This window comes from Coregonus clupeaformis, chromosome 21 (genome assembly GCF_020615455.1).
Source record: "Coregonus clupeaformis isolate EN_2021a chromosome 21, ASM2061545v1, whole genome shotgun sequence".
Classification (NCBI taxonomy): Eukaryota; Metazoa; Chordata; class Actinopteri; order Salmoniformes; family Salmonidae; genus Coregonus; species Coregonus clupeaformis.
This window is the reverse complement of record NC_059212.1, coordinates 42,288,842-42,433,020: the sequence shown is the minus strand read 5'-3', so window position 1 is coordinate 42,433,020 and position 144,179 is coordinate 42,288,842. Positions and strand designations below refer to the sequence as shown.

At 44.0% G+C, this 144,179-nt stretch overlaps 2 protein-coding genes across 2 annotated transcripts; one reads left to right on the top strand and one right to left on the bottom strand.

The window, feature by feature from the left end:
- Window positions 1–43,876: 43,876 nt before the first annotated feature.
- On the bottom strand, window positions 43,877–45,197 carry LOC121534732 (C-C motif chemokine 20). Its single transcript, XM_041841314.2, has 4 exons — window positions 45,075–45,197; window positions 44,701–44,818; window positions 44,513–44,590; window positions 43,877–44,255 (listed from the first exon to the last, which is right to left on the bottom strand). The coding sequence occupies exons 1-4, from the start codon at window positions 45,148–45,150 to the stop codon at window positions 44,219–44,221; spliced, it is 309 nt and encodes a 102-aa protein (XP_041697248.1). The 5' UTR covers window positions 45,151–45,197; the 3' UTR covers window positions 43,877–44,218.
- A 12,148-nt stretch (window positions 45,198–57,345) lies between these two features.
- LOC121535672 (ephrin type-A receptor 4-like) lies at window positions 57,346–111,082 on the top strand. Its single transcript, XM_041842931.2, has 18 exons — window positions 57,346–57,489; window positions 58,336–58,403; window positions 59,176–59,484; window positions 59,640–59,994; window positions 85,752–85,907; window positions 86,908–87,354; window positions 105,828–105,952; window positions 106,794–106,953; window positions 107,086–107,197; window positions 108,195–108,253; window positions 108,387–108,500; window positions 108,705–108,890; window positions 109,036–109,097; window positions 109,186–109,395; window positions 109,588–109,764; window positions 109,896–110,086; window positions 110,196–110,354; window positions 110,661–111,082. The coding sequence occupies exons 1-18, from the start codon at window positions 57,402–57,404 to the stop codon at window positions 110,788–110,790; spliced, it is 3,108 nt and encodes a 1,035-aa protein (XP_041698865.2). The 5' UTR covers window positions 57,346–57,401; the 3' UTR covers window positions 110,791–111,082.
- The last annotated feature ends 33,097 nt before the right edge of the window (window positions 111,083–144,179 follow it).

Here is a 144,179-nt window from a genome sequence, read left to right as displayed (position 1 = left end):
GGTCCTTTATTTACCTAGTTCGTAATGAGCACAGGAAGGTTGCATTTTGGCTTCTGCTCAGATGGATGAAGCCAGCGGGGAACACATGCAGCATACAGACGCCACTGGCTACATACCTACCATAAATCTTACTTGCAATGGTGTAGTGCTATTTTTTTAGATGAGGGAGCGCAAAAATAATTTCCTCAATCAAAGTTTGTACCGACAGATGTAGCCTAGTAAATAGCCTATCATTACAGTGCTCTCCAAACCTGTTCCTGGAGTTCCACCGTCCTGTAGGGTTTCACTCCAACCCTAGTCGTAACTAACCCCATTAATTTTATAAACCAGCTAATAATTAGATTCAGGTGCGCTAGATTAGGGTTGGAATTAAATCCTACAGGATGGTAGCTCTCCAGGAACATTGTTGGCGATCCCTGTTATAAAATATGCATAAAATGCATCCTTTTTTTTTTTTTTTTTTGGGCCACATCCTCCAATTGCAATGTATTCCTATGCCCACACATATTGTCTCAATAAAAATGTATATTTTTAATACCCTCAAACACGAAGTTAGGCATACCTATAGGCCATCATCAATGTCAATCATGAATGATAATTATTCACACTTTACCAGTGAAACTGCATCTCCATGCCAATCATTTGATTGAGCTCAATCAGTTTAATGGGAATAGCCTATGCATTTCGATCTAATTGAATTACGGTTTCGTGAGCGAATTAGAGCAGATGATGTTAACAAACTATTAGCCTTTTTTTGTATTTAGTTTCAATCAAAGCATAGTTTTGGAGCATGATACATTTTTTTGACTATTCAGCTTCAGCTAACCATCCTAAAATCTTATTAGAAATTAGTGTTATTTTAAACAGTTGGAATGCCCTTCGTGGCTCTAAAAGGACAGCTTTGATTTGATTAGCTTGAACACATGGTTACAAAATACCTTATTACAGAATAAAAGAAAACAGCGGGTGACTATCAATTAATATAATTTATTTAATCATCAAATCAATTGACCAAGTTGTTAAATCATTAGGCTACAACATAGAATTGCAAGAAATGTATTTTAAAACAGCCATAAAATCAAGCTTTTGGTGTGGTGTATTCCAGGATCTCAATAAACTATAAACTAAATGCATTATTACCTTCAGTGGAGTTTTATGAATATCATGGCAGACATGGTGCAATTTTCTAAAAATAATGCTACGTTCTGAAGTTGTCAAACCTCCAACGGGCCTCTGCAGTGCACACATGTAGGCTCCAGTTATCATTCGCCAGAGAGAAGACGGAAGAAACCATCATTTACCTAACTCTGGCTGCTGTAGCCTACATATTTATTTGGTTTGTAATTCTGTTGTTTTGCATTACATTTTTGTGGTGATTAAATATATTTTATTTTGAATTTATCAGAATACATGTTCCATGTATTCTCAAATGGAAGAACGTGAGGTCCCTCGGGCTCCCCCATCACTTCACTCCTGCTTACGTGTGAAGCGAAGACAGCTGCACTGGCTATTTCGTAATAAAACAATTATATCGCTCAATATTGATGCACCTTTCCAATAAATATCGAGGGTCTTATTCTGGAGACATGATCATAGATGCTTGGCTGCCGTTTGACAAATAAAATTAATCTCTATTTTGTCTTTAATCATCTCATCATGTAGGCTGGCCTACCCGCGCACGTGCCAATACCAGAGTGGGCACACTCGCTATATAATGTCAAATGTTGTGACAAATCCATCAGAGTCGAAAATGCGACGGAAACCCATTTAACATATTTTTATGTGTATACGTCATCACGCACAGCTTTTTATACAAGTCAATTTGATGGAAACCCATATCTTGTGGAAAAATAACCATATTGTTTTAATGCAGATTTTAGAATATTCACATGAAAATCTGTTGCCAGTTGGATGGAAACCTAGCTAATGTCAAACATATCAATCAACATGAAGGCTGAAACTGCAATGCTAGGTTGATTCCGCCAGATGGCGGCAACGATCCATAAGAAGAGGTGCAGCCAAAGTGAGGAACAACAGCAGAAAATGAATGAATGGAATAAAGCCTATTCATCCATGCAAAATTGTGAATTTACAACATACAGAATACCGCAATGACTGAGAGATTATAAGAAAGGATAACAAGGGATTCAAGTGCACTATTAATGGAAAATATTGTTTATTTAGTACAAAATATTTTGTGGCATCAATTCTTACGTCTACAATTCTCCATTGGAGCTTAAATAGGCTGTTTTGTTTTTAAACCAGTTTGATATACATATACATCACAGGAATTAATTGAATGTTAAAAGCATATATCAAACCGCAATTCATCCATAGCCCCCTACACACATAAAACATCCAATAAATACTTAAACTGGCAATAAATAAATAATAAATACACCCGTTTTTCTCACAATATTTAAATAGATTAAATTATACCTTCATTAGCATAAATAACAACATTTAAAGGTTGATCATTTAAATTACAGGTTTAAACAATGCTATCCCTCAAGTTCAGCCAGTGACGATGTTGGTGATGTTTGATAAACAAGAAGAATAAGAAGTAGTGTCCTCTACGGGGAGGTGCTGGTGGTGTTCTGGGTATTCAGTGACCTTCTGGCCATTCTAGAAGAAATAGCAGCATCGTTAGCATTTCAACTTCAACCATGTCTGTCTTTTACATTCTGTCTTCTCCTCTGGCCCTTGTACAGGTCCTTGTGCAGGTCACTTACTCTAGCCAGCCATGTAACTGGAGAGTATAACTGAGTTAGCCTACAGTGAGTATTACACAATGTATATGAATTGATGACTTACTCCAGCTGAATGAATGTGTGTCGAACCCAGGCCTCTTTCCAGTGGTTGCAAATCTCTCCATCTTCAGTCTCGAAGCTGTGTGGAACCCAAGATGACAACATTTAGACAACTGTCCTAATCTCGTCCTTACTCATTCATCTGGATGGAGATGGTCAAAGTAGGCCTAAACATTTCATTTGTGACGTTCCATGTTCTGTGCTAGTAGGGATGGGGGGTTCTTACATGACAGCCTTGACACAGGGAGGATTCTTTTTCTGTATTCTGGCTCCGATGATAGGAACGGTGATCTTCTGCCTGGAGACCTCTGTGCAACAGTTGTGCACCTTGTCTGCTTCTGAAGAGTTAAAGAAGCATATTCAACATTTTTAACCCACAACCACCACCCCAGTCTTAACTTTTAAAAATTAAAATGAGGAACTGGATCTAGTCTGTCCGGATCTCTGTTTTATTTGTTGTTAATTATTTTAGAGTGGGGAAGAGGTTAGCTGGGGCGACTGGGGTGCTTCTGCTTAGTCAGACATTTCCAATAAAGATTGCATAATTAAGACCAAGTTTCAAGTTCAAGTTTTAACTTTATTTGTCCCAGAGAGCAATTGGTTTTGCAGCAAGGAGCACATGAGACGTAAAAACATATAAAAGACCCACATGAACCACAATGATACTGAATACAAAGGTAGTACATACAACGCTAGTGCATCAGTCATGGGTTGACAGCCATCAATATAAATATAAACTAGATGGTAATTTTCCATAAAGAAAAACTGTGGGACTTGCTTTAACTCTTTAAAAGTATTTTGTGGTAGTGGAAGTTTAAAACGTTTTACTTAAGCGAAGCAGTTAAATACAGACAAAATTAAATTTGGTAAAATTATTCTGATTACTTTGATAGACTACTATATCAACCTTATTACTTTGGATTTTGGGGCAGTTAGATCACACATTTCATCAGAAGTAACTACACTCAGACTACTAGACTTTTATACATTCTCCTACATACCACAGTATATGAAAACTGTAATAATAGAGTGCAGAAGACAAGGAGGCATTGGTGAAGTTTTAAATGAATTTTTAAAAAAAAACTATTTTATCACAACGGTTTGAATGACAGCAGGATGTTCTTGAAGTCCTCTCTGGGCTGGAGGGGGATCAGTAGGCAGAGGGACCCACTGGCAGGAGAGGGGCACCTCGTCCCTCTGAGCACCTCTGCACCCAGGGGGACAGTCAAGTCAAGAGTTGAATTTGAATCTACTTGAAGTTATAAACCAAGCACATTTATTGAATGTGCTGGAAATGTGCATGACATGATTTTGTCTGATTGTGTGGATTATCCTTTAGAGCTGTTAGGAAAGAAAAGGCCAAATTTGGTCAATCATAATGTAAATATTCAACATGAAGAAATGTAACCACTCTCACATTCATAGACAGAGCTATGGATGAAAGGACAAACCATCCATGAGATCAAAATCATTTAGAAGTTTTAACCATGTGCCAAGAATCAATGGCTGTACATATAGAAAAAAAATGGATGCACCAATTGCAGACTGTAGCTTTAAGCTAATGTCATGAAACAAAATCCTAACTACAGTACACAATGAAATGCAATGACAGATATACAGTGCCTTGCAAAAGTATTCATCCCCCTTGGTGTTTTTCCTATTTTGTTGCATTACAACCTGTAATTTAAATTGATTTTATTTGGATTTCATGTAATGGACTTACACAAAATAGTCCAAATTGGTTAAGTGAAATAAAAAAAATAACTTGTTAAAGAAAATTATACAAAATAAATAACGGAAAAGTGGTGCGTGCATATGTATTCACCCCCTTTGCTATGAAGCCCCTAAATAAGATCTGGTGCAACCAATTACCTTCAGAAGTCACATAATTTCTGAAATAAAGTCCACCTGTGTGCAATCTAAGTGTCACATGATCTGTCATATGATCTCAGTATATATACACCTGTTCTGAAAGGCCCCAGAGTCTGCAACACCACTAAGCAAGGGGCACCACCAAGCAAGCGGCACCATGAAGACCAAGGAGCTCTCCAAACAGGTCAGGGACAAAGTTGTGGAGAAGTACAGATCAGGGTTGGGTTATAAAAAATATCAGAAAAATTGAAAGAATATGGCACCACAACAAACCTGCCAAGAGAGGGCCACCCACCAAAACCCACAGCCCAGGCAAGGAGGGCATTAATCAGAGAGGCAACAAAGAGACCAAAGATAACCCTGAAGGAGCTGCAAAGCTCCACAGTGGAGATTGGAGTATCTGTCCATAGGACCACTTTAAGCCGTACACTCCACAGAGCTGGGCTTTATGGAAGAGTTGCCAGAAAAAAGCCTTTGCTTAAAGAAAAAAAGGCATGTGGTAGACTCCCCAAACATATGGAAGAAGGTACTCTGGTCAGATGAGACTAAAATTGAGCTTTCTGGACATCAAGGAAAACGCTATGTCTGGCGCAAACCCAACACCTATCATCACCCCGAGAACACCATCCCCACAGTGAAGCATGGTGGTGGCAGCATCATGCTGCAGGGATGTTTTTCATCGGCAGGGACTGGGAAACTGGTCAGAATTGAAGGAATGATGGATGGCGCTAAATACAGGGAAATTCTTGAGGGAAACCTGATTCATTATTCCAGAGATTTGAGACTGGGACGGAGGTTCACCTTCCAGCAGGACAATGACCCTAAGCATACTGCTAAAGCAACACTTGAGTGGTTTAAGGGGAAACATTTAAATGTCTTGGAATGGCCTAGTCAAACCTAGACCTCAATCCAATTGAGAATCTGTGGTATGACTTAAAGATTGCTGTTCACCAGCGAAACCCATCCAACTTGAAGGATCTGGAGCAGTTTTGCCTTGAAGAATGGGCAAAAATCCCAGTGGCTAGGTGTGCCAAGCTTATAGAGACATACCCCAAGACACTTGCAGCTGTAATTGCTACAAAAGATGGCTCTAAGTTTTCTGTTGTTTTTTTTGGTCTTATTTCTTGTTTGTTTCACAATCAAAAATATTTTGCATCTTCAAAGTGGTAGGCATGTTGTGTAAATCAAATGATACAAACCCCCCAAAAATCCATTTTAATTTCAGTTTGTAAGGCAACAAAATAGGAAAAATGCCAAGGGGGTGAATACTTTCGCAAGCCACTGTAGCTGACTAACACAGGACGTTGGGCACTTTCTGCAGCATGGTGTGTTGGGAGAGAGAAAGACAATATTGGGGTTCTCAAACTGGAATAAGCACAGATCCATAACCGTGTGGCACAACCCCTGTCTGTGTCTGTCTCTGTGTGTGTGTGTGTCAGACCTTTGTTCAAATGATTATCTAGCCTGCCTGGAGTATCAGATGTGCGGGGTTTGTAATTGTGGGACTGTTCTATTGATCCATTAAGCCAGGCAAGCTCAATCAAGCAAAGATAAAGTGTGTGTGGGTACATGTAGTGGTACTCCATAAGATGTAAGAATGAGGGGAGATACTTACAGTTCAGGGGTGGGTACTGTAGTGTCTGTTGTCCGTGGCTATTGCTGTCAACAAGGAGTCCGCTTAGGCTGCACCGTGTTTTAGAGGCTTTTATTAATATCACACGGTTACAGCATAAGTGACAGATGTCATGACATCTGGAGAGCGACGCCTCAGAATGGCCGCTCTGCCCTTTCAATGTCTAGCCCCTACTTATAAACAATGCAAAAAGATGGGCTCCCTCTTCTGGCCAATCACCAGTCTCCCCTGTCTACAACACACTTCCTGTCTGTTGTATGTGGCGTTACACTAAAACATTCCCTCTTGATACTAAAATTAACGTCCTCTCTGGTTCCACTTAAAACATTAACAACGTCATAATCTCAATACACGACAGTACCCAGGGGCAGCACTGCATAGTTGACCTACACACCAGAGAGAGAGAAAGAAAGAGAGGACCATACAGTAGCTGAGAATATAATTTGTGAGCAACATGTAAAGTCATGAGCGGAAATAAAAGATCCCAGAAATGTTTCATACGTACAAAAAGCGTGTTGTGCACAAATTTGTTTACTTCCCTGTTAGTGAGCATTTCTCCTTTGCCAAGATAATCCATCCACTTGACAGGTGTGACATATCAAGAAGCTGATTAAACAGCATGATCAATACACAGGTGCACCTTGTGCTGGGGACAATAAAAGGCCACTCTAAAATGTGCAGTGTCACACAACACAATGCCACAGTTTTGAGGGAGCGTGCAATTGGCATGCTGACTGCAGGAATGTCCACCAGAGCTGTTGTCAAATAATTGAATGTTCATTTCTCTACTGTAAGCTGCCTCCAACGTCGTTTTAGAGATTTTGGCAGTACGTCCAACTGGCCTCACAACCGCAGACCACGTATAGTCACACCAGCCCAGGACCTCCACTTCCGGCTTCTTCACCTGTGGGATCATCTGAGACCAGCCACCCGGACAGCTGATGAAACTGAGTAGTATTTCTGTCTGTAATAAAGTGAATTGATTTAAATTGACTGATTTCATTATATGAACTGTAGGAGAATCATAGGCTTAAGCCATAGGTCCTGCAGAAGGGTCCAGATGTGGAGGCAGGAGAAGGAGGTGACTGCCAGGGAGGCACGCCTTATGGCCATTTTAGAGGCCATGATTAAGTTTAATGTATTTTGTATTGATTTTATTTATAGCTATTAATGTATACATTTTCTACTGTTTTTGGTGAAGTCCTTTTTTTAAACCCTATGCGGATTTCTGTTTTCTCATTCGAAAAGTGTTTCTTGTTTGTAATTAACATATTTATACCACAGCATTGTTGAATACTGGTTTCTGATAGGCTAGAAGGGCATTCTAGAATGGACATTTAAACCAGATAACGGGACAGTTGGAAGATATATCAGGACAGTTGGAAAATATATCGGGACACCTTGCAAATGGGCCTACACATGCAGACTGTACTTGCTACAAAGTTACAGAAAGCTAAATGAATAAGCACAAAAAATGAAATCTAATACATTGTAAACGCAGGTCCAATGAACAATTTTTTTGCTAGCTAGTTAGCTATTGATTTGTTTTTGCAGAGACATATTTTTGGAAGCATCTGATGACCTAACGTTGTGAATGACGAACATGAATTTCTCCGGTCCCTACTGTAGTCATAACGCAAGTGATGCTATGCTGTCAAATCCTCCCACCTTACATTTCTAGTGTGACTAGCTGTTTTCAGAATCTTCTATTTTTGAATTAGTTTGTCATATTGGCAGGTTTGCTAAAAACAAACTATTTATCTAGCTTCCAGCCTAGTGTTTGATATGCAATGTGATCTCCTCGTAAATGGCGAGTGTCCTGACGGGAAGGCACCATGCCAGGCAAAATTGGGCATAATCAGCTCATTGTTATGGATGTATCCAAATGAATGTAAAAAAAACCCCAGCTTAAACAAATGCAAATGCAGCTACTTTGCTGTTATTCTGGCTGCAGAGGTCGCGACTGTGATAGCCGTAGCTAGTTGGATGGCTAGCAAGCAAGATTACGTTGCCAGCGAGCATGGCAACGGAACATATATAATGAACAACTGGGTCACATCCATAAATATCAAACTAATCGAACGAACAACTGGGTCGTGTCTCTAGCAACCAAAAAATTAGAATGTATGAATTGCTTAAAAATGAAAATATCAACGAAAATTTTTATATTTTACTGGTAAATGTGTGCTTTAGTATTGTTTTCTTTGGTAACAGTGGTTCAGTGCCTTCAGAAATTATTCACACCCTTTTACTTTTTCCACATTTTGTTGTGTTACAGCCTGAATTTAAAATTGATTAAATTGAGATTTTTTGACACAATACCCCATAATGTCAAAGTGGAATTATGTTTTTTGAAATTTTTGCTAATTAATGAAACATGAAAAGCTGAAATGTCTTGAGTCAATAAGTATTCAACCCCTTTTATGGCAAGCCTAAATACGTGCATGGACTCACTCTGTGTGCAATAATAGTGTTTAACATGATTTTTTTATGACTACCTAATCTCTGTACCCCACACATACAATTATCCATAAGGTCCCTCAGTTGACCAATGAATTTCAAACACAGATTCAACCACAAAGACTCGTAAAGAAGGGCACCTATTGGTAGATGGGTAAAAATAAAAAAGCAGACATTGAATATCCTTTTGAGCATGGTGAAGCTATTAATTACACTTTGGATGGTGTATCAATATACCCAGTCACTACAAAGATACAGGCGTCCTTCCTAACTCAGTTGCCGGAGAGGAAGGAAACCGCTCAAGGATTTCACCATGAGGTCAATGGTGACTTTAAAATAGTTGCAGAGTTCAATGGCTGTGATAGAAAACTGAAGATGGTTCACCATTATAGTTATTCCACAATACTAACCTAATTGACAAAGTGAAAAGGAAGCTTGTACAGAACAAAAATATTCCAAAACATGCATCCTGTTTGCAACATGGCACTAAAGTAATACTGCAAAAAATGTGGCAAAGCAATTAACTTTTTGTCTTGAATACAAATTGTTATGTTTGGGACAAATTCAATACAATACATTATTGAGTACCACTGTCCATATTTTTAAGCATATTGGTGGCTGCATCATGTTATGGGAATGTTTGTAATCCTGAAGGACTGGGGAGTTTTTCAGGTAAAAACATTAACATAATGGAGCTAAGCACAGGCAAAATCCTAGAGGAAAACCTGGTTCAGTCTGCTTTCCACTAGACACCGGGACATGAATTCACCTTTCAGCAGGACAAAAACCTAAAACACAAGGCATAATCTACACTGGAGTTTCTTACTAAGATGACAGTGAATGTTCCTGAGTGGCCGACTTACAGTTTTGACTTAAATTTGAGTGAAAATCTATGACAAGACCTGAAAATGGTTGTCTAGCAATGATCACTGATGTGCAGTAAGAGACCAACTTGACCACATTTTGCTATAGTAACCAGGGAAGTGTCACCAACAAAGTTTTCATTCCCAAACACTTCCACCTGAGGACGAGGTTACCGACAAAGTCACATGACTGTTCGTGACCCGTAGCTCAAAGGCAAACTGTCCTCTGCTGGACAGATGTCCCTAGCACTCTCATACATTTTTTGTGGAGTGTCTATGACAATGTGCTCATTTGTGTGAACCACAGGCTTTCTGAAAAAGCTCACCCCTGGTCAAACCGGCAGTTTCAAAAACCTGAAGAAAAGTTGTTGATGCAGTTACTAAAACAGCTGTATCGTTTGATTGGGAGAATATATTTATGTTCAGATTTCAGATTTGAGTAGCAGAGAAAGATGTCATATGCATACGCTTAAACTTTTTGTCTAACGTTTTGAGAAAGTGGTCAAAGTAGTAGAAAACATTTTGACTTTCTTCAGTTGTTTAAAATTATTTTTGTGGTAGTGGAAGAAGTTGAAATTGTTAGATAGTGTTGAAGAATTAAGGCTAGTATAGTAGTGACTGTATTATAAATAGTAGTGGGATAGTATTCTTTAGTGACTGTATTATAAATAGTAGTGGGATAGTATTCTTTAGTGACTGTATTATAAATAGTAGTGGGATAGTTGTCTTTAGTGACTGTATTATAAATAGTAGTGGGATAGTATTCTTTAGTGACTGTATTATAAATAGTAGTACATTTGCTCCTAACAATGGAGCAAATGCTTCCCATTACATTTTCACATGCAGTTAAGACTTGATGTGCGTGATACATCTGTAGTTCTTAAGTAATGACTCAGTGGCAGAATGAGACTTCACGAGAGCAGTCAGTACTCAGGCTCTTTCAACATGAAGGCAAATTCAGCACTCTGATTGGTGTGTGCCCACACCCACAAAAATCCCTGCAGAGTGTTAAGGGTTAAAAACTGAGAGATTAATTTCGTTCCGTTCCACTGTTCCGACCAGCAAAATAAAGTTCTGAACCGGTAAAAAAAAAAAGAGTAACGTTTAAATCGTTCCTTTCTGTTCCTTTTTAAACCTCTGAAATGTATATTATTTTACATTTAGCTCAACATTAAATTATTTAGCCAATCTGTGCAGATAGAGCAGCTTGCTATGGAGCAGGCAATCTATAGTTGTTTACATGCCATGGACAGACAAGTGTAGGGCACGAGATGCAACTGAAATTTTGCAGGTGGGAACAGAGTGAGAGAGGCTGGAGGAGGAGGCTTGGCTTGAAGCGCTGGGCATCTTGTTATGACACAGAATTATACCTATGGAGGAGCGGCTTCTATGAAGGAACTTTCAATGTCTTTGAACTTCCAAGTGTTGGCTTAACGTTGGACCAGAGCTAGCTAGCTAGCTAGCTAACAAGTCTGTGAGTGCAGAGTGGCACCAGAATTCAAATAAAAACACAACTTACCTTATGTAGTTAATAAATCCAATGTGAGACATGATAACTATAGTATCCTTAACTAGCATTGAGGAGTACACCACATCAGTCACTGGCTTCATCAATTATATTTTTTTATTTTTTTTATTTCACCTTTATTTAACCAGGAAACCAGTTGAGAACAAGTTCTCATTTACAACTGCGACCTGGCCAAGATAAAGCAAAGCAGTGCGATAAAAACAACAACACAGAGTTACATATGGGGTAAAACAAAACAAAGTCAAAAATACAACAGAAATACATATCATTTACATTTACATTTTAGTCATTTAGCAGACGCTCTTATCCAGAGCGACTTACAGGAGCAATTAGGGTTAAGTGCCTTGCTCAAGGGCACATTTACGTCATTTAGCAGACGCTCTTATCCAGAGCGACTCACCAATTGGTGCGTTCACCCTATAGCCAGTGGGATAACCACTTTACAATTTTGGGGGGGTAGAAGGATTACTTTATCCTATCCCAGGTATTCCTTAAAGAGGTGGGGTTTCAAATGCCTCCGGAAGGTGGTGAGTGACTCCGCTGTCCTGGCGTCGTGAGGGAGCTTGTTCCACCATTGGGGTGCCAGAGCAGCGAACAGTTTTGACTGGGCTGAGCGGGAACTATGCTTCCGCAGAGGAAGGGAGCCAGCAGGCCAGAGGTGGATGAACGCAATGCCCTCGTTTGGGTGTAGGGACTGATCAGAGCCTGAAGGTACGGAGGTGCCGTTCCCCTCACTGCTCCATAGGCAAGCACCATGGTCTTGTAGCGGATGCGAGCTTCAACTGGAAGCCAGTGGAGTGTGCGGAGGAGGGGGGTGACGTGAGAGAACTTGGGAAGGTTGAACACCAGACGGGCTGCGGCATTCTGGATGAGTTGTAGGGGTTTAATGGCAAAGGCAGGGAGGCCAGCCAACAGCGAGTTGCAGTAGTCCAGACGGGAGATGACAAGTGCCTGGATTAGGACCTGTGCCGCTTCCTGTGTAAGGCAGGGTCGTACTCTCCGAATGTTGTAGAGCATGAACCTGCAGGAGCGGGTCACCGCCTTGATGTTGGCGGAGAACGACAGGGTGTTGTCCAGGGTCACGCCTAGGCTCTTCGCACTCTGGGAGGAGGACACAGCGGAGTTGTCAACCGTGATGGCGAGATCATGGAACGGGCAGTCCTTCCCCGGGAGGAAGAGCAGCTCCGTCTTGCCAGGGTTCAGCTTGAGGTGGTGATCCGTCATCCATACTGATATGTCTGCCAGACATGCAGAGATGCGATTCGCCACCTGGTTATCAGAAGGGGGAAAGGAGAAGATTAGTTGTGTATCGTCAGCGTAGCAATGATAGGAGAGGCCATGTGAGGATATGACAGAGCCAAGTGACTTGGTGTATAGGGAGAAAAGGAGAGGGCCTAGAACTGAGCCCTGGGGGACACCAGTGGTGAGAGCACGTGGTGCGGAGACAGCTTCTCGCCACGCCACTTGGTAGGAGCGACCGGTCAGGTAGGACGCAATCCAGGATATAATATAATATAATATACAGTGTGTGCAAATTTAGCAAGTTATGGAGGTAAGGCAATAAAATAGGCTATAGTGCAAAATAATTACAATTAGTATTAACACTGGAATGATAGATGTGCAAGAGATGATGTGCAAATAGAGATACTGGGGTACAAATGAGCAAAATAAATAACAATATAGGGATGAGGTAGTTGGGCGGGCTAATTTCAGATGGGCTGTGTACAGGTGCAGTGATCGGTAAGGTGCTCTGACAACTGATGCTTAAAGTTAGTGAGGGAGATAAGAGTCTCCAGCTTCAGAGATTTTTGCAATTTGTTCCAGTCATTGGCAGCAGAGAACTGGAAGGAATTGCGGCCAAAGGAGGTGTTGGCTTTGGGGATGACCAGTGAGATATACCCGCTGGAGCGCAGACTACGGGTGGGTGTTGCTATGGTGACCAATGAGCTAAGATAAGGCGGGGATTTGCCTAGCAGTGATTTATAGATGGCCTGGAGCCAGTGGGTTTGGCGACGAATATGTAGTGAGGACCAGCCAACAAGAGCGTACAGGTCACAGTGGTGGGTATTATATGGGGCTTTGGAGACAAAACGGATGGCACTGTGATAGACTACATCCAATTTGCTGAGTAGAGTGTTGGAGGCTATTTTGTAAATGACATCGCCGAAGTCAAGGATCGGTAGGATAGTCAGTTTTACGAGGGCATGTTTGGCAGCATGAGTGAAGGAGGCTTTGTTGCGAAATAGGAAACCGATTCTAGATTTAACTTTGGATTGGAGATTCTTAATGTGAGTCTGGAAGGAGAGTTTACAGTCTAACCAGACACCTAGATATTTGTAGTTGTCCACATACTCTAGGTCAGACCCGTCGAGAGTAGTGATTCTAGTCGGGTGGGCGGGTGCAAGCAGCGTTCGGTTGAAGAGCATGCATTTAGTTTTACTAGTGTTTAAGAGCAGTTGGAGGCTACTGAAGGAGTGTTGTATGGCATTGAAGCTCGTTTGGAGGTTTGTTAACACAGTGTCCAATGAAGGGCCAGATGTATACAAAATGGTGTCGTCTGCGTAGAGGTGGATCTGAGAGTCACCAGCAGCAAGAGCGACGTCATTGATATACACAGAGAAAAGAGTCGGCCCAAGAATTGAACCCTGTGGCACCCCCATAGAGACTGCCATAGGTCCAGACAACAGGCCCTCCGATTTGACACATTGAACTCTATCTGAGAAGTAGTTGGTGAACCAGGCGAGGCAGTCATTTGAGAAACCAAGGCTATTTAGTCTGCCAATAAGAATGCGGTGGTTGACAGAGTCGAAAGCCTTGGCCAGGTCAATGAAAACGGCTGCACAGTACTGTCTATTATCGATCGCGGTTATAATATCGTTAAGTGCATCGATGACGTCGTCCCCACAGTGACTGTACGTACAGTGGGGAAAAAAGTATTTAGTCAGCCACCAATTGTGCAAGTTCTCCCACTTAAAAAGATGAGAGAGGCCTGTAATTTTCATCATAGGTACACGTCAACTATGACAGACAAATTGAGATTTTTCTTCTCCAGAAAATCACATTGTAGGATTTTTAATGAATTTATGGTGAAAAATAAGTATTTGGTCACCTACAAACAAGCAAGATTTCTGGCTCTCACTGACCTGTAACTTCTTCTTTAAGAGGCTGCTCTGTCCTCCACTCGTTACCTGTATTAATGGCACCTGTTTGAACTTGTTATCAGTATAAAAGACACCTGTCCACAACCTCAAACAGTCACACTCCAAACTCCACTATGGCCAAGACCAAAGAGCTGTCAAAGGACACCAGAAACAAAATTGTAGACCTGCACCAGGCTGGGAAGACTGAATCTGCAATAGGTAAGCAGATTGGTTTGAAGAAATCAACTGTGGGAGCAATTATTAGGAAATGGAAGACATACAAGACCACTGATAATCTCCCTCGATCTGGGGCTCCACGCAAGATCTCACCCCGTGGGATGAACGGTGAGCAAAAATCCCAGAACCACACGGGGGACCTGGTGAATGACCTGCAGAGAGCTGGGACCAAAGTAACAAAGCCTACCATCAGTAACACACTACGCCGCCAGGGACTCAAGTCCTGCAGTGCCAGACATGTCCCCCTGCTTAAGCCAGTACATGTCCAGGCCCGTCTGAAGTTTGCTAGAGTGCATTTGGATGATTCAGAAGAGGATTGGGAGAATGTCATATGGTCAGATGAAACCAAAATATAACTTTTTGGTAAAAACTCAACTCGTCGTGTTTGGAGGACAAAGAATGCTGAATTGCATCCAAAGAACACCATACCTACTGTGAAGCATGGGGGTGGAAACATCATGCTTTGGGGCTGTTTTTCTGCAAAGGGACCAGGACGACTGATCCGTGTAAAGGAAAGAATGAATGGGGCCATGTATCGTGAGATTTTGAGTGAAAACCTCTTTCCATCAGCAAGGGCATTGAAGATGAAACGTGGCTGGTCTTTCAGCATGACAATGATCCCAAACGCACCGCCCGGGCAACGAAGGAGTGGCTTCGTAAGAAGCATTTCAAGGTCCTGGAGTGGCCTAGCCAGTCTCCAGATCTAAACCCCATAGAAAATCTTTGGAGGGAGTTGAAAGTCTGTGTTGCCCAGCGACAGCCCCAAAACATCACTGCTCTAGAGGAGATCTGCATGGAGGAATGGGCCAAAATACCAGCAACAGTGTGTGAAAACCTTGTGAAGACTTACAGAAAACGTTTGACCTGTGTCATTGCCAACAAAGGGTATATAACAAAGTATTGAGAAACTTTTGTTATTGACCAAATACTTATTTTCCACCATAATTTGCAAACAAATTCATTAAAAATCCTTCAATGTGATTTTCTGGATTTTTTTTCTCATTTTGCAAATCTCTCATCTTTTTAAGTGGGAGAACTTACACAATTGGTGGCTGACTAAATACTTTTTTCCCCACTGTGACTATAAAAAAATGTAGGAGCTCACTAATTGTGGGTCGCTCGGGATAGGAGCGTCAGCTAAATGACTAAAATGTTAACGGGTATGGAGAGAAAAGTGCGTGGTAGTAATTGTTTTGAGCATTGAATAAGGTTTTGTTAGATTAAACGAGTGAGAATGGTGGAATATGTCTATAAATAAAATGGATCGTGATAAATGGATGATTTCAATATATGATGGTAAACTACAGCAAGTGTTTGGTGTTACTTGTAGCCTACTTAGAAAGGATAGTTGACTAGATCTCATTCATTCTGATAATGGCGGAGTGATGGTTTCATTGTGTGGCTGTGATTTTAGTTGATTACAAGAGAAATAGGATATAGTTTACGGACGCATGGAGAAGTGAATGTCTTATATGGTAATAGATAAACTGAACCAAACATGACGTTACTCCGGCAATTTAGGATGGTTAATGTTGTTAAGTTCGTTTTTAAACCCTATGATAGAGGTAAATGCAGAACGCTGTTTGAAAGTGTGTTTTATTAGGTCTGCTAGTAAAAATTGAAGAATTTAAATTTTTGTCTGCGGGTGTTAACCATTGGGGCTTGCTGAAACGTTAGAGCGCTGTAAGGGACCTTATGGGTTACGTTAGGTGTACAAGGATCGCGTATTTTGTAGGAAGTATGGTATTATTTTATGTATCATTAAGGCAAATGTAGGGAGAGGTCAAAGCAGAGACATTTATGCGTTTTTCATAAAACTCCCTGCAGCTGGTCTGGGAATGTCAATGACGTGATGGCTGTGTGGAGATTGAAGTAACAATGGAACTAGTGTTATCATTTCTTTATGCTTATGACCTTATGACCTGACACATGGCCACATGCACATAATCTCAGGGGCCGGGAGGATGATGAATGATAAATGTTTTATAATGTGTTATGAAATGATAATGGTGAAACAGAATGAACATGTTTGATATTTTATAATCCAGATACATGCTTAAATAAGGAATATAGACATGGAGTATATGCTGTGTTTTAAATGAATGCATGTGTTCTTTCACAGGGGGCTCTTAAACTGTGGCCCATGGGCTTGTTATAGACACATGGTATGCATTACATTAGTTTTTTTTAAGAAGGGGCTTTTAAGAAGGGGCCTAAGCACGCAGCCAATAGAATGATAGAATGAGAGGGGTGGTACAGAACTAAAAAAAAGTTAGGAATGTACGCATGTTTTTTCATTTGTGTGGATATAAGAGATCTTTAAGCCAGAGAGAGACAGTTTTGTTCCATGGAGCAAGCTGGGCTTTGTTATGCAATAAAGTCTAAATTCTTGAATTCACAAGCTCCGGTGTCTTGAGAGATATTTTTGAGTTGATTGTCTCTTAGTCAAATATTTCCACGACATAATTGGCGAGCTTGACCAGGAGTTGAAAAATAGGGATCAGAGACGGTATACATCTGCAGTAGTGAAACGGCTTGGACGGAACATACAAACAAAAGCGGCCGCTTTTAAAAGGTAAGCCAAGTTCTTACTTATATAGTATAACGTTTGTGTGGTCCGATCCGGGCTCGGCAACATCTAAAGAAATACCAAAGTAGGTCTCTCCAAATTTAAGAACCAGAAAATTAGACACTAGGAGCTTTTGAATTTATGAATACATGTCGCTGTTGTTTGTCTGAACCGTCTGTTCAATTGATTTGATTCATTTGATTCATTTGATTCATTTGATTCATCTTGCTGATCGCTTTGTCTGGGTCATTTCGACACGGGTGGTTGTACAGCTGGTTGAGCGATCAGACAATAACATGTTAAGTCCTACAGATACCGCTTTAGACGTGTTGGGGAAGTGAATCGTCTTGAGGACTGCTTAGGTAGGCAGAAATCCTGTGTAATACCGCTTCTTTTTCTGTGTTGAGAAAGTGTAACAGAAAAAATAGGGCAGAATTGACAGGTCGCTTAGGAAAGCGTAGTAGAAGTCCAGGTGTGTTGAGGAAGTGTAATACCTAGGGGGCTAAATAAATATAAATCCTGTGGATACCGCTTTGGAGAGCTAAAATTCCAGGGGACTGAACGGGCAGGAAGGGAATCATCCTGTGTTGTGGTGATGCTAAAATTAGGTAGGGTCGATCAGGTAAAAAAGTTAGGTCATCCGGCGTAGGTGAGAGAGTAACGTTTAAATCGTTCCTTTCTGTTCCTTTTTAAACCTCTGAAATGTATATTATTTTACATTTAGCTCAACATTAAATTATTTAGCCAATCTGTGCAGATAGAGCAGCTTGCTATGGAGCAGGCAATCTATAGTTGTTTACATGCCATGGACAGACAAGTGTAGGGCACGAGATGCAACTGAAATTTTGCAGGTGGGAACAGAGTGAGAGAGGCTGGAGGAGGAGGCTTGGCTTGAAGCGCTGGGCATCTTGTTATGACACAGAATTATACCTATGGAGGAGCGGCTTCTATGAAGGAACTTTCAATGTCTTTGAACTTCCAAGTGTTGGCTTAACGTTGGACCAGAGCTAGCTAGCTAGCTAGCTAACAAGTCTGTGAGTGCAGAGTGGCACCAGAATTCAAATAAAAACACAACTTACCTTATGTAGTTAATAAATCCAATGTGAGACATGATAACTATAGTATCCTTAACTAGCATTGAGGAGTACACCACATCAGTCACTGGCTTCATCAATTATATTTTTTATTTTTTTTATTTCACCTTTATTTAACCAGGAAACCAGTTGAGAACAAGTTCTCATTTACAACTGCGACCTGGCCAAGATAAAGCAAAGCAGTGCGATAAAAACAACAACACAGAGTTACATATGGGGTAAAACAAAACAAAGTCAAAAATACAACAGAAATACATATCATTTACATTTACATTTTAGTCATTTAGCAGACGCTCTTATCCAGAGCGACTTACAGGAGCAATTTGGGTTAAGTGCCTTGCTCAAGGGCACATTTACGTCATTTAGCAGACGCTCTTATCCAGAGCGACTCACCAATTGGTGCGTTCACCCTATAGCCAGTGGGATAACCACTTTACAATTTTGGGGGGGGGTAGAAGGATTACTTTATCCTATCCCAGGTATTCCTTAAAGAGGTGGGGTTTCAAATGCCTCCGGAAGGTGGTGAGTGACTCCGCTGTCCTGGCGTCGTGAGGGGAGCTTGTTCCACCATTGGGGTGCCAGAGCAGCGAACAGTTTTGACTGGGCTGAGCGGGAACTATGCTTCCGCAGAGGAAGGGAGCCAGCAGGCCAGAGGTGGATGAACGCAATGCCCTCGTTTGGGTGTAGGGACTGATCAGAGCCTGAAGGTACGGAGGTGCCGTTCCCCTCACTGCTCCATAGGCAAGCACCATGGTCTTGTAGCGGATGCGAGCTTCAACTGGAAGCCAGTGGAGTGTGCGGAGGAGGGGGTGACGTGAGAGAACTTGGGAAGGTTGAACACCAGACGGGCTGCGGCATTCTGGATGAGTTGTAGGGGTTTAATGGCAAAGGCAGGGAGGCCAGCCAACAGCGAGTTGCAGTAGTCCAGACGGGAGATGACAAGTGCCTGGATTAGGACCTGTGCCGCTTCCTGTTAAGGCAGGGTCGTACTCTCCGAATGTTGTAGAGCATGAACCTGCAGGAGCGGGTCACCGCCTTGATGTTGGCGGAGAACGACAGGGTGTTGTCCAGGGTCACGCCTAGGCTCTTCGCACTCTGGGAGGAGGACACAGCGGAGTTGTCAACCGTGATGGCGAGATCATGGAACGGGCAGTCCTTCCCCGGGAGGAAGAGCAGCTCCGTCTTGCCAGGGTTCAGCTTGAGGTGGTGATCCGTCATCCATACTGATATGTCTGCCAGACATGCAGAGATGCGATTCGCCACCTGGTTATCAGAAGGGGGAAAGGAGAAGATTAGTTGTGTATCGTCAGCATAGCAATGATAGGAGAGGCCATGTGAGGATATGACAGAGCCAAGTGACTTGGTGTATAGGGAGAAAAGGAGAGGGCCTAGAACTGAGCCCTGGGGGACACCAGTGGTGAGAGCACGTGGTGCGGAGACAGCTTCTCGCCACGCCACTTGGTAGGAGCGACCGGTCAGGTAGGACGCAATCCAGGATATAATATAATATAATATACAGTGTGTGCAAATTTAGCAAGTTATGGAGGTAAGGCAATAAAATAGGCTATAGTGCAAAATAATTACAATTAGTATTAACACTGGAATGATAGATGTGCAAGAGATGATGTGCAAATAGAGATACTGGGGTACAAATGAGCAAAATAAATAACAATATAGGGATGAGGTAGTTGGGCGGGCTAATTTCAGATGGGCTGTGTACAGGTGCAGTGATCGGTAAGGTGCTCTGACAACTGATGCTTAAAGTTAGTGAGGGAGATAAGAGTCTCCAGCTTCAGAGATTTTTGCAATTTGTTCCAGTCATTGGCAGCAGAGAACTGGAAGGAATTGCGGCCAAAGGAGGTGTTGGCTTTGGGGATGACCAGTGAGATATACCCGCTGGAGCGCAGACTACGGGTGGGTGTTGCTATGGTGACCAATGAGCTAAGATAAGGCGGGGATTTGCCTAGCAGTGATTTATAGATGGCCTGGAGCCAGTGGGTTTGGCGACGAATATGTAGTGAGGACCAGCCAACAAGAGTGTACAGGTCACAGTGGTGGGTATTATATGGGGCTTTGGAGACAAAACGGATGGCACTGTGATAGACTACATCCAATTTGCTGAGTAGAGTGTTGGAGGTTATTTTGTAAATGACATCGCCGAAGTCAAGGATCGGTAGGATAGTCAGTTTTACGAGGGCATGTTTGGCAGCATGAGTGAAGGAGGCTTTGTTGCGAAATAGGAAACCGATTCTAGATTTAACTTTGGATTGGAGATTCTTAATGTGAGTCTGGAAGGAGAGTTTACAGTCTAACCAGACACCTAGATATTTGTAGTTGTCCACATACTCTAGGTCAGACCCGTCGAGAGTAGTGATTCTAGTCGGGTGGGCGGGTGCAAGCAGCGTTCGGTTGAAGAGCATGCATTTAGTTTTACTAGTGTTTAAGAGCAGTTGGAGGCTACTGAAGGAGTGTTGTATGGCATTGAAGCTCGTTTGGAGGTTTGTTAACACAGTGTCCAATGAAGGGCCAGATGTATACAAAATGGTGTCGTCTGCGTAGAGGTGGATCTGAGAGTCACCAGCAGCAAGAGCGACGTCATTGATATACACAGAGAAAAGAGTCGGCCCAAGAATTGAACCCTGTGGCACCCCCATAGAGACTGCCATAGGTCCAGACAACAGGCCCTCCGATTTGACACATTGAACTCTATCTGAGAAGTAGTTGGTGAACCAGGCGAGGCAGTCATTTGAGAAACCAAGGCTATTTAGTCTGCCAATAAGAATGCGGTGGTTGACAGAGTCGAAAGCCTTGGCCAGGTCAATGAAAACGGCTGCACAGTACTGTCTATTATCGATCGCGGTTATAATATCGTTAAGTGCATCGATGACGTCGTCCCCCACAGTGACTGTACGTACAGTGGGGAAAAAAGTATTTAGTCAGCCACCAATTGTGCAAGTTCTCCCACTTAAAAAGATGAGAGAGGCCTGTAATTTTCATCATAGGTACACGTCAACTATGACAGACAAATTGAGATTTTTTCTTCTCCAGAAAATCACATTGTAGGATTTTTAATGAATTTATGGTGAAAAATAAGTATTTGGTCACCTACAAACAAGCAAGATTTCTGGCTCTCACTGACCTGTAACTTCTTCTTTAAGAGGCTGCTCTGTCCTCCACTCGTTACCTGTATTAATGGCACCTGTTTGAACTTGTTATCAGTATAAAAGACACCTGTCCACAACCTCAAACAGTCACACTCCAAACTCCACTATGGCCAAGACCAAAGAGCTGTCAAAGGACACCAGAAACAAAATTGTAGACCTGCACCAGGCTGGGAAGACTGAATCTGCAATAGGTAAGCAGATTGGTTTGAAGAAATCAACTGTGGGAGCAATTATTAGGAAATGGAAGACATACAAGACCACTGATAATCTCCCTCGATCTGGGGCTCCACGCAAGATCTCACCCCGTGGGATGAACGGTGAGCAAAAATCCCAGAACCACACGGGGGGACCTGGTGAATGACCTGCAGAGAGCTGGGACCAAAGTAACAAAGCCTACCATCAGTAACACACTACGCCGCCAGGGACTCAAATCCTGCAGTGCCAGACATGTCCCCCTGCTTAAGCCAGTACATGTCCAGGCCCGTCTGAAGTTTGCTAGAGTGCATTTGGATGATTCAGAAGAGGATTGGGAGAATGTCATATGGTCAGATGAAACCAAAATATAACTTTTTGGTAAAAACTCAACTCGTCGTGTTTGGAGGACAAAGAATGCTGAATTGCATCCAAAGAACACCATACCTACTGTGAAGCATGGGGGTGGAAACATCATGCTTTGGGGCTGTTTTTCTGCAAAGGGACCAGGACGACTGATCCGTGTAAAGGAAAGAATGAATGGGGCCATGTATCGTGAGATTTTGAGTGAAAACCTCTTTCCATCAGCAAGGGCATTGAAGATGAAACGTGGCTGGTCTTTCAACATGACAATGATCCCAAACACACCGCCCGGGCAACGAAGGAGTGGCTTCGTAAGAAGCATTTCAAGGTCCTGGAGTGGCCTAGCCAGTCTCCAGATCTAAACCCCATAGAAAATCTTTGGAGGGAGTTGAAAGTCTGTGTTGCCCAGCGACAGCCCCAAAACATCACTGCTCTAGAGGAGATCTGCATGGAGGAATGGGCCAAAATACCAGCAACAGTGTGTGAAAACCTTGTGAAGACTTACAGAAAACGTTTGACCTGTGTCATTGCCAACAAAGGGTATATAACAAAGTATTGAGAAACTTTTGTTATTGACCAAATACTTATTTTCCACCATAATTTGCAAACAAATTCATTAAAAATCCTTCAATGTGATTTTCTGGATTTTTTTTCTCATTTTGCAAATCTCTCATCTTTTTAAGTGGGAGAACTTACACAATTGGTGGCTGACTAAATACTTTTTTTCCCCACTGTGACTATAAAAAAATGTAGGAGCTCACTAATTGTGGGTCGCTCGGGATAGGAGCGTCAGCTAAATGACTAAAATGTTAACGGGTATGGAGAGAAGAGTGCGTGGTAGTAATTGTTTTGAGCATTGAATAAGGTTTTGTTAGATTAAACGAGTGAGAATGGTGGAATATGTCTATAAATAAAATGGATCGTGATAAATGGATGATTTCAATATATGATGTTAAACTACAGCAAGTGTTTGGTGTTACTTGTAGCCTACTTAGAAAGGATAGTTGACTAGATCTCATTCATTCTGATAATGGCGGAGTGATGGTTTCATTGTGTGGCTGTGATTTTAGTTGATTACAAGAGAAATAGGATATAGTTTACGACGCATGGAGAAGTGAATGTCTTATATGGTAATAGATAAACTGAACCAAACATGACGTTACTCCGGCAATTTAGGATGGTTAATGTTGTTAAGTTCGTTTTTAAACCCTATGATAGAGGTAAATGCAGAACGCTGTTTGAAAGTGTGTTTTATTAGGTCTGCTAGTAAAAATTGAAGAATTTAAATTTTTGTCTGCGGGTGTTAACCATTGGGGCTTGCTGAAACGTTAGAGCGCTGTAAGGGACCTTATGGGTTACGTTAGGTGTACAAGGATCGCGTATTTTGTAGGAAGTATGGTATTATTTTATGTATCATTAAGGCAAATGTAGGGAGAGGTCAAAGCAGAGACATTTATGCGTTTTTCATAAAACTCCCTGCAGCTGGTCTGGGAATGTCAATGACGTGATGGCTGTGTGGAGATTGAAGTAACAATGGAACTAGTGTTATCATTTCTTTATGCTTATGACCTTATGACCTGACACATGGCCACATGCACATAATCTCAGGGGCCGGGGAGGATGATGAATGATAAATGTTTTATAATGTGTTATGAAATGATAATGGTGAAACAGAATGAACATGTTTGATATTTTATAATCCAGATACATGCTTAAATAAGGAATATAGACATGGAGTATATGCTGTGTTTTAAATGAATGCATGTGTTCTTTCACAGGGGCTCTTAAACTGTGGCCCATGGGCTTGTTATAGACACATGGTATGCATTACATTAGTTTTTTTAAGAAGGGGCTTTTAAGAAGGGGCCTAAGCACGCAGCCAATAGAATGATAGAATGAGAGGGGTGGTACAGAACTAAAAAAAAGTTAGGAATGTACGCATGTTTTTTCATTTGTGTGGATATAAGAGATCTTTAAGCCAGAGAGAGACAGTTTTGTTCCATGGAGCAAGCTGGGCTTTGTTATGCAATAAAGTCTAAATTCTTGAATTCACAAGCTCCGGTGTCTTGAGAGATATTTTTGAGTTGATTGTCTCTTAGTCAAATATTTCCACGACATAATTGGCGAGCTTGACCAGGAGTTGAAAAAATAGGGATCAGAGACGGTATACATCTGCAGTAGTGAAACGGCTTGGACGGAACATACAAACAAAAGCGGCCGCTTTTAAAAGGTAAGCCAAGTTCTTACTTATATAGTATAACGTTTGTGTGGTCCGATCCGGGGCTCGGCAACATCTAAAGAAATACCAAAGTAGGTCTCTCCAAATTTAAGAACCAGAAAATTAGACACTAGGAGCTTTTGAATTTATGAATACATGTCGCTGTTGTTTGTCTGAACCGTCTGTTCAATTGATTTGATTCATTTGATTCATTTGATTCATTTGATTCATCTTGCTGATCGCTTTGTCTGGGTCATTTCGACACGGGTGGTTGTACAGCTGGTTGAGCGATCAGACAATAACATGTTAAGTCCTACAGATACCGCTTTAGACGTGTTGGGGAAGTGAATCGTCTTGAGGACTGCTTAGGTAGGCAGAAATCCTGTGTAATACCGCTTCTTTTTCTGTGTTGAGAAAGTGTAACAGAAAAAAATAGGGCAGAATTGACAGGTCGCTTAGGAAAGCGTAGTAGAAGTCCAGGTGTGTTGAGGAAGTGTAATACCTAGGGGGCTAAATAAATATAAATCCTGTGGATACCGCTTTGGAGAGCTAAAATTCCAGGGGACTGAACGGGCAGGAAGGGAATCATCCTGTGTTGTGGTGATGCTAAAATTAGGTAGGGTCGATCAGGTAAAAAAGTTAGGTCATCCGGCGTAGGTGACACCGTAAATTGGAGTAACACCGGTCATCCTGAGTAGGTGAACGGGTTAAATAGCTACAAGGGCTTCAAAATTATATATATAGAGTAGGTCTGCTCATCTCATATGGGGAATGGGTTGCTTGGGCGGCTGTGAGTCATTCAACTGTCTGATTCATTTGGGCACAAGTGGCTACTCATCTGTGTGAGTGAGAATAAGAAATCCTGCAAGTAAATAGCCTTTCTGTAAGGAAAGGAAATATATTTGAGGTTGTTTGAAGCTTCTGTCTGATGGAGAAAGGGTGTGCCCAATCTCACATTTGGAAAGAGAAGAATAAATGGTGCGTGGATATTCATTGACCAACTGAGTGTAGAAAATTCACGTTCCCAGGAGGGGTAGAATAAATCCTGTTGGAGGAACAGGTCACGTGTACCGGTGTGGTCATATGACGTCTATGCATTGTATTTTGATAAATCTGTTAGGGTATGTTTCTGACATTATATTTAGAAACTTTAGAGGTGATGCAGTATTATGATAAATTGACTACAGTAAAATAATAACTAGGATAGGGTTAACATTCCAAATTTGGGCCCTTTGATAGAATAAAATATTCCTGTAGGTTATACAAAGTAATTAAGGGCGTTTAAGAACAACATTGTATAAATATGGAATAAGAGTGGTATAATTATGTAAATTAGTCGCACTCTGAAGTTTGAATGATGAGATATAGAGGTGTGTTTGATAATTATATATACATTGAAATAATAAGCTTTTCTGGTAAATTATATCTTGGAGTATCGTACAACAATGCCTGTCATAGAATTTTGTAAGATCAGGGAATAGTGACCAGCATATATGATTCTAGGAGGATTTTATGACTGAGGGAAAGGATTTGGGTAATTTGTTGTTTGTTCCGCTGAGACTAGATTGTGATTAACAGATTGTGGCAATAAAGAATCATTAGAAACATGAATGGTTTGGTAGATATGAATATATTGGAATATAATGAATTTTATGTGAGTGTGATTTAATACGAGGGATTGGATAAAATTATAGGTGTTGACTTGCCCAAACACGTAGATGGGAGAGAGTACATAGGACATGTGGTAGAATTAAGCATTATAATGAACTATCTATTATTTCAGAAGAAGATATATAATTCATTTGGTTAGGTCGTTAGATCTGTTTCCAAATCAATGAATGTGGGGTTTGACTTGTTGACTGCTAAGTTGATTACGTTGAGCGTATGAGATCTGTGTCCTTCAAAGCTATTTTCTGATAAAGTGTGGTATGTGCCAGTTACTAAAACTACTGACCATTATCATTGGAATAAAGGAGGATTAACTTGTCATTTCGATAAAGCATAGATTCTGCATCGCTGAACAGAGTCTAGGTTTTCTAAGTATAGTTTAGCTATAGTTGTGGGTTGTTTAGATTGAAGGAACAGTCAGGATTATTAGTTATTGTTGGGATGTGAATAGATTTTACTAATGCCATGAATTAGTTTCCGGAAAAAAGAGAGTCATACTTGTTTGACTGCATCGAGCTGAAAGAGTTATTTAAAGAAAGTTTGAATAGTTGGATGGAAAACATTTATTTGACAAAATTCGAATTGTTATTACTTTATTCTATGGTTTGCGTGACATCAGTAATGTATGCGAATAGTTGAATTCTAGAATGATAATGTATTTTCGTTACGTGAATTAGGGGATGCAAGAAGCTTTGGCTATTATGCTATAGTGGGTTCTAGATTTGTTGAATAAACAAACATATATTTTAAACTAAAGTAATGCAATAGGCTACAATTATAATATTATCAGAAAAAGGCACTATACGCTCATCTGTGGTCCTCTGTAGCTCAGTTGGTAGAGCACGGTGCTTGAAAAGCCAGGGTTGGGTGTTCGATTCCCAAGGGGGGCTAGTATAAGTATAATAATGTATGAGCACACTAATTGTGAGTCGCTTGGAATAAGAGCATCTGCTAAATGACTAAAATGTTAACGGAGAGGAGACTACGTGGTAATAATTTTTAGTCATTGAATGAGGTTTTGCTAGATTAAACGAGTGACAATGGTGGAATATGTCTATAAATAAATTGGATTGTGATAAATGGATGATTTCAATATATGATGGTAAACTACAGCAAGTGTTTGGTGTTACTTGTAGCTTACTTAGAAAGGATAGTTAATTCATTCTGTAATGGCGGGGTGATGGTTTAATTGCGTGGCTATGATTTTAGTTGATTACAAGAGAAATAGGATATAGTTTACGACGCATGGAGAAGTGAATGTCTTTTATGGTAATAGATCAACTGAACCAAACATGACGTTACTACGGCAATTTAGGATGGTTAATGTTGTTAAGTTCGTTTTTAAACCCTATGATAGAGGTAAATGCAGAACGCTGTTTGAAAGTGTTTTATTGGGTCTGCTAGGAAAAATTGAAGAATTTACATTTTTTCTCTGTGGATGTTAAACTTGTTGAAACGTGAGAGCGTTATAAGGGACATTATGGGTTACGTTAGGTGTACGGGGATCGCGTGTTTTGTGGGAGGTCGTGGAAGGTTGAATGTTATCGGCAGGAGATTGCTAGCTAGTTAGCGGTGAGAGCTAGTGTGGTTTTCGTTGGGTGACGTCACTTGCTCTATGAACTGGTAGTAGATGCTTTGTGTGGCACTGGTGGAGCGACGGGTAACGGTGCTTCGGTGGTGAATGTTGTCAATGTGTGCAGAGGGTCCCTGGTTCGAAACCAGTAGGGGACAGAAAGCAAATCTTTTACATTGGTGGTGTTTGGTGGTTTTTAGTCATTTAGCAGACGGTCTTATCCAGAGCGACTTACAGGAGCAATTCGGGTTAAGTGCCTTGCTTAAGGGCACATCGACAGATTTTTCACCTAGTCGGCTCGGGGATTAGAACCAGCGACCTTTCGGTTACTGGCACAACGCTCTTACCCACTAAGCTACCTGCCGCCATTGATGTTGTTGATGTGAATTACTGGTTTCATTGATAACATTATAGGAAAGATGTTGTCCTACCAATCCATGTTGGATAGGATAACATAGTAATTGAAATTGCATATTGGTGAATTGGATGTTTTATTGGTTTTTACTATAAATATAAAATATTTTGTCATCTGTTGAGGTACCGTTATGAGGGAAATTAGCGGTAGAGTATGATAGATATTGTAGAGGGTTTAAAAAATAAGTTAATTGGGTGATGAGACAGGTTGACTTGATGTTGAATGGGATTGTTTAATAGAAGTAATTATTTCTACTTAGGAGAATGAGAATATGTTATTAGGTAGTATTGCTTTGTGGAGACGATTAACTAATGAAGAACATGTCTCGATAGTTGAATAAGGAACGATATTTGATAATTGATCATTTTATTATGACATTATATAGTTTGTTTAAACAGCAGTGAGTTATGATGATGTTTTATTACTTCAGATAACGATAATTTGTTGATAGTACGTTGAACCTGGGGAGGTAGTTGTTGCTGTTGACTTGATGGATTAAGTAGACATGTTTTTATGGGTTTTGGATTATGAAACAATAAGTTTATATTTTAGGAAAAAAAAAGAGAACATCAATGCAACAGTTTGCGACGTTTAAATTACTAAAATGGGGTTATAGGTTTATAGTGGAAGGTGTAGTTAACTTAATAAAATGTGTTATTATCTAGTGTCTTTTAAGTGGGAGTTTCTTTTAAGGGTTGATGGGAGTCTCCTATAATATTATGTTAGGGGTAAGGTAGGACAAGACGTATCAAACAATTTTAAATCGATGCTGGGGTTAATGATTGTTGATGAGATAGGACTGGGGATATATGTACAGTGAGGGAAAAAAGTATTTGATCCCCTGCTGATTTTGTACGTTTGCCCACTGACAAAGAAATGATCAGTCTATCATTTTAATGGTAGGTTTATTTGAACAGTGAGAGACAGAATAACAACAAAAAAATCCGTAAAGACGCATGTCAAAAATGTTATAAATTGATTTGCATTTTAATGAGGGAAATAAGTATTTGACCCCCACTCAATCAGAAAGATTTTTCTGGCTCCCAGGTGTCTTTTATACAGGTAACGAGCTGAGATTAGGAGCACACTCTTAAAGGGAGTGCTCCTAATCTCAGCTTGTTACCTGTATAAAAGACACCTGTCCACAGAAGCAATCAATTAATCAGATTCCAAACTCTTCACCATGGCCAAGACCAAAGAGCTCTCCAAGGATTTTAGGGACAAGATTGTAGACCTACACAAGGCTAGAATGGGCTACAAGACCATCGCCAAGCAGTTTGGTGAGAAGGTGACAACAGTTGGTGCGATTATTCGCAAATAGAAGAAACACAAAAGAACTGTCAATCTCCCTTGGCCTGGGGCTCCATGCAAGTTCTCACCTCGTGGAGTTGCAATGATCATGAGAACGGTGAGGAATCAGCCCAGAACTACACGGGAGGATCTTGTCAATGATCTCAAGGCAGCTGGGACCATAGTCACCAAGAAAACAATTAGTAACACATTACGCCGTGAAGGACTGAAATCCTGCAGCGCCCGCAAGGTCCCCCTGCTCAAGAAAGCACATATACAGGCCCGTCTGAAGTTTGCCAATGAATATCTGAATGATTCAGAGGAGAACTGGGTGAAAGTGTTGAGGTCAGATGAGACCAAAATCGAGCTCTTTGGCATCAACTCAACTCGCCGTGTTTGGAGGAGGAGGAATGCTGCCTATGACCCCAAGAACACCATCCCCACCGTCAAACATGGAGGTGGAAACATTATGCTTTGGGGGTGTTTTTCTGCTAAGTGGACAGGACAACTTCACCGCATCAAAGGGACGATGGACGGGGCCATGTACCGGCCAATCTTGGGTGAGAACCTCCTTCCCTCAGCCAGGGCATTGAAAATGGGTCGTGGATGGGTATTCCAGCATGACAATGACCCAAAACACACAGCCAAGGCAACAAAGGAGTGGCTCAAGAAGAAGCTCATTAAGGTCCTGGAGTGGCCTAGCCAGTCTCCAGACCTTAATCCCATAGAAAATCTGTGGAAGGAGCTGAATGTTCGAGTTGCCAAACGTCAGCCTCGAAACCTTAATGACTTGGATAAGATCTGCAAAGAGGAGTGGGACAAAATCCCTCCTGAGATGTATGCAAACCTGGTGGCCAACTACAAGAAACGTCTGACCTCTGTGATTGCCAACAAGGGTTTTGCCACCAAGTACTAAGTCATGTTTTGCAGAGGGGTCAAATACTTATTTCCCTCATTAAAATGCAAATCAATTTATAACATTTTTGACATGCGTTTTTCTGGATTTTTTTTTGTTATTCTGTCTCTCACTGTTCAAATAAACCTACCATTAAAATGATAGACTGATCATTTCTTTGTCAGTGGGCAAACGTACAAAATCAGCAGGGGATCAAAAACTTTTTTCCCTCACTGTATGATGTTTTGTGTGTAATTACTATCTTTGGATTGTTGATTATATGTTAACGACATGTATACTTTCTCTTCCAGGAACATGGGGATTTCTTTATTGGGAGGTTGAAAAAGTCTGTCGGCTAGGGTGGAACTAGTTAGTAAAATTAAGTCGTTTTATTTTTAGGTTGTCATAGGGAGCTACCAAAATAAATAAGGCCTGGCCATTTTTGTTTGTTTATTGTTTTACTATATGGTGTACAAATATCCACAAACAAACTACTTAGTATGAAATGTTAGTTGTATAGGATTTTTATTTCTATTTGGGGTTTTTTGATGGGATGGAAGTGAAATATCTTAAAGGGGCATACACATGTAATTTGGGTTTTATTTACTGAGGGATAAGTAAATATGTATGATTTATTTTGAAAAGAGCTGTACTAAGGAATTACAACATTTATGAAAGGTTTTGATGGTTGTTAGAAGTAGTATACTATAGGATGAAACAATTCATTGAATGATTTCAATGACCTCTGAAATCTGTCCTGGCTTTATAGTGCGACCTGATCACCCGCACTATGAATTCTAGAGGCATGCTGAATTAGGGGGTTAGATAAAATAAGGATAATTGTGAAGAAGTTTATAATTTGGAAAAATCCTATATATAAATTAGTCTAAACAGGACAAGGATGAAGTGAGAGAGTTAGTCCTGAAGGAGAAGTATTCCTTGAATAGTGTTATGGAATACAGTTAAGTAAAGATATGCTCATGGGTTGTCATTTTAAGGTTAGTTATTATTTTAGGTTTGATAGGCAATATTGTTTTGTTTTGTTTTTTGTACACATGAATCACGATGTGATGCATGTGTCCAAGGGGGGAAGTTGGGATTACAGAGGTTTTAATGGTTTATTATGGTTTTGTGGGGAAGTATGCAAGGTGTATTAAGGATATGAGCAGTAGTAATAATGTGTTATGGGTTAGGTTAAATCTTTTTTGTTTTTGTGATAGGAGGCATGAAATAAGTGGACTACAACAAGCTGGAAGCAGGTGTGCTTCATAATCTCAAGGCTTCTCTTGACAGATGAGAGGACATGAGTAGCATATTGTGTCTCACCTAACCTAACAATGTTCTTAAGATTTTCTTTTCATGGGTGAAGATAACTATGCCCAACTGAGTAGGATAATCTGAGTATTTTCTGTGCCCTGGAGACTATGTGATGGCAAAAGACTACAGAAGAAAGAGCTGGAAAGACCCTATGTGGAGGGGCCTGTACCAGGTGTGGTTGGCTACCTTAATGATGGTAAAAGTGGTGGAGACAGATACTTAGATTCATGTTTCCCACTATAGGAGTGTTCCAACCTCAGCCATTGGGTAGCATTGTTGTCTTTTGTGTGTGTCTGTGCTTGTGTCTTTGCAGCAGTAACTCTGAGCTTCCCTATGGGTAGGCTGATAGAAGGACACTTTTCACAGACCGATGTCGATAGATTGAGAGGGACTCTGGCTGATCCGGAGACCCTAGTGACGGGGGAAGGTTAACAACTGAAGTGACCATACACATCGTTGTCCAGGTTATACCAACGATGGTACGGATAGAGGGGAGTATCGGGTATCATCTTAACCATTGTACCAGAGTGAGGGAACTGATGATTAAGAGACTTTAAGGACCTTCCAGACCGCCGAGAGATTCCAGACCACCGAGAGATTCCAGACCACCGAGAGATTCCAGACCTCCAAGATGCACCAGATATCCTTATCATTGATTTCTCTACACTTGACTCGTTACCTGATAATAAGGGGAATGGAGTACTGATAATAATAAAGAGCAGAAGAACAAGACATAGAAGGGATATAGACAGGATTAGAATGTATATTCTTGCACAGGCAGGAACCATAACTAAAAATACAGGAAGGGATCACTATTAAAATACAAGGGTTAAAATATTATTGGTGTGTGAGAAACCAGCACAAAGAGTATGGGGAAGTCACATGGGGTAGTGTGACCTTAAGATAATGAAAGAAAGAGACAGGTGAATCATAGACATAAGGAAAACAGTCCAAGACTTAGATAAACAATTTGATGTAGTATTTGGTGTTATATTTCCAGGGGAAAGTGTTATTAGAAGAGAGAAGTGTAAGCAATTGTTAGAATAGGAACAAGGAAAGGGAAACACCAGAGTAATGTCAAATAGAGTATGAGCAAAAATATAGGAATGTTACAATAAAACAATTGGGTTATATAATTTGGGAGAATTCAAGGGAGAATGTGAAATTAGGGGTTGTTTAAACAGATAGCCTTTGGAATACAGGGGCCCCTCAAAGGAAAATCTATCAGGCGTTAGATAGAAATGGGTATAAGAATGAGTGATGAAACATAATGATTTGTCATGTAGACAATGTTAATAGGGAAGTTTTGGATTGGAAATTAACTCAACTGAACTGTTATGATCTGTCCTTTCCTGAGGTTGCTACGGATGGTGTCGTAATGCATTGCAGAGATCATTTGGCCCAGAACGGTGTAAACCTCAATAAAAACCAAAAATCCTCTACTCGGCTGAAGAGGAACAACAAAGGCGTTGAAGACGTTCCTGTCTGACCCACCTCTGCCAGGAGACCTGAATCCAGCATCAAATCAAAGCAATCAAATGCCTTCTCTTTTGTGCTTTTTCTTTCAAGAATGTGAGGAAAGAGGTCTATGCAAATGCAACGTTCTTCCTAGTTTGGGTATACTGGTTTGCACATGGACAAAACAGGATGATGGTGGAGGTGTGGCGGTTCAGGTGTGACATTGGAATTGGGACATTGCTATGGGTAATCCAAGATGAACTATGAAGCTATCTGAAGAACATAATGAAGAACATAATGAAGAACATAATGAAGACGCCAGAAGATTGAGTGCCGGTAGAGGAAGGGAGTGTTAGTTGAGGTAGTATGTTGATTAAGGAGGTATTATACACTACTAAATTTATAGTAATTTGGACAATGCATTAGGGTACTGATCTGATGTAATTCTTGTTATGAGGAAGTTAATGCTAGAATTATTATAATATAAATATACATTCGGCCAGTATCAATATGTGCCAAGGTGAGAGTTTTAACTTTGAATGATGGAACAAAGGTGACTAATTAAGAATTGTCATTCTAAAGTTGTTTTGGGTAATTAATTTGATTATGATTATAAATTATAAGTGGACTGACTGATCTGAATAACTTATTAATATTAATGCTTAGTGATGTTGACATGGCAATTACTTGATTAGATATGGATATTGATTATTTTGATTGTTATAATACTTGTGATATGGGTGATTAATCTTTGTATTGATGGGACATTGGTGGAATGTCCCATAGGGGGGATTATATGGTATTATTTTATGTATCATTAAGGCAAATGTAGGGAGAGGTCAAAGCAGAGACATTTATGTGTTTTTCATAAAACTCCCTGCAGCTGGTCTGGGAATGTCAATGACGTGATGGCTGTGTGGAGATTGAAGTAACAATGGAACTAGTGTTATCATTTCTTTATGCTTATGACCTTATGACCTGACACATGGCCACATGCACATAATCTCAGGGGCCGGGGAGGATGATGAATGATAAATGTTTTATAATGTGTTATGAAATGATAATGGTGAAACAGAATGAACATGTTTGATATTTTATAATCCAGATACATGCTTAAATAAGGAATATAGACATGGAGTATATGCTGTGTTTTAAATGAATGCATGTGTTCTTTCACAGGGGCTCTTAAACTGTGGCCCATGGGCTTGTTATAGACACATGGTATGCATTACATTAGTTTTTTTAAGAAGGGGCTTTTAAGAAGGGGCCTAAGCACGCAGCCAATAGAATGATAGAATGAGAGGGGTGGTACAGAACTAAAAAAAAGTTAGGAATGTACGCATGTTTTTTCATTTGTGTGGATATAAGAGATCTTTAAGCCAGAGAGAGACAGTTTTGTTCCATGGAGCAAGCTGGGCTTTGTTATGCAATAAAGTCTAAATTCTTGAATTCACAAGCTCCGGTGTCTTGAGAGATATTTTTGAGTTGATTGTCTCTTAGTCAAATATTTCCACGACAGAAGTCATAGGGGGTTGAATATTATCGGCGTGAAATGGTTAGCTAGTTAGCGGTGAGAGCTAGTGCGGTTTTCATTAGGTTACGTCACTTGCTCTATGAACTGGAAGTAGTTGCTTTGCAAGAATCGCAGATTTTGTATGGTGTGTCGATGGTGAATGTTGTCTATGTGTAGAGGGTCCCTGGTTCGAGCCCAGTAAGGGACAGAAAGCAAATATTTTACATTGATGCTATTGACGTGAATTACTGGTTTCATTGATAACATTATAGGAAAGATGTTGTCCTACCAATCCATGCCGGATAGGATAACATAGTAATTAAAATTGCATATCGGTGAATGGATGTTTTATTTGTTTTGACTATAACTTTAAATTAATTTGTCATCTGTTGAGGTACCGTTATAAGGAAAATTAGCGGTACAGTATGATAGATATTGTAGAGGGTTTAAAAAGTAAGTAAGTTATTTGGGTGATGAGACAGGTTGACTTGATGATGAATGGGATTGTTTAATAGAAGTAATTATTTCTATTTAGGTGAATGAGAATATGTTATTAGGTAGTATTGCTTTGTGGAGACGATTTACTAATGAAGAACATGTCTAGATAGTTGAATAAGGAACGATATTTGATAATTGATCATTAGTATTATGACATTATATAGTCTGTTTAAACAGTGGTGAGTTACGACGACGGTTCATTACTTCTGATAACGATAATCTGTTTATAGTACGTTGAACGATGGGAGATAGTTGTTGCTGTTGGCCTGATGGATTAAGTAGACATCTTTTTGTGGGTTTTGGATTATGAAACAATAGGTTTATATTTAAAAAAACATAAATGCAACAGGTTGTGAGGATTAAATTGATAGAAAGGGGTTATAGGTTTATTTTAGGAAGGTGTAGTTAACTTAATGAAATGTCTTATTATCTAGTGTCTTCTAAGTGGGAGTTTCTTTTTCCAGGATTGATGGAAGTCTCCTATAGCATTATGACAAAGGGAGAATAGGAGACAACGTAGCGAACACATTTTAAATAGATGCCTGGATAAAATATCAAGTCTTACACAAAGTAAGTGAGGGTATTGGCTAATGAATGAAATATGACATTTAAAGGGGTGACAGGAACAATGGCAAAAGACATGGATTTTCTTTTGTTGTTGATTATGTAAAATATAATGGATTAGTTGATATGGGATCAAAAGGAGCAGATGTAGGGGTTCAATAATCATGGTGAGATTTAAAGAGGATATGATCTGAAGGGTAATCAATTCAACATAATCATTGTAAACTCAGAGGAATTTTGAGTGGTTTTAATTTTTGAAAGGTTTTATATAATCTTTTTATGGAGTAGTTATGAGGAATTAGTTTGATATAAACGATTATTGATAAGATAGGACTGTGGATATATGTATCATGTTTTGTGGGTACTTACTATCTTTGGATTACTGATTGTAAATTAATGTTAACGACATGTATACTTTCTCTTCCAGGAAAATGGGGATTGCTTTATATACATTTACATTCTTTATATCTCATTGGGATGTTTCAAAAGTCTGTAGGCTAGGTGGAACAGTTAGTAAAAGTCAGTAGTCTTATTTTAGGTTGTCATAGGGAGCTACCACATTAAACAAGGCCTGGTCATGTTTGTTTTATTTGTTTTCCAAATGGGTTTTTCAAATAAAAACACAACACACCTAGTATAATGTTTATAAAGGGTTGTTATTTTGAGTGTTAGGAGTTTCAACAGGTAAAAGGTGATATGTCTTAAAGGAGCACACAGTGAATTTTTATGAAGTTTTAATTTTTTGACTGAGTTTTGGGTATACATGATTTCTAATGAGAATAGATGTCATGAGGATTTAATGTACACTTGGGGTATATAACATTTATGAAAGGGTTTGAATGTTGGTAATGATTAGTTTACTATTGGATGGAACAATTCATTGAATGATTGCAATGACCTCTGCAATCTGTCCTGGATTTATGGTGTGGCTTGATCACCCGCACTGTAAATACTTGAGGCATGCTGAATTGGGGGGTTAGTTATGATAAGAATAATTGTGAAGAAGTTTATAATTTGGTAATAATATATATGAATCGAACCATAAAATAACTACAGAGAGAGGGAGCTATCCTGAATGAGGGATACCTGTTGATAGTTAAGTGTACTAATCTTGGATTACTTTACGGGATAGAAGAAAGTTGAGGTATTATCCAATGTTGTCATTTTTATTTCATTTTTATTAGGGTTTAATAAACAATGTTGGTGTTTTGTTTTTGAAAGCATGAATCACGTTGTGACTCATGTGTTCAAAAAAGGGAGTAGTATTGATGGTATGAGGATGTATTGGTATATTTGCATATTGTATAAAAAATATGAGCAGTAGTAAGTAATGTGTTATGGGTTAGATTAAATGTTTTAGGGGAAAATGTATTTGTGGTATAAGGCAGAATTTAGAGGAGGCCTTTCTATGACATTAGTGACTATAACAAGCTGCAAGAATGTGCACTTCCTAATCTAAAAGGCTTATCAGGAATGATAAGAAGAAAGGATAAAGTAGCATGCTGTGTCTCAACTAACAATGTTATGAAGATTTCTTTCGAAAAGGTGAAGGCTTCTCTGACAGACCTACCAGGAGAATCTGGACATTTTTTGCAACTTGGAGACTATGTGGTGGTAAAGGATTAATGAAGTCATTGATGGACAACACCCAAGTGGGAAGGTTAGTAATAGGTATTGATGGCTACCTTGATGGAGGGGCAAGTAAGAGAGAGAGATTCCTAGATCTGTATGTAACATTGTAGGACTTTTCTAACGCAGAGGAGGAAGATAGCACTGCTTTGGCGGAGCATTGTTTTGTTTTGTTTGTGTGTTTTTGGAAGCAGGGAATATTGGTACGCTGATAGAAGGACACAATCCACAGAGAGATGGTGATAAATGGAGAAGGACTCTGCATGATCATAGAACTAGTGAAGGAAGAAGGTTCATGCATCATCACACAGTCTACACCAACGGAGGTATGGATAGAGGGGAGATTGAACAGGTATCAGGTCAACCACTGCAACAGATGGCTACGAGGAAACTGACGATTAGAGATGAGGATACTGTTGATGACAATTATCAGGTGATGGAGGACAATGTTTGAGGAATGACAATGAAGAGATGTGGGTTATGGCTGATTACCTCAGTGGAGGAACAGAGCTATAGACCTCCAATAATTTCAAGATTTTCCAATTTTTCAGGAATCAACTGACTGTCATTCCATTCGGTTATATGTATTTAAAGGGTTTATATAATAGAAATTGGGAAGTATATTAGGAATTAGTATTAGGAATAATTTTTAAAGCATGATAATTTGTCATATGATGAATGTTTGTATGGATTTATTGGTTTAGAAATTAAATCAATTAAATTGTTGTGTTTTCTGTCTTCTAGTGAGGTAAATACAGATGGTATCGTGATGCATAATAAGGGATAATTTGGCCTAGCATGGTGTGAACCTAAATAAGTAAAAGTAACAAACTATGAACCGGCTGAAGATGAATATCAGAGGCGTTGAAGACGTTTTTGTAAAATACCACTTCTACATGCAACTGGTCTACAACAACCAATCGAATATATCAAAGGATTTTCTCATGTTTTTATATTGAAGGAGTGGGAAAGGAGTTCACCATTGAGTGAGAATGGAGAAAGATCTGTTCGAATGCAACATTTCTCATGTTGTTGGTATACTGGTTGGCAAATGGAGAAGACAATGAGGTTGTGGAGTTGGTGGTGAATCGAATGAGACATTGTAGTTGTGACATTGTAATGGGAAAGTCATTTTTGAACTATGAAGCTGTCTGAAGAACATAATGAAGAGACGCCAGAAAATGTAAGTGCTGGGTGGAATAAAGGGGTTGCTTGTTGATAATCAAATTGGATTTATCTAAATTAGATAATTTGGGTAGTAGGTATATACACTGCTAAATTGATAGTATTAGTAATGCATTGAGATAATGATCTGTATTTATTTTCAGGATGAGGAAAGTCATAATTGAAGTATGAATGTTTATAATGTATGATAATATAAGTATACATTCTGAAAGTTGTAATGGAAGTTAAGGTGAGGATTGTGAATGAAATCATGAGGCTGTTGGTTAAAGTAGTAACATATTAGTAATGATATAGATTTGAAGTAGTGGGTGATATTGATATGGATGTTGAGAGTAGTAAATATCTATGTTGATAGGCAAGTACTTAATTGGTTATTATCATGGGGTTATGATATTTTCATATGATCTGAATTTGGTTGAATTATTAAAGCAGGAATAGTTTAGGGATGTAATGATTTAACAGGGAGTGATAATATAGTGTTATAATGTGTATGTCATATTAGGAATAATAGGAGAACAAAGTCGGAGTTGAATATTGTTTATTTTAACAATCATGGGTTTTTAAGAATTGGGTCTGAGATGTTAATCATTAGAATGTGTAATTGATAATCACATAGCATTGGATGCTATTATATTAAGATGAGGATGATATGGTAATTTGAATGCTGTTGAAGTTTTTTCAAAGTTTTTTTTAGTGGTAATTCCATAGGAACATGGATGGCAAGCATTCTAGGTCCTCTAGTGGCAATAGTAATTATTGTAGCTATAGTTATGGGGTGTTGTTTTCAAAATTTTCGGGGATTGATTTTAAGATCTGTACAAACGATTACTAACATGCCAGTTATTACAGTTAGAGATGTATCAGTTAATGTTAATACAAGGAGGGAGAGGACTAATAATTATTATATGTCATCTTATTACAGTTTAGAGTACATTGATAATGTTGATTGAGGTATGGGAATGTTAAGTTGGAAATGTATGCCATGGAATTAAGGTTTATAGGATCGTAGATGTGGACGGATGAATATCTCAGTGGATCAGATAGAGCCCCTTGTGACCGGGGAGAAACTTGGGGTTCCTCTGACGGCCCAGAAGTTATGAAGATGGACAATTTTGTTATTTTTATATTAATGTGTATAGATTATAATATCCATGTAACTTAGTAATGGTTATGTAGAATTATTTTGTATGGATGATGTCATGATGGTCAAAATTTATTTCTATGGATGTTTTTTTGAAAATGATGTATAGAAAAAGGGGTCATTTTAAAAGAGGGGATGTCTATGTGGGATTTTTCCTTATATATAAAAATAGGGTTTTGACTACATAGATTATTAGCATGAATATATAGTAGTGAATTGTGTGTTTATCTTTTACTCAGACTGAGTTTATAGAGGTTTGAGAGGTTTGATATCGCATAAGATAGATGACTGAGAATGTATACCTTTGTTGAATGGAGAATCAAGTTGGATTCAGGTATGAAAGGTTGAAGGGGTCAATTCTCAGTTATCTAGGATAGTTTAGGATCTAGTCAGATATATATGTACTACTGATTGGAGAATATTGTATTTTATATAAAGTTATATGTGAATTGTTGGGGTTAAGTCATGTCACTTACCACAAAAGAAAAAAAATGGATTGTAATGATGTCATGTTATAGGATTGTGAGGACAGAGGTAGAGTTACTAGATAATTAGTTTGGGGCAATGAAGTCTACATTCCATTATGTCAAAGGAGATTAGTGATGTTTAGGGTAGTGTGATTGATGGACAGGATGTAGTGACCTGGGGGCAAAGGGTAATAATAACAGAGAAAGGGAGGCCTATGATGGTTACCAGATGTATGTGAAAGGAAGGAGAACCAAAGGGTATATAAGGTAGAGTGTCTTCTTTGTTCAAGTTAGTTCAACTGACGAAGGGCAAAGCCATGTCCGTTTGTTAGATGAACCCACGAGCTCGTGATTCAATAAATACTTGGTATGAAATCTCCACAGAATGTCTAAGTATATCCTTGCATCCTTGATTCTTTGATACCTGAGAAACTCATCTTAACAACTATCAACAAGGCAGGTCCTACAGGCCCTAGTTTTGTCGCACCTGGACTACTGTTCAGTCATGTGGTCAGGTGCCACAAAAAAATACTTATGAAAATTGCAATTGGCTCAGAACAAGGCAGCACGGCTGGCCCTTGGATGAACACAGAGAGCTAATATTAATAATATGCATGTCAATCTCTCCTGGTATTGACATGTTGAATGCACCAAGCTGTCTTTTTGAACTACTGGCGCACAGCTCAGACACCCATGCATACCCCACAGACATGCCACAAGAGGTCTCTTCGCAGTCCCCAAATCCAGAACAGACTATTGGAGGCGCACAGTACTACATAGAGCAATGACTACATGGAACGCAATTACACATCAAATAACTGATGCGAGCAGTAAAATTAGATTTGTAAAAAGAAAACGGATTAAAGAAATACCTGAAGAAACACAAACATTTACATCATTTTGCGTGAAAACCTCCTTCCATCAGCAAGGTCATTGAAGATGAAACGTGGCTAACCAGGGGTGGGATAATGTCAACTCCCTCCAAAGATTTTCTATGGGGTTGAGATCTGGAGACTGGCTAGGCCACTCCAGGACCTTGAAATGCTTCTTACGAAGCCACTCCTTCGTTGCCCGGGCGGTGTGTTTGGCATCATTGTCATGCTGAAAGACCCAGCCACGTTTAATCTTCAATGCCCTTGCTGATGGAAGGAGATTTTCACTCAAAATCTCCCGATACATGGCCCCATTCATTCTTTCCTTTACACGGATCAGTCGTCCTGGTCCCTTTGCAGAAAAACAGCCCCAAAGCATGATGTTTCCACCCCCATGTTTCACAGTAGGTATGGTGTTCTTTGGATGCAACTCATCATTCTTTGTCCTCCAAACACGACGAGTTGAGTTTTTACCAAAAAGTTCTATTTTGGTTTCATCTGACCATATGACATTCTCCCAATCCTCTTCTGGATCATCCAAATGCACTCTAGCAAACTTCAGACGGGCCTGGACATGTACTGGCTTAAGCAGGGGGACACGTCTGGCACTGCAGGATTTGATTCCCTGGCGGCGTAGTGTGTTACTGATGGTAGGCTTTGTTACTTTGGTCCCAGCTCTCTGCAGGTCATTCACTAGGTCCCCCCGTGTGGTTCTGGGATTTTTGCTCACCGTTCTTGTGATCATTTTGACCCTACGGGGTGAGATCTTGCGTGGAGCCCCAGATCGAGGGAGATTATCAGTGGTCTTGTATGTCTTCCATTTCCTAATAATTGCTCCCACAGTTGATTTCTTCAAACCAAGCTGCTTACCTATTGCAGATTCAGTCTTCCCAGCCTGGTGCAGGTCTACAATTTTGTTTCTGGTACATGCAATATACATGCAATTTTTACGTGTTCAACCGCAAAACTGTCATAAACAAGTCTCACAAGTATCAGACACCGCAAGCTCCCAGCTACTATCTAATCAACGCAACATTGACATTATCCCACCCCTGGTTAGCCACTTCTGGCTTAAAAAGCCTAACACAATATCTGCCAATTAATTTCCAGCAATATTGTCACTGTATGACTGTGTGGTGCGTGCATTTGTCCATCACTCCATGTGTAGCCAGTTGATGTGACAACCATCTTGTGGGTTGAAAGAAATACTTACCCCAAAACCTTCTAAATTAAATGTTAACTGCAAAGTAGGCTTATCTGGCAGAAGTATATCATGAGTAAGTATATAATTGGTATCTATTATTTGTAAACTTTGCCATGAAAGGGTGCAGCAGTACAGAACCATTGCTAGGCCAGCACATTAGATGTCGCGTTCTTTTTTTCTCTTCTATGATATCATGGCGGTCCACAAACAAACGTTTAAAGTGTATGCCGCCACCTAAGATTATGAACCCTGCCAAGATAGCCTACATAGAAGGCCTATTGTGTGTTGTTTTCTTTGCCTGTGTTTTATAACTATGACCTGTGTGTGCCTGGGTGCAGAGTATAGCTATGACTGGAACACCAGTGTGATAGATCCGAAGATTAAGTTTCAACACTGGACAGCTGATGACCTGCTCAACCAGAGACATCAGTTTGAGATTTTTGACACCAACAATGACCGCCCGCTGTACTTTGACGAGTTGTGAGAGAACACAGTAAATTCAGATGTGACTTTTCCTGATGTCATGATGTGGCTACTCAGCGATTTTTAACTGAAGAGGCTGTAGGTGGCAGCACACAAATTCCATAACACGATAACGAGGTAGTCTTATCATGAGTCTCTCTGTCCTGGTTTCGAAACATCTCACATGAATAAAAGTGGGTGCTACTATCGCAGACTTACTTCCATTCCTCTTCTCTACCTCCTAACAGTTCCTCATATCTGAACATAGTCAACTATGAAGGCCAGAAAGGCGATAATTAACAATGCACAAAGCCAACTACAATTGCATAAATTTGAGGAGTATCTTCTTCTTCTTTGGTATTATGGCGGTCCGCAAACAAATGTTATAGGTGCATGCCATCACCTACTGTGTTGGCTGTGTATCAGCCTACTATTCTGTAGTATGAATTCATTACACTTTGTGAAAAATTCTCTCTACCAACTAACCCGGTCCTCTGTAGCTCAGCTCGTAGAGCACGGCGCTTGTAACGCCAAGGTAGTGGGTTCGATCCCCGGGACCACCCATACACAAAAAAATGTATGCACGCATGACTGTAAGTCGCTTTGGATAAAAGCGTCTGCTAAATGGCATATTCTTATTCTTATTCTAACCCTACACCCATAAAAACCTCATCACTATTCCACTACTTTGGCCCTATCTGATCCTACACCACCAGGCTGGCAGCCTGGGAGGACGGGACACTATAGTTCAAAACACCTTGTAACTTCTGCAGTAAAATCTTGTACACCCAAGTACTTCTCTGCAGCTGCCACCACAATGTCTATCCTTTGTGATTTACATTCCATTCCTGCTATACAGTTGTCATGAATGCCAAAACACCAACCTTACTGAAGCATGTTATTACTATCACTCTCTATTGACCTCGGCCTTGAGGAGTTCCCCCAGGTAGAGCACACACATAATTACATTATTTAACCTGTTTTGGACATATTATAAGAAGCAGTGATGTGAAGCTTCTGCATCTACTTACAACCAACACCTTGTTCGTTTTTATTGCAGAATAGAGGATGTGTCCCTGCATATTTTGTGTCTAGGTCTATATTGTGATTATATTGGTCTGTATTGTGACTGTGTTGTCTCCCCTCCTACAGCTGTTGTATTACCTTAAGCAGGGCGCAACTGCCTCTCGAGAGCGAGGACAACAAGGACACGGCCACCGGTGGCATCTGTGAGGTGGCACGCATGGACACCTTACAGCAGATGTGCTATGGTGTCTTCTAAACACAAACACTTACACCTCATAATATGATAGATTTGTTCTACTTTAACTGGAATTGAGAAAAGTATATTGTATAAATTGGCTTTATATAAATCAAAATGATTAAATATACAGTAATTTTTCCAACCTGTTGTTTTGTCTCAGTGTGAATCAGGTCATTTGAAGTCATGATGGTTTCTGTGGTTTTGCATTGTCTGCACTGTTGAACTATGTTTCAATTCACAATCACATTCACAACTAATGTCCATGCAGTTGTCAGCTCTAGTTTTACGGTAATGTGACTAAAATTATTAATCAAGTCAATATATTGAATTCTTTATTTCTGCAGGCCTTAAAATAAACAAATATAAAACATGGAATGCAGAAAAATATAACTAATTGAAGCAGTTGACTTAATTAGCTTACATTGTGGGTTCAGAAGATACCTGAAAGCTTTAGCATGAATAAAGTACAATCATCAACAATGGCAATCCTCAGATATGCAATGCATTAAATCTGCATCATTTGGCCACATTACTGAATGGTGTTGTTACTGGTGATGTTGAATGTTACGGTGCTGTTGGAGAATGTTGTGTTGCGATTGGAGAAAGTTGTGTCGCTGTGGGTGAATGTGCCTTTCAGAGTGGGGTTGGGGGTTTTGGCCATCACAGTGTTGTTGCGGACATCTTCTTCAGTTTGGAGCTGCACATAACACATAATATGAAACTCATTTGAGTCTGAAGCAGACTTAGATAATTTTCTTTTTCAGAGCAAGTGTGCTAGAAGACAGTAGTTTGTACATGAAGACATTGCGTAAAACCTGTATGGCATGTTTCATTGACATCCAGCCTTGAAACGCTTCTGTAAGTGAGATTTGGTGTACTTGTAGCTCTGAGACATTTTGGTGTGTGTAGTTGAATGAGAACGCTTTGTGTCTTAAGAGGAGAGTGTGTGTGTACCTGAGATGAGCCAGAGCCGTCCTCACCCACTCGTCCTTAATGCTGGCGCATACCTTCTTGTTCTTCACGGTATAGAAGCTACAACAGAAAACACACTTAACCTTCAACCTCATAGAGATTACAAATATGAGAATACATATTGAGAGTAAGGTAACTTTGTGTGTGTATATACATCGTGCAGGGCTTACATGATAGCATCATTGTTGCACACCTCCTTGTAACTCTGTTGTTTGTAGCCTTTTATCTGCTGGTAGGGTATAGGCTTCTCCTGGTACTCCACACAACAGTAAAGTTTCCTAGGGCCATCTGAACACATACAAGCACACACATCAGTCAGCCACAGGCCACATCAATTCAGACCACAAGAACATTAATGTAAAATATGTATTTCAAGGCTTCTTAATATCTGATCTAACAATATGACCCCAAAACAGAGTTGGCAGGTCTCACAGCTAGATCTTATCAGACCTTGGTAAAAAAAAAAAAAAAAAGAAACTGGTCAATTTACATGGGTAAACTGTTAAATAGGTAAAGTGGTAAATTGGTTACCAGGTAAACTCACATGCTGCTGAGGTTGAACTCAACATGGTCACAATGCAGCAGAGAAGCAGGATCGTGTCTAGGTATCTGGAAGCCATGGTGATGGTAAGTAGGACGAGAGAAGATCCACTGAACAAACCTACTGACTGGTCCTATATACCCCTACAAATGGGGGTGTGTGCACGTGAATGTGTGTTTGTGGATTATACTGATATTTGTCAATCACGTCCTACACTCCTAACCTATGGTTTCTAAATTGGGGACAGGAAGCCCACCTCTGCATCATAGCAGACAGAGATGCTAACACTGAAGTTTAGTGACACACAGATATTGTGTTATTGTGGTTCTCTATCCCTGTCCATGACCTGTTCGCATGACCTGTTTAGTTTTGAAACCTATATCCGTTCTTGCACTGGTTGTTGTTGTATGTTAATTTGTTCTCTGTCAATTTACCTGGAAAAGATCATATCAACTGTACCTTCCTAACAGTGCTTGAATGGTGCGTGTTTTGATTGATATACATTCATAGTGTCCTTACAACTAGGGACAGCTTTCAGCTGTCCAATAGTAAAACTCTAATGTTCAATATCACAAGTCAAACATGTAGATACCTTTTATAAGCTAAACAATTTGAGAGTGTTTGTGGTTAAGTTATGAAGCAACAGCAAGTTGTCAAAAAAAAAAAAATGAATCTGAACCATGACCCATTTAGTGGTGTTTCTGCAAAACGCTGACAAGAGCAAACACATCTCACCTGACCTAGATCAAATATATGTTGTTATTGTGTTCTCATGCAGCACTCAACATTCAATTAGTCTCAATAACAAATGACATGAGAAACATAGCTATGGGGTAAATACCACTTTGTGGGTTCGATTGAGCCCAGAATCTGGTGCAGTGCTGTACAGAAAACAAATGTGGCCTAATTACATAAGATCACTAGAAAGTGCATGTTAAATGCATGCAATCTTTCAAGCATTATTTCAGAGTTGAACATGGCTTACAATCAATTGATAAAAACTCAAATCAATAGTTGTGACTATTGGCTCCTCGGAGGAGGAAAGGGAGGACCATCCTACTCAGCTAACTTTTTTATAGTGAAACATTTAAAAAAGTTAACCTTTTTAGATAAAACTATACTAAATATATTAATGTCACCAAATAATTGATTAAAACACACTGTTGAAGGTCTACAGTAGCCTCAACCGCATTCTGTAGGGTAGCACAATGGTGTAGCCGGAGGACAGCTAGTTTCCGTCCTCCTCTGGTTACATTGACTTCAATACAAAACCTAGGAGGCTCATGGTTCTCACCCCCTTCCATAGACTTAAACAGTAATTATGACAACTTCCGGAGGACGTCCTCCAATCTACCAGAGCTCTTGCAGCATGAACTGATATGTTGTCCACCCAATCAAAGTATCAGAGAATTAATCTAGTACTGAAAGCATAAGCTACAGCTAGCTAGCACTGCAGTGCATAAAATGTTGTGAGTAGTTGACTCAAAGAGAAAGACAATAGCTTAAGTGTTTTGAAAAATTCATTTCTTCAAAAATGAAGGAGAACCAAGAGAGCGAGAGAGAGCTAGCTATATTTTGTATTTTCTTTTTCACTTTCACTTACTTAGCTAGCGAATGTAGCTAGCTAGTTTAGCCTACTCAAACACCCGGCTCAAACAGAGAGGGATGCTATGTTAGCTAGCGGGCTATGGCTATGGCTATCCAACACTGGAACTCTTCCAAGTCAAGGTATGCTTTTGGTTGTATTAAGTTATTGCCACCAGGGCCCGCCGGTGTAACTGCTAAATTGCTTGCTGACTGTATACACTGTACTGCATGATTATAGCGGGTTTACCAATGCATTATTTCTAGTAGCTACAGTATGTTGACTATGATGTTAGCTAATATGGTGACAATGATGTAGGCTGTGTGTAGCGGTTAATGGTTATGATATGAAAGTTTGGCTTGGAAAGTTTGTTTTTGCCTGGTCACAGACAGCTGATGTGTTGTGCATTGAAGTCCACAGGCAAAGGGAAAAGGTGAGAGGAGGAGAGTGCGTAGATGCGAGAAGGAATTATACAACGAGCAAAGTGATCATGCTGTTTGTATGTGGCTGCTATGAAAGTGAACTGTGTTTGCGTGTGATCAAGGGTGTATTCATTCCATCGATTCTGTTGAAAAACGTTTCTTAAACAGAGCAAACGGAACAAAACGGAGATAAACATACCTGAATTTGCCCAATAGAAACTCTCGTTTGCAACTGTTGGACTAAAGATTACAACCTAGATCAGCTAGATCAAATCAAATCAAATTGTATTTGTCACATGCACCGAATAGAGTTAAGAAAATATTTCCTAAATAAACGAAAGTTTAAAAAAATAACGTTTCACAATAAAATAACAATAGCGAGGCTATATACAGGGGGTACCGGTACCGAGTCAATGTGCGGGGGTACAGGTTAGTCGAGGTAATTTGTACATGTAGGTAGGGGTGAAGTGACTATGCATAGATAATAAACAGTGAGTAGCAGCAGTGTAAAAACTAGGGGGGCAGGAAGCTTGGCCCCAGTGATGTACTGGGCTGTACGCACTACCCTCTGTAGCGCCTTACGGTCGGATGGCGAGCAGTTGCCATACCAGGCAGTGATGCAACCGGTCAGGATGCTCTCGATGGTGCAGCTGTATAACTTTTGAGGATCTGGTGTTGTCTTGCCCTCTTCACGACCGTCTTGGTGTGTTTGGACCATGATAGTTTGTTGATGATGTGGACACCCAGCAAGGAACTTGAAACACTCAACCCGCTCCACTACAACCCCGTCCCTGTAGTCCACGATCAGCTCCGTTGCCTTTCTCACGTTGATGGAGAGGATGTTGTCCTGGCACCACACTGCCATGTCTCTGACCTCCTCCCTATAGGCTGTCTCATCGTTGTCGGTGATCAGGCCTACCACTGTTGTGTCGTCAGCAAACTTAATGATGGTGTTGGAGTCGTGCTTGGCCACGCAGTCGTCGGTGAACAGGGAGTACAGGAGGGGACTAAGCATGCACCCCTAAGGGGCCCCCGTGTTGAGGATCAGCGTGGCAGATGTGTTGTTGCCTACCCTTACCACCTGGGGGCGGTCCGTCAGGAAGTCCAGGATCCAGTTGCAGAGGAAGGTGTTTAGTCAAGGGGTGAGCTTTGTGGGCACTATGGTGTTGAACACTGAGCTGTAGTCAATGAACAGCATTCTCACATAGGTGTTCCTTTTGTCCAGGTGGGAAAGGGCAGTGTGGATTGCGATTGAGATTGTGTCATCTGTGGCTCAGTTGGGGCGGTATGCAAATTGGAGTGGGTCTAGGGTTTCCGGGAGGATGGTGTTGATGTGAGCCATGACCAGCCTTTCAAAGCACTTCATGGCTACCGCCGTGAGATGCAGGCAACAGTGTGCAAGACGGTATTGAATGTGTTACTCTCTGTCACCTTGATTACAAAATAAATTATCTCGACCTGTGTTGTAAACTTTCCTTCATAGGCTAGGTTGTAGCAACCGCATGATGGGTGTTGGGCACATATCGATGTTACATTGAGCCGGGTGAATGTAATATGAATGACAGCCATCCAATATGCTGTAATAGAAATAAGGCCATGCTCATTTAAAAAAATGTGTCCTCCCTCATCTTACACGGCACGATCGCCACTGGTTCAATAGCACTCGGCGCTGTGACAAGTTTGGCAATTTTTCTAATGATTTTTAGTCATTAAGCCACTTTAAACTCTCCAATATGTGAAAGTGCCATTGAAAAGCCAACCCCATAAAGAGTTTGGAGTTGTATTGATTGTAGGTCAGCTACATGAGGTGTTTTTCACATAAAGCATTTAGTACGACTCCAATTGGACAACATAGTGGGGGAGTGGTGTGGGTGTGAGTTTGGGATAGTGTGATGGTAACCTCCTGGGGGAGTGGTGTGAATGTGAGTTTGGGATAGTGTGATGGTAACCTTCTGGAGGAGTGGTGTGTGTGTGAGTTTGGGATAGTGTGATGGTAACCTTCTGGGGGAGTGGTGTGTGTGAGTTCGGGATAGTGTGATGGTAACCTTCTGGGGGAGTGGTGTGTGTGAGTTTGGGATAGTGTGATGGTAACCTTCTGGGGGAGTGGTGTGTGTGTGAGTTTGGGATAGTGTGATGGTAACCTTCTGGGGGAGTGGTGTGTGTAAGAGTTTGGGATAGTGTGATGGTAACCTTCTGGGGGAGTGGTGTGAGTGTGAGTTTGGTATAGTGTGATGGTAACCTTCTGGGGGAGTGGTGTGTGTGTGAGTTTGGGATAGCCAAGAGGAAACGCCGGCGTTACAGAGGCAAGAGAGGGGGAGTCCTGGTGAGATTAAGGCAAAGGGAAATGCGGCCACTTCTTCCCTCCATTCTACTGGCTAATGTACAGTCACTTGATAATAAGATGGATGACCTCCGATCACGGATTTGGTACCAATGGGAGTCTTGGAACTGCAAAATTCGTTGCCATAGACTATTTTCTCTGCTGCCGCACGGCAAGAGGTACCAGTGCATCAAGTCTGACACCAACAGGTTCTTGAACAGCTTCTATCCCTAAGCAATACGACTGATAAATAGCTAACAAAATAGCTACACAGACAAACCTTGTGTCTTTATTGATCTTTAATTTCAATCTTTGCACTGTCTCTATGCACACTCACAGGGCCCTACACACACTGTCACTCCAACACACACAAAAACACTCACTCCATCATTTTCTCACTCACACATAATATGCACATACATTTATACTGACTCTAAACACCCGCACACCCACTCACATACAAGCTGCTGCTACTCTGTTTATCTTATCCTGTTGCCTAGTCCCCTTACCCCTATATATACAGTATCTACCTCTATCACGCCAGTAACCCTGCACATGGTATTGGAACTGACTTTTGAAATAGTTCCTGTATATAGTATGTTTACTTACTTACTTACTTACTTACTTGATTGTGTATTTCATAGCTATCTCTGATCCTGGCGACCCACTGAGGTCTCAGCCCTTTGGTATACTCCTGTCAGCTACCTCTGACCCTGGCGACCCCCCGAGGTCTCAGCCCTTTGGTATACTCCTGTCAGCTACCACTGACCCTGACGACCCCCCAAGGTCTCAGCCCTTTGGTACACTCCGGTCAGCTACGTCTGACACTGGCGACCCCCCCAAGGTCTCAGCAGAACTAGGCTCCCAGCTGATCTGTAGACCAGTGACTGTGATGAGCCCAGTCCTGGAGATCTGTTAGTCTGCCCCATGCTTTGATCACCTTCAGTTCAGACAGAGAGAAGGAAGGGAAAACATGGAGGGAAGGTACAAGTGTAGCACAAGCCAATAGACCAAGCCTTGAACCCGAAGCTCCCAGGTTTGGGGTTCAATCATTTAATAAAATAATACCAGCTATAGAAAGCAAAATGCATCATACGGATCAAGCAGAATGCACAGAGGATTAGAAGAACTCTCTGTGAGTTGGTCTCTCTGTCAGTCTCCTTGTCTCTCTCTCTCTCCTCTCCTCATCTCTCTCTCTCTCTCCTCATCTCTCTCTCTATCTCTCTCTCTCTCTCTCCCTCTCTCTCCTCATCTCTCTCTCTATCTCTCTCTCTCTCTCTCTCTCTCTCTCTCTATCTCTCTCTCTATCTCTCTCTCCCTATCTCTCTCTCTCTCTCTCCTCATCTCTCTCTCTCTCTCTCTCTCTCTCTCTCTCTCTCTCTCTGCCATGCAAAACACAGGGCCCTGTTGTCCTCTCATCCTTGAAGGACGGCGAGATAAAGAAGGCAAAGAAAGAGTGATGATTGGTTATCTGACACTTCCCTCCTTCACCCCTCCTGTTTGTGTGTGATTGTCATTAGTTTGGTGTGACAGAACAAAGATGGCCGAGCGGGCTGTCAACAGCCAGAGACAGGATGTCACATGTGACGAGTGACGGAACTAAAAACCAACTTTCTGTTGGAAGAGGCTACTGTTCTTTTCCTTCTCTTCAGTCTCCTCTTCTCTGGTCTCTGCTCTCAAAGCCTTGCTATGTAGTACCCAAGTTAATGCTTTGTTATCGGAGGGCTGGTGTAGAGCTGCTTTGTAGTGTGTGTGTGTGTGTGTGTGTCTGTCTGTGTGTCCGTGTGTGTGGTATGTGTGTCTGTGAATGTCCTGTCTCCTCAGTACAACAAGGACCTGATAAAGGGAAAGGTGATGATAAGCGGTTATGATAGTCTAGTCCTCTAGTAATCCCCCTTATAACACACTTCTTATCACACACACACATGCATGTAAACACACTACACTTTGTTTCCTTCCCTGCGCTTCAAGACAGATCTACAGAGAGAACCTTCTCTGAAGACACCTTTAACCACCTCTCTCTTTCTCTCTCGCTCACTCTCTCTCCCTCCCTCCCTCTCTCTCTCTCTCTCTCTCTCTCTCGCTCTCCCTTCCTCTGTCTCCACCTCTTCTGGCACTTTGATTTATTGTAGCTCTCGTGCTCTGTAATCATGTTTGTTTTCAGTAACAGTGGCAAGTGAGTCTGTGTTTATTTTGTTGTGCTCCCATACAGTGCCATGTGTGTGTGTGATGTGTGTGTGTGTGTTTGAGTTGAGAGGACTGCGAATGATGTCCAACACAAAAGAGCTGAATGTTTGCATAAGCCTGTCCACATATGTCTCGCCTTGGGCCTCTCTCCCACTCGCTCTCCCAAAATGGTGGAAGGGGTGGAAGGGAGGGAATGGGTCTCTTTGAGTTGTCCACCCACTCACTGTCCCCTCTGGTCCCCTCTCTCCTGCGTGGGCTGTCGGCCGACAGAAGCTGTAAAGGCGATGCCTTAGACTTTCAGTGGAAGCTTGTGTTCCTTAGAGTCCTCTCCGATTGAATAAGTCCTGTGTCATTAAGAGTGAATTAACAGCAAAGATTTAGATATTAGATTACAATGACATTCAGAAAAGTCACACACCCACACACACACAGTGAAGCATCCTCTTGACTGACATAATTAATTGCTGGTGAATAGTGGTTAGCCCTAAGCCCTATTCCTGGATAAATATCATCCATCAACAGACTGACACAAACTACCAAGACAGATGGGAATCACAGTACATTCCCTCCTGGAGGAAGTAAGGACACACACACATTTACATTTTAGTCATTTAGCAGACGCTCTTATCCAGAGCCACTTACAGTTAGTGCATACATTATTATAATAAAACATTTTTTTCATACTGGCCCCCCGTGGGAATCAAACCCACAACCCTGGCGTTGCAAACGCCATGCTCTACCAACGGAGCTACATCCCTGCCGGCCATTCCCTCCCCTACACTGGACGACGCTGGGCCAATTGTGCGCCGCCCCATGGGTCTCCCGGTCGCGGCTGGCTACGACAGAGCTACACACTCTTGCACACACATGCACACACATGCACGCAACGGCACACACACGCGCGCACACCCACACCCATTAGAGGAACTATCAGTGGTTAGTTATATACAGAAATGTTGTGGAGTTGTGGTGGAGACCTCAGGATGTGTGAGAGAGGGAGATGTTGAGAGATCTTTATTCAGGGTAGTTTTTTCTCCCTCTCTGTGGAGCTGAGGTCATACAGAAGCACCCCAATGGGTCACAATGCTAAAGGGGGGGAGACCAGAGAAGGGAAACGTTTTCATGTGGTTTGGTCACACACACACACACACACATGGGGTGAGAGGCAGGATGGAGCCTGCGGGGTCATCAGGTGACCTCACGGTGTGCCATCACAGACTGTGCTGACAGACAGACACAACCAAGACCACCATGGAATCTACCACCACCCTCCATGCTCTCTTTTTCTCTCACTGCCTATCTTTCTATCTCAGTCACTCGCTGCCTCGCTCTGTATTTCTCTCACTCTACCTGTCTCTCTATTTCCCTCGGGACAGTGATCTGTTCATTCTGTTTAAGTGTACCAGGTGGAGAGAGGGCGGAAGTGTTCCCCTGTTCCTGAGGAGCGGGACGCCAACAAGACGCCAGCACAACAGATGCTTGGTGGAGAGAACGTGTGCTGCATCCATCTCTTCACCTTACAGATGTAGGATCTTGTTGTGTATTTGAGTTTTTAAAAGGCTTCTGAAGTTTGTAATTTCCACTTTGAAATGTCAGACTTGATTTGCCCTAACGAAAAATGTATCAACCCCTACAAAAATCTCCATTAATTATAATCCACAAAATAATTAACATTTCCTGTTGCTGAAGGATTATTTTCCTAAGGTAGCAAACTGGCTCAAATTAAGATCCTACATCTGTACATTACTACACACACTGACTCACAGATACCCACACATAGACTAACACAGAGAAAGTTATCATTCTACACACTGAAAAAAGAAAGACAGCGAGAGAGGAAGGGAACGAGAGGGAGGGAGAATAAAACAGGGACTAGGTTCCTGGCTGTGTTATTTTAGAATCAAAGTGAGCAAACAAATAAAAGTGACACACACACTCCTCCTGCCTTCTCCTGGGTTTATAGATGACACCTGCTGCTCTCTTCTTCCTCTGTTGGCATGGTAAACCTTTTCACACACACACACACACACACACACACACACACACACACACATCCCTAACAGACAAATACCAGCAGATACATTATGACAGAAGATTGCAAGGTGATGTGCTTAGAAGGGAAAGATAAGAGGAGAGGAATCCATGCTAGTCTTATTCAGCCAACTCTCACCCTTCCTCAGAGGAGCCGGTAGCTCAGTGGAATCATGTCAGCTGTGTGTGTGTGTGTGTGTGTGTGTGTGTGTGTGTGTGTGTGTGTGTGTGTGTGTGTGTGTGTGTGTGAGTGTGTGTGTGTAGTGTGTGTGTGTGTGTATGTGTGTGTGTGTGTGTGTGTGTGTGTGTGTGTGTGTGTGTGTGTGTGTGTGTGTGTGTGTGTGTGTGTGTGTGTGTGTGTGTGTGTGTGTGTGTGTGTGTGTGTGTGTGTGTGTGTGTGTGTGTGTGTGTGTGTGTGTGTGTGTGTGTGTGTGTGTGTGTGTCTGTGTTTCCTCAGAGTGGTGCGACAGATGCTAGCGAGTGATAGGTCTCGACGCTACGCCTCCGGCATGTTAATGATGCTCTGTTTTTAACTGTGGGGTCTGGACACACACACATGAACATACACACACAAACACAAATATATTCTACCCTCTTTCTATGTATGAGCCCTAATATAACATCATAAATTGTGTTGTCAGTTAACCCATGCTCTTGTTCATGGAGTGTATGTGATCCAGGAGGACGTTTTTGGAAGCCCCATACAGAAACTCAACTAGAAATTCTTCTGTCCTCTTTTTCTTCTTATACTTTGTTCTTAAACACCCACACATCTTCTACAACCATGGAGAGTTTTCTTAAGCAGGAGGAAGCGAGATGGTGAGAGAGGGGGGTGAGAGAGAGAGAGAGAGAGAGAGAGAGGGTGGGGGAGATGTTGAGAGAGAGGGGGGGAGAGATTATGAGAGAGAGAGAGAGAGAGAGAGAGGGGAGGGGGAGGGGGAGGGGGAGGGGGAGATGTTGAGAGAGAGAGAAAGAGAGAGAATATGCTCCTTGCATATGCACACAATAACACGTGTCCAATATCTCTCCATACACTAGCATCCCTCTATCCTCCTACACGGCAGGTAGACTTAGATTATATATTTGTCACAACATTAAAGGGACTTCTGTGAACTTCTCTCCACTACTGCTTCTACCACTACTTCTATTACGAGTACTCAATGTTGTGTGTGTCTGTGGGAGGCATGAGGAGTTTGTTTGTGGTTTGAGGAGGGGGTTTGGATAGAGAGATGACTTCACTTTGGCTTCAGGGGCTCTTATGGGGGTTAGTAGGTTGGGCCTTGGTGGGTTTAGGCTTTCTAGTAATTAAAGGAAGAGTATTCCTTGTGGGTGCATGGTGCTCACACACACACTCATACACACACTGATTGCCTGTGTATAGACTCACAATGGAGAGGTGTGGGCAGTATAGGAGCCATCTGGGGCCCTATAGGAACAAAACGTGTGTGGGGGCCGAAGGCTCGAGGCCGCAGTGGGAGTTCACTCTTCAGACCTGGGAATCCCTCAGGAGAATGGAAACACCATCACAACGGTCATCAATCAAAACTACACTGACATAAACGAGCCTAAACAACGGCCTGCGACTTTAACATGCCACCATGTCACCTCCGCCCTGTGGCGAGGATCCGCCCACTGGCGCCGGTGTTCGATAGGCCCCTGCCCTCCACAGCTCAGTGTGATTGGATGCCGGCTCCAGAGCGAAGCCGCCGCCCACTCTCGGCTAATTGGGTCTTTGTGATTGCGCAGTCTGTCATGGGATTGGAGGAAAATAAAGTGGTGAAAACGGCATTATGGTCAGCGGTGGTGAGTGACGGGCGATGCAAAGCACCAGATGATCTTCCTGGGTCCATTATAGTGCATTATGGGGGATGGGATGGTTTCGCCTCAGCAACCGAAACGACACAAAGATCCTCAGCCCGGGACCCTGGAGACAAACACAAACCCGGCACCCTGTACTAAGGGCCCCGCCCGGACCTGAGAACAGCCCCATACACTGAGATGGAGAGCTTATGGAAAAACACTAATACAATTCACATACAGGTCTCACACACGTTAAGTGCTCCCTCTCAGCATTTAAAATCGAGGTCAACACGGACACATCAAACACACACAAAATCACACACTCTCTATCCAGCTGAACAACAAGTTTCAATATGATAAAATACCTCTTATCGACATCTCAAACTCTCTAGGTAGAGCTCTAAACAAAACCCACACAAAACTTGTGTGACCCTATTGAAAGCAATAATAGACGTAGATAGTATGGAATTAAAGATAGTAGACTTCAAAGTAGAGCTGGTCGATATGGACAGAAACCCTTATGGCGATAAATTGCCTAAATTGCGTAAATAGAATGATACATTTAGAACATCAATGTGCACCACAGTTCTTTTTTATTATACTTGAAACTACTACTACTAGTTTGATGGTTGTAGCCATCAATTGTCCCATTAACAATCATCCATATTAGCAAACTTATTTCATTTCAAACTTCACATTTCTCTAGTATAGGCTACTTATCGTAACGAACGATATCAGCACAATGCCTGCGATAAGTGATCGGTATGGTCGGTGTCGATCATTTTCGGTTTATCGTCCCAGCTCTACTTCAAAGGTAGGTGAGATAAATGCCCTACAGTTAAAACAGGCTATAGTAAATGGCCATTGTCTATTCTCTTAAGTTAAAACAGACCTCTACTGAGTGTCTTTGTGCAGCATCTCCATTGAGAGAGAGAAGGTGTGGGAGGACAGGTCACAAACACCTCTCTTTGTACCTCCTCTACGCTTTTAGAGCCTGCATTTTTTTTAAACAGTGTATATAATGGCTGTGGTGCGTGCTTGCCTCAGTGGCCTCCCTGTACGGTTGAAGTGAGGTCTTGATCTTTATGGCACAGTAGTGCGCTTGTCCCATAACAGCAAAGTTGCTGGTTCAAGACCCCACTCTGGCTTTTTATGATGATAGTATCACAGTTCTTGTTATTTAGATGTCATAACCTTAGGCTATTGAGATTCACCACCATCACCCCAGATCTCACTCCCGATTAAGTGCGTCAGGTAGAGACATGAGCAAACGACAGGGGGCGGTATCTCCCTCTTGTTTCTCCTCCATCCTTTTCAGCAAGAAACAAGAGGTCTAAGTCTTCCTATTTGACGTGTTCAATAACGAATATGAATAGCCAACAGCACACAATTCCATCTATATTAAACTCTGTTGTAGTTGGTTAAGAATGGTTTGCTACTTTTGTTTTAAACTCTAAGCACTTTTCTATGCAACATTTGTCCAATTCAATCCCAAACAAATAAGGTTATTATTTGTCACATAATTCATACTTTTCCTTATAAGCTCGACTGTTGTCTTGTACCGATTTATCGAACTGATCACGGCATATTGGCTCATCATGATGAATAATTGACGCAGCTGGAGTCATGACTGCTTTCTCAGGTAGGCAGTCTAGCCATGATGTTGTCACACTATTATGACTTGCTAAGAACATCAGTAAAACAGTACAAATATTAAAACATTACAACATAGTCTACACAAACATTACATACAATTGACAAGTTACAAACAGATACAGAAAAGGACCTGCTGTGCCAGTAAGAGAGCACAGAAGAGAAGAGACCTACAACATAAGTCAAAGGAGCGTGAGACCGCCCCGTGCCACCAGCGTTCGCCTCGCGCGGAGGAGGCTGTCATTCCCACACACTAATACGGTTTTCCCACTGGGACCAAGCAACTACAGTCCGTGCGCGGAGCTAAACTGAGACACTTCCATACAGCGCAAATGGCTGCGAGTTCCTGCAGAACGACTTGTGCGTTTATATGGATGTTTGCAGTTGTTTCAGCCGCTCGAGTATATCCACCGAACGAAGGTAAGGAGTGTAGTGTTTTTTTTGTATTTTTTGCATTTAGAGAGGGTAACGTTACGGTTTTCCGCAGTATTTGGTTAGGCTACTCGCCGTGTCTTCGTTGAGGGTCCGTTTCGGTCCCTTCTTTTCGACCAGTACTGGAAACTGATAGATCTTATTATTTGGTAATAATAACATCTAAACGCGTTTACACATTTGGAGTAGTTTGCACATCGGTTGGTTCAGCAAGTACCAACCTGCTTTCTGTTGGATCCGCTCCGATAGATATCCAAGGAGGAATGTCCCCAATCTGTCCAACCTGCTGACTGGAAAGCGCAGTTTTTCCTCTTTCATTTTACTTTTATCCAACAGTTTTATAACAAGCCTAAAATGGTCATCATCTCAGTCACTGCAATCGAAAATATTATTTAGCCTCCCTACTATTTTTCCTTATCAGGTTCAGTGTTAACAGTTTCGTTGTTCATGCAGGCCGTAGCTTTTTCAGCCTACGATAGTTTGAACAGGGACACAAATGAAACGTCAGACAGTACCGTTTTCATCAGCGTTTTGTGACCTAGGCCTACGCTACTGTCTATGCGTTACGTTAACCCAGTGTCTTGAGCTACTAGCTACAGTATATGTTCAACGTGTAGCCCAAAATCTACATTCGTTCCAGTAAATTTAAGATAATCTTTTTATGCTATTTTGTCTTATGCTCTTATGATTATCTTATTGCAATTTCTGCTTCTGTATGAATATGTATGGACTCTTATGGAGCCCAAGAGTAGCTGAAAATAATAATAATTTCCATTTATTCAGACTGGGAATAGGAAATCTCTTTCCTTATCTCTGTGTAATTGTGTGTTTCAGTGACATTACTGGACACAAGGACAGTTCCCGGGGAGCTGAAATGGGCAGCCAATCCCACAGAAGGAGGGGTGAGTGAAGAATAACCTATTTCAGTGAGAATGTGAAGATTGACTACATTCTACTGCACCCTCCATCTATCTCTCTCTCTCTCTCTCTCTCTCTCTCTCTCTCTCTCTCTCTCTCTCTCTCTCTCTCTCTCTCTCTCTCTCTCTCTCTCTCTCACTCTCACTCTCTCTCACACACACACTCACCCTTTCCAACCTCTTTGTTGGTTTAAGTTATTGGTGAACTTGACTTCTCTCCAGACTCCTCTCCAGTCTCCCTGGGTTCATTTTATTTTACTGAACTACTTGATTGACAAGGTCCTGGTCCCCATGCACTGAGCCCTTTGATTACCAGAATCCCCCCCTACCCTTACCCCACCCCCACCCCTCAACACACACAAACACACAAACACACACACACACACTCCCCTCTTCACATCACAGTTGGGGCCAGTATACAGCTTTATAACTGACAGCTGTGATTTCTGTTTTGCGACAAAGACTCCAAAGGAGGGAATAAAAGCAGCTCCTATTGAACACCTCCCCTCCTCTACACACACTCTGGCTCGGTACAGCTAAAACTCTCACCAGCAGGGAGTGGGAAGCCAAATTATTAATGCATGGTAATAAGACGCCAATTACACATATTTAGGCGAGTTCACCATACAGCTCCATACAGCATCCTTGATCAACTATCCAAGATAAAAGCATGGAAGGTTTTGTAGTCGCTGAAGCTGATTAATGATTAGACATGACGTTGGTCTAATAATCTGAATGTTTGTGTGTGTGTTGCCAGTGGGAGGAGGTGAGCATCATGGATGAGAAGAACGTCCCCATCAGAACGTACCAGGTGTGTAACGTGATGGAACCCAGCCAGAGCAACTGGCTTAGAACCGACTGGATCCCTCGGTCTGGAGCGCAGCGCGTCTATGTCGAGATCAAGTTCACCCTCCGGGACTGTAACAGCCTGCCTGGAGTCACCGGCACCTGCAAGGAGACCTTCAACCTCTACTACTATGAGTCTAACAATGACAGAGAGCACTACATCAGAGAGAGCAACTTCCTCAAGATCGACACAGTGGCAGCCGACGAGAGCTTCACTCAGGTTAGGACTCTTGGTTCGTTTTTACTCTCTCTGTCAAAGTTTCAGATCTGACGGTGTGTTGATGTGATGTTTTTTTTCAAATTACCGTGAGGTAACATTGTTGTGTTGCAATGGCTATTGGTAATTATTAATGATGTTATTATTATGATGATCAGGTGGACATCGGAGATCGCATCATGAAGCTAAACACGGAGGTGCGTAATGTAAAGGTCACAACCCGGAAGGGCTTCTACCTGGCGTTCCAGGATGTTGGTGCCTGCATCGCTCTGATCTCTGTACGCGTTTTCTACAAGACCTGCCCCCTCACCGTCCGTAACCTAGCAACCTTCCCAGATACCAACACTGGAGCTGACAGTTCCTCGTTAGTGGAGGTCAGGGGGTCGTGCGTGAACCAATCAGAGGAAAGGGAGGAGCCTAAGATGTATTGTGGCGCAGATGGGGAATGGCTGGTTCCCATTGGTGGGTGTGTCTGTAACCCTGGATGCGAGGAGAAAGGTGGAGCCTGTCAGGGTAAGGCATTTTATTTACGTTTAGTTCAATTTGATTACCAAATTATATTTGAAATTGTATCGAACCCTGGGCGTATGCACTTAGTCGACTGAGCTAAAGTTAAGTCATTAGCTCTGAGCTCTGGAAGAGAGATGGAAATAGGAGAGACTGGAGGGAACAGACGTTCTAAAGACAGTTTTATAGCACACCCGTTGAGGGTCAGTGCTTCAGTAGGGAGTGATATACAGCTGTGGGTCTGTTCTGTCAACCATATTTATGATGGCCATAGCAGCAGGCTAATTGCATAACAAACGGCTATAACTTTTAGAGGCCTGCGGACCCAGCGGAGGGTGTTTGTGTGTGTGTGAGTGTGTGCAGCGGAGGGCGTGTGTGTGTGAGTGTGTGTGTGTGTGAGTGTGTGTGTGTGTGTGTGTGTGTGTGTGTGTGTGTGTGTGATAGTAGAGAAAGGGGTAGCTATCAAACTTTTCAATATATGACAGACACCAGGTTCTCTCTCTCCCACTCTCTTCCTCTCCGTGCCTCTCTCTCTCTCCATCCATACCTCCCTCCCTCTCTCTCCATCCATACCTCCCTCTCTCTCTCCATCCATACCTCCCTCTCTCTCTCCATCCATACCTCCCTCTCTCTCTCCATCCATACCTCCCTCTCTCTCTCCATCCATACCTCCCTCTCTCTCGCCATCCATACCTCCCTCTCTCTCTCCATCCATACCTCCCTCTCTCTCTCCATCCATACCTCCCTCTCTCTCTCCATCCATACCTCCCTCTCTCTCTCCATCCATACCTCCCTCTATCTCTCTCCATCCATATCTCCCTCTCTCTCTCCATCCATACCTCCCTCTCTCTCTCCATCCATACCTCCCTCTCTCTCTCCATCCATACCTCCCTCTCTCTCTCCATCCATACCTCCCTCTCTCTCTCGATCCATACCTCCCTCTCTCTCCATCCATACCTCCCTCCCTCTCTCTCTCCATCCATACCTCCCTCTCTCTCTCCATCCATACCTCCCTCTCTCTCTCCATCCATACCTCCCTCTCTCTCCATCCATACCTCCCTCTCTCTCTCCATCCATACCTCCCTCTCTCTCTCCATCCATACCTCCCTCTCTCTCTCCATCCATACCTCCCTCTCTCTCTCCATCCATACCTCCCTCTCTCTCTCCATCCATACCTCCCTCTCTCTCTCCATCCATACCTCCCTCTCTCTCTCCATCCATACCTCCCTCTCTCTCTCCATCCTTACCCCCTCTCTCTCTCCATCCATACCTCCCTCTCTCTCTCCCATCCATACCTCCCCTCTCTCTCTCCATCCATACCTCCCTCTCTCTCCATCCATACCTCCCTCTCTCTCTCCATCCATACCTCCCTCTCTCTCTCTCCATCCATACCTCCCTCTCTCTCTCTCCATCCATACCTCCCTCTCTCTCTCCATCCATACCTCCCTCTCTCTCTCTCCATCCATACCTCCCTCTCTCTCTCCATCCATACCTCCCTCTCTCTCTCCATCCATACCTCCCTCTCTCTCTCCATCCATACCTCCCTCTCTCTCTCTTCATCCATACCTCCCTCTCTCTCTCCATCCATACCTCCCTCTCTCTCTCCATCCATACCTCCCTCTCTCCATCCATACCTCCCTCTCTCCATCCATACCTCCCTCTCTCTCTCTCCATCCATACCTCCCTCTCTCTCTCCATCCATACCTCCCTCTCTCTCTCCATCCATACCTCCCTCTCTCTCCATCCATACCTCCCTCTCTCTCTCTCCATCCATACCTCCCTCTCTCTCTCCATCCATACCTCCCTCTCTCTCTCCATCCATACCTCCCTCTCTCTCTCTCCATCCATACCTCCCTCTCTCTCTCCATCCATACCTCCCTCCCTCTCTCCATCCATACCTCCCTCTCTCTCTCCATCCATACCTCCCTCCCTCTCTCCATCCATACCTCCCTCTCTCTCTCCATCAATACCTCCCTCTCTCTCTCCATCCATACCTCCCTCTCTCTCTCCATCCATACCTCCCTCTCTCTCTCCATCCATACCTCCCTCCCTCTCTCCATCCATACCTCCCTCTCTCTCTCTCCATCCATACCTCCCTCCCTCTCTCCATCCATACCTCCCTCTCTCTCTCTCCATCCATACCTCCCTCCCTCTCTCCATCCATACCTCCCTCTCTCTCTCCATCCATACCTCCCTCCCTCTCTCCATCCATACCTCCCTCCCTCTCCACATCCATACCTCTCTCTCTCCATCCATACCTCCCTCTCTCTCTCCATCCATACCTCCCTCTCTCTCTCTCCATCCATACCTCCCTCCCTCTCTCCATCCATACCTCCCTCTCTCTCTCCATCCATACCTCCCCCCCTCTCTCCATCCATACCTCCCTCCCTCTCTCCATCCATACCTCTCTCTCTCCATCCATACCTCCCTCTCTCTCTCCATCCATACCTCCCTCCCTCTCTCCATCCATACTTCCCCATCTCTCTCCATCCATACCTCCCTCTCTCTCTCCATCCATACCTCCCCCTCTCTCTCCATCCATACCTCCCTCTCTCTCCATCCATACCTCCCTCTCTCTCTCCATCCATACCTCCCCCTCTCTCTCCATCCATACCTCCCTCTCTCTCCATCCATACCTCCCTCTCTCTCCATCCACACCTCTCTCTCTCCATCCATACCTCCCTCTCTCTCTCCATCCATACCTCCCTCTCTCTCCATCCATACCTCCCTCTCTCTCTCCATCCATACCTCCCTCTCTCACTCCATCCATACCTCCCTCTCTCTCTCCATCCATACCTCCCTCTCTCTCATTCCATACCTCCCTCTCTCTCTCCATCCATACCTCCCTCTCTCTCTCCATCCATACCTCCCTCTCTCCATCCATACCTCCCTCTCTCTCTCCATCCATACCTCCCTCTCTCTCCATCCATACCTCCCTCTCTCTCTCCCCATCCATACCTCCCTCTCTCTCTCCATCCATACCTCCCTCTCTCTCCATCCATACCTCCCTCTCTCTCTCCATCCATACCTCCCTCTCTCTCTCCATCCATACCTCCCTCTCTCTCTCCATCCATACCTTCCCCTCTCTCCATCCATACCTCCCTCTCTCTCTCCATCCATACCTCCCTCTCTCTCTCCATCCATACCTCCCTCTCTCTCTCCATCCATACCTCCCTCTCTCTCCATCCATACCTCCCTCTCTCTCTCCATCCATACCTCCCTCTCTCACTCCATCCATACCTCCCTCTCTCTCTCCATCCATACCTCCCTCTCTCTCATTCCATACCTCCCTCTCTCTCTCCATCCATACCTCCCTCTCTCTCTCCATCCATACCTCCCTCTCTCTCTCCATCCATACCTCCCTCTCTCTCTTCCATCCATACCTCCCTCTCTCTCTCCATCCATACCTCCCTCTCTCTCTCCATCCATACCTCCCTCTCTCTCTCCATCCATACCTCCCTCTCTCTCTCCATCCATACCTCCCTCTCTCTCTCCATCCATACCTCCCCCTCTCTCTCCATCCATACCTCCCTCTCTCTCCATCCATACCTCCTCTCTCTCTCCATCCATACCTCCCTCTCTCTCTCCATCCATACCTCCCTCTCTCTCTCCATCCATACCTCCCTCTCTCTCTCCATCCATACCTCCCTCTCTCTCTCCATCCATACCTCCCTCTCTCTCCATAGCAGAGTTAATGACATCTGAAAGCTGTTTTCTTTAACAAGATTGAACTAAACCCTTGACTTTGGTCAACTTTGATCTGAAGTTAAGGACTAGCTATTTTTAACAGTATTTCCTTTCCCCCCACTCTATTAAATCAAGATAGCCCACTCAGGACTGGAGTACTCTAGTGGTGCGAAAGTAAACTGTCAGACTTGATGACCTACTGGACTTAATATTACATCTTAGCATTTCCATCATGTCAATTAGCGCAGTGGTTCCCAACCAGGGGTAATAAGATCCCTGGGGGTACTTGGCCTATCCACACGGGGTACTTGAAAATAATCATGAGACCATAGGCCTACTGGTAAAATGCACATGAGGGGGTACATCTGGGGAACTCCGGCCAGAGCAAAATTCAGTTGGTGGTACAGTAAGCGAAAAAGGTTGGGAACCACTGAATTAGCGGACTAGTGACCAATAGGGAGAAAGAGGCAGAAGGAGAGAAACCGGGAAAGAAGGAGACAGTGAATGAGAAGAAGGTTGATGAAAGGTTGATGAAGATGTCAAAACTCTGACAACTGGGATTTGGCTGGGAGGAGAGGAAGCAAGGGGGGGGACAGAGGAGGAGAGGAGAGACAACAGAGGGGGTTTAAATGGGAATGGGACAGCCACACTCAGGAATGAAAGAGGATCTCTGCGTTTTGTTAGAGTTTTGTTCTAGTTTTGTTTGAGTTTTGTTTGATTTTTGTTAGAGTTTTGTCTGCGACTTTTTAGAGGGACTTTGTTCCGCTGTGGTTGCTCATCTGCTGCTGATAATCTCTGTGTGTATGTGAGCGGTATCTGTGTGTGTATGTATGTGGGCAGCATCTGTGTGTGTATGTACAGTGCCTTCAGAAAGTATTTACACCTCTTGACTTTTTCCACATTTTGTTGTGTTATAAAATGGGATTAAAATAGATGTGATTGTATTTTTTTGTCAACGATCTACACAAAATACAAAATTCTTCAAGCTCTGTCAAGTTTGTTGTTGATCATTGCTAGACAACCATTTTAAGGTCTTGCCATAGATTTTCAAGTAGATTTAAGTCAAAACTATAACTCGGCCACTCAGGAACATTCACTGTCTTCTTGGTAAGCAACTCCAGTGTAGATTTAGCTTTGTGTTTTAGGTTATTGTCATGCTGAAAGGTGAATTAATCTCCCAGTGTCTGTTAGAAAGCAGACTGAACCAGGTTTTCCTCTAGGCTTTTGCCTGTGCTTAGCCCTATTTGGTTTATTTTTATCCCAAAAAAACGTACTAGTCCTTGCTGATGACAAGCATACCCATAACATGATGCAGCCACCAGCATGCGTGAAAATATGAAGAGTGGTACTCAGTGATGTGTTGTTGGATTTTCCACAAACATAATGCTTTGTAGTCAGGATGCATGTTTTGGAATATTCTGTACAGGCTTCCTTCTTTTCACTCTGTCATTTAGGTTACTATTGTGGAGTAACTACAATGTTGTTTCTCCATCCTCAGTTTTCTCCTAGCCATTAAACTCTGTAATGGTTTTAAAGTCACCATTGGCCTCATGGTGAAATTCCTGAGTGGTTTCCTTCCACTCCGGCAACTTAATTAGGAAAAAGGCCTGTACCTTTGTAGTGACTGGGTGTATTGATACACCATCTAAAGTGTAATTAATTACTTCACCATGCTCAAAGGGATATTCAGTGTCTGCTTATATATCCATCTACCAGTAGGTGCCCTTCTTTGCGAGGCATTGGAAAACCTTTGTAGTTGAGTCTGTGTTTGAAATTCACTGCTCGACTGAGGGACCTTACAGATAATTGTATGTGTGGTACAGAGATGGGGTAGTCATTCAAAAATCGTGTTAACCACTATTATTGCACACAGAGTGAGTCCATGCAACTTATTATCTGACTTGTGGAGTCACTGGCCTACACTACAAAATATGGAAAAAGTCAAAGGGTGTGAATACTTTATGAAATCACTGTATGTGGGCGATATCTGTGTGCGTGTATGTGTTTTTCTAAATGTTCTGCAGTGTGTATATGTGTCTGTGTGAGCTATATAGAGGGACAGGTGAAATAAAAAAAGAGGGAGAGAGAAAGCGAGAGATCTGAGATGTGAATTTGTAAGATGCATGGTGGCAGGTATCCAAGTGTGAGAAAGATGTCAGAGATTTACCTTCAGTAACTCAACCAACAGAGCATTCGGCATTTGGTTGTGTGTGTGCATGCTTGTGTAAGTGTGTGTGTGCGTGCATTTGTGCATGTGTGGAAGAGATACATGGAGAGTGAGATGGAGAGAGCGAGGGACAGAGAGAAAGAGGTGGAGAGAAAGAGAGCGGGATGGAGAGAGAGATTGTGGGTGCAGATAACCATACTGAGTGTGTAATTGCAGTAGACATCTCATCACATGTCTGTCATAATTATAAGCAGGTGTGGGAATTGTCCTGGTACTCAGCTCTGTGTGTGTGTGTGTGTTTGTATGTGTGTGTGTGTGTGTGCATGTGCGTGTGCGTGCTTCTCTAAGTGGGAGAATCCTGAATACATGATCATCACCTGTCTAGTGAGAGAGAGAGACAGAGAGAGATAGAGAGGGACAGAGAGAGACAGAGAGAGACAGAGAGAGACAGAGAGGGACAGAGAGAGACAGAGAGGGACTGAGAGGGACAGAGAGGGACAGAGAGAGACTGAGAGGGACAGAGAGGGACTGAGAGGGACTGAGAGGGACAGAGAGGGACTGAGAGGGACAGAGAGGGACTGAGAGGGACTGAGAGGGACTGAGAGGGACAGAGAGGGACTGAGAGGGACTGAGAGAGACTGAGAGAGATGGGGATGAGATATATATAGGGAGTGGGAGAACGAGAGGAGAGAGTGAAAAAGTAAAGGTGCCTTTTAATTGCTATCATCTTGGTAATTCACATATTCATTTTTTTACACAAATGCAAATCCAGATAAAATGCAAATCCAGCTCTTTAGATAGTTGTGTGTACTTCTGTGTCTGTCTGTGTTGGTTTCTATAACCCTGTCCTCTCTCTCTCTCTCTCTCTCTCTCTCTCTCTCTCTCTCTCTCTCTCTCTCTCTCTCTCTCTCTCTCTCTCTCTCTCTCTCTCTCTCTCTCTCTCTCTCATTTCATGTGATTTCAAAGTATATGTTTACAGTGCCTTGCAAAAGTATTCATCCCCTTGGCATTACAACCTGTAATTTAAATAGATTTTTATTTGGATTTCATGTAATGGACATTAACAAAATAGTCCAAATTGGTGAAGTGAAATGAAAAAAATAACTTGTTTCAAAAAATTCAAAAAAATTAATAACGGAAAAGTGGTGCGTGCATATGTATTCACCCCCTTTGCTATGAAGCCCCTAAATAAGATCTGGTGCAACCAATTACCTTCAGAAGTCACATAATTAGTTAAATAAAGTCCACCTGTGTGCAATCTAAGTCTCACATGATCTGTCACATGATCTCAGTATATATACACCTGTTCTGAAAGGCCCCAGAGTCTGCAACACCACTAAGCAAGGGGCACCACCAAGCAAGTGGCACCATGAAGACCAAGGAGCTCTCCAAACAGGTCAGAGACAAAGTTATGGAGAAGTACAGATCAGGGTTGGGTTATAAAAAAATATCAGAAACTTTGAACATCCCACGGTGTCACGATCGTCATAGGGAACAGACCAAGGCGCAGCGTGATGAACAAACATACTTTAATTAGTTAAAGTTTAAACATGAATACAAAACAAGAAACGACTCGTGACGTCCACGGTATCAATGACCGAACACGGAACAAAAACCCACAAACACAAAGGGAAAACATACAGTTTAAATATGGCTCCCAATCAGAGACAACCAGCCAACAGCTGACACTCGTTGCCTCTGATTGGGAGTCACTCAGGCAAAACATAGAAATCAACACAACAGAATTACCAACATAGAAATACACACATAGAATGAACACACCCTGGCTCAACATAATGAGTCCCAGAGCCAGGGTGTGACAGTACCCCCCCCTAAAGGCGCGGACTGCGACCGCGCCTCAATAAGAGCAAAACAGGGGAGGGCTGGGTGGGCATACCTCCTCGGCGGCGGTTCTGGCTCCGGCCTTGCCCACCACCCTCCAACAAACCCCCCATAGCGCCCCTGGTCCGGTCTGGCCCCGCTGGCTGGAGCTGGACTGGACGTAGCAGGAGCGGTTAGCTTCAGCTCCGTAGTGGAGCCGTTGACCGGTACCTGGTTAGGCACCGGTGACCCAGGCACGGGTTGTGCCGGACAGACGACGCGCACCCCTGGCTTGGTGCGTGGAGCAGCAACGGGCCGGACCGGGCTGACGATACGCACCCCTGGCTTGGTGCGTGGAGCCGGAACGGGCCTCACCGGACTGACGACTCGCAACCCTGGCTTGGGCGTGGAGCAGCAACGGGCCGGACCGGGCTGACGATGCGCACCCCTAGCTTGGTGCGTGGAGCCGGAACGGGCCTCACCGGACTGACGATTCGCACCCCTGGCTTGGTGCGTGGAGCAGCGACGGGCTGGACCAGGCTGACGACTCGCACCCCTGGCTTGGTGCGAGTAGCAGGAACGGGCTGGACCAGGCTGACGACTCGCACCCCTGGCTTGGTGCAAGTGGCAGGAACGGGTTGGACCAGGCTGACGACTCGCACCCCTGGCTTGGTGCGAGTGGCAGGAACAGGCCGGGCCGGGCTGGCGACGCGCACCGTATACTTGGTGCGAGTGGCAGGAACAGGCCGGGCCGGGCTGGCGACGCGCACCGTAGACTTGGTGCGAGTGGCAGGAACAGGCCGGGCCGGGCTGGCGACGCGCACCGTAGACTTGGTGCGAGTGGCAGGAACAGGCCGGGCCGGGCTGGCGACGCGCACCGTAGACTTGGTGCGAGTGGCAGGAACAGGCCGGGCCGGGCTGGCGACGCGCACCGTAGACTTGGTGCGAGTGGCAGGAACAGGCCGGGCTGGGCTGTCGACGCACACCGTAGGCTTGGTGCGTGGAGCAGGGACTGGCCGGACTGGGCTGGCGACGCACACCGTAGGCTTGGTGCGTGGAGCAGGGACAGGCCGGACCGGGCTGGCGACGCGCACCGTATACTTGGTGCGAGTGGCAGGAACAGGCCGGGCCGGGCTGGCGACGCGCACCGTAGACTTGGTGCGAGTGGCAGGAACAGGCCGGGCCGGGCTGGCGACGCACACCGTAGACTTGGTGCGAGTGGCAGGAACAGGCCGGGCCGGGCTGGCGATGCGCACCATAGACTTGGTGCGAGTGGCAGGAACAGGCCGGGCCGGGCTGGCGATGCGCACCGTAGACTTGGTGCGAGTGGCAGGAACAGGCCGGGCTGGGCTGTCGACGCACACCGTAGACTTGGTGCGTGGAGCAGGGACTGGCCGGACTGGGCTGGCGACGCACACCGTAGGCTTGGTGCGTGGATTAGGGACAGGCCGGACCGGGCTGGCGACGCACACCGTAGGCTTGGTGCGTGGAGCAGGGACTGGCCGGACTGGGCTGGCGACGCACACCGTAGGCTTGGTGCGTGGAGCAGGGACTGGCCGGACTGGGCTGGCGACGCACACCGTAGGCTTGGTGCGTGGAGCAGGGACTGGCCTGACTGGGCTGGCGACGCACACCGTAGGCTTGGTGCGTGGAGCAGGGACAGGCCGAACCGGGCTGTGGAGACGGATAGGAGCCCTGGAGTGAAGAGCGGCCACAACCCGTCCTGGCTGAATGCCTACCCTCACACACTCTGTGTGAGGCATCCGCACAGGACATACAGGGCGGTGTATCCGTAACCTGGTGGCCTCCAGAATCCGCCCCTCTTTGCCTCCGTCAGCCCCGTCGTCCATGCCGTGTGCCCCCCTAAAAAAATTTCTGGGGTTGCCTCTCGACCGCCCGACGACGACCCTGATCACACCGTTGCTCCTCTCTACGGCGCGCCTCCACCGTCTCTTCTCCCGGCGCCTCCTCCCATGTCCAGCCCAAGAGCTGCCCCTGGACACGCTGCTTGGTCGTTGCATGGTGGGTTTTTCTGTCACGATCGTCATAGGGAACAGACCAAGGCGCAGCGTGATGAACAAACATACTTTAATTAGTTAAAGTTTAAACATGAATACAAAACAAGAAACGACTCGTGACGTCCACGGTATCAATGACCGAACACGGAACAAAAACCCACAAACACAAAGGGAAAACATACAGTTTAAATATGGCTCCCAATCAGAGACAACCAGCCAACAGCTGACACTCGTTGCCTCTGATTGGGAGTCACTCAGGCAAAACATAGAAATCAACACAACAGAATTACCAACATAGAAATACACACATAGAATGAACACACCCTGGCTCAACATAATGAGTCCCAGAGCCAGGGTGTGACACACGGAGCACCATTAAATCCATTATTAAAAAATTGAACGAATATGGCACCACAACAAACCTGCCAAGAGAGGGCCGCCCACCAAAACTCACAGACCAGGCAAGGAGGGCATTAATCAGAGAGGCGACAGAGACCAAAGATAACCCTGAAGGAGCTGCAAAGCTCCACAGCAGAGATTGGAGTATTTGTCCATAGGACCACTTTAAGCCATACACTCCACAGAGCTGGGCTTTATAGAAGAGTTGCCAGAAAAAAGCCATTGCTTAAAGAAAAAAATAAGCAAACACGTTTGGTGTTCACCAAAAGGCATGTGGGCGACTCCCCAAACATATGGAGGAAGGTACTCTGGTCAGATGAGACTAAAATTGAGCTTTTTGGCCATCAAGGAAAACGCTATGTCTGGCGCAAACCCAACACCTCTCCTTACCCGAAGAACACCATCCCCACAGTGAAGCATGGTGGTGGCAGCATCATGCTGTGGGGATGTTTTTCATCGGCAGGGACTGGGAAACTGGTCAGAATTGAAGGAATGATGGCGCTAAATACAGGGAAATTCTTGATGGAAACCTGTTTCAGTCTTCCAGAGATTTGAGACTGGGACGGAGGTTCACCTTCCAGCAGGACAATGACCCTAAGCATACTGCTAAAGCAACACTTGAGTGGTTTAAGGGGAAACATTTAAATGTCTTGGAATGGCCTAGTCAAAGCACAGACCTCAATCCAATTGAAAATCTGTGGTATGACTTAAAAATTGCTGTACATCAGTGGAACCCATCCAACTTGAAGGAGCTGGAGCAGTTTTGCCTTGAAGAATGGGTAGAAATCCCAGTGGCTAGATATGCCAAGCTTATAGAGACATACCCCAAGAGACTTGCAGCTGTAATTGCTGCAAAAGGTGGCTCTACAAAGTATTGACTTTGGGGGGGTTGAATAGTTATCCATGCTCAAGTTTTCTGTTTTTTTGTCTTATTTCTTGTTTGTTTCACCCCAAAAAATATTTTGCATCTTCAAAGTGGTAGGCATGTTGTGTAAATCAAATGATACAAACCCCCCAAAAAATCCATTTTAATTCCAGGTTGTCAGGCAACAAAATAGGAAAAATGCCAAGGGGGTGAATACTTTCGCAAGCCATTGTACATTGCCTAAGCAAGTGAAATAGATAATAAACAAAAGTGAATTAAACAAAAGTGAAATAAACAAACAAAAATGAACAGTAAACATTACTCTCACAAAAGTTCAAAAGGAATAGAGACATTTCAAATGTCATATTATGTCTATATACAGTATTGTAACGATGTGCAAATAGTACAAAAGGAAAAATAAATAAACTTAAATATGGGTTGTATTTACAATTATGTTTGTTCTTCACTGGTTGCCCTTTTCTTGTGGCAACAGGTCACAAATCTTGCTGCTTTGATGGAGTATCTTCTTCTTTTTTTTGGTAGGTTTCTACACTACTTTCCTTCAATCTGTCAGGGGTACTGAAGGTGGGTGTGGTGCAGGAATCAAGCGCAGGACGCAGAAGCTAAGTCCAAAAGACTTTAGTGAATTATTCACGTAGTACACGAGCACAATAAGCCCGGAGGCGAAATAAAGGCGCACACAGGCGTCAAACAAAAGGCGCACGAACATGTGCGAAAACCTCTCCAAACAACGGAGGGAAGTACGTAGCTCAGAACACCAAAACAGAAGAGCAATCACACACAACACCAAACACACACAACGAGAACTAAATAGGAGACTAACGAGGACTAACTAGACACAGGTGTACAACATCAAGACAAAACCAAACGAACATGAAACATAGATCGGTGGCAGCTAGTACTCCGGGGACGACGACCGCCAAAACCTGCCCGAACAAGGAGGAGGAGCAGCCTCGGCCGAAACCGTGACAGTACCCCCCCCTTGACGCGCGGCTCCAGCCGTGCGCCGACCCCGGCCTCGGGGACGACCAGGAGGACGCGGAGCAGGGCGCGCGGGATGGTCCCGGTGGAACTCCGACAGGAGAGATGGGTCTAGGATGTCCCTCCGCGGCACCCAGCACTGCTCCTCCGGGCCGTACCCCTCCCACTCCACGAGATACTGGAGACCCCCCATCCGGCGTCTAGAGTCCAAGATGGACCGAACGGTGTACGCCGGAGCCCCCTCGATGTCCAGTGGGGGGCGGAGGAGTCTCTCCTATCTCACCTTCCTGGAGTGGACCAGCTACCACCGGCCTGAGAAGAGACACATGGAACGAGGGGTTAATATTCTTATATTCAACAGGCAGATGTAACCTATAACACACCTCGTTCAATCTTCTCAGGACTTTAAAAGGCCCCACAAACCGCCGACCCAGCTTCCGGCAGGGCAGGCGGAGGGGTAGGTTTCTGGTAGAGAGCCAGACTCGATCTCCGGGTGCGTACACCGGCCCCTCACTGCGGTGGAGATCGGCGCTCGCCTTGTGACGACGGATGGCCCGCTGCAGGTGGACGTGTGCAGCGTTCCACGTCTTCTCCGAGCGCCTCATCCAATCATCCACCGCAGGGGCCTCGATCTGGCTCTGCTGCCAAGGTGCCAGAACCGGCTGGTAACCTAACACACATTGGAAGGGGGTTAGGTTGGTAGAGGAGTGGCGGAGAGAGTTCTGGGCCATCTCGGCCCAGGGAATGTACCGAGCCCACTCCTCAGGCCGGTCCTGGCAATACGACCTCAGAAACCTACCCACATCCTGGTTGACTCGTTCTACCTGCCCGTTACTCTCCGGGTGGTACCCTGAGGTAAGGCTCACCGAGACCCCCAAACGCTCCATGAACGCTCTCCATACTCGGGAGGTAAACTGGGGGCCTCGATCAGACGCTATATCCTCGGGTACCCCGTAATGCCGGAAGACGTGGGTAAATAGGGCCTCTGCGGTTTGTAGGGCAGTAGGAAGACCCGACATAGGGAGAAGACGACAGGCCTTAGAGAACCGGTCCACAACGACCAGGATGGTGGTATTCCCCTGAGAGAGGGGAAGGTCTGTAACAAAATCCACCGAGAGGTGGGACCATGGTCGTTGTGGAACGGGCAGGGGTTGTAACTTACCCCTGGGCAGGTGTCTGGGCGCCTTACACTGGGCGCACACCGAGCAGGAGGAGACATAAACCCTCACATCCCTGGCTAACGTGGGCCACCAGTATTTAGTGCTAAGGCAATGCACTGTCCGGCCAATAACCGGATGTCCAGAGGAGGGTGACGTGTGAGCCCAGTAAATGAGTCGATCCCGAATCTCGAGCGGAACGTACTTCCGACCCTCAGGACACTGTGGAGGGCTGGGGTCGGTACGCAACGCTCGCTCGATTTCGGCATCGACCTCCCACACCACCGGTGCCACAAGACAAGACTCCGGTAGTATGGGAGTAGGCTCAACGGACCTCTCCTCCGTGTCATACCGCCGGGACAGCGCATCTGCCTTACCATTCTGGGACCCAGGGATGTACGTGATTTTAAATACGAACCTGGTGAGAAACATACTCCATCGAGCCTGGCGAGGGTTCAGTCTCCTCGCTGCCAGGATGTACTCCAGGTTCCGATGGTCAGTCAAAATGAGGAAAGGGTGTTGAGCCCCCTCAAGCCAATGCCTCCACACCTTAAGGGCCTGAACTACAGCTAACAGCTCCCTGTCCCCAACGTCATAATTACGCTCCGCCGGGCTGAGCTTTTTAGAGTAAAAAGCACATGGGCGGAGTTTAGGTGGCGTGCCGGACCGTTGAGAGAGAACGGCCCCTATACCGGCCTCAGACGCGTCCACCTCGACCTGAAAGGGTAATGCGGGGTCCGGATGCGCCAGCACCGGAGCCGACGTAAACAGGTCCGTCAGTCTCCTAAAGGCCCTGTCCGCATCAGCTGACCACTGCAGGCGCACCGGACCCCCTTTCAGAAGGGACGTGATGGGAGCTGCCACCTGTCCAAAACCCCGGATAAACCTCCGGTAGTAATTTGCAAAGCCCAAGAACTGCTGCACCTCTTTGACAGTGGTTGGGGTTTGCCAATAACGCACAGCGGACACACGATCCACCTCCATTCTCACCCCTGACGCGGACAACCGATAACCCAAAAAGGAGACCGACTCCTGGAAAAACAGACATTTCTCTGCCTTGACATATAGGTCGTGCTCCAACAGCCTCCTCAATAAACGACGCACCAGGGCTATATGCTCGGCTCGGGTAGACGAGTACACTAGAATGTCATCAATGTACACGACCACCCCTTGCCCCTGCATATCCCGGAAAATGTCATCTACGTAGGATTGGAAGACTGATGGAGCATTCATCAACCCATATGGCATGACGAGATACTCGAAATGACCTGACGTGGTACTAAACGCTGTTTTCCATTCGTCGCCCTCCCTAATGCGCACCAAGTTATATGCACTCCTGAGATCCAGTTTTGTGAAAAACCGCGCTCCATGCAATGACTCCGTCATGGTCGCAATCAGAGGGAGTGGATAACTGTATTTCACAGTAATCTGATTGAGACCACGGTAATCGATGCACGGGCGCAACCCTCCATCTTTTTCTTCACAAAAAGAAGCTCGAGGAGGCGGGAGAAGTGGAGGGCCGTATGTATCCCTGTCTCAAAGATTCGGCTATGTAAGTCTCCATAGCTTTTCTCTCCTCTTGAGACAAAGGATACACGTGGCTCCGTGGGAGCGCTGCTCCTGCCTGGAGATCAATCGCACAATCCCCCTGTCTATGAGGAGGCAACTGCGTCGCCCTAGCTTTACTAAACATGAGAGCTAAATCCCCATATTCAGGCGGAATGTGCAGTGCGGGCACTTGGTTTGGACTTTCCACCGAAGTCGCCCCTACGGAAACACCCAGACATCGCCCCTCACACTGAGCAGACCACCCATTGAGAGCCCTCTGTTGCCACGAAATAGCAGGGTTATGGGTGCTTAACCAGGGAATTCCCAGCACCACCGGGTACGCAGGAGAGTCGATCAGATACAAATGTATAGTCTCTTCATGACCCCCCTGCGCACACATCCTAAGTGGCGCTGTGACTTCCCTAATCAACCCCGACCCCAACGGGCGGCTATCTAAAGCATGAACGGGAAAAGGTTTGTCAACAGGTAGGAGAGGGATCCCTAAATCTAAACAAAACTTCAGATCAACAAAATTCCCAGCTGCGCCTGAATCTACCCGCGCCTTATGCTGGGAATGAGGTGCAACCTGTGGAAAACAAACAGGTATACAAAAGTGCGCAACAGAGAGCTCTGGGTAAGTGGGCGTCTACTCACCTGGGAGGGCTCCCCAGTGCGTGGCCTGTTGTCTCCTCCCTCGGGGAACCCTCCCCAGCACCTGGCCGCAGTGTGCCCTCCACGACCGCACTTGGTGCAGGGGACAGGCCCCCTCGGGCTCCTCCTCCTCCTTTCTCTAGCGCCAGCACCCCCCGAGCTCCATAGGGCTCGGCTCGGAGGTGCCGGAGGGTGGAATGGACGGACCCCACTCGGGACGTCCACGGGTGGCCAGCAGGGTGTCCAGACGGATGGACATATCGACCAACTGGTCGAAGGTGAAATTGGTATCCCTGCAGGCCAACTCACGTTGAACGTCCTCCCGTAGGCTACATCGAAAATGGTCGATGAGGGCCCGTTCATTCCACCCTGCGTCTGCCGCTAGAGTCCGGAACTCCAGCGCGAATGCCTGTGCGCTCCTCCTCCCCTGTCTCAGGTGGACTAGACGCTCCCCCGCCGCTTTGCCCTCAGGTGGATGGTCGAACACAGCCTTGAAGAGACGGGAGAACTCGGCGTAGGAGATGGTGGTGGCGTCCATCCTCCTCCACTCGGCGTTGGCCCATTCCAACGCCTTGCCCGTGAGACAGGAGATGAGGGCGGAAACGCTATCGTGTCCCGAGGGCACCGGGTGTACAGGGGCCAGGTAGAGCTCCACCTGCAGGAGCCTGACACCCGGCAGCTGTTCCGTCATACGCCCTCGGGAGCGAGAGCCGAATCCCACTGGGTTCCGGACCTGGGACTGGTGGACCGGCCGATGGGGGTGGCAGGGTAGTTGGAGGTGTGGGTACCCCTCTGGACTTCCATCGGTGCAGGGTGTTGATGACGTCCTGTAGAGCGTTCCCCAGTTGTCGTATCTGGTCATCCTGGCCGCGGACATGCTCCTCCAGCGACTCAGGCGTGACTGTTGCTCCTGCTGATTCCATTCATTAAGGTGTGTGATTCTGTCAGGGGTGCTGAAGGTGGGTGTGGTGCAGGAATCAAGCGCAGGACGCAGAAGCTAAGTCCAAAAGTCTTTAGTGAATTATTCACGTAGTACACGAGCACAATAAGCCCGGAGGCGAAATAAAGGCGCACACAGGCATCAAACAAAAGGCGCACGAACATGTGCGAAAACCTCTCCAAACAACGGAGGGAAGTACGTAGCTCAGAACACCAAAACAGAAGAGCAATCACACACAACACCAAACACACACAACGAGAACTAAATAGGAGACTAACGAGGACTAACTAGACACAGGTGTACAACATCAAGACAAAACCAAACGAACATGAAACATAGATCGGTGGCAGCTAGTACTCCGGGGACGACGACCGCCGAAACCTGCCCGAACAAGGAGGAGGAGCAGCCTCGGCCGAAACCGTGACACAATCTATAGCATTTCTTAATATTATGTAGTTCCTTTGATTTTGATGCCTCATGATTGAGTATTGCTCTGTTCAAGTAGACTGTGATTTTGCTGTGATCTGATAGGGGTGTCAGTGGGCTGACTGTGAACGCTCTGAGAGACTCTGTGTTGAGGTCAGTGATAAAGTAATCTACAGTACCATTGCCAAGGGATGAGCTGTAGGTGTACCTACCGTAAGATACCCCTCGAAGCCTACCATTTACTATGGACAGACCCAGCATGTGACAGAGCTGCAGGAGTTGTGACCCATTTTTGTTGGTTGTTTTGTCATAGTTGTGTCTAGGGGGGCACATTTGGGAGGGAATGCTGTCACCTCCAGGTAGGTGTTTGTCCCCCTGTCTGCTAAGAGTGTCAGGTTCTTGTCCAGTTCTGGCATTTAGGTCACCACAGACTAGAACATGTCCCTGGGCCTGGAAATGGTTGATCTCCCGCTCTAGGATGGAGAAGCTGTCATCGTTAAAGTATGGGGATTCTATTGGGGGGATATAGATACCACACATGAGGAAATGTTTCTCTGTTGAGATAATGTCCTTATTAATTTCTAGACAGATGTAAAATGTTCCTGTTTTAACTAAGTTAATAAAGTGTGTTATGTCTGTTCTATACCAAATTAGCATACGCCCTGAGTCTCTTCCCTGTTTCACACCTGGTAGTTTGGTGGATGGGACTACCAGAGTCTCTGTAACCTAGAGGGCAACCAGTGGGTCCGTCTCCTCTATAGCATGTTTCTTGTAGGATGACAATGTCTGTATTTCCAATTTCTTTGATGAAGTCTGGGTTCCTGCTCTTTAGGCAAAAGGTAGATGACCTCAGACCTTGTATATTCCAGGATGAGATAGTAATAGCTTTGTGTTTCCTGGTGTCTAATGTTGTTTTCGGGTGGTTTAAGCTCAGACCATTACAGTAGGTGTGAGCAGAGCATGTTGAGCATCTGATACATAACTCTTAGGTCACAGGATGGAGCATGGGCGGGTGGGTTAGTGGGGGTTGGGCCGGTTGCCCTGCTCACGGCCTAGGCATATGTGCGGCTGTCTTGTTGAGGTCCTTGCTACAGGGGCGGGGGGCATGGGGGAGCAGAAGGGGCATGAGACTGATCTGGGGGGGCCTATATAGGGTGTGGCTAGGGTTTGTTTGGGGAGAGGTCGGCTGGTTGGGGTGGGGATGTGGCTGGTGGTGCTGTGGTCTGGGTGTAGGTCCTCTTGGTGTGGATCCTCTTGATACAGGTCCTCTGGGGGGGGGGGGGTGGGATGGGATGGGTGTCCGTTTCTCTATTGCTCCTGTTAGAGGTGCTGGGGCTGCGGTAGAGGGTGATGTCCTTCAGGGTCCTGGCAAAGGTGGGGACTGCTGCCTTGTAGAGGTGGACCTGGTCATGAAGGCTGTTTTAGTCCAAGGTGGAGTGGTGGGCCAGGTAAACATTTCGTTTTGAGGCACAGTCCCAGGAAATGCTTGCATTCACCCGCTGTATGGTGGCAGGGTGAAAGTATTTTCGTGGTAGCAGGATGGAGATAACCACTCATTCTCTCTCTCTCTCTCTCTCTCTCTCTCTCTCTCTCTCTCTCTCTCTCTCTCTCTCTCTCTCTCTCGCTCTCGCTCTCGCTCTCGCTCTCGCTCTCGCTCTCGCTCTCGCTCTCGCTCTCTCTCTCCTTCAGTCGGAAGTGCCCCTGACCGTTCCAGTGTGTCAGCTGTCTAGGTGATGGATAGAGGGAGAGTCGGAGTGATGGATAGATGGAGTGATTAATGGAGTGATAAATGAGAGGGCAGGATGGACATCAAAGGGAATTATGGGTGCCCGGTAGACCTGGGGAAAATTAGAAGTTTTTCAGAGTTAACCATTGTAGAGTAGTGATCCCAAGGCTGTCCAAATCACTGCTCAGTGGTCAAGGTGTTCTTGTAAATTGTAACAGAATACAGCTCCTAAATCTTAATCTGATTACGTAATACCTCTTGTATTCCGCTACTACCTGCCTGCAGCTCATGTGAACTAAACCAGAGTTTTTAACCAGATGAACTATGATTATCCTCTAAGGAGATGTGTCAACACCTCTGCAGTGACACACAGTGTGTTGTGTAGTTAAACACAACAGGACATCTGTGTAAGTGTTGGATATTATACTGGATATGACTGCTCTGAGAGAGTGAGATGTCTGTCTGTCTGTCTGTCTGTCTGTCAGGATGACCTAAACCAGGATTAGATCCTACCTCACCAACACATACACTACTAGTCAAAGGTTTGGACACACCTACTCATTCAAGGGTTTCCCTTTATTTTTACAAAAAAAATTACATTGTAGAATAATAGTGAAGACATCAAAACTATGAAATAACACATATGGGATCATGTTGTAACTAAAAAAGTGATAAACAAATCAAGATATATTTTATATTTGAGATTCTTCAAATATCCACCCTTTGCCTTGATGACAGCTTTGCACACTCTTGGCATTCTCTCAACCAGCTTCATGAGGTAGTCACCTGGAATGCATTTCAATTAACAGGTGTGCCTTCTTAAAAGTTAATTTGTGGAATTTATTTCCTTCTTAATGCGTTTGAGCCAATCAGTTGTGTTGTGACAAGGTAGGGGGGTATACAGAAGATAGCCCTATTTGGTAAGTCTATACGGAACATTTCAAGAACTTTGAAAGTTTCTTCAAGTGCAGTCGCAAAAACCATCAAGCGCTATGATGAAACTGGCTCTCATGAGGACTGCCACAGGAATGGAAGACCCAGAGTTACCTCTGCTGCAGAGGATACGTTCATTAGAGTTACGAGCCTCAGAAATTGCAGCCCAAATAAATGCTTCACAGAGTTCAAGTAACAGACATATCTCAACATCAACTGTTCAGAGGGGACTGTGTGAATCAGGCCTTCATGGTCGAATTGCTGCAAAGAAACCATTACTAAAGGACACCAATAAGAAGAAGAGACCTGCTTGGGCCAAGAAACACGAGCAATGGACATTAGACCGGTGGAAATTTGTCCTTTGGTCTGGAGTCCAAATTTGAGATTTTTGGTTCAAACCGCTGTGTCTTTGTGAGACGCAGTGTGGGTGAACGGATGATCTCTGCATGTGTATTTCCCACCGTAAAGCATGGAGGAGAAGGTGTTATGGTGTGGGGGTGCTTTGCTGGTGACACTGTCTGTGATTTATTTAGAATTCAAGGCACACTTAACCAGCATGGCTACTACAGCATTCTGCAGCGATACGCCATCCCATCTGGTTTGGGCTTAGTGGGACTGTCATTTGTTTTTCAACAGGACAATGACCCAACACACCTCCAGGCTGTGTAAGGGCTATTTTACCAAGAAGGAGAGTGATGGAGTGCTGCATCAGATGACCTGGCCTCCACAATCCCCCGACCTCAACCCAATTGAGATGGTTTGGGATGAGTCGGATGGCAGGGTGAAGGAAAAGCAGCCAACAAGTGCTCAGCATATGTGGGAACTCCTTCAAGACTGTTGGAAAGGCATTCCAGGTGAAGCTGGTTGAGAGAACGCCAAGAGTGTGCAAAGCTGTCATCAAGTTAAAGGGTGGCTACTTGAATAATTTGTTTAACACTTTTTTGGTTACTACATGATTCCATGTGTGTTATTTAATAGTTTTGATGTCTTCACTATTATTCTACAATGTAAAAAATAAGAAATAAAGAAAAACCTTTGAATGAGTAGGTGTGTCCAAACTTTTGACTGGTACTGTACATGCACACACACAAACACACACTCACTGTTACACTAATGCATGTCAAAAGCCCCCTGCAACAATTACTCCCTCTCTTTCTCACTCTCCTCTCTCTCTCTCTCTCTCTCTCTCTCTCTTTCTCTATCACACAGCTTACTGAGTTTGTAGCAGAAATAAAGTAGTCTACACTCATTTACTCACTCTACCTCCCTCAGCATTTTCTCACTCACACACACACACACGTGAGTTGTCTCCATAGACATTAAAACTAATAGATAGTGATAGCGCTGACGTCATCCACATATTCATATGGAAAACTCCCTATGGCGCGTGAAGCCGGAAGTATTTACATTTGAAGCATGTCGTATTGCTGAATGGGGCTGAATGGCACCAAAAAATCACTAAGGATCATGGTGAAAGTGGCCGTAACTAGCAAAGGATCATGGTCAATGTAGTTGTTTTCAATCTTCCTGAGAGTGTGTATGAGGGCGCGAGCCTCCTCATAGCCGGCCCGTGAGTGGTCTGTGTCAGCACGTGGTCCTGTGTGACGACAAATGTAGTAGTCAGAATGGATCACTGTTATCTCATTTTGTATCAAACTTTAAAATAATTCACAGTGGGGATCGAACTTGATCATAATCATTTTAGAGCTCAAAACAACCTTTAAAAAAATCTGCCGATCGCAATTTACTTAGGCTTTCTAGGGCAGACCAGGGCTTTTGGCCCTGCTAGGTTCCAACACAATAGCCGACCAGCAGAGCTCATGACTTCACGCTCCATACCGGACACTGGGGTCCTGGTTGTCTCCCCCCTACCTGTTTGGCTGGCAGCTTCAGCTGCTCTCATCAGGAGATTGGATACAAAAGCCAAGAAACTGACTATTTACAGTGTGTGTGTGTGTGTGTGTGTGTGTGTGTGTGTGTGTGTGTGTGTGTATCCTACTGTCCTTCCTCCTCTGTCACTGTGTGCATTCCTGCCCTGCAGGATCTTATCAGGGGGCGGGTCTCCTGTCTCTCTGAGTTTGATGGATGACCCCGGAGCTGTCAATCAAGGAGACACACGATACCTGACCTGCCATTGACATGAAAATAAGCACACACACGTACTCTCTCTCACACACACACACACACACACAGTCTCTGTCTCTCACATACTCACACATATTCACAAACAGACTGGCACACATACAACCATACTGGCACACATTCTTGGCACACTGTGAGCTATTGAGCTGTAGCAGGAAGACAGGACACAATGCTGTGAGCTGGCTTTGTCTCCATCCTATCCTGCCTTTCTCCCTCTTCTCCACAATAAACAGAGGGCAGGTGACTGAGAGAGAGAGAGAGAGAGAGAGAGAGAGAGAGAGAGAGAGAGAGAGAGAGAGAGAGAGAGAGAGAGAGAGAGAGAGAGAGAGAGAGAGAGAGAGAGATAGATAATAAAGAGGGAGAGAATAAGAAAGGGATGTGCAGACATAAACTCTCTCTCTCTCTCTCTCTCTCTCTCTCTCTCCTGTACCTGCTGTCTCAACCTCTGAATTCTCGGCTATGAAAAGCTAACTGACATTTACTCCTGAGATGCTGACCTGTTGCACCCTCTACAACCACTGTGATTATTATTTGAACCTGCTGGTCATCTATGAACGTTTGAATATCTTGAAGAACGAGCTGGCCTTAATGGCCATTTTTGTTAGATATTACTGCACAGCATTTCACTAAACCCGCAATAACATCAGCTAAATATGTGTATGCGACCATTAACATTTTATTTTATTTGATGCACTCTTATAATCTCCTCGGAGCCTGGTTGCTCTCTAGGTTTCTTCCTAGGTTCCTGCCTTTCTAGTTTTTCCTAGCCACCATGCTTCTACATCTGCATTGCTTGCTCTTTGGGGTCTTTGTGGTTTTAGGCTGGGTTTCTGTATAAGCACTTTGCTGATGTAAAAAGAGCTTTATAAATAAATGTGATTGATTGAAACCCATAAACACTCCTCAATCCTTTCACATCACTCTGTTTCTTTCTCTCTGTTTCATTCTCTATTATTGTTCTTTTATCACTCTCTATTTTCTACGTTTGTCCCTCTTCTCATTCCATACAGTGTCTGATATTCTAAATGTTTATTCTTTCCTCTAGCTGAAGTGAAAAGAGCTGTGTGTGTTATGGTTTGTCTGTTTGTGCTGTAAAGGAGTGTTGACCTGGAATAACAGCTCATGAGGGCATTATAAAGCTGTCATTAATCCTACATAAGAGAGGGCCACAATAGACTTCTGCTCTCTTTCTGTCTCTCCTTCTCTCCACTCCTCTTTCCCCTCTATCACACGCTCTCATAAAGACCACCACCCTCAACAGTTCTTCTGGTGTCACACATGCACACTAGGCCTGGGAACTGCCAGGGACCTCACGATGCGATTTTTATCACGAAACTTAGGTGCCAATACGATTTGTATAGTGGTTCTCACGATTCTATATGTATTGCGATTCGATACCGTGATTTTATTGCGATTTGATGTTCCAAACATATTGCTCATTATATGTCTGCCGCAGAGGGACAGGAGAGAGCCATGAGAAAACTAGTTTGGATCAGTCACGGCAATAAAAGTGCTGAACAAAAAATTGGCTCCCTATTTAAAAAGAAGATGGAGAAGAAACTATGAAGGGAAAATAGAGGAGTTTTGGTGCAGGTACAGCCAACTGAGCTGAACAAAAAATTGGCTCCCTATTTAAAAAGAAGATGGAGAAGAAACTATGAAGGGAAAATAGAGTAGTTTTGGTGCAGGTACAGCCAACTGCCGACAAAAATAAAATTGCGATATTGTCAAAACGATACGATACGGTACGATATATTGTAAAAAATAATATCCCGATATGTAACTGTATAGATTTTTTTCCCCATTACTAATGCCAACACACACACACACACACACACAAACACACACATTTGGAGTCCTCTGCTAATATTTTAAACTGGCATGAAGCCTATACTCATTGATAGCGGTTCTCAGTAGGCATGATGATCTGGCACTCAAGGCAGGCTAGAGTAAACGGTCATCTATAAAAGCAGTGATAACTGATGTGAGTGGCTCTTATCGGTGTGTGTTAGTGCTCGGCATTTGTTTGTGTGTGTCTGTGTGTACCTGTGTCTGTGTGTGTGTGCATGTTTTTATACTATCAGTGCTTAATTGAGCTATAAAAAACAATAACAATCTTTAAAGCATTCCTTTGTGTTAGAGAGAGAGAGAGAGAGAGAGAGAGAGAGAGAGAGAGAGAGAGAGAGAGAGAGAGAGAGAGAGGAACCAAGGACTGATAACCCCAATCCACAAAAGTGGAGACAAATTTGACCCCAATAACTACTGTGGGATATGCATCAACAGCAACCTTGGGAAAATCCTCTGCTTTATCATTAACAGCAGACTTGTACATTTCCTCAGTGAAAACAATGTACTGAGAAAATGTCAAATTGGCTTTTTACCAAATTACCATACGACAGGCCACGTATTCACCCTGCACACCCTAATTGAAAAACAAAACAAAACAAAACAAAGGCAAAGTCTTCTCATGCTTTATTGACTTCAAAAAAGCTTATGAGGGTCTGCTATACAAATTGATGGAAAGTGGTGTTGGGGGAAAAACATACAACATTATAAAATCCATGTACACAAACAACAAGTGTGTGGTTAAAATTGGTAAAAAACACACACATTTCTTTCCACAGGGCCATGGGGTGAGACAGGGATGCAGCTTAAGCCCCACCCTCTTCAACATATATATCAATTAATTGGCGAGGGACTAGAACAGTCTGCAGCACCCGGCCTCACCCTACTAGAATCTGAAGTCAAATGTCTACTGTTTGCTGATTATCTGGTGCTTCTGTCCCCAACCAAGGAGGGCCTACAGCAGCACCTAGATCTCCTGCACAGATTCTGTCAGACCTGGGCCCTGACAGTAAATCTCAGTAAGACAAAAATAATGGTGTTCCAAAAAAGGTCCAGTTGCCAGGACCACAAATACAAATTCCATCTAGACACCGTTGCCCTAGAGAACACCAAAAACGATACATACCTCGGCCTAAACATCAGCGCCACAGGTAACTTCCACAAAGCTGTGAACGATCTGAGAGGCAAGGCAAGAAGGGCCTTCTATTGCCATCAAAAGCACCATAAAATTTGACATACCAATTAGGATCTGGCAAAAAATACTTGAATTAGTTATAGAACCCATTGCCCTGTATGGTTGTGAGGTCTGGGGTCCGCTCACCAACCAAGAATTCACAAAATGGGACCTCCTGCCAAATGTATGATCATATTAGAGACACATACACTACCGTTCAAAAGTTTGGGGTCACTTAGAAATGTCCTTGTTTTCGAAAGAAAACCATTAAAATAACATCAAATTGATCAGAAATACAGTATAGACAATGTTAATGTTGTAAATGGCTATTGTAGCTGGACACGGCTGATTTTTCTTGGAATATCTACATAGGCGTACAGAGGCCCATTATCAGCAACCATCAGTCCTGTGTTCCAATGGCACGTTGTGTTTGCTAATCCAAGATTATCATTTTAAAAGGCTAATTGATCATTAGAAAACCATTTTGCAATAATGTTAGCACAGCTGAAAACTGTTGTGCTGATTAAAGAAGCAATAAAACTGGCCTTCTTGAGACTAGTTGAGTATCTGGAACATCAGCAATTGTGGGTTCGATTACAGGCTCGAAATGTCCAGAAAAAAATAACTTTCTTCTGAAACTCGTCAGTCTATTCTTGTTCTGAGAAATGAAGGCTATTCCATGCAAGAAATTGCCAAGAAACTGAAGATCTCGTACAACGCTGTGTACTACTCCCTTCACAGAACAGCGCAAACTGGCTCTAACCAGAATAGAAAGAGGAGTGGGAGGCCCCAGTGCACAACTGAGCAAGAGGACAAATACATTGCAAAGAAAAAGCCATATCTCAGACTGGCCAATTAAAAATAAAATATTAAGATGGGCAGTCTGAGATATGGCTTTTTCTTTGCAACTCTGCCTAGAAGGTCAGCATCCCGGAGTGGCCTCTTCACTGTTGACGTTGAGACTGGTGTTTTGCGGGTACTATTTAATGAAGCTGCCATTTGAGGACCTGTGAGCCGCCTGTTTCTCAAACTAGACACTAATGTATTTGTCCTCTTGCTCAGTTGTGCACCGGGGCCTCCCACTCCTCTTTCTACAACTGAACAAGAGGACAAATACACACACACACAAACACTGTTACCCGCCTTTTCTCGCACACACACACACACCATGGGGTTTATGTCAAACTAAGTAGTATGTCAATGCATTTGTTGATTGTAATAGAATGAAAAGTCATGGAATCTCTCTCTCTCTCTCTCTGCAGCGTGTAAGGTTGGTTTCTACAGAGCTGTGTCTACAGACGAAGCATGTTCTAAGTGTCCTCCACACAGTCACTCAGAGAAGGTGGGGGCTACTGTCTGTGACTGCAACCCAGGATACTACCGCTCTGAGACTGACCCTGCATCTATGCCCTGCACACGTAAGAACACACGGACGCACACACACACTTTATTTCCCCATGGGGGATCTGTACTTTTTCTCCTCTCTATTCCTCCCTCTGTCTCTCCCCTCTCAGTCCTCCCTCTGTCTCTCCCCTCTCAGTCCTCCCTCTGTCTCTCCCCTCTCAGTCCTCCCTCTCTCTCCCCTCTCAGTCCTCCCTCTGTCTCTCCCCTCTCAGTCCTCCCTCTGTCTCTCCCCTCTCAGTCCTCCCTCTGTCTCTCCCCTCTCAGTCCTCCCTCTGTCTCTCCCCTCTCAGTCCTCCCTCTGTCTCTCCCTCTCAGTCCTCCCTCTGTCTCTCCCCTCTCAGTCCTCCCTCTGTCTCTCCCCTCTCAGTCCTCCCTCTGTCTCTCTCCTCTCAGTCCTCCCTCTGTCTCCTCTCAGTCCTCCCTCTGTCTCTCCCCTCTCAGTCCTCCCTCTGTCTCTCTCCTCTCAGTCCTCCCTCTGTCTCTCTCCTCTCAGTCCTCCCTCTGTCTCTCCCCTCTCAGTCCTCCCTCTGTCTCTCTCCTCTCAGTCCTCCCTCTGTCTCTCTCCTCTCAGTCCTCCCTCTGTCTCTCTCCTATCAGTCCTCCCTCTGTACTGATCCAATTACTTAAGACTAATAAGCCATGTCCTGAGTGGGATGAATAGTCCTCAGTAACATCTCTTTCTTTCTCCCCCTCTCTCGCCCCCTCTCTCTCCCACTTGCTCTCTTTCTCCCTCTCTCTCTCTCTCTCTCTCTCTCTCTCTCTCTCTCTCTCTCTCTCTCTCTCTCTCTCTCTCTCTCTCTCTCTCTCATTGTTCTGACTGAGACCTTGGTCTGTTTGTCATAAACTTAATTATGCCTATATACAGCACATGGTTCACCCAGTCAGCCTGAGAAAACACATAGAACACACATACACACTCACACAACATAACGACAAAAAGTACCAAAGAGGAAAGTATATAACCATAACCACAATATTATTTCTAACTCAACCTCCCTGTCCTATGTATCCCAGAACCCCCCTCTGCTCCACAGCAACTGATCTCAGAGGTCAATGAGACATCAGTGTTTCTAGAGTGGAGCGCCCCCCTCAGGCTCGGAGGGAGAACTGACATCAGCTACAGTGTGGACTGCCTGCTCTGCCACGGTCCTGAGAGTTACCCTGGGAGTCAAACCGGGAATCAAACTCAGATTGGGAGTACGTCTGGGAGTCAACTTGGAGAGGCTGATAGCCTTTGGGGTCCTGAGGCGCCTCTTGGGGCCCAGCTCTGCCTGCCCTGTGGCCCAGACGTCCTCTTCTCCCCCCAGCAGAGCGGCCTGAGGGCCACCAGAGTGTGTGTGAGCGAGCTGCAGGCACACACACGCTACACCTTCACCATCTGCGCCCGCAACGGGGTCTCCCAAGACCACACTGCAGGGGCAAGACAGAGTGTGTCTGTCACTCTCACCACCAACCAGGCCGGTGAGTTTATGTCTATCTCCTCTCAGCCCAGCAGGACTGTGTCTATTCCATGTCTGTTCGAGAGTTTCTGAAGCGGGTTGTTTTAATTGGATTTAGTTGGGTCTGAGTCTGTATTTCAGTCTCTTTGTATGGGGGTTTTGTGTGCATGTCTGAGTGTGTTTGTCTCCTCTCTTAAGGAGTGACTTGTCTCAGTGACATAAACAGAATACCACTGTGAAGTCGTCATGTAATTGGTTTAGGTTGATTTTTAGATGCCTCAGTAACACAATACTTGTCTATGGCTCCTCTTACTGTGTGTGTATGTGTGTGTGTGTCTGTGTGTGTGTGTGTGTGTGTGGACGTGTTTAACTATACTAGAAGTCCCCACAAGAATAGCAAACGAAAAAAAATACATATATAATAATAATGTATGCACTCACTAACTGTAAGTCGCTCTGGATAAGAGCGTCTGCTAAATGACTAAAATGTAAAAATGTAAATGTCAAATGGTATTTCTAGGGGGTTTAGGGTTAAGGTTAGAATTTGTGTTAGGGTTAGAATTAGGTTTAGGGTTAGGGTTAGGAGCTAGGGTTAGTTTTAGGGTTAGGGTTAGGAGCTAGGGTTAGGTTTAGAGTTAGGGGTTAAAATAGGATTTTGAATGGGACTGAATTGTGTGTCCCACAAGGTTAGTTGTACAAGACTGTGTGTGTGTGTGTGTGTGTGTGTGTGTGTGTGTGTGTGTGTGTGTGTGTGTGTGTGTGTGTGTGTGTGTGTGTGTGTGTGTGTGTGTGTGCGGGAGCGTGTATGTGTTGGTTTATTCGGGTCCCCATTATCTTTTGCCTAAGCAGTAGCTTTTCTTCCTGGGGTTCACAAAAAACAAGTAACAAAACACTGATACACTGATAGACAAGGACAGTCACACAAATGTAAAATACAACGATATACAATGGTGTCTGTGTCTGTGTCTGTGTCTGTGTGTGTGTGTGTTGTGTGTGTGTGTGTGTGTGTGTGTGTGTGTGTGTGTGTGTGTGTGTGTGTGTGAGTGAGTGAGTGAGTGAGAAAACTGAAGATCTCGTACAACATTGTGTACGACTCCCTTCACAGAACAGCGCAAACTGGCTCTAACCAGAATAGAAAGAGGAGTGGGAGGCCCCAGTGCAAGAGGACAAATACATTAGCGTGTCTAGTTTGCGCTGTTCTGTGAAGGGAGTAGTACACCAGTCTCAACCATAACAGTGAAGAGGCCACTCCAGGATGCTGACCTTCTAGGCAGAGTTGCAAAGAAAAAGCCATATCTCAGACTGCCCATCTTAATATTTTATTTCTATTGGCCAGTCTGAGATATGGCTTTTTCTTTGAAACTCTGCCTAGAAGGTCAGAATCCCGGAGTCGCCTCTTCACTGTTGACGTTGAGACTGGTGTTTTGCGGGTACTATTTAATGAAGCTGCCAGTTGAGGACCTGTGAGGCGCCTGTTTCGCAAACTAGACACGCTAATGTATTTGTCCTCTTGCTCAGTTGTGCACTGGGGCCTCCCACTCCTCTTTCAATTCTGGTTAGAGCCAGTTTGCGCTGTTCTGTAAAGGGAGTAGTACACAGTGTTGTACGAGATCTTCAGTCTTTTGGCAATTTCTCGCATGGCATTGCCTTCATTTCTCAGAACAAGAATAGACTGACGAGTTTCAGAAGAAAGTTATTTGTTTCTGGCCATTTTGAGCCTGTAATCGAACCCACAATTGCTAATGCTCCAGATACTCAACTAGTCTCAAGAAGGCCAGTTTTATTGCTTCTTTAATCAGCACAAACGTTTTCAGCTGTGCTAGCATAATTGCAAAAGGGTTTTCTAATGATCAATTAGCCTTTTAAAATGATTAACTTGGATTAGCAAACACAACGTGCCATTGGAACACAGGACTGATGGTTGCTGATAATGGGCCTCTGTATGCCTACGTAGATATTCCATTAAATTTCCAGCTACAATAGCCATTTACAACATTAACAATGTCTACACTGTATTTCTGATCAATTTGATGGTATTTTAATGGACAAAAAAATTGCTTTTCTTTAGAAAACAAGGACATTTCTAAGTGACCCCAAACTTTTGAACGGTAGTGTGTGTATATATATATATATATTGCTCTTGTTTCTTGGCCCAAGCAAGTCTCTTCTTCTTATTGGTGTCCTTTAGTAGTGGTTTCTTTGCAGCAATTCGACCATGAAGGCCTGTTTCACGCAGTCTCCTCTGAACAATTGATGTTGAGATGTGTCTGTTACTTTAACTAATTTATTTGGTCTGCAATCTGAGGTGCAGTTAACTCTAATGAACTTATCCTCTGCAGCAGAGGTAACTCTGGGTCATCCTTTCCTCTGGCGGTCCTCATGAGAGCCAGTTTCATCATAGCGCTTGATGGTTTTTGCGACTGCATTTGAAAGTTCTTGAAATGTTCTGTATTGACTGACCTTCATGTCTTAAAGTAATGATGGACTGTCATTTCTCTTTGCTTATTTTTCGTTTTTCTTGCCATAATATGGACTCGGTCTTTTACCAAATAGGGCTATCTTCTGTATACCACCCCTACCTTGTCACAACACAACTGATTGGCTCAAATGCATTAAGAAGGAAATAAATTCCACAAATTAACTTTTAAGAAGGCACACCTGTTAGTTGAAATGCATTCCAGGTGACTACCTCATGAAGCTGGTTGAGAGAATATCTAAGAGTGTGCAAAGCTGTCATCAAGGCAAAGGGTTGCTACTTTGAAGAATATAAAATATAAAATATATTTTGATTTGTTTAACACTTTTTTGGTTACTACATGATTCCATGATTCCATATGTGTTATTTCATAGTTTTGATGTCTTCACAGTATTCTACAATGTAAAGAATAGTACAAATAAAGAAAAACCCTTGAATGAGTAGGTGTGTCCAAACTTTTGACTGGTAGTGTATATATAAAAGTTCTACAGCTGCACCATTGAGAGCAACTTGACTGGTTGCATCACCGTTTGGTATGGCAATTGCACCGCCCTTGACGGCAAAGCGCTACAAAGGGTGGTGCAGACAGCCCAATACATCACTAGTAAAAATAAAGAAAAACCCATGAATGAGTAGGTGTGGACACACCTATTCATTCAAGGGTTTTTCTTTATTTTTACAATTTTTTTACATATAAAACTCAGCAAAAAAAGAAGCTTCCTCTCAATGTCAACTGCGTTGATTTTCAGCAAACTTAACATGTGTAAATATTTGTATGAACATAACAAGATTCAACAACTGAGACATAAACTGAACAAATTCCACAGACATGTGACTAACAGAAATTGAATAATGTGTCCCTGAACAAAGGGGGGGTTAAAATCAAAAGTCACAGTCAGTATCTGGTGTGGCCACCAGCTGCATTAAGTACTGCAGTGCATCTCCTCCTCATGGACTGCACCAGATTTGCCAGTTCTTGCTGTGAGATGTTACCCCACTCTTCCACCAAGGCACCTGCAAGTTCCCAGACATGTCTGGGGGGAATGGCCCTAGCCCTCACCCTCCGATCCAACAGGTCCCAGACATGCTCAATGGGATTGAGATCCGGGCTCTTCGCTGGCCATGGCAGAACACTGACATTCCTGTCTTGCAGGAAATCACGCACAGAACTGGCTGGTGTGGCTGGTGGCATTGTCATGCTGGAGGGACATGTCAGGATAAGCCTGCAGGAAGGGTACCACATGAGGTAGGAGGAAGTCTTCCCTGTAACGCACAGCGTTGAGATTGCCTGCAATGACAACAAGCTCAGTCCGATGATGCTGTGATACACCGCCCCAGACCATGACGGACCCTCCACCTCCAAATCGATCCTGCTCCAGAGTACAGGCCTCAGTGTAATGCTCATTCCTTCGACGATAAACGCAAATCTGACCATCACCCCTGGTGAGACAAAATCGTGACTTGTCAGTGAAGAGCACTTTTTGCCAGTCCTGTCTGGTCCAGCGATGGTGGGTTTGTGCCCATAGGTGACGTTGTTGCCGGTGATGTCTGGTGAGGACCTGCCTTACAATAGGCCTACAAGCCCTCAGTCCAGCCTCTCTCAGCCTATTGTGGATAGTCTGAGCACTGATGGAGGGATTGTGCGTTCCTGGTGTAACTCGGGCAGTTGTTGTTGCCATCCTGTACCTGTCCCGCAGGTGTGATGTTCGGATGTACCGATCCTGTGCAGGTGTTGTTACACGTGGTCTGCCACTGCGAGGATGATCAGCTGTCCGTCCTGTCTCCCTGTAGCTCTGTTTTAGGCATCTCACAGTACGGACATTGCCATTTATTGCCCTGGCCACAGCTACAGTCCTCATGCCTCCTTGCAGCATGCCTAAGGCACGTTCATGCAGATGAGCAGGGACCCTGGGCATCTTTCTTTTGGTATTTTTCAGAGTCAGTAGAAAGTCCTCTTTAGTGTCCTAAGTTTTCATAACTGTGACCTTAATTGCCTACCGTCTGTAAGCTGTTAGTGTCTTAACGACCGTTCCACAGGTGCATGTTCATTAATTGTTTATGGTTCATTGAACAAGCATGGGAAACAGTGTTTAAACCCTTTACAATGAAGATCTGTGAAGTTATTTAGATTTTTCCGAATTATCTTTGAAAGACAGGGTCCTGAAAAAGGGATGTTTCTTTTTTTGCTGAGTTTATATACACTACCAGTCAAAAGTTTGGACGCACCTACTCATTCATGGGTTTTTCTTTATTTTTACTAGTGATGTATTGGGCTGTCTGCACCACCCTTTGTAGCGCTTTTCCGTCAAGGGCTGTGCAATTGCCATACCAAGCGGTGATGCAGCCAGTCAAAGATGCTCTCAATGGTGCAGCTGTAGAAATGTTTGAGGATCTGAGGGCCCATGCCAAATCTTTTCAGCCTCCTGAAGGGGAAGAGGTGCTGCCGTGCCCTCTTCACGACTGTGTGGGTGTGTGTGGACCATGTTAAGTCCTTAGTGATGCGAATGCCAAGGAACCTAAAGCTCTTGACCCGTTTCACAACAGCCCTGTCAATGTGGATGGGGGTGTGCTCTCCCCTCTTTCTCCTATAGTCCACGATCAGCTCCTTGGTCTTACTGATGTTGAGAAAGAGGTTGTTGTCGTGGCACCACACTGCTAAGTGTCTGACCTCCTCCCTGTAGGCTGACACTTCGCCGTCGGTGATCAGGCATACCACCATCGTGCCGTCAGCGGCCACACAGTCAAGGGTTAACAGGGAGTACAGGAGGGGACTAAGCACACACCCCAGAGGGGCCCCCGTGTTGAAGGTCAGCGTGGCGGAGGTGTTGTTGCCTAACCTCACCACCTGGGGCCGATCAGTCAGGATGTCCAAGATTCAGTTGCAGAGGGAGGGGTTCAGTCCCAGGTTCCCTAGCTTGGTGATGAGCTTGGAGGGGACTATGGTGTTGAACACTGAGCTGGAGTCTTTGAACAGCATTCTCACATAGTTATTTCCCCTTTTGTCCAGGTGGGAGAGGGCAGTGTGAAGTGCAATTGAGATTGCGTCATCTGTGGATCTGTTGGAGCAGTATGGAAATTGGAGTGGGTCTAGGGTGTCTGGGATGATGGTGTTGATGTGTGTCATGACCAGCCTTTCAAAGCACTTCATAATTACAGATGTGAGTGCTACAGGGCGATAGTCATTTAGGCAGGTTACCTTGGAGCTCTTGCGAACAGGGACAATGGTGAGCTTGAAACATGTTAGGATTACAGACTGGGACAAGGAGAGGTTGAAAATGTCTGTGAAGCCACTTGCCAGCTGGTCTGCGCATGCTTTGAGAACGCTCCCCTGGAATTCCATCTGAAACGGTAGCCTTGTGATTGTTAACCAGTTTCAACGTTTTGCTCACATCGGTCACAGAGAGCGAGATCACACAGTCATCCAGAAAAGCAGGGGCTGTCACGCAAGGCACAGTGTTATATTCCTCAAAGCGAGCATAAAAGGCATTTAGCTGGTTTGGGAGTTCTGCGTCGCTGGGCAGCTCATGGCTGGGTTTCCCTTTGTATTCCGTTATCGTCTGCAAGCCCTGCCACATATGACGACCGTCGTAGCCGGTGTAATAGGATTCCACCTTCCTCCTATATTGTCCTTTTGCATGTTTGATGTCTTGTCAGAGGTCATAGTGGGCTTTCTTTTATGCGTCCATGTCCGTATCCCGTTTCTTGTAAGCGGTAGCTCTACCCTTTAGCCCAGCGTGGATGTTGCCTGTAATCCATGGTTTTTGGTTTGGATACGTACTTATAGTCACTGTGGAGATGACATCGCCTATGCACTTATTGATGAAGCCTGTGACTGTTGTGGTAAACTCCTCAATGTTATCGGATGAATCCCGGAACATATCCCAGTCTGTACTAGCAAACAGTCTTGTAGCCTCGCGTCTGCTTCGTCTGACCACTTCCTTATTGAGCACATCACTGGTACTTCCTGTTTGAGCTTTTGTTTATAAACAGGAAGCAGGAGAATGGAGTCATGGTCAGATTTTGCCGAAGCGAGGATGAGGGAGGGCCTTGTATGTGTTTCTGTGGGTAGAATAAAAGTGGTCTAGAGTTTCAGCGCCCCTAGTGGCGCAGGAGACGTGTTGGTAAAAGTGAGGTAGGACAGTCTCCCCGCGTTAAAGTCTCCACCCACCAGAAACGCTGCCTTTGGGTGAGGAGTTTCTTGTTTGTTTATGGTCCCATACAGTTTGTTGAGTGCCAGAGTGGTGTTGGCCTGTGGAGGAATGTAGACAGCCGTGATGAAAACTCTCTTGGTAGATAAAAGGGTCTGCAACTTACCCATGAGGTATTCTATATCCCCTCTTCACATTGTTTAAGATAGAATTGAAATATTATTTTGAAATTATTATTAAGTGTAAAAACAAAAAAGCAATACGTATTCTATATCAGGTGAGCAAAAGCTTGAGATTCACACTTGAAGCAGCACACCAGTTGTTATTTATGAAATAACACCCACCGCCACCTTTCTTTTTCCCCGAAGCCACCATCCGATCCTGCCACTACATGGAGAATCTACCGAGTACTACGTGCATAGCGTAATCATCCAGCCATGTTTCAGTAAGACATATAATATTACACATTTTCAAGTCTCTATGATAAGAAAATCATGAACGAAGCTCATCCATCTTATTCTCGAGTGATTGGACATTTTCCAATAGAATGGAGGGGAGCGCCATTCGGTTTCCTCTTCACCTCAATTTCACTAGGACTCCCCCTCGTTTTCTGTGTTTACGTCTGCAGCGTTTTGGTAGCCCATGGAGCAAAGGAATAGGTGCCGGTATGAACAGTGGAACAGCTGTGTCGGAGTTGAAGTCGTAATATGTAATATAATAAGTTGCATGGTCTCATTCTGTGTGCAATAATAGTGGTCAAGTCTAAGACATTGGGGGGGGGGGGTTAAGCTGACATATGGAATTGTTTTAAGATGGTCATACTATGGATAATTTAGCTAATTGATTTTGAATTTTAGGACCCCTTTAGGTATAAAAAAAGAAATTTGATAATATGTTTTGGCCTTTACTACTAAAGAATAGCATTGAATAACACATTCATAAATGGAAAAAAGGACAGTCAAAAAATTTATAATAAGAAACAAGGTTTTGAAGTGTCTGTCCTAAATCTAGGAGATATAAAAAATAATGGATTATTAAAAATATATATATTTAACCCATTTTGGGCAGGCACAAAACTACCTTCATAATTCCATTAGTTTTTTAAAACCGGTACCGGTTACCTTCAGACAAGTCCCATGACACTTGTGGGGGTCATAGAGCAAAACAGGGAACATCATGGTGTTCATGGGAGTCATAATAGTTTGTAGGCCAAACCTTTCAGACGCTAGGTCCCCTGTAGCTCAGTTGGTAGAGCATGGCGCTTGCAACACCAGGGTTGTGGGTTCGTTTCCCATGGGGGGCCAGTATGAAAAATTTATGCACTCACTAACTGTAAGTCGCTCTGGATAAGAGCGTCTGCTAAATGACTAAAATGTAAATGTAAAATGCTACAGACGTTTACGCGAGAAGACGTCTTTCGGGATGTCTTATGGTCTGGCAAACACCTCTCTAGCTCTGCCACCTTTCACTGCAGATGCGTAAGTGCGATACTGGCGGATGCGGTGGATTGAGACAGATATCACTAGCTTAAATTGACAGATTTTGATGGGGATTTTTTTGTTATGTAACTTAGATTGACGCACCGGTGTATAAATCGACTCTAGGGAATTAACATGATTTTTGAATGACTACATCATCTCTGTACATTACACATACAATTATCTGTAAGGTCCCTCAGTCGAGCAATGCATTTCAAACACAGATTCAACCACAAAGACCAGGGAGGTTTTCCAATGCCTCGCAAAGAAGGGCAACTATTGGTAGATTTATTTTTTTGTTGTTGCAGATATTGAATATCCTTTAGAGCATGGTGAATTAATTATTTACACTTTGGATGGTGTATCAATACACCCAGTCACTACAAAGATACAGGCGTCCTTCCTAACTCAGTTGCCGGAGAGGAAGAAAACCACTCAGGAATTTCACCATGAGGCCAATGGTGACTTTAAAACAGTTACATAGTTTAATGGCTGTGATAGGAGAAAATTGAGGATGGATGAACAACATTGTAGTTACTCCACAATACTAATCTAATTGACAGAGTGGAAAGAAGGAAGCCTGTACAGAAAAACAATATTCCAAAACATGTGTCCTGCTTGCAACTAGACACTAAAGTAATACTGCAAAATATGTGGCAAAGCAATTAACTTTTTGTTCTGAATACAAAGTGTTATGTTTGGGGCAAATCTAACACAACACATTACTGAGTACCACTCTACATATTTTCAAGCATAGTGGTGGCTGCATCATGTTATGGGAATGCTTGTAATTGTTAAGGACTGGGGAGTTTTTCAGGATAAAAAAGAAACGGAATGGAGCTAAGCAAAGGCAAAATCCTAGAGCAAACCTGGTTCAGTCTGCTTTCCATCAGACACTGGGAGATAAAGGCCAAATCTACACTGGAGTTGCTTACCAAGAAGACAGTGAATGTTCCTGAGTGGCTGAGTTACAGTTTTGACTTAAATCTACTTGAAAATCTATGGCAAGACCTGAAAAAGGTCTAGCAATAATCAACAACCAATTTGACGGATATTGAAGAATTTTGAAAAGAATAATGAGCCAATTTTACAAAATCCAGATGTGGAACGTTCTTAGAGACTTACCCAGAAAGACTCACAGCTGTAATCGCTGCCAAAGGTGCTTCTACAAAGTATTGACTCAGGGGTGTGAATACTTATTTAAATGAGATTTTTCTGTATTTCATTTTCAATAAATTTGCTAACATTTCTAAAAACATGTTTTCACTTTGTCATTATGTGGTATTGTGTGTAGATGGGTGATTTTCTTTAATCAATTTTGAACTCAGGCTGTAACACAACAAAATGTGGAATAAGGCACTGTAGCTACTGTGGTAGGTCAAAGCTGTGTGATGGAAATCCATGGTGGAGCATGGGTGGTGTAGGCATTGTGGTGCTCGTGAATTTCCTTTCTTTTTCAGTTTCAGACCAATGCCTACTTCTCCACCGTTCTCTCCTCCATAGTAGCAATACATGCACAGTAGTACACACACCACAGTTCCTGTCCATTGCCACTCAACAATGCTCTTTTAAGAGCCACCTAATAATTGAAAATAAGCACGACGTATGTGTCGGGATTGGGAGGGGGTGTCAAAACTATACACGAAAGAGAATAATCAAAATGTCTCCTCCGAAAGCCGAACCCAGGACCTTCAGATCCCATGGCGGTGACGTTAATGCTTACGCTGCGAACCCTGTCATGAACGCATTATCTTGACACTATTTAAATGGAGAGTCTGGTGATGACAGGAGACTTTTGTTGTTGTTCATTCACTCAGTTCTGATTGAACGTCCATTTCTCTTGCCTGGTTAAAAACAGTTGATGTGTTGAAAACAGTCACATAGCTAACCAAGTTAGCAAAAATTGCGTTTTCTTTTGACTGCACAAAGGTCAAAAGGTTGGTGTTGTTTAACCTGGGTGCACCCGCACTTTTTTTATTGAATGGCGACTTCAGGTTTTCGGGAATACATTGAAAAGTAACTTTACACTAATCAGTCAGCGCAAATTTGGATTATATTGACAAGAAAATTGTATTGACAGAGGAGGGAGTGTACTGAATCACTGGATAAGGTAAGGGCTGTAACGTTAGCTAGCTACATTGCTTTCAGAAAGTTTTTTTTTCTCTCACCCATCTACACACAATACCCCATAATGACAAAGTGAAAACATGTTTTTAGAAATGTTTGCAAATGTATTGAAAATGAAATACAGAAATATCTAATTTACATAACTATTCACATTCCTGAGTCGATACATATTAGAATCATCTTTGGCAGCGATTACAGCTGTAAGTCTTTCTGGGTAAGTCTCTACAAAACAAAAGAGATGATCGTGGACTTCAGGAAACAGCAGAGGGAGTACCCCCCTATCCACAGCAGTGGAGAAGGTAGAAAGTTCCTCTGCATATATATCACTGACAAACTGAAATGGTCCACCCACACAGACAGTGTGGTGAAGAATGCGCAACCTCAGGAGGCTGAAGAAATTTGGCCTGTCACCTAAAACCCTCACAAACTTTTACAGATGCACAATTGAGAGCATCCTGTCGGGCTGTATCACCGCCTGGTATGGCAACTGCACCGCCCACAACCGCAGGGCTCTCCAGAGGGTGGTGCAGTCTGCACAACGCTTCACTGGGGGCAAACTACCTGCCCTCCAGGACACCTACAGCACCCGATGTCACAGGAAGGCCAAAAAGATCATCAAGGACAACTACCACCCAAGCCACTGCCTGTTCACCCCGCTGTCATCCAGAAGGTGAGGTCAGTACAGGTGTATCAAAGCTGGGACCGAGAGACTGAAAAACAGCTTCTATCTCAAGGCCATCAGACTGTTAAACAGCCATCACTAGCACAGAGGCACTGCTGCCTACATACAGACTTGAAAATCACTGGCCACTTTAATATATGGAACACTAGTCACTTTAATAATGTCACTTTAATAATGCCACTTTAATAATGTTTACATATCTTGCATTACCCATCTCATATGTATATACTGTATTCTATACTGTCTATTGCATCTTAGCCTATGCTGCTCTGACAATGACATTGCTCATCCATATATTTATATATTCTTGTTCCATTCCTTTACTTAGATTTGTGTGTATTAGATATTTGTTGTGGAACTGTTAGATATTACTTGCTAGATATTACTGCACTGTCAGAACTAGAAGCACAAGCATTTCGCTACACTCACAATAACATCTGCTAACCATGTGTATGTGACCAATACATTTGATTTGATTTGATAAGAGCTTTGCACACCTGGATTGTACAATATTTGCACATGATTCTTTTCAAAAATCTTCAAGCTCTGTCAAGTTGGTTTTTGAACATTGCTAGACAGCCATTTTCATGTCTGCCATATATTTTCAAGCTTTTTAAGTCAAAACTGTAACTAGGCCACTCAGGAACATTGAATGTCGTCTTGGTAAGCAACTCCAATGTATATTTGGCCTTGTGTTTTAGGTTATTGTCCTGCTGACTAAACCAGGTTTTCCTCTAGGATTTTGCTATTCCATTTATTTTTATCCCAAAAAACTCCCTAGTCCTTGCCGATGACAAGCATACCCATAACATGATGCAGCCACCACCATGCTTGAAAATATGAAGAGTGGTACTCAGTGATGTGTTGTTTTGGATTTGCCCCAAACGTAACGCTTTGTATTCTGGACATGAAGTTAATTTCTTTGCAGTTTTACTTTAGTGCCTTATTACAAACAGGATGCATGTTTTGGAATATTTTTTATTATGTACAGGCTTCCTTCTTTTCACTCTGTCATTTAGCTTAGTATTGTGGAGTAACTACAATGGTGTTGATCAATCCTAAGTTTTCTCCTGTCACAGCCATTAAACTCTGTAACTGTTTTAAAGTCAACATTAGCCTCATGGTGAAATCCCTGAGCGGTTTCCTTCTTCTCTGGCAACTGAGTTAGGAAGGACGCCTGTATCTTTGTAGTGACTGGGTGTATTGATACACCATCTAAAGTGTAATTAATAACTTCACCATGCTCAAAGGCATATTCAATGTCTGATTTTTTAGGTGCCCTTTTTTGTGAGGCATTGGAAAACCTCCCTGGCCTTTGTGGTTGAATCTGTGTTTGAAATTCACTGCTTGACTGAGGGACCTTACAGATAATTGTACAGTGGGGGAAAAAAGTATTTAGTCAGCCACCAATTGTGCAAGTTCTCCCACTTAAAAAGATGAGAGAGGCCTGTAATTTTCATCATAGGTACACGTCAACTATGACAGACAAAATGAGAAAAATAAATCCAGAAAATCACATTGTAGGATTTTTAATGATTTTATTTGCAAATTATGGTGGAAAATAAGTATTTGGTCACCTACAAACAAGCAAGATTTCTGGCTTTCACAGACCTGTAACTTCTTCTTTAAGAGGCTCCTCTGTCCTCCACTCGTTACCTGTATTAATGGCACCTATTTGAACTTGTTATCAGTATAAAAGACACCTGTCCACAACCTCAAACAGTCACACTCCAAACTCCACTATGGCCAAGACCAAAGAGCTGTCAAAGGACACCAGAAACAAAATTGTAGACCTGCACCAGGCTGGGAAGACTGAATCTGCAATAGGTAAGCAGCTTGGTTTGAAGAAATCAACTGTGGGAGCAATTATTAGGAAATGGAAGACATAAAAGACCACTGATAATCTCCCTCGATCAGGGGCTCCACGCAAGATCTCACCCCGTGGGGTCAAAATGATCACAAGAACGGTGAGCAAAAATCCCAGAACCACACGGGGGGACCTAGTGAATGACCTGCAGAGAGCTGGGGCCAAAGTAACATTTACATTTACATTTTAGTCATTTAGCAGACGCTCTTATCCAGAGCGACTTACAGGAGCAATTAGGGTTAAGTGCCTTGCTCAAGGGCACATTTACGTCATTTAGCAGACGCTCTAGTCCAGAGCGACTCACAAATTGATGCATTCACCCTATAGCCAGTGGGATAACCACTTTACAAATTTTTTTTGGGGGGGGGGTAGAAGGATTACTTTATCCTATCCCAGGTATTCCTTAAAGAGGTGGGGTTTCAAATGTCTCCGGAAGGTGGTGAGCGACTCCGCTGTGTGTGTGTGGGGGGGTAGAAGGATTGCTTTATCCTATCCCAGGTATTCCTTAAAGAGGTGGGGTTTCAAATGTCTCCGGAAGGTGGTGAGTGACTCCGCTGTCCTGGCGTCGTGAGGGAGCTTGTTCCACCATTGGGGTGCCAGAGCAGCGAACAGTTTTGACTGGGCTGAGCGGGAACTATGCTTCCGCAGAGGAAGGGAGCCAGCAGGCCAGAGGTGGATGAACGCAATGCCCTCGTTTGGGTGTAGGGACTGATCAGAGCCCGAAGGTACAGAGGTGCCGTTCCCCTCGCTGCTCCAAAGGCAAGCACCATGGTCTTGTAACGGATGCGAGCTTCAACTGGAAGCCAGTGGAGTGTGCGGAGGAGGGGGGTGACGTGAGAGAACTTGGGAAGGTTGAACACCAGACGGGCTGCGGCATTCTGGATGAGTTGTAGGGGTTTAATGGCACATGCAGGGAGGCCAGCCAACAGCGAGTTGCAGTAATCCAGACGGGAGATGACAAGTGCCTGGATTAGGACCTGTGCCGCTTCCTGTGTAAGGCAGGGTCGTACTCTCCGAATGTTGTAGAGCATGAACCTGCAGGAGCGGGTCACCGCCTTGATGTTAGCGGAGAACGACAGGGTGTTGTCCAGGGTCACGCCAAGGCTCTTCGCACTCTGGGAGGAGGACACAACGGAGTTGTCAACCGTGATGGCGAGATCATGGAACGGGCAGTCCTTCCCCGGGAGGAAGAGCAGCTCCGTCTTGCCAGGGTTCAGCTTGAGGTGGTGATCCGTCATCCATACTGATATGTCTGCCAGACATGCAGAGATGCGATTCGCCACCTGGTTATCAGAAGGGGGAAAGGAGAAGATTAGTTGTGTATCGTCAGCGTAGCAATGATAGGAGAGGCCGTGTGAGGATATGACAGAGCCAAGTGACTTGGTGTATAGGGAGAAAAGGAGAGGGCCTAGAACTGAGCCCTGGGGGACACCAGTGGTGAGAGCACGTGGTGCGGAGACAGCTTCTCGCCACGCCACTTGGTAGGAGCGACCGGTCAGGTAGGACGCAATCCAGGAGTGAGCCGCGCCGGAGATGCCCAGCTCGGAGAGGGTGGAGAGGAGGATCTGATGGTTCACAGTATCAAAGGCAGCAGACAGGTCTAGAAGGACAAGAGCAGAGGAGAGAGAGTTAGCTTTAGCAGTGCGGAGAGCCTCCGTGACACAGAGAAGAGCAGTCTCAGTTGAATGACCAGTCCTGAAACCTGATTGGTTTGGATCAAGAAGGTCATTCTGAGAGAGATAGCAAGAGAGTTGGCTAAAGACGGCACGCTCAATAGTTTTGGAAAGAAAAGAAAGAAGGGATACTGGTCTGTAGTTGTTGACATCAGTGGGGTCGAGTGTTGGTTTTTTGAGAAGGGGAGCAACTCTCGCTCTCTTGAAGACGTAAGGGACATGGCCAGCGGTCAAGGATGAGTTGATCAGCGAGGTGAGGTAGGGGAGAAGGTCACCGGAGATGGTCTGGAGAAGAGAGGAGGGGATGGGGTCAAGCGGGCAGGTTGTTGGGCGGCCTGCAGTCACAAGTCGCAGGATTTTATCTGGAGAGAGAGGGGAGAAAGAAGTCAAAGCATAGGGTAGGGCAGTGTGAGCAGGACCAGCAGTGTCATTAGACTTAACAAACGAGGATCGGATGTCGTCAACCTTCTTTTCAAAGTGGTTGACGAAGTCATCCACAGAGAGAGAGGGGGGGATTCAGGAGGGAGGAAAATGTGGCAAAGAGCTTCCTAGGGTTAGAGGCAGATGCTTGGAATTTAGAGTGGTAGAAGGTGGCCTTAGCAGCAGAAACAGATGAAGAAAATGTAGAGAGGAGGGAGTGAAAAGATGCCAGGTCGGCAGGGAGTTTAGTTTTCTTCCATTTCCGCTCCGCTGCCCGGAGCTCTGTTCTGTGAGCTCGCAATGAGTCATCAAGCCACGGAGCAGGAGGGGAGGACCGAGCCGGCCGGGAGGATAGGGGACACAGAGAGTCAAAGGATGCAGAAAGGGAGGAGAGGAGGGTTGAGGAGGCAGAATCAGGAGATTGGAGGGAGAAGGATTGAGCAGAGGGAAGAGATGATAGGATGGAAGAGGAGAGAGTAGTGGGAGAGAGAGAGCGAAGGTTGCGGCGGCGCATTACCATCTGTGTAGGGGCAGAGTGAGTAGTGTGGGAGGAGAGCGAGAGAGAAAAGGAAACAAAGTAGTGGTCGGAGACATGGAGGGGAGTTGCAGTGAGATTAGTAGAGGAGCAGCATCTAGTGAAGATGAGGTCAAGCGTATTGCCTGCCTTGTGAGTAGGGGGGACGGTGAGAGGGTGAGGTCAAAAGAGGAGAGGAGTGGAAAGAAGGAGGCAGAGAGAAATGAGTCAAATGTGGACATAGGGAGGTTGAAATCCCCTAAAACTGTGAGGGGTGAGCCATCCTCAGGAAAGGAACTTATCAAGGCGTCAAGCTCATTGATGAACTCTCCAAGGGAACCTGGAGGGCGATAGATGACAAGGATATTAAGCTTAAATGGGCTAGTGACTGTGACAGCATGGAATTCAAATGAGGAGATAGACAGATGGGTTAGGGGAAAAATTGAGAATGTCCACTTGGGAGAGATGAGGATTCCTGTACCACCACCCCTCTGACCAGATGCTCTCGGGGTATGCGAGAACACATGGTCAGACGAGGAGAGAGCAGTAGGAGTAGCAGTGTTTTCAGTGGTAATCCATGTTTCCGTCAGCGCCAGGAAGTCGAGGGACTGGAGGTTGGCATAGGCTGGGATGAAGTCAGCTTTGTTGGCAGCAGAACGGCAGTTCCAGAGGCTGCCTGAGACCTGGAACTCCAGGTGTGGGGTGCGTGCAGGGACCACCAGGTTAGAGAGGCAGCAGCCACGCGGTGTGGTGCGTTTGTGTAGCCTGTGCAGAGAGGAGAGAACAGGGATAGGCAGAGCCTACCATCAGTAACAAAGCCTACCATCAGTAACACACTACGCCGCCAGGGACTCAAATCCTGCAGTGCCAGACGTGTCCCCCTGCTTAAGCCAGTACATGTCCAGTCCCGTCTGAAGTTAGCTAGAGTGCATTTGGATGATCCAGAAGAGGATTGGGAGAATGTCATATGGTCAGATGAAACCAAAATATAACTTTTTGGTAAAAACTCAACTTGTCGTGTTTGGAGGACAAAGAATGCTGAGTTGCATCCAAAGAACACCATACCTACTGTGAAGCATGAGGGGGGAAACATCATGCTTTGGGGCTGTTTTTCTGCAAAGGGACCAGGACGACTGATCCGTGTAAAGGAAAGAATGAATGGGGCCATGTATCGTGAGATTTTGAGTGAAAACCTCCTTCCATCAGCAAGGGCATTGAAGATGAAACGTGGCTGGGTCTTTCAGCATGACAATGATCCCAAACACACCGCCCGGGCAACGAAGGAGTGGCTTCGTAAGAAGCATTTCAAGGTCCTGGAGTGGCCTAGCCAGTCTCCAGATCTCAACCCCATAGAAAATCTTTGGAGGGAGTTGAAAGTCCGTGTTGCCCAGCGACAGCCCCAAAACATCACTGCTCTAGAGGAGATCTGCATGGAGGAATGGGCCAAAATACCAGGAACAGTGTGTGAAAACCTTGTGAAGACTTACAGAAAACGTTTGACCTGTGTCATTGCCAACAAAGGGTATATAACAAAGTATTGAGAAATTTTTGTTATTGACCAAATACTTATTTTCCACCATAATTTGCAAATAAATTCATAAAAAATCCTACAATGTGATTTTCTGGATTTTTTTCTCTCATTTTGTCTGTCATAGTTGACGTGTACCTATGATGATAATTACAGGCCTCTCTCATCTTTTTAAGTGGGAGAACTTGCACAATTGGTGGCTGACTAAATACTTTTTTTCCCCACTGTATGTGTGGGGTACAGAGATGAGGTAGTCATTCAAAAATCATGATGAGGTAGTCATTCAGAACCACTATTACTGCACACAGAGTGAGTCCATGCAACTTATTATGTGACTTTTCAAGCACATTTTTGAGCTTCAACCAATGCCATACTATCGCCCCCACAATAACAAAGCCTTGGCTTAAGGTTAAAGAATGTACAGCTCTGATTTTCTCCCCATCATAACCATGAAATATTCTGCGTGCATGTTTAGGATTGGACAAAACTGATAAAAGTAGCTTCGTGTCAAATTAAATATCCAATTGTCTCACATGGAATTCTCGTCTCGTCACATTTTCGTCGACTAAAATGAAAAAGTAATTTGTAATAGTTATTGTTTTTTTCCAGGGCATCTCATCTCGTTACGTCATAGTTTTAGTCAGGAAAAATAGGTAATTGACGAGTATTTTTCGTCATAGTTATTGTTGACGAAACGAACACTGGTGTGTGTGTGTGTGGTGGTAACACAATGCCTCTCCTACTCTAACTGGGCAACTAAACAACCCATGAGTGTTTGCGTGGCTCTGAGTCATTCTGTGTGTATGCATGTTTGTGTGTGTATGCGTGTGTGTGTTCTGGGAGAAGGTCTGCTCGTTTGACAACCTCTCTTTACATTTAGGAGGACTGTAACATTTTACGAGGTGTTTCATTTTAGCTTGTTCGGGGAGTGTGAGTCAGATGAGGTGTGTGTGTGTGTGTTCTTTCAGAACTCACGATGTGGATGAAAACCTGTCAAGCCTGTAGCTTGAAGCATTTTGCTATGCACTTGTTATGCACTTGTGTCTTAGCTATTCTGGTAAACCATTCAAGACCGTTCAATAGAATGTATAAGCCATAGGCCTCCCGAGTGGCGCAGTGGTCTGCATTGCAGTGCTAGAGGCGTCACCACAGACCTGGGTTCGATCCCAGGCTGTATCACAACCGGCAGTGATCGGGAGTCCCATAGTGCGGCGCACAATTGGCCCAGCGTCGTCCGGGTTAGGGGAGGGTTTGGCCGGGGGGGGCTTTACTTGGCTCATCGCGTTTTAGCGACTCCTTGTGGCGGGCCGGGCGCCTGCAGGCTGACCTCGGTAGTCAGTTGAACTGTGTTTCCTCCGACACATTGGTGCGGCATGCTGGCGGGCGGGCGTTAAGAAGCGCAGTTTGGCGGGTCATGTTTCGGAGGACGCATGACTCAACCTTCGCCTCCCGAGCCCGTTGGGGAGTTGCAGCGATGAGACAAGATCGAAATTGGGGGTAAAATAAAAATGGTTGGGCTGTCTTCAACTTGTGTACCCCTCTTTCTCTCCTCTCGCTGTCTCTCCCACTCTCTCTCGCGTAGCTCCCTCCTCAGTCACGTCCATCCAGAACAGTGATGTCACCAGGCACGGTGTGTCATTGGCATGGCAACAGCCCGACCGGCCCAACGGGGTCATCCTTGAGTACGAGGTCAAGTACTACGAGAAGGTGAGGTGTCTCGTGGGAACCGCCGTTCAGAAATCAGATATCCTATGGAAACCTATTGTAACTGTGTGTTTGTGTGTGTGTATAAGTGTTCACGTGCTTCAACTGCTTCAACTGTTATCAATAGACCTATAAAATAACCAATAAACTATCTTCAAAGCTTTCCTTTTTTATGACACAGAAAAGGATAGAGGGAGAAATGGAGCAGGTTGACGTTTATTGTCATGAGTCTTGTCCTAGAGGCAGAAATTAGTGACTTCCCATTAGATAGGCCAGCTGCAAAATTGGCTATATTGTAAAAATTCATGAAAACAAAAATGTCCTTTTTGGTCTTAATTGAAGTTTAGGGTTAGGCTTTAGCGTTAGCAGTGTGGTTAGGTTTAGGGTTAACATCTGATTTAGTGACTTTGTGGCTGTGCCAGCTAGTGACCACTATGCAGAGCTGCCTCCAGAACACGATTCATGACGAAAAACGCTAACCTGCAGAAAGTGAGGGAGAGATAATACGAGATAAAATATATTGGGAGTTGGGAGAGAAAAAGAGAGAGAGTTTGAGGCAATGTAGATAAGAGATGGGCAGGCTGTGGGAGTGATTTGTGACTTGGTGTGGTGATATGTTTGTGTGTTTCCTTGCTAGGAGAGGGATTTCCCTCCAGACCCACACAGAAAACATTGTTCTGCAACTTCAAGTTACATTTTAGAATCATGTTCTCATCGCTTACCCATTTTCTTTACGCTTGCCAATTATAATGGGGTGTATTTTAGTATGCTGTACTCTATATTGGAACGCTTCATATAGTTGACATTGACACATCCCTCACCTCTTTTCCTCTCGTCCAATCAGGATCAGAAGGAGAGGTCCTACCGCATTATGAAGACGGCATCCCGTAGTGCTGATATCACTGGGCTGAGCCCACTGACTGTGTACGTATTTCACGTGCGCGCTCGCACCGCCGCCGGATACGGAGAGTTCAGCGCCCCCTTTGAGTTTTCCACCAACTCAGGTACAACACTATGTTCTATTATTTTATTAACTATTCTATTCTTTATAGAGCAAGAGATATTGAGAAAAAATTGTTACCTGTTGTGAATGAAAACGTCCTGGTTTGTGACATGTTGTATCCTCCCCCTGTCAGATCCCTTGCCTCTGATTGGTAATGCCGCTAACTCCACGCTTCTCCTGCTGTCAATCAGCGGGGGTGTGGTTCTACTGCTCATCTCTTCCACAGTCTTCATCATCAGCCACAGGTACACACACACACACACACACACACACACACACACACACACACACACACACACAGCCACAGGTAAACACACATTCTTGTGTGTGCATGTGTGTATCACCTGGGTCAATGGAGGGGAGTTAGAGAGGAAACAGTGTGTCCTAAAGGAGTCAGTGTGTCCTAAAGGAGAGTGTGTCCTAAAGGAGATATTGTGTCCTAAAGGAGAGAGTGTCCTAAAGGAGAGTGTGTCCTAAAGGAGATATTGTGTCCTAAAGGAGAGTGTGTCCTAAAGGAGAGTGTGTCCTAAAGGAGAAAGTGTGTCCTAAAGGATAAAGTATGTCCTAAAGGAGAGTGTGTCCTAAAGGAGAGTGTGTCCTAAACGAGTGTGTGTCCTAAAGGAGAGTGTGTCCTAAAAGAGAGTGTGTGTCATAAAGGAGAGTGTGTCCTAAAAGAGAGAGTGTGTCCTAAAGGAGAAAGTGTGTCCTAAAGGTGTGTGTGTCCTAAAGGAGATTGTGTCCTAAAGGTGTGTGTGTCCTAAAGGAGAGTGTGTCCTAAAGGAGAGTGTGTCCTAAAGGAGAGTGTGTCCTAAAGGAGGCAGTGTGTCTTAAAGGAGGCAGTGTGTCCTAAAGGAGATTGTGTCCTAAAGGCCTGATTGCTCACCTGGTTATCCCCTTGTCCCTGACTTATCATTAGTGTCCACAACAACACAGCCCCTGTATCAGCTTCCCCTTGCGTCCTCACACACACACACACACACACACACACACACACACACACACTCTCCCTTGAGGCTGCTTTTTACTGAGAGTGGCTCTCAGGACTAAGGCATCACACACGTGCACACACCGCTTCAAGACTCAATGGGTAGTGTTAAAGACAGGTTCTGTAAGATAACACCTTTCTTCCTGTATAACCCATTAGTCACTATTCTCCTCCATCTCCCTCTCTTTCTTCTCCTCCTGTTGACTAGCTGTGTTCTGTTCCCCTCACTACTTCATCCTCTACCTCTCTTCTTTCAGGAGGGGACAATACAGCAAAGCTAAGCAGGACTTAGAGGAGGAGAAACATTTAAACCCAGGTAAGACCACACACACAAACAAACATGCCCGAGCGCATACTCATGCGGGCATTCCTCCATCCCTTCCAATTCATTTTCTCAAACCATCTCCCTTCCCCTCCCTCCCTCCCGCCCTCCCTCTCTCCATCTGAAGGTGTGAGGATATACGTGGATCCGTTCACCTATGAGGACCCGGACCAGGCTGTCCATGAGTTTGCCAAAGAGATTGACTTCTCCAACATACACATAGAGAAAGTCATTGGCATCGGTAAGGGAGCCTGACACACACACACACAGTTAATCATCAAGGTGCACAGGTGTGTGTGATACAAATGCTGTGTGTGCGTGTGTGTGTGTGTGTGTGTGTGCGTGCGTGCGTGCGTGCGTGCGTGTGTGCGTGCGTGCGTGCGTTGTAGGTGAGTTTGGGGAGGTGTGTAGTTATTTATACTGTGTGTATCTGTGTGTGTTGTAGGTGAGTTTGGGGAGGTGTGTAGTGGTCGTCTGCGACTCCAGGGGAAGAGAGAGATCTACGTGGCCATAAAGAGTCTGAAGGCAGGATACACCGACAAACAGAGGCGGGACTTCCTCTCTGAGGCCAGTATCATGGGACAGTTCGACCACCCAAACATCATCAGACTGGAGGGTGTGGTCACACGATGTGAGTGATTGACAGCTACTTTGACCAATCTAAGCAGAGACTTACAGGTTCTTTCTTCATTTATAAAGAAAACGCAGAGAACCCAAAGCTGATCCTTGTGGAACACCACTCTGGCTTAATCGCTGCTTGTTTGTCTCCTGTGCAGGTAACCCAGTGATGATCATCACAGAGTACATGGAGAATGGATCCCTCAACACCTTCCTCAGGGTAAGAGGGGGAACGAGAGAGAGTCTGTGTATTTCTGTGTTTATACTGTAAACTCTATTCTAAGGTCTATATTGTCTCTCTCCATTAGAAACACGACGGTCAGTTCACAGTGATCCAGCTGGTGGGCATGCTGCGTGGCATCGCGTCGGGCATGAAGTACCTGTCTGACATGAGCTACGTTCACCGAGACCTGGCCGCCCGCAACATCCTGGTCAACAGCAACCTGGTGTGTAAGGTGTCTGATTTCGGCCTGTCACGAGAACTGGAGGACGACCCTGAGGCAGCTTACACCACACGGGTAAGAACACACAGGAAAGAACATAGAACCTAAACATATTACATGTCTGGAGTAATGATTTATTATGCAAGATAAGTTAAGGTTTCAATGATTGTAAGATCACTCATCTTTGAAATGTGGGTCCTTAGCACCTTAATGCTTGACTGTGGATCCTCATTTCTAATTTTCTCATTCTCTTCCCATGTGTTACAGGAGGTGACTGGGACATACCACTCTCCAGGGGGGAAGATCCCCATCAGATGGACTGCTCCAGAGGCCATCGCCTACAGGAAGTTCACTCCAGCCTCCGACACATGGAGCTACGGTGTGGTCATGTGGGAGGTGATGTCATATGGAGAACGGCCATATTGGGACATGAGTAACCAGGATGTAAGCGTGTGTTAAAACTCAAAAACAGGACATTCGCCTGAATGTGAGACAGAAACAAAGTTCAGCAGTTAGACAAAGTTAGTTAAACATGCTTTCTTACCCTCTTCATCCCTCTCTCCCCCTCTCTCTAGGTGATAAAAGCGATAGATGAGGGTTATCGTCTGCCCCCGCCTATGGACTGTCCAGTGTGTCTGCACCAGCTGATGTTAGACTGCTGGCAGAGAGACAGAACACACAGACCCAGCTTCACGCAGATCCTCAACATGCTGGATAAACTAATCCGCAACCCAACCACCACACTGAGGAGGACAGGAGGAGAGAGGTGCACACACAGAGGAAACCATGTCTTTCATTGCAGGCACTTTCAGTGTTTTTTTCAGGATAACATGGACTGACTATAACTCATCCTCTTTCTTTATATCTCTGTGCAGGCCTGTTCCCACTCTGTTGGAGCCTGTAGTATGTCCAGAGTTTGTGTCAGTGTGGTCAGTAGAATACTGGCTCCAGGCTATAGGGATGGACATGTACAGAGACACCCTCACTGCTGCTGGATACACCAGTCCTGACAGCCTGCTAACCCTCACACAGCAGTGAGTCTGTTTCTCTCTATCTCTCTCTCTCTTTCTCTCTCTGTCTCTCTGTCTCTCTGTCTCTCTCTCTCTCTCTCTCTCTCTCTCTCTCTCTGTCTCTGTCTGTCTCTGTCTCTCTCTCTCTCTCTCTCTCTCTCTCTCTCTGTTTCTCTCTCCCCCCCACCCTCTCTCTATCTGTTTCTCACTCTCTGTATCTCTCTCTCTGTCTCTCCCCCCCCACCCTCTCGCTCTCTTTTTCTGTGTGTACGTGTGCATGCTCTGTTCAACTCCCAACGTGTCTAACTGTGTGTTGTTATATGTTTACAGGGACATGGCCAGTATAGGAATCGTCACACCATCACACCAGGACCAGATCCTTGCCAGTGTGCAGCAGGTATTGCTGTCCCACATGCAACAAATACAGGAACAGATGCAGGACAGTATGGTTCCCGTCTGAGCCAGTGAATGGATAAAAAACAGAAACAGACATTTGTTTTCCATTTACCTCATCCATGCACTTTAGATTGAGATTTTCATAAGGAATAACGTCAACAAACAAACCCTACAACAGAAAATATGAATGGAGGAGAGAAAAGCAGCACTTTTATAAACCCTATAACCTTTGACCTTTGAACTATGCCCTGAGGATTGACCTGAAGCTGAAGAAGCTGCCGAAGAGGTTCCCTGTGTGTTTCAGTGGAACCAATGGAACATTCCGGCCCTTGTTCTGTTTACTTTTTGTACATACAGTGGGGAAAAAAAGTATTTAGTCAGCCACCAATTGTGCAAGTTCTCCCACTTAAAAAGATGAGAGAGGCCTGTAATTTTCATCATAGGTACACGTCAACTATGACAGACAAAATGAGAAATAAAAATCCAGAAAATCACATTGTAGGATTTTTAATGAATTTATTTGCAAATTATGGTGGAAAATAAGTATTTGGTCAATAACAAAAGTTTCTCAATACTTTGTTATATACCCTTTGTTGGCAATGACACAGGTCAAACGTTTTCTGTAAGTCTTCACAAGGTTTTCACACACTGTTGCTGGTATTTTGGCCCATTCCTCCATGCAGATCTCCTCTAGAGCAGTGGTGTTTTGGGGCTGTCGCTGGGCAACACGGACTTTCAACTCCCTCCAAAGATTTTCTATGGGGTTGAGATCTGGAGACTGGCTAGGCCACTCCAGGACCTTGAAATGCTTCTTACGAAGCCACTCCTTCGTTGCCCGGGCAGTGTGTTTGGGATCATTGTCATGCTGAAAGACCCAGCCACGTTTCATCTTCAATGCCCTTGCTGATGGAAGGAGGTTTTCACTCAAAATCTCACGATACATGGCCCCATTCATTCTTTCCTTTACACGGATCAGTCGTCCTGGTCCCTTTGCAGAAAAACAGCCCCAAAGCATGATGTTTCCACCCCCATGCTTCACAGTAGGTATGGTGTTCTTTGGATGCAACTCAGCATTCTTTGTCCTCCAAACACGACGAGTTGAGTTTTTACCAAAAAGTTCTATTTTGGTTTCATCTGACCATATGACATTCTCCCCAATCCTCTTCTGGATCATCCAAATGCACTCTAGCAAACTTCAGACGGGCCTGGACATGTACTGGCTTAAGCAGGGGGACACGTCTGGCACTGCAGGATTTGAGTCCCTGGCGGCGTAGTGTGTTACTGATGGTAGGCTTTGTTACTTTGGTCCCAGCTCTCTGCAGGTCATTCACTAGGTCCCCCCGTGTGGTTCTGGGATTTTTGCTCACCGTTCTTGTGATCATTTTGACCCCACGGGGTGAGATCTTGCGTGGAGCCCCAGATCGAGGGAGATTATCAGTGGTCTTGTATGTCTTCCATTTCCTAATAATTGCTCCCACAGTTGATTTCTTCAAACCAAGCTGCTTACCTATCGCAGATTCAGTCTTCCCAGCCTGGTGCAGGTCTACAATTTTGTTTCTGGTGTCCTTTGACAGCTCTTTGGTCTTGGCCATAGTGGAGTTTGGAGTGTGACTGTTTGAGGTTGTGGACAGGTGTCTTTTATACTGATAACAAGTTCAAACAGGTGTCATTAATACAGGTAACGAGTGGAGGACAGAGGAGCCTCTTAAAGAAGAAGTTACAGGTCTGTGAGAGCCAGAAATCTTGCTTGTTTGTAGGTGACCAAATACTTATTTTCCACCATAATTTGCAAATAAATTCATAAAAAATCCTACAATGTGATTTTATGGATTTTTTTCCTCAATTTGTCTGTCATAATTGACGTGTACCTATGATGAAAATTACAGGCCTCTCTCATCTTTTTAAGTGGGAGAACTTGCACAATTGGTGGCTGACTAAATACTTTTTTTCCCCACTGTACGTGTATGTGTAAAAAAAAAAATCAAATGCTCTTGATTATTTTATTTTTTTGTGAATTTGTGACACGACTATGTTTGTCACAGTCATCCTGACTTTTAAGTAATGTGCGAAATGTTTCTGTAGTTCGTTTAGAGTAGGGCTGGGCGATATGGCCTAAAAATCATATCTCAATTTTTTTCAAATTTATGGGCAATTCACAATAAATCGATGTTTAAAAGGTGTTCTCTAAATAAGCGTTGTGGTACAATTAAAGGTCAAATACACTGCATTTCACTAATCATTTTATTATTTTATCAAAATAGTTGTACCTAATTTTTTGCAATAATCACTGATCTAGCTTTCAGGTCTGTCTATGAAAATGCAAATTTTTTTACAAAAGGAACCAGAACCATGCATAATGCATATTCACTAATAATGACTAACTTCTTGTAGAAGGCATTGTAGAAAATTAACACAGGTCTCAAACAATCTCTAAAGCACAAGCCCACGTGCTAGTGAGTAGCCAGCTAATCTTTATATTTCAAGTTTAGCCAACTTGGATATATTTGCTAGTTTACAAGGCAGAATAGTTGAATTGTTATGAACACACCCTTCTGTCCATCTCCCAACTGTTTAAACAGCATGCTAGCCTTTCCACTTTGTTCAGATGTTGCAATCAAGTGGCCTACCTTATTTCTCGGAATGAGAAGGCGTTTCCAATTCCTTATATAATTGTGCTTTATGCTAACTGCACATTTATAAAACACACACTAGACAGCTAGTATAACAATCTGACTAAAATGCTGCTAGCGTTACGTCGTACCGCAATGCGCGCGCAACAAGCTGCGCATACATTTTCTAGAATCAATGTTCATTGATACTCCTATTTTAGGAGTGTCTGCTCTGCGCGACATTTGAGGAGATAAGACATAAAAAGGGTATCATTAGAAAGGTTAACCTCATCTATTACAGTAAAATAATGTCTTAATGTGTTTCGATGTCCGAATGACCGATTCTGTCACACCAAACCTCAAATGCAAATAGCGAGTTGAAACCGCTTGTCAGAGAGGAAGAATTGATCTCTCATCTTTGTTGTTGTGAGTGGCAGGTGGTGGGCTTGGTGCGTGTGTAAACAGAGAGGAAGAAGCGAAGCGAGAGGTTTCACTCTCGCCAAAATCTGTCCAAAATAAGCCCAATGCGTTTCTATGGGCTTATTTTGAACCTAAGCTTGTCGCCTGCCTTCCCGTCTTTGGGACAACGATTCCCATTGTTAGGGCGGAGACATGAGCATCTCATCATTATATACGGATCTCTGGTGTAAATGAGAAGGTGCACAGCACAGAGGAGCGAAGGAGACGAGACAAAAAAGACAACATGAGAGCAAGCGGACATAAACGTTAATAAAATAAAAATAAAATAAATGATTCTGCGATACAGGTATTTGGAATTATCACGCAAAAAGAGTAATTCAAATTAATTTGATATCACCCAGCCCTAGTTCAGAGTGGTGCCAATGTTTTCTGTTCACATAAACAGTTTTTTTAATCTCCACTACACAAACAGAATATATGCCTCCAATTTGCCACATATGCATTTCAGGAGCACACTACTCATTCATCTCTAATACAATATCATGACTCCAACTCCCATAACCACTAAGGAGTAGTCCCTCCATTGAACTTTGTTGACAAGTACTAATAAGTGCTACATCCATTCATCAACAAGGACTTGTAAGTTTATAGTGAAGCGGAGTTCAATTAATAAAACCAGGAGTTGAATGTCCACCAAGTATGGCCTAAGGCATTTCAGATGACTACGATAGTCATTATTTTGTAATTGTCATTGTGTAAATGTGCTGTTTATCATATCTGAACCATGACAGAATGTGGTCAGATTTTCAGCTGGTAGAGGAGAGATGTTTTAGCTGCTCTGGAGCTTTGGGCTCTATCTGAAACATGTCTGAAAGTTGACAGAAACTTAAAGGACGAGCTGAGAAAGTGTAGTTCTGAAGCATCACGCTCTGTGTGTGTGTGCTTGTGCACCTGCGCGTGCTTGCTTATCTTTGAGGACCAGTTTTGGATATGCAAAGCCAGAAAGATGGGGAGGAGAGGAGAGTGTTTTGTGATAGAATGTATTGTGCCAAGCTCTCGATGCCTTTTTTATTGAGGATGAACACACTAACAATGGTTTTAGCAGTTTTATCTAGTCAACGATGAGCATATACTGTAGGTATAGTCTTTGTAAATGTAATTGTTTGAAAATGAATTCAGGTACATGAAGCATTTCATTCTATTTATGGACTTCTTATTATCTGGTTTGTAAATTGTAAAATAGGAATATGGAAAATGAATGACTGACATATTGCATTGTAATAAATGTCCAAACTGAGATGGGCCGCCCGCTTCTGTCAGAACTTATTTTTGCTGCAGATGCAGGAGAGTGTGTGTGACTGCGAAGTGTGTGTGTCTGTGTGTGTGTTTGTGTGTGTGTGTGTGTGTGTGTGTGTGTGTGTCTGTGTGTTTGTGTGTGGGTAACGAAGTGAAGGGTCTGCACTAGTGTGTTCTGGCTGACGGCGGCAAAGCCAGGTGGATTCAAGTGAAGGGTGCTGGGAGGCGTTCTGTTAAAACGTTCAGTGGTGTGGAGAGTGCCATCTGCTAAACACACACTGTGACACACATACACACAGCAGGAGAGAACTACTGACACACACACACGGACAGCATAGGTAAAGGACCGGAGAATAACATATATCATCCATAGCAGTACAGAACATGGTGTACTCAAGGATATGTGTCACTTGAGCAACTGCTTGCACAAAACCAAACCTCAATTTCACATTCAAATCTGGGATATTTGATTTTGGATTAAATAAAATCCTTGCATTCTGGAGACAAAAGGCAAATCACCTTGGATACTCAGACATTCTACACCAGGGTTTTGCATAGGATCTGACTGATACACATAAACACAAAGCTGCCCTGTGGGTTAGGGGTGCGGAGCAGATATGTGCTGGGACAGTCTTTTTGAAGAGTTGATCCCGTTAACGGCCATAGACACACTGATCTCTCACACAAAACACACCCTGTCATATAAATACAGACGCACCCACTCTACTATTCTAATAGAGTTTGAGGGAGACCCAAGCACCAAGCTAGACACCAGTTCCTAATCTGCCTCTGTCTCTAAGAGAAAGGAATCCCTGTTAAAATGAATGCTGAAATTAAATCATTCTCCCCTCTGTCTCCCTCTCTCTCTCTCCCTCTCTCTGTAGGGTGTCATTGTGGTTTTTCGGTCACTAGCTTAGTGTGGTAATAGAACAGGCTAATCCCGCCTGGTCTTACACAGGGGAGTGGCAGTGGGGTGTCTTTAATAGCCAGCCAACCGTACCCTAATGTGTGTGTGACTGGGAGGAGAGAGACAGGGTTTAGATACACAAACACACACAAACACACACAGAGGCATGCACGCACACACACAAACACACACACACACACACACAAACACACAGCCAGGGTTGAAATATATTTCCATTTAAATGCATCACCTCATTGACCAATGCAATGCCAGAGGCATTCCCACGGTAACCCTGGTGTATGCGTGTGTTGTGTGTGTACGTGCATGCAAGTGTGTGTGCCCACTGGTACTGGTAGAAAGAGGTGCCAGGCAGTCCGGCAAGCGTAAATTAGCTCATATCCACACCATGAAATGATGTGTTATCCTGGTTCATTCACCAATACTTTTTAATATGTGTACTGAAGATGAGAGGGGGTAAGAGGGGAGAGGAGAAGAGAGGAGAGGAGGGAAGGGAAGGGAAGAGGAGAGGAGAGGAGAGGAGAGGAGAGGAGAGGAGAGGAGAGGAGAGGAGAGGAGAGGAGAGGAGAGAGAGGAGAGGAGAGGAGAGGAGAGGAGAGGAGAGGAGAGGAGAGAAAAGAGGAGAGGAGAGGAGAGGAGAGGAGGGAAAGGAAGAGGAGAGAAGGGAAGAGGAGAGAAGGGAAGGGAAGAGGAGAGAAGGGAAGAGGAGAGAAGGGAAGGGAAGAGGAGAGAAGAGAAGAGAATAGGAGAAAATAGGAGAGAAGAGGAGGGAAGAGGAGAGGAGAGAAGAGGAGGAAAGAGGAGGGAAGAGAAGGAAAGAGGAGAGAAGAAGAGAGGAGAGGAGAGAAGAGAAGAGAAGAGAAGAGAAGAGAAGAGAAGAGAAGAGAAGAGAAGAGAAGAGAAGAGAAGAGAAGAGAAGAGAAGAGAAGAGAAGAAAATAGGAGGAAAGAGGAGGGAAGAGGAGAGGAGAGGAGAGGAGAGAAGAGGAGGAAAGAGGAGGGAAGAGGAGGAAAGAGGAGAGAATAGAAGAGAATAGAAGAGAAGAGAAGAGAAGAGAAGAGAAGAGAAGAGAAGAGAAGAGAAGAGAAGAGAAGAGAAGAGAAGAGAAGATGAGGAAAGAGGAGAGAAGAGGAGGAAAGAGGAGAGAAGAGGAGGGAAGAGGAGGGGAGAGAAGGGAAGAGAAGAGGAGAGGAGGGAAGAGGAGAGAAGAGGAGAGGAGAGAAGAGGAGAGGAGATGAGAAGAGAGAAAAGGAGATGAGGGAAAAGGAGAGGAGGGAAGAAAATAGGAGAGAAGAGAAGAGGAGTGGCGGGAAGAGGAGAGGATGGAAGAGGAGAGGAGAGGATGGAAGAGGAGTGGAGACTTTCTGTCATATACTGTAGATAGAATTGAGTCCTCTCCCCCTTCTCCTCTCTCTTTCTCCTTCTCTCTCACCATCCTGTTGTAGCCACCTGTCCAACTTGGCAACCTGTGCTCCCCTCATTACTGAAGCCACTGACTCGAGTCATGTGATCCATCTCCCCTGCTGCCAGTGGACAGGTAACATCTGACAGACATTAAAAGCTGACTAATGAGTCTGAGACAGACATCAGGAGCCAATTGATGAGTCTGCAGTAGCATCTTACTATAGCACTTTTTACCCTAAAAACCTGCTTAGTCTAGTCAGTTGGGTAATAGCTCTATGACTTCTTACTTTTCTGCTGAATAGTTATCTGGAATCCTTCAAATAGCTACAGCCATTTAATGGAGTCTCGTCAATGGGAGTACAGTCGTGGTCAAACGTTTTGAGAATGACACAAGTATTGGTCTTCACAAAGTTTGCTGCTTCAGTGTTTTTAGATATTTTTGTCAGATGTTACTATGATATACTGAAGTATAATTACAAGCATTCCATAAGTGTCAAAGGCTTTTATTGACAAATACATTAAGTTTATGCAAAGACCCTTCTTTTTCAAGACCTCTGCAATCCGCCCTGGCATGCTGTCAACTTCTGGGCCACATCGTGACTGATGGCAGCCCATTCTTGCATAATCAATGCTTGGAGTTTGTCAGAATTTGTGGGATTTTGTTTGTCCACCCGCCTCTTGAGGATTCTCAATGGGATTAAGGTCTGGGGAGTTTCCTGGCCATGGACCCAAAATGTCGATGTTATGTTCCCCGAGCCACTTAGTTATCACTTTTGCCTTATGTCAAGGTGCTCCATCATGCTGGAACATAAATTGTTCGTCACCAAACTGTTCTTGGATGGTTGGGAGAAGTTGCTCTCGGAGGATGTGTTGGTACGTTCTTTATTCATGGCTGTGTTCTTAGACAAAATTGTGAGTGAGCCCACTCCCTTGGCTGAGAAGCAACCCCACACATGAATGGTCTCAGGATGCTTTACTGTTGGCATGACACAGGACTGATGGTAGCGCTCACCTTGTCTTCTCCGGACAAGCTTTTTTCCGGATGCTCCAAACAATCGGAAAGGGGATTCATCAGAGAAAATGACTTTACCCCAGTCCTCAGCAGTCCAATCCCTGTACCTTTTGCAGAATATCAGTCTGTCCCTGATGTTTTTCCTGGAGAGAAGTGGCTTCCTCGCTGCCCTTCTTGACACCAGACCATCCTCCAAAATTCTTTGCCTCACTGTGCGTGCAGATGCACTCACACCTGCCTGCTGCCATTCCTGAGCAAGCTCTGCATTGTTGGTGCCCCGATCCCACAGCTGAATCAACTTTAGGAGACGGTCCTGGCGCTTGCTGGACTTTCTTGGGCGCCCTGAAGTCTTCTTCACAACAATTGAACCTCTCTCCTTGAAGTTCTTGATGATCCGATAAATGGTTGATTTAGGTGCAATCTTACTAGCAGCAATATCCTTGCCTGTGAAGCCCTTTTTGTGCAAAGCAATGATGACGGCACGTGTTTCCTTGCAGGTAACCATGGTTAACAGAGGAAGAACAATGATTTCAAGCACCCCCCTCCTTTTAAAGCTTCCAGTCTGTTATTCTAACTCAATCAGCATGACAGAGTGATCTCCAGCCTTGTCCTCGTCAACACTCTTACCTGTGTTAACGAGAGAATCACTGACATGATGTCAGCTGGTCCTTTTGTGGCAGGGCTGAAATGCAGTGGAAATGTTTTTTGGGGATTAAGTTAATTTTCATGGCAAAGAGGGACTTTGCAATTAATTGCAATTCATCTGATCACTCTTCATAACATTCTGGAGTATATGCAAATTGCCATCATAAAAACTGAGGCAGCAGACTTTGTGAAAATTAATATTCTCAAAACTTTTGACCACGACTGTACATGGTTATAATGAAAACCTCAGAGTAGAAATGCTGATATTGGACCAGTTTTGTCTTTTAGACGATAATTAATAAATTGACAGGGGGACCTGATCCTAGATCAGCACTCCTGAGATGCAGTGTGAATACGGACCAAGAGTTTTGGAATCCTGGTCTTGAGGTCATAGAGGGGTCACTGAGGGGAGGTTGTAGTTCTCGAGGTCAGGGATGGACGGACCTCCCACGTCTCTGTTATGTTCTACCCAGAATTCCCTTGGGGATACCAGTGTGATTAACACTAATCTTGCTGCTATTTACACAACAGCCTCCACCATTACATTATTACCACCAATTCCCAATCACCTTCATACACTACAAGCCCCAGTCCTCCAACCCAGAGAGACTCTCTTTAAGACGCACACACGCACACAGCCATGCACGCACATATTCACATACACAGGAGGTTGGTTGCACCTTAATTGGGGAGGACGGGCTCGTGGTAATGGCTGGAGCAGAATAAGTGGAATGGTATCAAATATATCAAACACATGATTTCCATGTGTTTTATGCCATTGCATTCACTTGTTCCAGCCATTATAATGACCCGTCCTCCCCTCAGCAGCCTCCACTGATTCATATACACACACACACACAGAGAGAGAAAGAGAGAGAGAGAAAGAGAGAGAGAGAGAGTTGAGAGTGAGTTGAGAGATGCTGCTGACTCTGTTGTATTTTGCTGGTCTAGTGCATAATGGTACAGTGCAGGTTCTTCCCCTCCATCTCCCTCTTTCCCTCTGTCAGTGTGTGCTTGTGTCCACTGATTCCTGTAAAGAAAGGTGAGTTCTCTCTCCTGATCTGCCAAGGTACCAGACTGTTCCCCATCTGTCACCAGCTACACCCCTCCAGTGTGTGCTTGCATGTGTGTGTGTGTGTGTGTGTGTGTGTGTGTGTGTGTGTGTGTGAGAGAGAGAGAGAGAGAGAGTGGTGTCCTAATTAGAGCACTCTATGCTTTCATGTCTGGGTTCACTATGGGGGGAATTTCCTTTCAATGCACTTTTCTCTCTACGTGTATTCTGACCTTGAACTTAAGCATGAGAATATCGTGCCATTCACCCGCTATTCGTTTGGGGAAGAGATAAATAAAATGGTGTGGCGCAGGTGTGTCTACAGATACTCTGTATTCTGACCTTGACTTCATTCCATCATAATTCCACCACCTTTACGCTTGAATAAATTATGAATAAGGTCGAGCTACCTGTTGCTTCCAAGTGGAACAACATGTACGTTCTTTTTTTCCTATAGAAGTAAATCCATTCTCCATGCACAGTAATTTACAAATTGATAAAAGCCATTGATAAGAGCTAGGTAAATGAGTAAGCAGTTTGGATAAGGGGATTGTAAATATAAATGACAATCGTTTTAGATCTATTTTACCGTCCTTACGATCGATGGAGACAAATGTGAAACCAGTCATATCGCAGCAAACTGAAGCATATCAACATATCACAATTTCCACAGTGAAGTTTATGAACTTCTGGCCTTATAACTTGGGATGGAATTTGGAGAGCCAAGCTATAGACTTCTGTAGATATGCACAAATGACAGTATAGCGCCAAACCTACAGAGTTTATTTATGATTTCTAGAATGTTTTAATTATATGCCCAGACTTTTCACTGTATTTTTTACAATTTGTATCGTGTTAAATATTAGCCACATTCAGCAGCCACCGTCAGTTATACCCACATACATTTATAACTGTCACTGACTTCATTGTTAGTTTCTGTAAATTTTGCATCATTCCATTACATCGTTAGTTTACCTTTCTTTCCCCTGTCACGTTCGTGTGGTTGTTCCTAAGGATTGCTAGCAATAATGGATTATATTAGGCTAACGTATTACAAGTTGTGCAATAATTTGGGACATGTAGCCTATTTCAATCATTATGGAACGCAGACCTGGAGTTTAAACCAGGAGTTTAAACCTGGCGCATGGTTCATGACATCTGGACCGTTGTCATCACAGTTCCATGATTAGTGAGGATTAGGGTAGATTTATAGGACTACTGTTCAACCACCACTGTACACTTTTCTCACCTTCCAATATTTCATGGATTGAACAATTGAATATAGCAACTTTCAGAATGAATCAAACCACTGTAGTTTTATTCACCAATATATTTAATGCGTAAAGGCTCTCCAAACCTGTTTTTTTATTATGAATAAATACTTTCCTAACCCTAAATAATATACACCATCAGAGTATTTTTAATTCTACCAATTCGTGCTTTAAAGGAGACTAATATATGTGTATTTACATGGCTTTCTTTAATTGATCCCTAAAATTCTGAACCGTTCTCTCCATATATTCTAGTGAGTCTGTCAAGAAAATTCAATTGAAAGGTACACCAATTTGAAAGAGATGGCTTTAGCTACAGTGCATTCGGAAAGTATTCAGACCCCTTGACTTTTTTCACATTTTGTTACGTTACAGCCTTATTCTAAAATAGATTAAATAGTTGTTTTCCCTCATCAATCTACACACAATACCCCATGATGACAAAGCAAAAACAGGTTTTTAGAAATCTTTAGAAAAACTGAAATATCAAATTTACATAAGTATTCAGACCCTTTACTCAGTACTTTGTTGAAGCATCTTTGGCAGCGATTACAGCCTCGAGTCTTCTTGGGTATGACGCTACAAGCTTGGCACACCTGTATTTGCGGAGTTTCTCCCATTCTTCACTGCAGATCCTCTCAAGCTCTGTCAGGTTGGATGGGGAGCGTTGCTGCACAGCTATTTTCAGGTCTCTCCAGAGATGTTCGATCGGGTTCAAGTCCGGGCTCTGGCTGAGCCACTCAAGGACATTCAGAGACTTGTCCCGAAGCCACCCCTGCATTGTCTTGGTTGTGTTCTTAGGGTCGTTGTCCTGTTAGAAGGTGAACCTTCGCCCCAGTCTGAGGTCCCGAGCGCTCAAGAGCAGGTTTTCATCAAGGATCTCTCTGTACTTTGCTCCGTTAATTATTGCCTCGATCCTGACTAGTCTCCCAGTCCCTGCCGCTGAATAACATCCCCACAGCATGATGCTGCCACCACCATGCTTCACCGCAGGGATGGTGCCAGGTTTCCTCCAGACGTGACGCTTGGCATTCAGGCCAAAGAGTTCAATCTTGGTTTCATCAGACCAGAGAATCTTGTTTTTCATGGTCTGAGCGTCTTTAGGTGCCTTTTGGCAAACTCCAAGAGGGCTGTCATGTGTCTTTTACTGAGGAGTGGCTTCCGTCTGGCCACTCTACCATAAAGGCCTGATTAGTGGAGTGCTGCAGAGATGGTTGTCCTTCTGGAAGGTTCTCCCATCTCCACAGAGGAACTCTAGAGCTCTTTCAGAGTGATCATCGGGTTCTTGGTCACCTTCCTGACCAAGGCCCTTCTCCCAGATCTGTGCCTCGACACAATCCTGTCTCGGAGTTCTACGGACAATTCCTTTGACCTCATGGCTTGGTTTTTGCTCTGACATGCACTGTCAACTGTGGGACCTTATATAGACAGGTGTGTGCCTTTCCAAATCATGTCCAATCAATTGAATTTACCACAGGTGGACTCCAATCAAGTTGTAGAAACATCTCAAGGATGATCAATGGAAACAGGATGCACCTGAGTTCAATTTTGATTCTCATAGCAAAGGGTCTGAATACTTATGTAAATAAGGTATTTATGTTTTTATTTTTAATACATTTGCAAAAATTTCTAATAACCTGTTTTCGCTTTGTCATTATGGGGTATGGTGTGTAGATTGATTAGGGGAAAAAATTATTTAATCCATATTAGAATAAGGCTGTAACGTAACAGAATGTGGAAAAAGTCAAGGGGTCTAAATACTTTCTGAAGGCACTATAAATGTACTGAAAACCCTATTGAATGAATACTCCACGAGAAAATCTGTTGACCAGCAAGTGGGAGGGTTTTAAGAGGTTGAATTAAACCATTTCAGCGCACGCTAGGGAACCACGCCTGCAAAGCCCATTACGCACCTTCCAATTGGTAAGTCTGAATACCAACTACTGGGAAGTGCATAGGAAAGGCGTGCATAGAAAATGACATACGTTTTCTAAGTCTGAATCGGGTCCTAAGAGCCAATGCTAACTGGCTACAATGTAATAGGACCGTAGGCCGGAATTCTATTGTAGAGGTTTCTCTCAAGTTTCAATCACACAGACAAGCAGGGTTCAAAACCCAGTCAGTTACACCGTACATATCGAAACGAGCAAAATACATAATTCCCTCTCTTTCCTCTTTCCCTATATATGATTGATTGATTGTCCTTGTTCAATCAATTGAGTGAGGGATTGATTGGTTGACCATCCTACTGTCCTTCTCTGTCCCCTATAGATACTGTATTTGTCTTTCTAAACAAGGTCTGTGTCTTTGTGTTCTAGTAGAGGTCAGTGGGAGCTGGGTAGAGGGGGAGAGCAGCCTGATCACTAGAAATAGACTTCAATTTCAGTCGTTTAAAAAGGTCCCCAAAATGTTGCAAAGAAAATATATATTTTTTTTTAACGATTGCCCAGCACTGGGTACAAACTCATGAAGCCTCAAAGCCAGAGCGCGCTGCTTATACCACAGCGCCACTGCAATGCTCTAGCAAGCCATGAGAATACTTGATGATAGTTGATGGAAACGCATTGTTTTTAATTATTTTGTTTTAAGCCTTCCCCAAAACATAGCCCTAACCTTAACCACTCGAAAATGAATGCCTAAACTGTTAACCGTTGAGTTGTTTCTGTTTTAACCCTGTAACCACGCGGCATTAATGCGTCAAAAATAGATGTTCATCCATAATGCGTTGAATATCAAAGGGAAACTATGAGATCTTGTGAGCGGAGCAAAGAGATGGAGAGGAGAGACTTGTCAATCACTCTGGCGTCTCGCTGAGTGAACAAATTAAGTGTGGTGGTTCTCGGGTGCAGGGTTAATGCAATTACTGTCCTCCACAGCAGGGTTACAGCAGTGAGTCTGTCCGTGTATTGTGTGTGTGTGTGTTTGTGTTTGTGTGCATGTGTGCGTGTGCGTGCGTGTGCGTGCGTGTGCGTGCGTGCGTGTGCGTGTGTGTGTGTGTGCTCTGTCTGTCCTCTGATGCCCTGGATAACTGTGTTTAATCCTGAGGCTCAGAGATAATAGAAAGGCAAAGAGAAATACAGAGAGAGAGATGGAGAGGGGAATGGAGAGAGAGATGGAGAGAGGGATGGAGAGAGGAATGGAGAGAGAGATGGAGAGAGGGACGGAGAGAGAGATGAGAGAGGGATGGAGAGAGGGACGGAGAGAGAGATGGAGAGAGGGATGGAGAGCGGAATGGAGAGAGAGATGGAGAGAGGGGAATGGAGAGAGAGCTGGAGAGAGGGATGGAGAGAGAAATGGAGAGAGATGGAGAGAGGGATGGAGAGTGGGGAACGGAGAGAGAGATGGAGAGAGAGATGGAGAGAGGGGAATGGAGAGAGAGATGGAGAGAGGGATGAAGAGAGAGATGGAGAGAGGGGAATGAGAGAGAGATGGAGAGAGGAATGGAGAGAGAGATGGAGAGAGGGATGGAGAGAGGGATGGAGAGAGAGATGGAGAGAGAGATGGAGAGAGAGATGAAGAGAGGAATGGAGAGAGAGATGGGGAGAGGAATGGAGAGAGAGATGGAGAGAGGAATGGAGAGAGATGGAGAGAGAGATGTAGAGAGAGATGGAGCGAGAGATGGAGAGAGAGATGTAGAGAGAGATGGAGAGAGAGATGGAGAGATGGAGAGAGAGATGAAGAGAGGAGTGGAGAGAGACATGGAGAGAGAGCTGGAGAGAGAGATGTAGAGAGAGATATGGAGAGAGATGAAGAGAGGATTGGAGAGAGAGATGGAGAGAGAGATGGAGAGAGAGATGGAGAGATGTAGAGAGAGATGAAGAGAGGAATGGAGAGAGAGATGGAGAGAGAGATGAACAGAGAGATGGAGAGAGATGGAGAGAGAGATGGAGAGAGCGATGGAGAGATGTAGAGAGAGATGAAGAGAGGAATGGAGAGAGGGATGAAGAGAGAGATGGAGAGAGGGGAATGAGAGAGAGATGGAGAGAGGAATGGAGAGAGAGATGGAGAGAGGGATGGAGAGAGAGATGGAGAGAGAGATGAAGAGAGGAATGGAGAGAGAGATGGGGAGAGGAATGGAGAGAGAGATGGAGAGAGGAATGGGGAGAGATGGAGAGAGAGATGTAGAGAGAGATGGAGAGAGAGATGTAGAGAGAGATGGAGAGAGAGATGGAGAGATGGAGAGAGAGATGAAGAGAGGAGTGGAGAGAGACATGGAGAGAGAGATGGAGAGAGGAATGGAGAGAGAGATGGAGAGAGATGGAGAGAGAGATGAAGAGAGGAATGGAGAGAGAGATGGAGAGAGAGATGGAGAGAGAGATGGAGAGAGAGATTAATAGAGAGATGGAGAGAGAGATGGAGAGAGAGATGGAGAGATGTAGAGAGAGATGAAGAGAGGAATGGAGAGAGAGATGGAGAGAGAGATGGAGAGAGAGATGGAGAGAGATGGAGAGAGAGATGGAGAGAGAGCTGGAGAGAGAGATGGAGAGAGGAATGGAGAGAGATATGGAGAGTGGGATGGAGTGAGAGATGGAGAGAGGGATGGAGAGAGAGATGGAGAGAGATATGTAGAGAGAGATGGAGAGAGAGATGTAGAGAGAGATGGAGAGAGGAATAGAGAGAGAGATGGAGAGAGAGATGGAGAGAGAGGTGGAAAGAGAGATGGAGAGAGAGATGGAGAGAGAGGTGGAAAGAGAGGTGGAGAGAGGGATGGAGAGAGAGATGGAGAGAGGGATGGAGAGAGAGATGGAGAGAGAGATGGAGAGAGAGATGGAGCGAGGGATGGAGAGAAGGATGGAGAGAGAGAGGGAGAGAGAGATGGAGAGAGAGATGGAGAGAGGGATGGAGAGAGAGATGGAGAGAGAGATGGAGAGAGGGATGGAGAGAGAGATGGAGAGAGAGATGGAGAGAGAGATGGAGAGAGAGGTGGAAAGAGAGGTGGAGAGAGGGATGGAGAGAGAGATGGAGAGAGAGATGAGAGAGAGATGGAGAGAGAGATGGAGAGAGGGATGGAGAGAGAGATGAGAGAGAGATGGAGAGAGAGATGGAGCGAGGGATGGAGAGAAGGATGGAGAGAGAGAGGGAGAGAGAGATGGAGAGAGAGATGGAGAGAGGGATGGAGAGAGAGATGGAGAGAGAGATGGAGAGAGAGATGGAGAGAATAAAGTACAATACTGATTTTAAGTCAGAGGCGATAGTAAGGACACCAAGTGCGCACAGCCGACGTTTGTGTTGGTCTGTCTTGTCCTTAAGAGAGAGAATGAGAGCGAGAGAGAGACAGGTAGAAAATGAGACAGAGAGTTAGAGCTAAAGCTAGAGAAATGTGGAGAAAAGGAGAGGGAAGAGAGAGAAAGGAAAGGTTCTGACATTAATTAGCTGACGACTGTGGGATATGAAATCCAAGAGTATGGGGAGGAGACCTTAAAACAGACGTCTGTGCATGTGTCTGTGTGTGCATGCGTGCGTGCGTGCGTGTGTCTGTGTGTGTGTGCATGCATGCGTGCAGTCCTGTCTGCTAGGAGACGTCTGAAAGGTGACCCCAAACTTCCTGTGCTGGGTCACATGAGACAAACATAGACTAGGGTTACTGTCCTAATGAAAAACAGGCCCCCTCTCTGTGTGTGTGTGAGCGTGTGAGTGTGTGTGTGCGCGTGTGTGTTGTGTGTGTGTGTGTGTGTGTGTGTGTGTGTGTGTGAGAGAGAGAGAGAGGGAGAGAGATCCAAATGAACTTTGACCCCTACTTGAGAGCCAGATCACTTAGCTCACTATCTAACCAAATCAACCAACACAACTTAGACATTGTGCCTTTTAGGCTGAAAGAATCTGGAATTTTGAGCAGCGCTACCATTAACGTTCCTGTTTCCTCTGTATTCACTTTTCTCTCATTCACATTCCAACTCTTTCAAATCCTCTTAGGTTCAAATGCAATTTCTCTTAAACTGTTTTTGAATTGCTTTTCAACACTCTTTAGTACGAAAAATATATATTTATGATACAGAATGCAGGCAAAAGACTTGGCAGACACTGACTAAAAAAATCACGAAGGGAGAGCCAAAAACATTGATCTGTGTGTGTGTGTCAAATCAAATTATATTTGTCGCATACACATATTTAGCAGATGTTATTGCGGGTGTAGTGAAATGCTTGTGTTCCTAGCTCCAACTGTGCAGTAATATCTAACAATTCACAACAATACACACAAATCTAAAAGTAAAAGAATGGAATTAAGAAATATAGCCTACCAGTCAAAAGTTTGGACACACCTACTCATTCAAAGGTTTTTCTTTATTTTTGCTATTTTTTACAATGTAGAATAATAGTGAAGACACCAAAACTATGAAATAACACATATGGAATCATGTAGTAACCAAAAAAGTATTAAACAAATCAAAATGTATTTTATATTTAAGATTCTTCAAATAGCCACCCTTTGCCTTGATGACAGCTTTGCGACACTCTTGGCATTCTCTCAACCAGCTTCACCTGGAATGCTTTTCCAACAGTCTTGAAAGAGTTCCCACATATGCTGAGCACTTGTTGGCTGCTTTTCCTTCACCCTGCCGTCCGACTCATCCCAAACCATCTCAATTGGGTTGAGGTTGGGGGATTGTGGATGCCAGGTCATCTGACTCCATCACTCTCCTTCTTGGTAAAATAGCCCTTACACAGCCTGGAGGTGTGTTGGGTCATTGTCCTGTTGAAAAACAAATGATAGTCCCACTAAGACCAAACCGGATGGGATGGCGTATCGCTGCAGAATGCTGTGGTATCCATGCTTGTTAAGTGAGCCTTGAATTCTAAATAAATCAGAGACAGTGTCACCAGCAAAGCACCCACACATCATAACACCTCCTCCTCAATGCTTTACGGTAGGAACTACACATGCGGAGATCATCTGTTCACCCACACCGCGTCTCACAAAGACACGGCAGTTGGAACCAAAAATCTCAAATTTGGACTCCAGACCAAAGGACAAATTTCCACCGGTCTAATGTCCATTGCTCGTGTTTCTTGGCCCAAGCAGGTCTCTTCTTATTATTGGTGTCCTTTAGTAGTGGTTTCTTTGCAGCAATTCGACCATGAAGGCCTGATTCACACAGTCCCCTCTGAACAGTTGATGTCGAGATGTGTCTGTTACTTGAACTCTGTGAAGCATTTATTTGGGCTGCAATTTCTGAGGCTGGTAACTCTAATGAACTTATCCTCTGCAGCAGAGGTAACTCTGGGTCTTCCTTTCCTGTGGCGGTCCTCATGATAGCCAGTTTCATCATAGCGCTTTATTGTTTTTGTGACTGCACTTGAATAAATTTTTTTGGTTACTACATGATTCCATATGTGTTATTTCAGAGTTTTACACTGTAGAAAATAGTAAAAAATTAAATAAAAAAACTTTAATGAGTAGGTGTGTCCAAACTTTTGACTGGTAGTGTATATATATATATATATATATATATATATATATATATATATATATATATATATATATATATATATATATATATATATATATATATATATATATATATATTTGTGTGTGTGTGATGGGATGTATAGACATTATGGACAGTGTTTCTGTTAGAATATTTAGTATATCTGTGGAATACGTAGGATAGAATAGTAAATATGTACAGCAATAGTGGAATAGGATGGTATTGACTAGAACACAGTATATACATATGAAATGTCCCTTGTAGCTCAGTTGGTAGAGTATGGCACTTGCAACGCCAGGGTTGTGGGTTCGTTTCCCACGGGGGGCCAGTATGAAAATGTATGCACTCACCAACTGTAAGTTGCTCTGGATAAGAGCATCTGCTAAATGACTAAAATGTAAATGAGTAAAACAGTATATAAACATTATTAAAGTGACCAGTGATTCCATGTCTATGTACATAGGGCAGCAGCCTCTAAGGTGCAGGGTTGAGTAGCCGGCTGGTGACATTGACTAAGTTCAGGGCAGGGTGCTGGTTGGAGGCCGGCTAGTGATGGCTATTTAACAGTCTGATGGCCTTGAGATAGAAGCTGTTTTTCAGTCTCTCGGTCCCAGCTTTGATGCACCTGTACTGACCTCGCCTTCTGGATGATAGCGGGGTGAACAGGCCGTGGCTCGGGTGGTTGATGTCCTTGATTATCTTTTTGGCCTTCCTGTGACATCGGGTGCTGTAGGTGTCCTGGAGGGCAGGCAGTGTGCCCCTGGTGATGCGTTGGGCAGACCGCACCACCCTTTGGAGAGCCCTGCGGTTGCAGGCGGTACAGTTGCCGTACCAGGCGGTGATACAGCCCGACAGGATGCTCTCAATGGTGCATCTGTAAAAGTTTCTGAGGGTCTTAGGGGCCAGATTTTCAGGGATGTGTACACCGAAGAACTTGCATGTGCATGAGTGTGCGCGTGCGTGTGTGTATGTGTGAATGCGTGCGTCCGTGTTTGAGTGTGTGTGTGCGTGTGTGTAAAGTATATATATGCCTGTAACATGAATCCTCTAGGCTCTGGAGGCTGTTCAACAGCATGTTTCAGTTCCAGATGTCCGGTCTTAGCTTATTTATTATGGTTATACTGGGTCTGCTTTCACTTGGCAGGGGGCTACTCCACTGTTACAGGAGGAAGGGAGAAGAGAGACAGGATGGAGAGGAGAGTGTGTGTGAAAGAAAGAAAGAAAGAAAGAAAGAAAGAAAGAAAGAAAGAAAGAAAGAAAGAAAGAAAGAAAGAAAGAAAGAGAAAGATAGAGAGAAAGAGACACAGAGGAAGAGAAAAGAGAGAGGGAGGGGAGGGGAGGGGAGATTATGGAGAGGATACTTTTTTTGAGAAAGAGAGAGAGAACACTAGCTAGCTGATGAAAGCATCTGTCCTGGATCCTCTCTCCTCTAAACACCTCTACATTAATCTATCCATCTGTTCATCCCCTCATTGTGAGGGGTGATCAAAAATGTGCAGCAGGACACATTATAACACAATGTAATACCGTATAATACCCAATGTACTGTCTGTGTCCTTATGTGTGTTTGTCAGGACTGAAACCAATAGCGCACCATCTGTGTGTTTAGAGTTTAGAAAAATTGATTTAAGTGTCACTCCACAATGATACAATAATACAAAATACAAAAAAACACATTGTGGACCACTCAAATAGAGTTTTGAGACACAAAAAACAATCATAGTGAAACATGGTACAGGCGTCATATATAATACATGACATAATCTACAGACATTTCAGTGATAATGCCCGATAAGCCGGTGTTTGGAGGATATATTGGCATGGGTGTTGAAAGGCCCGAGACGAAGTCACTTTTATAACAACGGGTTACCAACAAATTCAAATAATGATTTACATATTTTCATTTAAAATGTTATTTTGATGAATTTATTCATAATATTTCATCTTTCCACAAGATCTAGTCCAGAAACAAATCTAGGGTTGCTACCCAAGCCGGCTGGTCGTTCGTTCTATAGGTTCGGTTGCCAGAGATGCAACCCAGTCGTTCAGTCTTTTTGTTCTGTATGTATGGACGTGACCCAGTCGTTCGTTCTAAATGTTCTATTGCCATACTAGCTGGCAACGTTCTTATCCCTTGCTTGCTAGCTAGCCAACTACGGCTAACTTACAGTCACATCAAATAGTGCAGCCAGGGCCTCCCGAGTGGCGCAGTGGTCTAAGGCACTGCATCGCTGTGAAACTAGAGATCCTGGTTCGATTCCAGGCTCTGTTGCAACCGGCCGAATGGGAGACCCATGGGGCGGCGCATAATTGGCCTAGCGCCGTCCAGGGTAGGGTAGGGGAGGGTTTGGCCGACATGGATGTTCTTGTCCCATCGCGCACTAGAATTCAAGGCACACTTAATCAGCATGGCTACCACCTCATTCTGCAGCGATTCGCCTTCCCATCTGGTTTGGGTTTACATCATTTAGCAACGCTCTTATCCAGAGCGACTTACAAATTGGTGCATTTAACCTATGATAGCCAGTGGGACAACCACTTTCCTTTTTTTTTGTTTTATGGGGGGTGGGGAGGGAGGGGTAGAAGGATTACTTTTATACTATTCCAGGTATTCCTTAAAGGCTCAGTGGGACTACCATTTGTTTTTCAACAGTACAATGCCCCAACACACCTCCAGGCTGTGTAAGGGCTATTTTACCAAGAAAGAGAGTGATGGAGTGCTGCATCAGATGACCTGGCCTCCACAATCCCCCGACCTCAACCCAATTGAGATGGTTTGGGATGAGTCGGACGGCAGAGTGAAGGAAAAGCAGCCAACAAGTGCTCAGCATATGTGGGAACTCCTTCAAGACTGTTGGAAAATTATTCCAGGTGAAGCTGGTTGAGAGAATGCCAAGAGTATCATCAAGGCAAAGGGTGGCTAATATATTTTGATTTGTTTAACACTTTTTTGGTTACTACATGATTCCATATGTGTTATTTTATAGTTTGGTGTCTTCACTATTATTCTACAATGTAGAAAATAGTAAAAATAAAGAAAATACCTTGAATGGGTAGGTGTTCTAAATCTTTTGACCGGTAGTGTATAACCCACAGTAAAGCAAGACATGAGCTTCTGTTTCAATGGAACCATCGTTACAAAAAGTACATACACGTTTATCTAAGGGAGTGGTTGTGTATCGACCAGTCTCAATAGTGTGAGGGGCCACTCCACATCTACATTTTGCAAAAGAGCTTTGATGTTGCTTGGATAAAACTGCATGTCCCAAAAGAGTGTTTAAAACGGCAGTGGCTTGCCTGCGTGCGTGCACGTGTGTGTGCGTGCACGTGTGTGTGTGTCTAATAAAGTAAACTACAAATCAATATCACATCATCTTTTACACTAGCAATCTATATCACATCAAGTCTCCTATCATAGATCACTATCTATCTCCCCCTCCATTACAAACCCAGGCTGCTGCCCTCGTTGGGGTCAGGGAATCTTACCCAAAGACCCTGTTTGCTCTCTAGAGAATGAATGAAATAGCCTACCTGAAATAAAAATGCACACATATGCAAATACACACACACAAAGTAGCCTGAAGAAAGAGGAAGTAGTGTTGACAGAAGTACATGCTTGTGGTGTCAGACTTGTGATCAGTGTTGCTTCTAGTAAAGTCCCATTTACTGGAAACGAAGGTGAGGGGAGCAACGGAACTCTCCTGGTTTGGCCGGGACTCTCCTGGTGTGGTACCCTATTCTCCTGGTTTGTCCGGAACTCTCCTGGTGTGGTACCCTATTCTCCTGGTTTGGCCGGGACTCTCCTGGTGTGGTACCATATTCTCCTGGTTTGGCCGGGACTCTCCTTTTGTGGTACTATATTGTCCTGGTTTGGCCGGGACTCTCCTGGTGTGGTACCCTATTCTCCTGGTTTGGCCGGGACTCTCCTGATGTGGTACTATATTGTCCTGGTTTGGCCGGGACTCTCCTGGTGTGGTACCCTATTCAACTGGTTTGGCAGGGACTCTCCTGGTGTGGTACCATGTTCTCCTGCTGTGTCAAACTTTCCTATTGCACCAATACATGACTCAAGCTAGGTTTCCATCCAATTGGCGATAGATTTTCATACACATATTCTAAAATCCGCATAAAACAATTTATGCATTTTCCCACCAGAGATGTGTTTCCATCAAATTGACTTGTTGCGGATAAAAGGCTTTACGTGACGACCTAGTGCACATAAAAATAACTTTGTGGTAAAATTCCATGTAGCCTACCAAATAAAAAATACAAGTTACATGGGTTTCCGTCGCATTTTCAACTCTACTAATGGTTTAGTCACAAAAGATGTTGTGTAGTGACTGTGCCCACTCTGGTATCGGCACCTTATATAGTGACTGTGCCCACTCTGGTATTGGCACGTTATATAGTGACTGTGCCTACTCTGGTATTGGCACGTTATATAGTGACTGTGCCCACTCTGGTATTGGCACGTTATATAGTGACTGTGCCCACTCTGGTATTGGCACGTTATATAGTGACTGTGCCCACTCTGGTATTGGCACGTTATATAGTGACTGTGCCCACTCTGGTATCGGCACGTTATATAGTGACTGTGCCCACTCTGGTATTGGCACGTTATATAGTGACTGTGCCCACTCTGGTATTGGCAAGTTATATAGTGACTGTGCCCACTCTGGTATCGGCACGTTATATAGTGACTGTGCCCACTCTGGTATTGGCACGTTATATAGTGACTGTGACTCACTCTGGTATTGGCACGTTATATAGTGACTGTGCCCACTCTGGTATTGGCACGTTATATAGTGACTGTGCCCACTCTGGTATTGGCAAGTTATATAGTGACTGTGCCCACTCTGGTATTGGCACGTTATATAGTGACTGTGCCCACTCTGGTATCGGCACGTTATATAGTGACTGTGCCCACTCTGGTATTGGCACGTTATATAGTGACTGTGCCCACTCTGGTATTGGCACGTTATATAGTGACTGTGCCCACTCTGGTATTGGCACGTTATATAGTGACTGTGCCCACTCTGGTATTGGCACGTTATATAGTGACTGTGCCCACTCTGGTATTGGCACGTTATATAGTGACTGTGCCCACTCTGGTATTGGCACGTTATATAGTGACTGTGCCACTCTGGTATTGGCACGTTATATAGTGACTGTGCCTACTCTGGTATTGGCACGTTATATAGTGACTGTGCCCACTCTGGTATTGGCACGTTATATAGTGACTGTGCCCACTCTGGTATTGGCACGTTATATAGTGACTGTGCCCACTCTGGTATTGGCACGTTATATAGTGACTGTGCCCACTCTGGTATTGGCACGTTATATAGTGACTGTGCCCACTCTGGTATTGGCACGTTATATAGTGACTGTGCCCACTCTGGTATTGGCATGTGCGCTCTAGCCAACAGCTCGCAGATACAGTGTGTGTATAGCCTACATTATAAAGGAGTTTCCACCACCATTTCTCGCATATTACATTTTACAGACACAAAAAGATCCCACCTTGTCTAGCGTATTTTGTTTTGTCGACGTTTGGAAAGTTTACGGACAAATGTGCAGTTTCCATCAGTCCTGTCATGACATGTTTTATCCGACATGTACTTTACTCTTAGAAAAAGGTTGGCTTGAAATCTGGTTACAGACATGGATTTGGTAAGTGCCCTACATTGTGATTCCATAGTTACAGGAGAGAGAGAGAGAGAGAGAGAGAGAGAGAGAGAGAGAGAGAGAGAGAGAGAGAGAGAGAGAGAGAGAGAGAGAGAGAGAGAGTGAGAGAGAGAGAGAGAGAGAGAGAGATATCTCAAACACACCAAGACAGTCGTGAAGAGTGACTGAAAAGATTTGACATGGGTCTTCAGATCCTCAAAAAGTTCTACAGCTGCACCATCGAGAGCATCCTGACTGGTTGCATCACCGCCTGGTATGGCAACTGCTCAGCCTCCCACCGCAAGGCACTACAGAGGGTAGTGTGTATGGCCCAGTACATCACTGGGGCCAAGCTTCCTGCCATCCAGGATCTCTATACCAGGCGGTGTCAGAGGAAGGCCCTAAAAATTGTCAAAGACTCCAGCCACCCTAGTCATAGAATGTTCTCTCTGCTACCGCACGGCAAGCGGTACCGGAGCGCCAAGCCTAGGTCCAAAAGGCTTCTTAACAGCTTCTACCCCCAAGCAATAAGACTCCTGGACAGCTAATCATGGCTACCCGGACTATTTGCATTGCCCCCCCCTCCCCCTTTTTTTCTTTTTTTTCTTAAAACTGCATTGTTGGTTAAGGGCTTGTAAGTAAGCATTTCACTGTAAGGTAGTATTCACCTGTTGTATTCGGCGAATGTGGCAAATAAGATTTTATTTTATTTTATTTGAGAGAGAGCGAGAGAGAGAGAGAGAGAGAGAGAGAGAGAGAGAGAGAGAGAGAGAGAGAGAGAGAGAGAGAGAGAGAGAGAGAGAGAGAGAGAGCAGTAAAGAGGGAAATTATTGTGGTTTAAAAATAGAACCAACGTGTTCAGGTAATGTCAAGAGAATGGGTGAATGGATTCCCACAGATTGTCTATACTTAAAAATGCAACATTTATAACCACAGAGACCCTTGTTGATATCCATAACTACCATGTGTAGATGGAGCAAAGCTGACCAAATACAGGCTGGGTATAACAAAGTCTGTTCTAATATCTGTACTGACAATGACACACAGGGAAAGATCCAGAACCAAAGCTTGAACAATATGTACCCAAGATCAAGTGTATCAAAGACAAGGTTTCAGACATTCCACTACGGCTGGAGAAAAAGAGCCATTATCATTGAATATCAGGCACTCAGAGCTAAGGACATGCCTTCCGCTAGCCAAACACAGGCCAAACAATTACTGATGTTTGGACTGAAACATGATACGCCCTGGAGAGAGGCAGAAAGAGAGAGAATGAGAAGAATATAAGAGAGAGAGAGAGCAATGATGAATAGAGAGATGAGAGAGACAGGAACGAGTTAACTTTCACAGCCAGGAGACCAATCAATGGGAGAAAGAGAAGAATTGAGTCATTTGCAGTCAAGTTGATTCAGTGAACTAGCTCAGACAGCCATGACGGCAGAGTAAGAATTGGCTGTGAGGTAATGTGAACAGACAATAACCCAAAAGCAGAGAAACAGAAACTTCATGGAAATTTCACAGACCGAGTATAAATCCATAGTCATCTGTGGGTGTCAAGACCTATAAGCCTATAGGCAATAGCTCTGGTAGCTAACGCGAGTCTTCAGGATCAAAGCAAGGCAATTTATCACACGTTCACCAAAGTCCACTACATCTAACCTGACCTAGTACTTTATTTATTGACGAGAAGGAAGAATAGAGACGAGTAGAGATGGAGAGAGTTTTGTCCTCCTTCATAGGCCCTCTACCCCTCTATGTTAGTTAGGGTGGATTGAAGATCGATAGGACAGGCTGTAGAGGAGGGGATTAGGATTTGAAATCAATTGCTTTGTTGTCTCCACCCAAGGCAAAGATAAACACGTACCTGGGAGCTAAACAAAGTTCAACAATGTAAAATATTTTCTTTACTTTAAAAGCTGCTGGTTCATCAGTCAGCCTGGCAATGAAACTCTCATTCCTTTCTTACCAGCTGTAGCCAGAGAGGAACACCACAAGATACACCCCCTTACTGATAACATCCAACATGACAAAATACTATAGCATACTATGGCCTAAATACAGTAGTATTACTATATTTACACCACCGTTCAAAAGTTTGGAGTCACTTAGAAATGTCCTTGTTTTCGAAAGAAAAGCAAAAAAAATTGTCCATTAAATAACATCAAATTGATCCGAAATACAGTGTAGACATTATTAATGTTGTAAATGGCTATTGTAGCTGGAAACGGCTGATTTTTTATGGAATATTTACATAGGCGTACAGAGGCCCAATATCAGCAACCATCAGTCCTGTGTTCCAATGGCACGTTGTGTTTGCTAATCCAAGATTATCATTTTAAAAGGCTAATTGATCATTAGAAAATCATTTTTCTATTATGTTAGCACAGCTGAAAACTGTTGTGCTGATTAAAGAAGCAATACAACTGGCCTTCTTGAGACTAGTTGAGTATCTGGAACATCTGCTGACCTTCTAGGCAGAATTGCAAAAAAGCCATATCTCAGACTGTCCAATAAAAAGAAAAGATTAAGGCAGTCTGAGATGCGCAGTGTGAGATATCGCTTTTTCTTTGCAACTCTGCCTAGAAGGTCAGCATCCCGGAGTCGCCTCTTCACTGTTGACGTTGAGACTGGTGTTTTGCGAGAACTATTTAATGAAGCTGCCAGTTGAGGACCTGTGAGGCGTCTGTTTCTCAAACTAGACACTCTAATGTATTTGTCCTCTTGCTCAGTTGTGCACCGGGTCCTCCCACTCCTCTTTCTGTTCTGGTTAGAGCCAGTTTGCGCTGTTCTGTTAAGGGAGTAGTACATAGCATTGTACGAGATCTTCAGTTTCTTGGCAATTTCTCGCATGGAATAGCCTTCATTTCTCAGAACAAGAATAGACTGACGAGTTTCAGAAGAAAGTTATTTGTTTCTGGCCATTTTCTAATGATCAATTAGCCTTTTAAAATTGTAAACTTGGATTAGCAAACACAACGTGCCATTGGAACACAGGACTGATGGTTGCTGATAATGGGCCTATGTACGCCTATGTAGATATTCCATAAAAAATCTGCCATTTCCAGCTACAATAGCCATTTACAACATTAACAATGTCTATACTGTATTTCTGATCAATTTGATGTTATTTTAATGAACAAAAAATGTGCTTTTCTTTCAAAAACAAGGACATTTCTAAGTGACCCCAAACTTTTGAACGGTAGTGTATATACTATAGTATTCACTGTATTGTTTTTGCAGAATTTACAGTATTATTCAATATACTATACTATAGTTTTTTTGTGGACATGACTGTAGTATAATATAGTATTCACTGTGGTGTTTTTGCGGACTTTACTGTAGTATTCACTGTAGTGTTTTGCGGACATGACTGTGGTATACTATAGTATTCACTGTAGTGTTTCTACGGACATGACTGTAGTATACTATAGTATTCACTGTAGTGTTTCTACGGACATGACTGTAGTATACTATAGTATTCACTGTAGTGTTTCTACGGACATGACTGTGGTATACTATAGTATTCACTGTAGTGTTTCTACGGACATGACTGTAGTATACTGTAGTATTCACTGTAGTGTTTTGCGGACATGACTGTGGTATACTATAGTATTCACTGTAGTGTTTCTACGGACATGACTGTAGTATACTATAGTATTCACTGTAGTGTTTTTGCGGACATGACTGTAGTATGCTATAGTATTCACTGTAGTGTTTTTACGGACATGACTGTAGTATACTGTAGTATTCACTGCAGTTTTTTTGCAAACTTTACTGTAGTATACTGTAGTATTTACTGTAGTGGTTTTGTGGACATGACTGTAGTATACTGTAGTATAGTACAGTGTGTAGTATAGTATTCTACAGTATACTACAAAATTCTATAGTAAGCATTCGAGGGACACTACAGAGTGGAGTGTAGTATTATATGGTATACTACAACATTCTATAGTAAGTTCTTCACATGATCGAGGGATACTACAGTGTGAGTATAGGATTCTACAGTATACTACAGTTTACTACAGAATTCTATAGTAAGTACTATGGTATTCTATAGAAAACTGCAGTATTTATTTTTTGTGGGATGTCCCAATGTGTGTCCTGCATTACTAAGGACAATCTGTGCGCATGCATGCGTCCGTGTATGAACTCAATGCTTCACATGTCATAACCTGCATGCATATGCAAGGTCAACCATTACATAGCTTTACATACATACATAATCCCCCCCGGCATCCTCATGGGGTGCTAATCTAGAGGTCAGAGGTCAGGCCAGAGCTGACAGTCTTCATGCAGCGCTAACACAATCTGCCTTTCACAACAACTCCTCTGCTTCATTACTGAGAGAACTTCACCTCTACCTCACCTCTCGTACAACCAGCCTCCCCCTCACCCTCACCCCTCACCCCCCTAATCCAACCTCCGGCCATTTGTTGATGATAATGGAAAGGAAATTCAAGTCATCTCTCTCTCCCCCTCTCTTGCTCTATGATAGCACAAAACATAAAAATTCATACAGTACAATATACCACAGCAAAATACCAAAACCACTACAGCATGTTAATACCATTACAGAATGTCAAAACCGTGGTGAAGTTCCAAAACCAACCACAGCATTGCAGTTGTGTCCAAACCACACTCCAGTCTGAATCCATGTGGTCCTCAATCATCTAATCACATTAGAAATATAACACATACAGTATAAAGACAGAATAAAGTCTCTCTGTGGACTACATTACAACTTCATTTCAATGTGATTCCTAAAATGACTTGTATTCTGTCAATATTCTGGTATATTGTCATGGGGACAAAGTGTTTATCAGAGAGTTGTTTCTGATGTCTCCTTCTCTAGAAAACAAAACAACAGTCAACCATGGTTGTAGGGTGTTTTGCTGTACTACGTAAATCTAATCTAACTCAATATCCCATGTAAGCTTTAAGCAAATAATTTAGGCCGTCATTTCAAGTTTTGATTTATATGCACCATCACTGGTTTCCACTTTCATAAAAACTCTGTAACCTTTTGTTGGTTTCTCATGGGGATTTATAGTAACCATGGTAACGCAATAAGAACAGCGATGGCCCTCAAACCCTGAGTGGGCTGACAGGGGTGACGCAATGCATGATGGGTAGGTACGTACGGTGTCACCTCCCACACAGGACCAATTCTTCGTCTCCGTCTCGCTCCCCCTCCGGAGTTCAAACACTTCCCATCTGCTTTGATATCTGCTCTCTCTAACCATCTCCCTCTCTGTCTCTGTCTCTCTCTCATTCTCTCTCTCTGTGTCTCTCTCTCTTTCTCCCTCTGTCTCTATCTCCCTCTGTCACTCTCGCACTCTCTCTGTCTCTGTCTCTCTCTCATTCTCTCTCTCTGTGTGTCTCTCTCTCTCTATATATATCTCTCGTGCTCTCTGTCTCTCTCTCTCTATGTCTCTGTCGCTCTCTCATTCGCTCTCTCTTTCTGTGTCTCTCTCTCTCTGTCTCTATCTCTCTCTGTCTCTCTCACACTCTCTCTCCGTCAATTTCAATTCAATTTAAGGGCTTTATTGGCATGGGAAACATATGTTTACATTGCCAAAGCAAGTGAAACAGATAATAAACAAAAGTGAAATAAACAATAAAAAATGAACAATAAACATTACACTCACAAAAGAATAGAGACATTTCAAATGTCATATTATGTCTATATACAGTGTTGTAACGATGTGCAAATAGTTAAAGTACAAAAGGGAAAATAAATAAACATAAATATCGGTTGTATTTACAATGTTTACATTGCCAAAGCAAATGGAATAGACAATAAACAAAAGGGAAATAAACAAGGGAAATAAACAATCAGTAAACATTACACTCACAAAAGTTTTTAAAGAATATAGACATTTAAATAGTTATATTATTGGATATGTACAGCGTTGTAACAATGTGCAAATAGTTGAAGTATGAAAGGGAAAACACTCTCACTCTCTCTCTCTCTCTCTCTCTCATTCTCTATCTCTCTCTCGCCCTCCTCACTCTCTCTCTTTCTCTATCTATCTATCTCCCTCCACTCCTCTCTCTCTCTCTCTCCCCTCTCTCTCTCTCTCTCTCTCTCTCTCTCTCTCTCTCTCTCTCTCTCTCTCTCTCTCTCTCTCTCTCTCTCTCTCCTCTCTCTCTCTCCTCTCTTCTCCCTCCATCTCTCTCTCTCTCTCTCTCTCTCTCTCCCTCCTCTCTCTCCCTCCTCTCTTTCTCCCTCCACCCCCTTCTCTCTCTCTCTATCTCTCATTCTCTATCTCTCTCTTGCCCTCCTCACTCTCTCTCACTTGCTCTCTCTCTGTCTTTCTCTCTCTCTCTCTTCCTTCTCTCTCTCCCTCCTCTCTTTCTCCCTCCATCCCTCTCTCTCTCACTCGCTCTCTCTCTATCTCTCTCGCCCTCCTCACTCTCTCTCTCTACTCTCTCGCTCTCTCACTCTCTCTCTGTATCTCTCTCTCTCGCTCTCTCTCTCTTTCTCTCTCTCTCTTCCTCCTCTCTCTCTTTCCCTCCTCTCTTTCTCCCTCCACCCCCCTCCACCCCCCTCTCTCTCTCTCTCTCTCTCTCTCTCTCTCTCTCTCTCTCTCTCTCTCTCTCTCTCTCCCTCTCTCTCTCTCTTGCTCTCCCTCCTCTCTTTCTCCCTCCACCTCTCTCTCTCTCTCTCTCATTCTCTATCTCTCTCTCGCCATCCTCACTCGCTCTCTCTCTCTCTATCTCTCTCTCTCTCCCTCCTCTCTTTCTCCCTCCACCCCCCCTCTCTCTCTCACTCTCTCTCTCTCTCTCCACCCCCCTCCGTCTCTCTCTGTTTGTTGTTTCTATGCTGCTTTGTTCTCTGGCTCAGAGAATAAAATCGTTTATTTTCCCTGCAGATGAAACGTTAGCTTTGTTACACCGCATTTCCCCCCTGATAAAGAACATGTAGACTACGCAGAAATCAAGAGGGGAGAGGGATAGAGAGAGGGGGGGAGAGGGAGAAAGAGAGAGAAAGCAAGGGAGAGGGAGGAAGGGGTAGGAGCTCTGTTAACATGTCCATGTAGTCATGTACAAAACACCTGCAGAAAATGTGGGAGGCATATAAAGCCATATGTAAATGAAAAAGCCATAGAGGAAGTGGTGGGGAAGTTGAGAACAGGTCATGTCTTCACTGTGAATGGACTGTTTCAGAAAGTCCTCCAGCACAGAGGAATATGAGAGGGAACTGGGCCACCACAGGCCACTGTTTCAGAGAGGGAACTGGGCCACCACAGGCCACTGTTTCAGAGAGGGAACAGGGCCACCACAGGCCACTGTTTCAGAGAGGGAACAGGGCCACCACAGGCCACTGTTTCAGAGAGGGAACAGGGCCACCACAGGCCACTGTTTGCTTTCTCAGAGTATACATAATACACACACATACCATACGGAAACGTGCCCACACACATACTCACACATGCATGCATGTTCACATACGACCATGCATGAACTATAGTGAATGTGTTTTCATCTGTTTCTCGTAATCATAAATCAATTAACATTTGTGTGTGTGGAGGGGTGTGTGTGTGTGTGTGTGTGTGTGTGTGTGTGTGTGTGTGTGTGTGTGTGTGTGTGTGTAGTTGTGTTGTAGCGTAGTGGGTGAGCGCTGAGAGGAAAATTAAAGGCCTCAGTCAGAGCTAATGACAGAGACCGGACTGCTAATCTCTATGAGAGGAGACCCTAACCACACACACTCACACACAAACACTCACACACATACGTACACACACACTCACTCACACACAACACACGTACGCACACGTACACACATTTCTGCATTGCCAGTGAGCCCTCATTTTATTGTCACTGAGCCTTGTCATCTGCCCAGCCACCTGCTCCTGCCTCACTGGGGCATCACGCGTCATCACCCTGCGCCAGAATCTCCTAATAACATCATTGGGCTTTCATTCGCCCTTACTAACAGGTCCCTGGAGCACAGTAAGTCACGATTTCCTGTCGGCCAGTGCAGCTGCTATAGCCCCCATGGAAACTGTAAAGAGCCAGGGCTCATAAGGCCTACAAGAGAAAAAGAGAACAAGAAAAGAGTCCGATTCCTTCAGCATGGGGTAGTGTTGTGTGTTCAGAGACATTTTGACAAGGCGATGACAGAGTGCTTATGTCTGGAAGTCTGGCAGGAGAGAGTAGTTGAGGGTACAGGAAGAGAAGCACACACACACACACACACACACACAAAGGGATACTAAGGGGAAAAGTTATTTTTCTTTCTTTTTTTCACCTTTATTTAACCAGGTAAGCCAGTTGAGAACAAGTTCTCATTTACAACTGCGACCTGGCCAAGATAAAGCAAAGCAGTGCAATAAAAACAAGAACACAGAGTTACATATGAGGTAAAACAAAACATAAAGTCAAAAATACAGCAGAAAATATATATACAGTGTGTTCACATGTAGCAAGTTATGGAGGTAAGGCAATAAATAGGCCATAGTGCAAAATAATTACAATTAGTATTAACACTGGAATGATAGATGCGCAAGAGATGATGTGCAAATAGAGATACTGGGGTGCAAATGAGCAAAATAAATAACAATATGGGGATGAGGTAGTTGGGTGGGCTAATTTCAGATGGGCTGTGTACAGGTGCAGTGATCGGTAAGGTGCTCTGACAACTGATGCTTAAAGTTAGTGAGGGAGATAAGAGTCTCCAGCTTCAGAGATTTTTGCAGTTCGTTCCAGTCAGTAGCAGCAGAGAACTGGAAGGAATGGAGGCCAAAGGAGGTGTTGGCTTTGGGGATGACCAGTGAGATATACCTGCTGGAGCGCATACTACGGGCGGGTGTTGCTATGTTGACCAATGACCTAAGATAAGGCAGGGATTTGCCTAGCAGTGATTTATAGATGACCTGGAGCCAGTGGGATTGGCGACGAATATGTAGTGAAGGCCAGCCAACGAGAGCATACAGGTCACAATGGTGGGTAGTATATGGGGCTTTGGTGACAAAAGCCGATTCTAGATTTAACTTTGGATTGGAGATGCTTAATGTGAGTCTGGAAGGAGAGTTTACAGTCTAACCAGACACCTAGGTATTTGTAGTTGTCCACATACTCTAGGTCAGACCCGTCGAGAGTAGAGATTCTAGTCGGGTGGGCGGGTGCCAGCAGCGTTTGGTTGAAGAGCATGCATTTAGTTTTACTAGTGTTTAAGAGCAGTTGGAGGCTACGGAAGGAGTGTTGTATGGCGTTGAAGCTCGTTTGGAGGTTTGTTAACACAGTGTCCAATGAAGGGCCAGATGTATACAAAATGGTGTCGTCCGAATAGAGGTGGAGCCGAGCGTCACCAGCAGCAAGAGCAACATCATTGATATACACAGAGAATAGATCGGCCCGAGATTGAACCCTGTGGCACCCCCATAGAGACTGCCTGAGGTCCAGACAACAGGCCCTCCGATATGACAAATTGAACTCTATCTGAGAAGTAGTTGGTGAACCAGGCGAGGCAGTCATTTGAGAAACCAAGGCTATTTAGTCTGCCAATAAGAATGCGGTGGTTGACAGAGTCGAAAGCCTTGGCCAGGTCGATGAAGACGGCTGCGCAGTACTGTCTTTTATTGATCGCGGTTATAATATCGTTTAGGACGTTGAGCGTGGCTGAGGTGCACCCATGACCAGCTCGGAAACCGGATTGCATAGCGGAGAAGGTACGGTGGGATTCGAAATGGTCAGTGATCTGTTTGTTAACTTGGCTTTGAAAAA

Excerpts from the sequence above, each read along its gene's own strand:
- LOC121534732 (XM_041841314.2), bottom strand. The coding sequence starts at position 45,150 with ATGGCTTCCAGATACCTAGACACGATCCTGCTTCTCTGCTGCATTGTG. Across the intron at positions 44,819-45,074 it reads GAGTTCAACCTCAGCAGCAT|ATGGCCCTAGGAAACTTTAC; the intron begins GTGAGTTTACCT and ends GTATGTGTTCAG. Across the intron at positions 44,591-44,700 it reads TGCAACAATGATGCTATCAT|CTTCTATACCGTGAAGAACA; the intron begins GTAAGCCCTGCA and ends TTTCTGTTGTAG.
- LOC121535672 (XM_041842931.2), top strand. The coding sequence starts at position 57,402 with ATGGCTGCGAGTTCCTGCAGAACGACTTGTGCGTTTATATGGATGTTT. Across the intron at positions 59,995-85,751 it reads GAAAGGTGGAGCCTGTCAGG|CGTGTAAGGTTGGTTTCTAC; the intron begins GTAAGGCATTTT and ends CTCTCTCTGCAG. Across the intron at positions 85,908-86,907 it reads TGCATCTATGCCCTGCACAC|AACCCCCCTCTGCTCCACAG; the intron begins GTAAGAACACAC and ends TATGTATCCCAG.